The 144,179-nt window shown below is 35.4% G+C and overlaps 7 protein-coding genes and 1 non-coding gene across 15 annotated transcripts in view; 4 read left to right on the top strand and 4 right to left on the bottom strand.

Annotated features, from left to right (window-relative positions):
* The window catches only part of LOC138332981 (coiled-coil domain-containing protein 181-like), a 25,033-nt gene extending 8,120 nt beyond the window's left edge, over positions 1-16,913 (top strand). Inside the window, exons 3-7 of one of the 2 annotated variants that reach the window (XM_069281070.1) lie at positions 3,843-4,014; positions 5,030-5,853; positions 7,272-7,331; positions 13,758-13,909; positions 15,464-16,913. In XM_069281070.1, coding sequence (XP_069137171.1) covers positions 3,843-4,014; positions 5,030-5,853; positions 7,272-7,331; positions 13,758-13,909; positions 15,464-15,635 — 1,380 coding nt within the window. In that variant the 3' untranslated portion in view covers positions 15,636-16,913. The remainder of the gene's footprint in view (positions 1-3,842; positions 4,015-5,029; positions 5,854-7,271; positions 7,332-13,757; positions 13,910-15,463) is intronic. The other variant, XM_069281078.1, reaches the window with a different exon arrangement.
* An 8,538-nt stretch (positions 16,914-25,451) lies between these two features.
* On the bottom strand, positions 25,452-25,534 carry Trnal-uaa (transfer RNA leucine (anticodon UAA)). The gene has a single exon. It is a non-coding gene; the product is annotated as a tRNA-Leu (tRNA).
* A 223-nt stretch (positions 25,535-25,757) lies between these two features.
* Positions 25,758-40,150, top strand: LOC138332972 (uncharacterized). Its single transcript, XM_069281059.1, has 9 exons — positions 25,758-26,120; positions 26,406-26,476; positions 26,660-26,906; positions 27,765-27,870; positions 28,193-28,395; positions 28,984-29,107; positions 31,742-32,807; positions 33,226-33,399; positions 33,822-40,150. Exons 1-9 carry the CDS (start codon positions 26,074-26,076, stop codon positions 33,977-33,979), a joined length of 2,196 nt encoding a protein of 731 aa, XP_069137160.1. The 5' UTR covers positions 25,758-26,073; the 3' UTR covers positions 33,980-40,150.
* An 11,223-nt stretch (positions 40,151-51,373) lies between these two features.
* LOC138332957 (TGF-beta-activated kinase 1 and MAP3K7-binding protein 2-like) lies at positions 51,374-80,471 on the bottom strand. 4 transcript variants are annotated; one of them, XM_069281032.1, is made up of 10 exons: positions 80,336-80,471; positions 77,104-77,159; positions 67,808-67,923; positions 65,822-67,514; positions 65,431-65,585; positions 63,347-63,443; positions 62,703-62,816; positions 62,175-62,369; positions 61,015-61,114; positions 51,374-57,048 (listed from the first exon to the last, which is right to left on the bottom strand). In XM_069281032.1, the coding sequence occupies exons 3-9, from the start codon at positions 67,907-67,909 to the stop codon at positions 61,047-61,049; spliced, it is 2,424 nt and encodes an 807-aa protein (XP_069137133.1). In that variant the 5' UTR covers positions 67,910-67,923; positions 77,104-77,159; positions 80,336-80,471; the 3' UTR covers positions 51,374-57,048; positions 61,015-61,046. The 4 variants fall into 4 exon arrangements, with proteins under 4 accessions (XP_069137133.1, XP_069137125.1, XP_069137144.1 ...); XM_069281024.1 differs by lacking the exon at positions 77,104-77,159; XM_069281043.1 differs by lacking the exons at positions 61,015-61,114; positions 77,104-77,159.
* LOC138332372 (uncharacterized) lies at positions 69,716-73,920 on the bottom strand. Its single transcript, XM_069280489.1, has 2 exons — positions 73,822-73,920; positions 69,716-70,366 (listed from the first exon to the last, which is right to left on the bottom strand). Exons 1-2 carry the CDS (start codon positions 73,918-73,920, stop codon positions 69,716-69,718), a joined length of 750 nt encoding a protein of 249 aa, XP_069136590.1.
* Positions 80,472-80,646: 175 nt separating the features above from the next.
* LOC138332945 (kinetochore protein NDC80 homolog) lies at positions 80,647-103,315 on the top strand. Of its 2 annotated transcripts, none has more exons than XM_069281001.1 (16): positions 80,647-80,758; positions 83,720-84,002; positions 84,672-84,783; positions 84,978-85,064; positions 87,689-87,865; positions 88,213-88,290; positions 88,405-88,498; positions 89,507-89,601; positions 90,140-90,284; positions 91,265-91,470; positions 91,742-91,888; positions 92,824-92,913; positions 93,765-93,857; positions 96,248-96,387; positions 97,623-97,725; positions 100,807-103,315. In XM_069281001.1, the coding sequence occupies exons 1-16, from the start codon at positions 80,647-80,649 to the stop codon at positions 100,927-100,929; spliced, it is 2,085 nt and encodes a 694-aa protein (XP_069137102.1). In that variant the 3' UTR covers positions 100,930-103,315. The 2 variants fall into 2 exon arrangements, with proteins under 2 accessions (XP_069137102.1, XP_069137112.1); XM_069281011.1 differs by lacking the exon at positions 80,647-80,758 and adding an exon at positions 81,196-81,312.
* A 4,601-nt stretch (positions 103,316-107,916) lies between these two features.
* Positions 107,917-115,898, bottom strand: LOC138332935 (mitochondrial pyruvate carrier 2-like). Its single transcript, XM_069280991.1, has 5 exons — positions 115,751-115,898; positions 115,356-115,396; positions 111,113-111,197; positions 110,734-110,845; positions 107,917-110,280 (listed from the first exon to the last, which is right to left on the bottom strand). Exons 1-5 carry the CDS (start codon positions 115,854-115,856, stop codon positions 110,244-110,246), a joined length of 381 nt encoding a protein of 126 aa, XP_069137092.1. The 5' UTR covers positions 115,857-115,898; the 3' UTR covers positions 107,917-110,243.
* Positions 115,899-116,094: 196 nt separating this feature from the next.
* On the top strand, positions 116,095-143,390 carry LOC138332907 (protein zer-1 homolog). Of its 3 annotated transcripts, XR_011209904.1 has the most exons (18): positions 116,095-116,198; positions 116,976-117,122; positions 120,033-121,086; positions 121,975-122,148; positions 122,343-122,451; positions 122,940-123,083; positions 123,584-123,678; positions 125,296-125,428; positions 126,227-126,280; positions 127,004-127,183; positions 129,918-129,993; positions 132,638-132,711; positions 133,396-133,443; positions 133,752-133,822; positions 134,180-134,368; positions 136,344-136,441; positions 136,481-138,468; positions 141,173-141,308. XR_011209904.1 is itself a non-coding variant. In XM_069280935.1 (17 exons), the coding sequence occupies exons 3-17, from the start codon at positions 120,044-120,046 to the stop codon at positions 141,367-141,369; spliced, it is 2,685 nt and encodes an 894-aa protein (XP_069137036.1). In that variant the 5' UTR covers positions 116,095-116,198; positions 116,976-117,122; positions 120,033-120,043; the 3' UTR covers positions 141,370-143,390. The 3 variants fall into 3 exon arrangements, 1 of the variants encoding a protein (XP_069137036.1); XR_011209902.1 differs by having other exon boundaries at positions 136,344-138,468; XM_069280935.1 differs by lacking the exon at positions 136,481-138,468 and having other exon boundaries at positions 141,173-143,390.
* Positions 143,391-144,179: the final 789 nt, after the last annotated feature.

Genomic DNA, 144,179 nt, shown 5'->3' with positions numbered 1-144,179 from the left:
ATCTAGGGTATTCACTGACCAAATTTATTTATTGACCTTATATATGTCAGTTACCTGATGGCTGATTTGATGATTAAAATTCCTTCCCCACACATCTATAGACACATCTACCATCTACAACCCATCTTTTATCTACGTATCATCACCTGTGTTACCAACCATGTTGTAAATAAGTGCTGCTAATGTTTTACTAACTTGTTGACTTTTAGGAGTAAATAAATACAGGTTAAGTTATTGGCATGCTCATAGATGTTTGTATAAGTCGACATGAAGTTTGCATACCGATTTTGTTTGCTATAGATAATAGTATAGGCCTTTAACGCTTAACTTCACTGGGACAACCGTACCAAACATTAGGCAATGGGTGGACCACAGTTGTGGCCAACGTCAATAGATGAAATGTTAACGGTACTTGATCATGTGAACTTTGTTAGCATAAAAAAAGGGCTTTTTGGCATGCGAAATGCATATTTGTTTTGAGGTTATTTATGGTTTTTATAATAACATACTTGATAGTAATAAATCAAAGCAATAACATTTGAATACATGCTACATCGTGTTGAGGTAGAAAAGGCGGTACATATCAGCTATTAGGTGTGTGTTTGTCAACTACAGCATAGCTGTATGTAAACATACATCTGATTAAAGTTGAAATAAGCAGTAGACAGATTTCATATCAGGAAGAAAAACAGGCCATTTCTTTAATGATTTCATGATATTGATGCTAAAACTTGCCAAAAAGATGTATCATCTTGCATCTTTGTAATTCTTATCCATTTCTATATTTGTCATGATGAAACACTTGATCAGAAGAAATAAGAAGAAGAAATTCTAGATTTTCAAATAAGAAATGCAATTTAGAAAGTGAAACATGTTGGTATCCAGAAATGCTAAATTGGTATGTTTTGTTTACCACGCTAGGCTTAGTTGTAAGCTGTCCCTGTTGGTGTTGCAGTAATTGAAGATCAAGTTCAGTAGATTATTCAAAAGAGTCTGGGTGTCCCTGTAAAATACATGTAGATGCAAAACTTAGTACTATATAGCTTTAACCTGTTTCAATGTTCTTATATATAAGTCAATATAACCAGCTAACAGATTGTGATAATTTCTTTCTTTATTGATATCTCATAAAACATTTCCCTGATAAGGTATTCCACCCCTTTTGACCTTTAAACATGTAATGATAAAATTAAATGAAATGTCAGATATTGCCGTAGGACTAGACATTCCCTCAATCAGCCAATCAGGGGTGGCCTTACAAGGTTATATTTACACTGATAACAATTGGTTTGGTAGAAAATAAAACTTTATTGCTATTTCACTAAGCTAGCAGGGCAAAAGATGGATGAAATATGCCAATATGTTCCTCAAACATGAAGCACGCTTCTTATCAACACATTATGAAGTTGTCCTATTGATTTATTCATTACATGCACTAGTAGTCAAATGCTGAAATGGCTACAAAATCTGGGAAGGGGTTAACATGATACAACCATGATAGAAAGACCAGCTTCATGTCCTAATTGTCTATAACATATTTGATATTTTGTTGGCACAAATATTCTCAGTTAGATTCTGTAAATGTTTAGCAAAAATCAACAAAATAATATGATATTTACTTAATCTTATCTGAATGCAGAACAAATTGAATGAACTATATGATTCTTTGTGACATAAGGTGTTGTCTTATATAGTTCAGTAAATATTATCTTTGTTATTCAAATATTTGTGATTTCATTCCCTGCCATTGATAAAATAAAATTGATTACAGATAACTGTCAAATGGAACAGAAAATCAATTCATTTACAAAAAAATATATATAATTTATATTTTACAACATACACATGTCAATAAGAAAAAGAAAAAAATAAGTTAAAACCAACTCAATGGCTGATACACAGTGTTATTAAACATATGTGTCTTTATGAACAATATTCAATACAATGTATTCAGATTATGCTTGCAGCATATTGTAGCATACCACACAACACTGACTGATGTCTGTGTTACAATACAGCTGTAGTTCAGTCCCCAACACTAAAGGGTTTATAATATGTTGAATAACAGATGTCCTTTGTTAAACCAAACAGTGGAGAGAAAAAAACAAACCATGTACATTCAATGGCTCTATTTCTTTCCCATTCTCATACATACAAACAGATTGCCATGGGTAACTTTCTGTTCCTGAATTGGTACATACCATATTCCCTGTAATAAGTGTCCATATTATCTAAATAATCAGTTTTAAAAAAGGCAGGTCTGGTTAAGGATAATGTTCTGTGACAACATGAGCCAGAATCAATTAAGCAAACACCAGATTTAGGAGGTGGGTGATAGGCAGCTAGAGTACCCAGAAAATAACCTCAGACCTGCAGTCAGTACATGGCAATATGGATTTTGAATTTCCTACACAGAGGTGGAGGGCTGGTGGTGTTATGTTGGAACACCTTAACTTGGTCACATACCACAGCCCCTTGTTTCAAAGGGGCATTTATTAGGTGAAAAACATACAAGTTAATAGATATGGTAAAGTGTTACTAGATAGCATCCAATTCATATTTCTGAGATGGGGAGAACACCTGAAGGAGAAAGGATGCCAAGGGATACTGTTTTTAGCTTTTCCATCGCAAACCAGTTTCTATAGAAATAATCAGGACATTGTTTCTTTACATTTTTACGTTAAAGTTTCTTTCTATGTCAGTATTGAACAACTGACAATGGAAGAATTATAATTTGTTGCTTAATTGTATTCAATCCCTTTAAATACCAGTGAAGTTGAATGGAGGCCTTGTCTCTTATCCTTGGTATACACATACTGATATAGACCTTGTATAATTGGACTAATGATCCTATTGGCTCTTTGGTCTCGTTAAGACAGACAAATGGTGAGTCAATAAAGTAGTGTATGAACCACGCAACCAGTACTTATTAACAAACACTGACAAGTCAACAAGTACACATATAAAACAAATATCTAACCCTAGACACCAGGCCTTAATAGCTTCCCGGACCTTCTTATGTGTACTCACAGGTTTAGGTATAGTTATCTCCCCTTTTTGATTTTTCAAATAAAAATAATCTTGTAATCATCATATGTATATTGGGGACATTTTTCTCCTTTAAACCTAACTACTTAAATTATTTTTCTAACATCAAACTTATAAATTTTATATATATGTGCTTAAAAAAGGTTGGCACTGTTATTTATATTTCTTTTCTTTTAGTTTTTTTTTATTTCAACTTTTTCAAATCAAACTGTTTTGTTTTATCTTTTGTTACCAGGGGTATCAAAGTTAGGTTGTTGTAAATAAATATTTGTAATTACACATAATTTGTGGCAGTATACAAAAATACACTGAGAAAACAACATTAATAGTTCATGTGTGTATGAATCAGATTAGAGCTCCAAAAAACCTGTGGAGGTTGATGATAGATATGACTTAAGTCTTAAATACAAATAAATCCGTGAAATTTAATGAAAAATTCATACAAAGGACTGCAGACATCAGCCATTCTTAGGACCTATTTATGTTGTATGATGTCTTTATTATAGCTGTAAATCGGATTATATCTTCAGAGAAAGAATCATATGACCTCAAATATCCAATGAAATATCCACATACACACATGTAACTTTCCATACAGTGTATATGGTCATTTGATATACGGGTCTGAATATTTCATTAGCTCCTAGATTGATGCCATGAATGACTAGCTGTGAATATTCAATATAATACAGCATTAAAGAAAACTTTCTCTCACTGGGTCTATGTGGAACAAATAAATCATTCACTATACTGAATTAAAAAATCATTCACCTTGAGTGTTTCTTTTTCTGAAGGTCGATGAGCCACCAAAGAATAATATTGCTTCTGACAGTGAAGGGGAGACTGATGAGAAGGGACAGAGGGAAACGTCCGGTGAAAAGTCAACGGATGATGAATGGGAGGAACAGGAGCTTAGTGAAGACCAGATACGAGCTATGGAGGAGTTAGAAAATCTCCGTAACATGGGTAAGTGTAGATAATCTCCCTAACATTGGTAAATAATTAATTTTTCTTTGTTTCTGGCTTTCTGATTGGCCTATTCTTTTTTTGCATTCCACGATGGAAAAAAAAATCCGGGAATGGCGCGGAAACCCGACATTATCGTAACGTCACAAGAGAAACATTGACGTTGCGTATTGATTTGGAAAAAATCAATGGAATCGTACGTGTAAACGTATTTCATTTTATAAAGTAACCTGGAAAATGAATTATAAGCATTGAAGTCACTATTTTTTAATTTCATCAGGTTATGAAATAAATTTTGTTTGCAAACTTTTGTGAGAATCCGCTATGCGGATACACACAGTTTGCAAACAAAATTTCTTTCATACCACGATGAAATTAAAAAATAGTGACTTCAATGCTTAAGTGTAGAAAACCTCCGTAACATGAGTAAAAAACCATCGTAACATGGGTAAACATACAAGGTAATTAATAAAATAACAAACACTGTTCAAATTACAAATAGACTCGTGTCTTAAGTCTAATTTATGCACAAGGGAAAACTTATACATTTAAAATATGCTTCTTCAAAACATTCTACAGAATTAAGAAGAGAAGTGTCGTGTTTATAAATTATAAAAAGACAAAAATAGCATGTAAGTATTGTATAAAAAAAAAAGAAAATCTGTAAAGTTTATGACACTTTCCATTGGTGGTAATTACGTCTCAGTTATGAACAGTTCAAATCGATCTAAATAAATTTCAGCTATAAACACAATTAGCACTTGGTCCCCAAATTATTCAGTTATAGAAACATGGAATTGGTATTTCAATGCTGAACACCAGAAGGTGATGCTTAAGTACTTCATTATTTGACATTTCATGTGTGTTAATGTGTAACTGTTATAAACATGGTACATGTATACACCTGGTGATACCATTATAAACTTAACTACTTATTGGTTATACACTCCCATTTGGTCCTAGTTAGTATAAACATTAGTTATATTTGACATAAATGTTATTTTATTTTTGACAGACGACGGACTCCCCACTGAAGACCCCCCAGAGTATGATGTGACTGCTCGCGTAAAACAGCTGAATGAAGAGCTCGCCAATGATACCACGCCAACGGATAAAAAACGTGAATCTCGAGTTTTGTTCAAGGAAGACCTTGTAGACCTAGTAGCGCCCCCTCCTGACTACGACGAGGGGGAAGATAACCCACAACAGAACCAAGAAAGTAATAATGTTTCAGATAAATCAGAACCTACAAAAACTAACACAAATAATGCCCCTGGTGCAAAACGCTCGGATGACAAAGTGTTGATAGAGCGTGGTGGAAATTTCGAACTAGTAAATGCCGATGAAGTGACGGCAGATGATATGGGGCTTCCCCTGTTTGACAACGATAAAGAAAATGAAAACAATAATGCTAAAGGTGCTGGAAATACGAACAATAATTCATCATCATCATTTAACAGAAAGCCAGCGCCTCCATCTAATCCACGACCCTCTACAGCCTCGGGGGCATCACGTAGAACTGTGCGACCTGCTCAGAAACCTCGTGCACAATCGGCAGGATCCAGAAACAATACAATTAATCATTCATTCCCTTTGAACCAAAACTATAGGTCACCATATGCCTTGTCACAGAGGGAGAAGGAAATGTTGGAACAACAGAATAAGCAGAAGGAGGAACAAAGAAAAGAAGATGAACGAAAAAGGAAAAAGGAAGAACAAGAAAAGCAAACCTATAACGATGATTTATTTCAGTCTTGGTTATCAAAGGTTAGACAAAGGGAGAAGGAAAGAAGAGAAAAGGAGGAGGAAGATATGAGGAAAAATAGAAGACCGGATAAGGTGAGTTGGAATGATTGGGCTTGCCATTATCTGACCGGATAAGGTGAGTTGGAATGATTGGGCTTGCCATTATCTGTTGTCTCTCGGAGTTTACACACACAAACACATGAAATGTATCTCAAGTTGTGTGGTTTTCCTTGGTTTTGTATTTGTCTGTATCTTATTGCAGTAATAAGAAATAATAGATATAAATGCCTGTTCTGACACCTACATAGATATCGTAAAACCATAAACTCTGAATGTTGACCAGTTTATAAGAGTGTACCCTCATACTATCAATATAGAAATTTGAACTTAGTCATGAAAATCTGACTAACAAAATCTATAACAAATATTCTTGATTTTAATTAACAGATGACAGACTAATTGTAACAAATATGCTAACACAAGATCTTATACTGCATGCCTGATGATAACGTCTACCAAAGCATGGCGTGGTGACATGACAAGCATCAAAATTACACTGATCATCATGTTATCATGTGCTGATTGTATCGAATCACTTATAACTACCGGTATATATATGTGTGTGGATACTATATATTAGCTCAATATAAACTACATAAAGGCATGATGTCTAGAATCCTGTCCACTCACATCCTAGTTTGAGTTTGTAACATAGAAAAACTTCTGGCACTCACAAATTGTCCACTTAAGTTTTACCAAAATCTAAGAAAGGAAAATAGGCAATCTAGGCCAGGGGTTATGTATTTTTTGTTCATTGCACAACCCATCCAGTAATTAAAGAATCTAAGGTGAATCAATCAAATTGAACAAGACACAGTTTCTTTAAAGACTTTTTCAGTTTACAAACCAATCAATATCAGGCCTCTGGCTTTCAAAATCATCCCCCAAGATATCGTCAGAAACCCACACATTAGCGATGTTAGTGACAAATGATAGTGAGGTGGTTTGTGGGTTTCTGATGGTACCTTCAAGATCGGGTGGTGTTGTGGTTATGACATTCGCCTTTCACCTCGCCGGCCGATGTTTGATCCCTGTATGGACGTGAAAAGGTCAGGGATCAGCTACCCGATCACATGGGTTTTATCCGGGCACTCCGGGTTTCCTTCCACTGTAAGACCCCTCGTGTGCTTTCATCCAGGCCATCGAAAGTGATTTGTATAAGTTGTAAACTTGTTTCGCAATCAATGTAAAATAAATAAACTTTATAATTATACCTTCAAGATTGTTTGATGTAATTGATCTAGGTTTGTGCTTAGTCCCTATCCTGGTTAAAATTTGAATAACTTAAAGTGAAGGAATTTACTCTTTAAATGTATTTATTTGGTGTATATTTGATGCTTTTTGTTTGATTTATGAACTAACTTGTATAATTTAATGTGTGATGCTTGGGTTTGTGATATTGTATGGTTGCCATGGTGATCAGTTTTCCCCATTTCCTGTATTTATCACAGAGCAGATCTAAAGATAAGCAGAAAAACATGGGCCAGGATGACGATTCTCTTGATGATGAGGTAAAAAAAGACAAACCTTTTGCAAATCCTGAAAATTGATTTTTTTATTCTTCCAAATTTGTGAATTGGAAAAAATGAATTACTTGAATCATTAAATGAAAAAAATAAATCTTCATCTTCTATGGCTTTTAGGTTAATCACATTACTGTCATTTGAATAAGATTTGAATTTCAGACACTTTATCATAAATAGTTTTAACTGATCTATTCTAATAAGTGATACCCAATATTTGACCATTGTGAAGATAAATTAAAAATCTCCTTTTAGATACCTGTAATAGGTAAATAATGATCCATATCTTATCTTTATCTTTCTATGTCAAAATAAGCTTGAATATTTGAAATTTTAATATAAAAGGTAATAGCAGGTTTTATTTATACATTATCAGTGTGTGTTTCTTTGAGAGAATGCTAGTTTATCCTTCTGCTTTTGTAGAATTTCACCGATTACGATATTAATACTGCATTAAATCACAATTAAGTCTAGACATGAATGATTGCACCAATATTTTTGCCTACTTAACTAAAATCTAAATTGTATTGGTAAACAATGTAAACTTCCTTGTAATTAAACAAATGTATTGGTAATCAAAGAAAACTGTCTTAAAATAAAAACTGAGGTAAGGGAATGGAATCGCCAATGGTGACAACCATTCTGGGGCCTCAAAATAGTGAAAATAAACATCTAATGCCATATGACACTATTTATATATAATTGAAATATTTTTCAATAAGGCTTATTACTAGGTGTTTAAATTGCATTTGATTTCAACTGTGCTAAAGTTACATAATGGATGACAAGAGAACAAGTTTTGATTGATACACCGTTGGGTGGTAGTGGTGTGGGAGGGAAGGGGGGATGAAGGAACGGGAGTCTCTCATGACAGGTTCTTCTGTTATAAATAAAGGTCTCTCAAGACAGATTATACTGTAAGAAAGAGGTGGTATCTTAGGATAGATTCTACTTTTATGAAGGAAGGGGTGGTCTCTAAAGACAGGTTCTACTGTTATAATGGAAGGGTGGTCTCTCAAGACAGGTTCTACTGTTATAAAGGAAGGGTGGTCTCTCAAGACAGGTTCTACTGTTATAAAGGAAGGATGGTCTCTCAGTACATGTTCTAGTGTTATAAGCGAAGGATGGTCACTCAGTACAGGTTTTACTGATATAAAGGAAGAATGGTCTCTCAAGACATATTCTACTGTTATGAGGGAAGGATGGTCTCTCAAGACAGGTTCTACTGTTATAAAGGAAGGATGGTCTCTCAGTACAGGTTCTACTGATATAAAGGAAGGATGGTCACTCAGTACAGGTTCTACTGATATAAAGGAAGGATGGTCTCTCAAGACATATTCTACTGTTATGAGGGAAGGATAGTCTCTCAGGACAGGTTCTACTGTTATAAAGGAAGGATGGTCTCTCAAGACAGGTTCTACAGCCATAAAGGAAGGATGGTCTCTCAGTACATGTTCTAGTGTTATAAGAGAAGGATGGTCACTCAGTACAGGTTCTACTGATATAAAGGAAGGATGGTCTCTCAAGACATATTCTACTGTTATGAGGGAAGGATAGTCTCTCAGACAGGTTCTACGTTATAAGGAAGGAGGTTCTCACTGTTATAAAGGAAGGATGGTCACAACAGTTCAGTACAGGTTCTACTGATATAAAGGAAGGATGGTCACTCAGTACAGGTTCTACTACTGATATAAAGGAAGGATGGTCTCTCAAGACATGTTCTACTGTTATAAGGGAAGGATGGTCTCTCAGGACAGGTTCTACTGTTATAAAGAAAATGGTCTCTCAAGACAGGTTCTACTGTTATAAAGGAAGGATGGTCTCTCAAGACAGTTCTACTGCTATAAGGGAAGGATGGTCTCTCAAGACAGGTTCTACTGTTATAAAGAAAATGGTCTCTCAAGACAGGTTCTACTGTTATAAGGGAAGGATGGTCTCTCAGGACAGGTTCTACTGTTATAAAGGAAGGATGGTCACTCAGTACAGGTTCTACTGATATAAAGGAAGGATGGTCTCTCAAGACATATTCTACTGTTATGAGGGAAGGATAGTCTCTCAGGACAGGTTCTACTGTTATAAAGGAAGGACGATCTCTCAGACAGGTTCTACTACAATGGAAGGATGTTCTCTCAAGACAGGTTATACTGTTATAAAGGAAGGATGGTCCCTCAAGACATGTTCTACTGCTATAAGGGAAGGGTGGTCTCTCAGGACAGGTTCTACTGTTATAAGAGAAAAATGGTCTCTCAAGACAGGTCTCTACTGTTATAAAGGAGGAATGGTCTCTCAGGACAGGTTCTACTGCTATAAGGGGAAAATGGTCTTGCAAGACAGGTTCTACTGTTATAAAGGAAGGATGGTCTCTCAAGACAGGTCTACAGGTCTCTACTGTTGTAAAGGAGGAATGGTCTCTCAGGACAGGTTCTACTGCTATAAGAGAAGGGTGGTCTCTCAAGACAGGTTCTACTATTATAAGAGAAAATGGTCTTGCAAGACAGGTTCTACTGTTATAAAGGAAGGATGGTCTCTCAAGACAGGTTCTACTGTTATAAAGGAAGGATGGTCTCTCAAGACAGGTTCTACTGTTATAAAGGAAGGATGGTCTCTCAAGACAGGTTCTACTGTTATAAAGGAAGGATGGTCTCTCAGGACAGGTTCTACTGCTATAAGAGAAGGGTGGTCTCTCAAGACAGGTTCTACTATTATAAAGGAAGGATGGTCTTGCAAGACAGGTTCTACTGTTATAAGGGAAGGATGGTCTCTCAAGACAGGTTCTACTGTTATAAAGGAAGGATGGTCTCTCAAGATAGGTTCTACTGTTATAAAGGAAGGATGGTCTCTCAAGACAGGTTCTACTGTTATAAAGGAAGGATGGTCTCTCAAGACAGGTTCTACTGTTATAAAGGAAGGATGGTCTCTCAAGACAGGTTCTACTGTTATAAAGGAAGGATGGTCTCTCAAGACAGGTTCTACTGTTATAAAGGAAGGATGGTCTCTCAGGACAGGTTCTACTGCTATAAGGGAAGGGTGGTCTCTTAGGACAGGTTCTACTGTTATAAGAGAAAAATGGTCTCTCAAGACAGGTTCTACTGTTATAAAGGAAGGATGGTCTCTCAAGACAGGTTCTACTGCTATAAGGGAAGGGTGGTCTCTCAGGACAGGTTCTACTGTTATAAGAGAAAAATGGTCTCTCAAGACAGGTCTCTACTGTTATAAAGGAGGAATGGTCTCTCAAGACAGGTTCTACTGTTATAAAGGAAGGATGGTCTCTCAAGACAGATTCTACTGTTATAAAGGAAGGATGGTCTCTCAAGACAGGTTCTACTGCAATGAAGGAAGAGGTGTTCTCTGCAGACAGGTTCTACTAGTGGTGAATGATGTAGATTCTACTTTGGTGAATAAGGAGTGGTCTTTAGGTAGGAAGGGTGGTTTCTTAAAATAAGCTCTATTAGATCAAAGAAAGAGGTGGTTCTACTATAACAAGGGAAACAATTGTCTTGATGATGGGCTCTGAAGCAAAGTTTTACCTTCTTTGTTTTGGTTAAACACACAAAAACTGATCTAGATTATTTAAGAATGATGAAACAAAATAATAGATCTGTTAGACAAATTCAACTGCATATGCAGTCATCATGTGAATTTCAAATACATGTACTTTGAAAACCTATTTTAAAATACATTTCCGCTGTCATTTAAAAAGCTTGCCATAGAAGATGTAGATTCTCTTTGAAAAAAATTGTGTAACTTTGAAAATCAAAAGCCCATTTTCACATTTTGCAATATTGTGATACATGTTTTTCTGTGTGTGTTTTTACTTACATTTTGTATATCAAACCTTTCTGTAGTGTTGGTTTATTTTGTCTTTCTTTCAAAAGAAATTTTACTTCATGTAACGGAGCTGGGGTTTCTTGTCTTTCCTCAATTGTTCATTGATCATGAAGTGTGAAGCTGTTCTAGAAAATTACATTTATACGGTGTAACCTGTCAAAACCGGCCCTTGGCTGATCGGATCCCTGTCTATTCTGGCTTAATTGAATGATAGTTTCGTTATCAAGCATAGATGTAAAAAGCTTTTTAATCCTGAAACCTGCATAAACCGGTCAAATATTCTGGTTCTGATGACAATCGGTTTAGAGAAGTTATACTGTGATATATATTCTTACCTGGTATATTTCAATAATTTTATTCTTGATTCTTCAAATTTCATTCACTATTGGTTTACACCACAATGAATGTAAGTGAATGTTACCTTCATATGAAAGAAGAATAACTTAATCTAAACAAAAGGTTCATTTCCATTGTGTATTAGACAACTTGATATGGTGTAGTGAACACACTCCTTGATACAGGATATACATGCTAGTTACAATAAACAAACACAACACTGAACACTGCCTCATAAACAAACCAATAAATAATCAATGGCAACAGTGATGTTCTGTCTTCATATGGCGATCACTGTACCCAGGGATTTGATATTTAAGATCTGTCACTACATCAAATTTTAATTAGTTGAGTTTGATGTATGGTAATATAAAGGTACCTAGTACTTATAGATCGGGTATTTTGTCTCTTTGTTCGTGTGTATCTGTTTACACACTACAAACTGTACAATGTTTGTGTGTCAGTTTCTAGTATCTGTATATTTGTCGTAATAATATTCTACACTTAGGGCCTCGTCTGTTATTGGTTAGTATTGGTTACCAGTATATATACTAGCTGTAGATCAATCCATTGGGATATAAGCTGGATATTGACTTTAGTGTTTAAATTTGCAATCCTTGATTGTAATGTCATTTCAAAACACACATCATACTTTATAACATTGTGGGAGGTCATTGTTGTCAGGAAAAAAAAACCTATACAAAAAACATATTTATGTCTGGGATATACCTGGAACATGGAACAAAAAGCCCTATCCAATGTCAATCTGTAGCACTTTGTTAGTTGATTTATTTTAGGTATTTATAGGTGATATAGATTATTTTTTTCATTTGTACATTTGATAGTCAATTTTTTAGCTCGCCTATTCCAAGAATAGGGGGAGCTAATGTTGTCACCCCGGCGTTGGCGTCAGCGTTGGCGTCCCATTTCACGTTAAAGTTTTTGAGCAAGTTTCTGTTTCGTCAATTGTTTAAGCTTAAGTCATCATAAATGTTTATGATTTTATTTTCCTAATGTGTATGGATGCTGAACGTGATAATACAACCAATTTGGGGCCCTTTAGGGGTTTTTTGAGTCTGTTAATTTGTCATATTTCCATGTTAAAGTTTTTGAGCAAGTTTCTAATTTGTCGATTGTTTAAGCATAAGTCATCATAAATGTTTATGATTTTATTTTCCTAATGTGTATTGATGCTGAACGTGATAATACAACCAATTTGGGGCCTTTTAGGGGGTTTTTGAGTCTGTTAATTTGTCATATTTCCATGTTTAAATAGTAAATACTTGAACATCAACTTCTTCTGAATAGGCGAGCTTTGCTGTTCTCCAACAGCTCTTGTTTTATTTTCCTTTTGAATCCAAAAGTGACCAATGTTGTAGTCATTTAATATGTGGATTGAATGTCCAAAATTGCTCTTAATAATAGAATATATGATACCATACCAGTGCCTTTTAATTACCAGTAAGTTGTGCGTCGGGTCTTGTTTTGTGAATATAAACTTTTTGCTAATGGACAAATGGATAGTTCCCAGAGCATTAAATATAAAGCCTTTTGATTAGCTGATCAGTAGATCTTAATTAATCTAAGTTGATGCTAACACTAAATTAGTTGATGACTGCAGAAGTCCAAAAAGAAGCCCCAAGATTCATACAGATATTAGTGTGTACTGGTATTTTAAAAACTGAAAAGCTTCAGCATAAAATGTCAGCACTGAGATTAACATGGATTTATGTGTCAAAGTACATAAAAAATGTGTGTTTCAATCTGTTCAATATGTCACAATCGAAAGCCACATTTTTGAAGATGTGTGGTGAATATTTTTAGCTAGTGTGTTAAATGCTTACACTTGTTTCAAACTTAATTTCCATGGTGACAGAAGGTAGGTATTGGTAACGGTTTCTTGATCACATCCACTACAAATGGTCAGTGTCAGATCCTTACCCCATTTGGTTCTCAAAGTCAACACTGAGGTAACCTAGTGCCATATATAAGGGTGGTCAGTGGTAAAATATTGGACACCATAACCAATACTGGGGTTTTGAGATCCCAGAACGACGTGGGTGAAGTACAATTTACCGTCAATTAGTCCCACCATCTGATGATTATGACATCATCATTTGAGTTTCGTGACGTCATTATCACAGGAAGATGGGACTAATCAACGGTAAATTGTACTTATAGCAACCTGTGGTTTTCGGATCTCATTTTTATCAGATTATACAAGGATATATCACTATTTGTGTTTTCCAGACTGACGAGAATAACCGACTTTACAAAGAATGGGTACAAAGCAAGACGGAACAAAAGAAGCGGGAAAAATTATTGGCAAAGCGACAGGAACAGGAAGCCAATGAGGGACTTATCATACGGTCTCGGGACGATTGTGACAAAGCGTTCAGGGAGTAAGTATAAACAGGCCATTATAATGTCATTTACATCATCATACGGTCTCGGGACGATTGTGACAAGGCGTTCAGGGAGTAAGTATAAACAGGCCATTATAATGTCATTTACATCATCATACGGTCTCGGGACGATTGTGACAAGGCGTTCAGGGAGTAAGTATAAACAGGACATTATAATGTCATTTACATCATCATACGGTCTCGGGACGATTGTGACAAGGCGTTCAGGGAGTAAGTATAAACAGGCCATTATAATGTCATTTACATCATCATACGGTCTCGGGTCGATTGTGACAAGGCGTTCAGGGAGTAAGTATAAACAGGCCATTATAATGTCATTTACATCATCATACGGTCTCGGGACGATTGTGACAAGGCGTTCAGGGAGTAAGTATAAACAGGCCATTATAATGTCATTTACATCATCATACGGTCTCGGGTCGATTGTGACAAGGCGTTCAGGGAGTAAGTATAAACAGGCCATTATAATGTCATTTACATCATCATACGGTCTCGGGACGATTGTGACAAGGCGTTAAGGGAATAAGTATAAACAGGCCATTATAATGTCATTTACATCATCATACGGTCTCGGGACGATTGTAACAAGGCGTTTAGGGAGTAAGTATAAACAGGCCATTATAATGTCATTTACATCATCATACGGTCTCGGGACGATTGTGACAAGGCGTTCAGGGAGTAAGTATAAACAGGCCATTATAATGTCATTTACATCATCATACGGTCTCGGGACGATTGTGACAAGGCGTTCAGGGAGTAAGTATAAACAGGACATTATAATGTCATTTACATCATCATACGGTCTCGGGACGATTGTGACAAGGCGTTCAGGGAGTAAGTATAAACAGGACATTATAATGTCATTTACATCATCATACGGTCTCAGGACGATTGTGACAAGGCGTTCAGGGAGTAAGTATAAACAGGCCATTATAATGTCATTTACATCATCATACGGTCTCGGGACGATTGTGACAAGGCGTTCAGGGAGTAAGTATAAACTTGACATTATAATGACATTGACATCATCATACGTAACTCTAGGTAGTGCTTATATATGACATCAGATGCAAGATCAGCTGGACTAAGTGTTCATAAACAAGCACTAATGCATATTTATTGGGAAGCTGTTACACAATCTTCTGTTCTTAATGTTTGATTATAATAATGTAGCAGGTTGGGGTCGATCATTGGTAGCTAAATCAGTAGCATTCATACTGTACTTCTAGTAGCATTGTTCGGAGATCTGTGGTTTGAACATGTACATGTCATTTTGAAATTGGTGTGAAATGATTTTCAGAAATAAGCCAAGTTGGTGTTATCTTCACCCACTTTGTATTTACCACTCTCTAGGAAGACTACCGTATGATGGTTATCCTGACAAAATACATCAGACTTTTTATCAACTGCTTCATGTTTAGAAAATGTCCACAAATCTGTAGGTAATGATCACAAGACCGGCGTTTAGCTGGATCTGTACACATACATGTATACACAGTAACTTATAAGCTAAATTTCTTTCTTTTTTAGCTGGCTGCGGAGGAAAAACACGGATCTGAAGAGAGCGAGAGCAGCTGAAAAACAAAAGGCAAAAATGATGCGAATCATGGCAAGAAAGGCTCGGAAAACACAGGCATTGACGAAAGCTGTTCGCCAATCAAACGCATTTCGTTATGTTGATTACTATGGTTACCGATTTTAGTAAATTCATTATTTCATAATATGTAGGGCAGTTTGTTCTGTTTATCTATGTCATGACTTAAAAAACACTGTATAGATAACTCTGTATTCATATAGTTAATTAACTAAACAAAAATAGATAGCATAAGTCCTGATAATGCTAGTTATATATGTGTTATGTTTTCAGCTATTCTCATAAACTGTCAGTGGACTTTCTTTTATGTACTGAACATTGTTATTCCTTACATAAGAGATATGATAATATCTCAAACAATTATATTTTTATTTTCAATCTAGTTTTAGCATTTTTCACCCTTCTCCTTTTGAGCTAGATTTAGATAATTGCTTCAGAATGTGTATAAACAGATATGTAGCTATACTCATTTTTCAAATCTGATGATTGATAAACAAAATTTGTGCTAATGTGCTTGTTATAGGAACAAATAGCATCTTCACTGTGCCATTGGGGATTACATGTATTCAGTGCACATGTTGTAGGTACTGAACATTTTGACTAGAATTTCAATTTTTGAAACAGTTGCCATAACACACTACTTTACTACAATTAAAATAATTCTAGAAAATAATTTCAAACAAATTGCACATGGATATAATTGGAACATTTAGAAACATACTATACAGAAATATTCCTCTAGTTGGCATCCCTTTTTTTCGACCAAAACAGAACAAAATCATCAATTAAATGACAATATGAAATGTCAGTGAAATTCAGGTGTGCTTTAATTGTTGTATTTAGTCCTGCTAACAATGTATCTTAAATTTCTTTCTTTTTTTTTTCCCTTCTTTTAACTATGTAATTAAATTGCTAAATAACAAAAAAGATTTGAGTCAGATTAAATCAATGTAAGTTTAAATCATCCAATTCTGTAGTTTTTCTCCAGTTTTTAGGTCACCTGAGACGAAGTCTCAAGTGACCTATTCTAATCGCCTTTTGTCCGTCGTCGTCCGTCGTCCGTCGTGCGTCGTGCGTCGTCCGTCGTGCGTCGTCCGTCGTGCGTCGTATGTCCGTAAACAATTTACATTTTCGACTTCTTCTCAAAAACTGTTGAAGCAATTTCAATGAAATTTTGCACAAACCTTCTAAGGCATAAGGCCAATCAAAATTGTGAATTATACGGTCCCCACCCCCCAGGGAGCTATGGGAGGGGCCAAAAGAGGTTAAATTGACTATAATTTCAAAAATCTTCTTCTCCACTCACAGATGTGATGGAATTAAATACTCTTCATAGATAGAAAGGTCATAAGGTCATTTACAAAAATTGTGAATTATATGACCCTGGGGTCTGCGGGTTTCCCCCTGGGGAGGGGGTTAAGTTTACATAGCAATATAGAAGGCGGAAAACACATTTTTGAGTATTATTTGATCAAACGCAAATCGTTATGTTGATTACTATGGTTACCGATTTTAGTAAATTCATTATTTCATAATATGTAGGGCAGTTTTTCTGTTTATCTATGTCATGACTTAAAAAACACTGTATAGATAACTCTGTATTCATATAGGTTAATTAACTAAACAAAAATAGATAGCATAGGTCCTGATAATGCTAGTTATATATGTGTTATGTTTTCAGCTATTCTCATAAACTGTCAGTGGACTTTCTTTTATGTACTGAACATTGTTATTCCTTACATAAGAGATATAATGATAATATCTCAAACAATTATATTTTTATTTTCAATCTAGTTTTAGCATTTTTCACCCTTCTCCTTTTGAGCTAGATTTAGATAATTGCTTCAGAATGTGTATAAACAGATATGTAGCTATACTCATTTTTCAAATCTGATGATTGATAAACAAAATTTGTGCTAATGTGCTTGTTATAGGAACAAATAGCATCTTCACTGTGCCATTGGGGATTACATGTATTCAGTGCACATGTTGTAGGTACTGAACATTTTGACTAGAATTTCAATTTTTGAAACAGTTGCCATAACACACTACTTTACTACAATTAAAATAATTCTAGAAAATAATTTCAAACAAATTGCACATGGATATAATTGGAACATTTAGAAACATACTATACAGAAATATTCCTCTAGTTGGCATCCCTTTTTTTCGACCAAAACAGAACAAAATCATCAATTAAATGACAATATGAAATGTCAGTGAAATTCAGGTGTGCTTTAATTGTTGTATTTAGTCCTGCTAACAATGTATCTTAAATTTCTTTCTTTTTTTTTCCCTTCTTTTAACTATGTAATTAAATTGCTAAATAACAAAAAAGATTTGAGTCAGATTAAATCAATGTAAGTTTAAATCATCCAATTCTGTAGTTTTTCTCCAGTTTTTGTTTCATTATGTTACCATGTCCTACTGAATATTTACATTTGTAAACAAAAAAGTATAATAGGAAAACTTTTGTTACTGCCAAGCTTATTATTGTCCATGTCGTTGTCAAACAATATGTGTCACCAAATAAGACTTTTAATTTTGCTTTCTAGTACGGTAATTTGATAATTTAGTTGCGATTTTAACAGAAGTAAAATCAATTTATCTTTTGTGTATGTTTTTTTTCTACATAAACAGTTTCAATAGCTCTTTTATCCTGTTTCATTTCATGTTTTGAAAGACCACCTTTAAGATCAATAGGTAATCAATGTTGATTTGATTAGAGAAGTAATTGATAAGCTGATTGAAGTGATGAATTCGATGTTTTATTTTATAAAAAAACGGTCTCATTTTAGTTTACACTTTGTTTGTGAGTGCACATGTAGATGTTGTGTGATATTAAAAAAAGGCCAAACTGGATTGTGATAAAGGCTAAAAGCTTTGTAAGAAATACTAGTCATCATTCACTTTGTCTCCCTTATAAAGCTTAATGTGTTACTTTTTATCCATATACACTTAGATTTACTTCATTGGAACTGATAATGATTTAAGGAAGATAATCGTTGATATAGGTGATATTTTTTTCTTATTTATATTTCATTTTCTCTATGCCTTTCATGACAGTAAATGCTTGGAAATAAAGATATTTCTGTAGGTATTTACTTCAAAATCACATTCCAAATTGGTATGCTTTAAACACTCGTCCATCCCCATTACTTGATCTTAAATTCCTGTACCACTCCCTCCACCACCCCCATCCCATTATGAAAAAGTTATGAGGTTGAAAATTAGACATGAATTATTTTCCAAATAAATTTTCATGTGTTTGTAAATCACAGTCATTATTTTTGAATAAAAATGTGAGTTTGGCATCCATAAAATTGATGTACATTGTCTATTCTTCGTTGCATAGAAAAATTTGATAATATTGACAGCTACGCATCTGTGATATGTTAAATGTTCTCCTGGAAACGTTTGGGTTTGAAGTTGAGTTCTATACACTTTGTCCTTTTATGTTATTTTTCTTTGTGCCTATTTATATATTTATTCATATGATAAAGAGACTGCCAATATTCATATGAAAAATTATGACATTTCATATCATGCTTGAAGTTTTCTTTTTTGTATCAAATCAAAGAGTTATCATATCAAAGAAAAAGCATCCAGGTATATTTTATTGTTATATTATAATGACTTTTCACAAAAAAAACATTGTCCAGATTCTTTTTTTTTTTTTAAATCTGTTTGTTCTTTTTTATGTAAGGGAATGAAAGAATGTATGTAAGTACCGGTTGATATGTTTACTTTAAATCCTGTTAAAAAGTTTGAACTTCAGCTAGAACTGTAAATGTATATATCACATATATGCATGTCATTTTGTGTACATGTATAAATGTACTCTTGTATTTAGACAACTTTTGAACTGATTTGTCAACATATATTTTGAATAAGTTTAATATCAAGATAATCATGCAAAAACCAAAGCACTAGTATGTATAGAAAATCTAATTGCCATTGGACCTCTATGTCATTAAGAGTTGTCTACCCTTGGTAGCAGATAAAATATTGTTACCGTATACCAATACTTTATGTGATAAATAATGTCATTTTCTCTGATATATTGGACTCTACTCTGACAAAAAAATGATTGTAGCAATCAAAACCTTCTATCAGGAGGAGGCAACTCTGTATAACAAAAAGATTTGGTTATCTACTTGGTCCCTATGCAACTTGCCATATTCATTTTCACTACCTCACAAAGCATTGCTGTTGACATACAAAGCACTTTATTAAAATCATTGACAAAAAAATATGGCTCTATAGGTACATATGCAGCCATAATGTTTTTCTAGAATGCCATACAATCCTATATTAAAGTATAAAATATAGTATGTTCAGTAATCTCTAAGTATGGTTCTGGTAGTAAAGATTTCAACATAGGTATCTTGGCATTTGATCTTTGATTTGGTCATTAAGGACCTAGGAAGTTTAAGAATGATTACCGCTTGTGATAAGATATATACTAACATTCAGTGTATGCAATATTATTATTCAAGCTTGAATATGGTCATGGTTCATGAAGTAAATCTTAAAAATGTTCATGTTCTTTTCTTATTTAAATACTTTTAATGAAAGTACTGTTTTAGTGTTTATTTCTTCATTAAAACAGTTTATTTATTCCTTAATACTTTTGAATCTGAATTTAGTGCTTTGTGGGTATCCATTTAATTGTTTGGGAGAAAAGAAAATTTAAAAAAAAATAGATGTGCCAATTGTTTTTAATCTGATTGATTGATTGTAAATGTTTGATATGATGAAATTGAAATGTAATAGTTACTTGGAAATGATAAAAAAACCTGACCTTACCTACCTGTAAAGGTATCTGTAAAGGTCATATCATGTATGTGTTAGTTACCATAGTAACAGACAGCACTGTTGGACTGCACATGTAGTCCTGAAAATACTCGGAAGCACAAAATATATATCAAACTTGTCACCAAAAAAAGTCTAAACTTTGTCTTAGTTTCAAACATAACAAATAACCTGAATTTAAAATCGGGCTTTAGTCAAAGCATGAGATTAAATGAGAAACATGTTAATAAAATATCCACCCTTTTTTAATCAAGCTTATCTGTATATATATAGGTAGATGTTACTACAAATATCAGTACTCTTGCCTTGATGAAGCTGTGATATATGATGCATGTTTGAACATTATAGGTGTTGTCTGTCTGACTGTGAAATTAATTTCCTTCTCATTGTTTTGGATTTTCAAATTATAATATTCAATGATGATATTGCAGATACCTTATGCAACTTGCAAAATCCTACTTTGTATATCCTAAAGGCTAACACATCATACTTAATTCTTACTACAGGGTATTGGATGAATTACTGGGGTAGTTCATTATGCTTTATGCAGTGCAGCTATGTCCATTGAAGGATAGGTTGGGTTTAGTGAAGAAAGGTCAGAGTTATGGTAGACTGTAGGATAACTGTAACACATATGGTATGTCTTGAATTCTTACCCAATAGTTGAGGTGTATATGAAGGAGAACCTTAATTAGTACTTGACCACTGTGGTCACTTTGTCAATACAAACATTAACTACCTAATACTTGATCGCCATGGTCACTTAGTCACTAAGAACAAAGGTGGTACTCTTTTAAATCAAAAAAAAAATTAAAAAATGCTTAAGTTTTAAAAAAGGGAATCTTATAATCATTGGATGTGTTAAAATAAAAAATTTCTGAAGATGTAGTTTGTTGATTCTAATTACCAGAAAATGTGTATGATTCATGTGATCACATGTAGTATAAGAATGCTGATGAAATTTGATATAGAGAAACATTTCACTAAAAGTAGAAATATGTTGAGCTACTTAATAAATCAGGTCCTGTTGATATATGTATACATTGAACTAGAGATATGTTTTGTATAAAAATAGGTTTAATAGATATTTGAAGCTAACATACTTGGTACCAAATATATACTTGTATTGTATTAATATTAATTTTTCATGTACGATATATGATTGTGTCTGTTGCATATGATTTTTTTACATCTTGCATGTATGTCCATTCTCCGTCCAGTCAGTATATAGAGCTAGTTTAATTGTATAATATAAAAATGTTACAGATACTGTATTGTAACACTGATGTTTTGGTTGAATTATGTTTAAGTTTCACAATTTTTCGTAATTGTGTATTTCATGCTGTAAAACTCTTTTATAATGTAGGTTTTGATATTTGAATGCCTTAACTGAGGAAATCAGTTGTAACAGAAAGATACCTCAGAATTTTCATAAAATCTTCAGACATACTATATAATGGGAAATTAGCTTTCTCTAGCTAATTACTACAGTACAGTACAGTCCTCTGTACATGTATTTGTTTTTCATTTTTAAACCAAGAAGATATATAGCAGATTCCAATCTCATAAAAAAATATTTCAAGAGAGTGTAATGAATGCTGGAGTTATTTCATGGTTTTGTATGAGACATGAACATTTTTTGGTAGTTTTCCTGCAGCAAAAATCATGGAGGTGATTAAAATGAAGACTTTCTAAGATCATGGTGTCATTGCTAGCTAGGTTCTTGCAGGCAATTTTTCAGGGAGGGGGATTTCATTATTTTTGTCTTTTTCATTTTGCAGGAAGTTCTTTTTTTTGTGATATGATTAAAAATAAACTGTGGTATATGAACATCTTTGTTTTTTATTTCCTTTTTGAATATTTTCAAAATGAATTCAATCTGATGTAGAATTGACATCTATCTGAGCAAGATGGATCAACAGGTTTACAATAATTTGATGTTGAATGGTTGCCTGTTGGATATTTTATATTCTAGCAGGACGGACAACCTCAATAGATGCTAAAGGGGGATATCTACCCTGCAGAACTGTTTTTGGAGGTGGTTTGATCTAGTTTGGTGATGTACTGGTTACCAGACCTTGAGTTGTTGATAAGAATACCACTAGGTTATCTCCCCCTGTTAAAAACTTAGAATCAAATATGACTTGAAGACAAAAATTATCACACCAAATTTTAAGGTATTTTAAAAATATCTAGAGACTGCTTGCTCTTTAAGATTGACACACTCGATCAGGATATCCTTGATCCAACATCACACAAGTATTCCCTCTAATCCCATAGTTCTAGATCCAACTAGTGTATAAGTAATTGCTGGTGGGGCACCTTGATAAATGCTTTAGAAAAATCAAGCAGAATTACATCCACTTGATCCCCTGCTACTCAAACAATATTGTTTATCTGAGGATTCTGATCTTGTGATATTGGTTCATGAGAGAGACTAATTATCCAACTGCTGCTTGTACTCTTGAAAATAGGTACAACATGGCATCTAACATCCATTCATCTGCATTCATTGTGAATTGATCTTGTGTCATCCTAGTGGGGCCCAATTCATCCACAAAGTAGCTTTGTTAATTATCTTGACTGGTACTATTGTTTGTTTACGATACTCCACCGCTGACAAATGGTATTTGTTCTCTATCAAAAACAGGAGCAGACGAATTATTATTTTTCTTCAGTTACAAAAGTTACATACTTTACACCATAATTACCACCATTGAAAAAGTTTCAGCTTCTAATTTTACTTCAAACTGAAAATATTAGAAATAATTAATTGCATCCCGAAAAAATTCCTCGGCACTATGTCCTGTATGGAATGAAGTACTGATTGTGCATGCAATAAAAGCAAAATAAATTATAATCCCCCGCCCAACGAAGTTGGCAGGGGATATACAAATGGGTTCCGTCCGTCCGTCCGTACGAATGGTTTCCGGAGCATAACTCTAAAACCGGTAGAGATATTGCCATGAAACTTCATACTCACATTGGTCTTATGGTCTAGTAGTGCCTTTTGCTATTTTTAGGTTTTCATTTTTTGCATTTTTTCCGTAAGCATGGAAACATTGCTGAAATATCATATTTTTGTACCAGGTTCGTTTCCGGAGCATAACTCTAAAACCAGAAGAGATATTTCCACGAAACTTCATAGACACATTGGTCTTATGGTCTAGTAGTGCCTTTTGCTATTTTAAGGTTTTCACTTTTTGTACTTTTTTCTGTTACCATGGAAAAATTGCTGAAAATGGCAGATTTTGATGTAAGAATCGTTTCCGGAGCACAACTCTATAACCAGCAGAGATATTTTCATGAAACTTTATAGACACATTGTTCTTATGGTCTAGTAGTGCCTTTTGCTATTTTTAAGTTTTCAATTTTTGCACTTTTTCCGTAACCATGGAAACATTGCTGAAAATATCATATTTTTGTAGCAGGTTCGTTTCCGCAGCATAACTGGAAAACCGGTTGAGATATATGCACGGAACTCCATAGGCACATTAGTCTTATGGTCTAGTAGTGTCTTTTCTATTTTAAGGTTTTCACTTTTTGTACTTTTTTTCTGTAACCATGGAAACATTGCTGAAAATGGCAGATTTTGGTGTAAGAATCGTTTCCGGAGCACAACTCTAAAACCAGCAGAGATATTTCCATGAAACTTCATAGACACATTGTTCTTATGGTCTAGTAGTGCCTTTTGCTATTTTTAGGTTTTCACCTTTTGTGCATTTTTCTGTAACCATAGAAACATTGCTGAAAATATTATATTTTTGTAGCAGGTTCATTTCCGGAGCATAACTCTAAAACCAGCAGAGATATTTCCATGAAACTTCATAGACACATTCTTTTTATGGTCTAGCAGTACCTTTTGCTATTTTTAGGTTTTCATTTTTTGCACTTTTTCCGTTACCATGGAAACATTGCTGAAAATATCATGGTAAATGGTAACTGTTACTTTGCAAAACTCCACCCATCTTTGTGTATATAGTCTAATATAAATGTCAAGGCTGTATACATGATTCAACAATTGCAGCCCCGCTCTACTTGAATTATACTCCATCTTTCTTTAGCTTAACTTCCTTTTTCCTGTTTTTTTTTCATACACATAAGTCTCCACAATCAAACTTAATTCAGCTTTGATATCTCCATTGGCGGGGGATCTGAATGACTATGTCCTTGTTTTTTATTATTTTTGTGTTAATAAGACGCATATATGCACGATTAAATGCCAATTATTGTTCAAATAATGAGTATTGTTTATGCTCTGTCGGTGGAGCATCTTTAAGGATTGCTTGCATTGACATTAAAAGTCCTCTTCGTTATTTTCTTACTCCATCAACACCATATTGACATCTATTTTGCATGGTAGGGTAGGGGCTGGGTCCTTATGTCCAAATGTGGTGCAACTTGGTCAATACCTATTCTTTTGGTCCAATTTTGAGTGTTAGAGTGTACTTTTTGACGAGTTTATTTAAATCTGATCTTACTAAGACTAATTCATTTATGGATGGGATCAATGTTATGGATGGATATTGATCTTATTTGTCTATTGTCAATTGGACTTATTTTGGAAAGTGGGATGTAGGCAAAACAATACACTAAATGTTATAATTGTAGAGTAAAATAATTGTTGATTTTTGTTAGGTAACTTACATTGTATAAGTAATCAATTTTTGATAAGACTATTCAAATCGCCTTTTTGTCTGTGGGCCGTCGTCCATCCGTAAACATTATATACTTGTTACTTGTTACCGCTATTTTGCTATAACAGATTCATGTGTAGGTTATAATCCTCTAGGACCCAAGGAGTGTCATACTAATTTTCAGACTGATCAGAAAAATAATATGGCTGCCATGCAGCCATCTTGGATTTTGGTGTTTGATGTTTGTTACTGCTATTTCTCAGAAAGTACTGAAGGGATCTGTCTCAAACTTCAGATGTATAGTTTCCCCTGTTGTCTGAAGAAAATTTCTGTAAATTTTCAATAATTTTAGCTGTGAAGTCATTAAAATCAAAGATTATATATATGGTATTATGAATTCACAAATTTTCGAATAGAAAGAAGCAAGAGCAAGTACAAAAATACAATTTTTGATTTAAAAAATGAAAAATACTAGTACCGGTGGGGTTCGAACCCACGCGGAGAGAGCTCCATTGGAACTTAAGTCCAACGCCTTAACCACTCGGCCACGGTACTTCATGTCGGAATGTGTAGCCTAAACATATAAAGAACTGGGATACATCTTGAATGACTTTGTGATTTATTTCAACGCTTGCTACTTTTCTAAGTTATATTTTTTATTACTTACTTAACTTTAATAATTTAATTTGTAAATAAGTGATTAATTTGTCACAATCTATCATAAATACAACCTATATCTTGATCCGGAAGTAGTTTTCGTATTGTAGTGACGCAACTTGGGTAAACAACCCGGTTGCCAACATGGCTGACACAGGTGTTTCCCGTGATAGAAGATTCTGACAGAAAAGGAGATTGAAGCAAAGCCATGGCCTTAACTTAATTGTGAAACGAACTATATTCCTAAACATTGTCACATGGGATGATACATGTTCTTTATATGTTGATCATTTCTAAATATTTTCTGAAAGTACATAGCAACTGATCAGAAGCACCTGTTTATATCCATCTATTTATCAACAAAAATGTGTTGTCTGTTGCCCACGACACACGGATGATCGACCATTGTCATTTCATCCATTAATTTACGGTATATTATGGGGAACGCCTGTTCTTGTATAAGAGGCCGTGGAGAGCCCAAAAAGTAAGTATTTTAAACAAAAGTTATAAAAGGAAATGATCGAAAGAATGTATAAAGATTGCCTGCTGATAAGTTGAATCAAAATTTAAAAAAAAACAGACAGGAGAGATTCCGCCAATCGACTGAAACACTGTGTATGTGTCTAGGTTTTTTTATACCAATAAATATTTAAATATAGGATTATTTAATATCTTTTTATCTAAATAAGCATATTACAGAATTAGTAAAAAAAATCACTAAGAACATGTAATTGTCTATTCTTGATAAACACAAAAAAATTATTTGCAGGAAAATTACCTTGGCCATTTTAGGAATTGATGGAGCAGGTAAAACAACTATAACCAAAGCTCTGATTGGAGGTAAGTATGATTTAAACAAATTGCACAGGATAATTTCTTGTTTCAGATTTTTTACATTGTGAATGACAATGGCTTCCGTTTATGTAAGGTTATCAGTAAACTAATTACAATGTAATTTAAAAAAAAATATTAATGAACATATTCCATGCAGAAAAAATAATAAAGAATGTTCTGGTATTTCAGAAACATTAGATGTAGCCCCAACAGTTGGCTTCAACACAGAGTCCTTAACTTTTAATAAGTTTGAGTTGACACTATATGATATTGGTGGAGGTAAAAATGTACGAAGCATTTGGACACATTACTTCAGTGAAGTCTATGGTATCATATATGTGGTGGATTCAACAGCCTCCGACAGGATGCCAGAGATTCGAGACAATCTTAAAACTCTACTTGACCACCCAAATGTATCTGGAAAGCCGCTCCTCTTGTAAGTTGAATTTTAAAAATGATTGAGTTTGATATTTTCTTGCTGATGATTAAAAATGCCACATTTTATATGTGTAAAGATTTCACATCAATGTTTTTAACTCAAAGGTACTTGTTATAGCAATAGATAAAATGGTTTAATGGTCATATTTCACTTTAAAAAAATATCTCCCTTATGGACAGTGTGAAGGTATTGATGTAAGGGAGACAACCTCATACATAGGTTACCCTATATAAAATTATAAGACCATTGGGATTCTTTGTAAATATAAATAAACTATTTCTTACAATGGCTACTATGTAGATATAAATAAGAAATGTATTCAAATGCTATAAAATGTATAACTATCTTGCAGTCATACATTTTACACTGCCACTTGCCGTAAGGTTAATTGCGCTCCATTGTGCTGTTGAATATTTGTCTAATTTCATTGTCCCCTATTACTGTTCGCATCATATTATGTAACCATGTTTGTTTTGTGTGTCTTGATAAAGGGGCAGATCACCATGAAAATTTGACAATTTGTTTTATCGGTTGGAATTACTTCTTTGTCTCATATTTACCATTTGAAGTAATTCCTATCCTACAGAAATACGTTTGATGAGATCCCGCGTCATCTGGAAAATCCTGTTGATATTACTTCTTTGACCCTTATCTTGCAGTCATAGTGACTCCTATTTGATCTTTAATGTATTTGTAGAAGTTCAAATCTGTTTTATTTGTTTCAAGCAATGAAGCACTTAGTATATGTATCATTTAAAAGGACTTCTTCAACCAAAGCTTACTTGGTAACCACTGAAAATTAATGGTCATTAGATTAATTGAATAATTATGGTAAACCTTGTTTCATGTTAACAGATTGGCTAACAAAACTGACCTTGAGAATGCCATGGAGTCTATAGATGTATGTGATAAGATTCACCTGGAAGATCAAGTCAACAAACACAAGTGTCCCTCCAGGATTGTAAGTAAAATACAGATCTAGAAAAGAATGGACATGCTACAGTATATAAACAATCTGTATATCCAATTCATTAACAATAATTCTCAAACAAAAACATTGTTAGTTTTAACTTTGTCTTTATGTTGAGTTGCCCCCATTTCAGTCTAATATCTCAATACATTGATTGAATGATTAGTATATTAGCAATAAGTCAAACAAATACCCCACTCCACGATGCAGTATAATAATCATTTTACTTACTACGCAGTGATACTGCCCTTGAAAATGTATCAGTAATCTTATTGTCTATCTTGTAACATTAATCACTGATTGCTTTTCACAGGAATCCACATCTGCAGTAAAAGGCACAGGTAAAAAAAGTGACCCCAGTCTGAAGGAGGGGTTGAAGTGGTTGTGTGGTATTATTGAACACAACTGGGACCGATACTCGGAACGAGTGAACCATGACATGGAGGTGCAGCGTGCACGAGACGAAGAGGAGAAGGCTCTTCGTCGTGAACGTGTCCGCAAAATAAGGGAAGAGAGGTACTGATACCAAATTCATGCTATTTCTATTGCCTTTGACACCCTCTCTAGGTCTAAGACTGAAATAAGTTTATTGCGATTCTTTAGAAATTAATGAGTTAATTATTCAATAAGAAATACACCAAAATACAATACAGACTATTATTGATATAGGTTTTCCTTTGTCAGATCCTTAATCCTTTTTAAACAAAACTTTTTAATTATTATCAAAAAGCTTAAAATATTTTTGGTATGGAAAATGCCAATAAAACATTTTGGATAGGGATGTTTTGGGTTGGTAAATAGAAAAGGGGAAACAAACAATGTTTTATTTTATGCCTTGTATACAAAGCATGTGAATTAGAATATTTCAATCATACATTTTATCACTTTCTCTGTTTACAATTGTCTGTATGATGTGTTTCCAAAATCTTTTTTTCTGAAGATATATTAAACCGATCTGTATAGTACATAAAAGTTTAGCACCAAAGTTATAGGAGACCTCATTTATGAACAATTTTACCTTACAATATAAAATGACCGATTCATACAATTGTGGATTGAATGTTATTTAGTGATTAATGTGTTTATTTAATTGATTGTAATTAGAGAGAAAGCAGAGAAAGCAGAAAGAAAAAGGCTTGGAATAGAAGAACCCGTGGATGATGAAGACGATGATTTTGATACAGGCGATCCATTCAAACGAGTTGATCCTCACAAACTCAAAGCCAAGGTGAGTTTGGTGATGGAGGTTGTGATTACATGTCCTACAGTAAAACAGCATGTCTGGCGTGGATGTTACATAACTGTGTCCTGTAGATACTAAATAGTCTGATGGTAGTATCGATACTAAATCTTATTTAGTTATTGTATGAGAGATTGAATTGGTGGATGATATAGAGAGGTTCACTGAAAATCAAAATGGCTAGTAAATATGAAATTTTGACTTAAAACAAAAATTTATTACATGTATGTTGAATCAATATTACTACATGTATATATAGTATAGGTGTGTATAGAAGATTTTTCATGGGTCACACAAGGGAAAGACACCATTTTAAATAAGAAACATCTGTAGAAACAATAAAAGTGATTCAATGTAGTACATGTAATTTGTTTGAAATGTTTTAAAGTATGCCTATATTTACTTCCATTCTGGGATAAATTGTGTATTGTAAATAAATAGAGAAATTAATCACAGATTTGGATTGATGTCCTTCACATCTTGGAAAAACAACTCTTGCACAGTCATTTATAATAATTTGTTGTCATGGAATTCTGACTATTGGATTATTTTTAGTTCAAACTAGAAAATTGAAATTAAATGGAATTTATAATATTTGATTTTAATACAATGATTTACCAATTTTCAGCCAAGGATATAAATGGTAAAGCACTGTGTGGGAGTTGTGCCATTATATACAACATTGTTTACTATAGAAACAAGCTAGGCCTTGTATATTACAAAGTAGTTCAACGCTTGAACACGCTATTGGATTCTCCAATTCAAAAGCTGGAACAGTGCATTATGAAATCAGAGGGATGAATGGGTTAAGCTTAATTAACTGAGAAAAATGAATACATGTATATTATTATATGACAGTACTAAAAGTTATTGCAATTATTGAATTAATGAAAAAAAAATTTTAAATTCTATGGAATCCAAAGGATAAATTTCCATGCTGAATATTAGCAATTTCTATTTGGCAATTTTGAATATGACAATTGAAAACGCATTTTCTACTTTAACATTAATGAAATAATTCCCTTTTTGAAAGGCCTGGCTTGGGAAATTATATTTTGTTTTGAGTTGAATGATTTTACTAATGAAGAAAATCTACTGTGGTGGTGTCATTAACAATGCTATTAATGAAGCCTACGAAGCATAGACCAATCAACTGTAGATATTCTACCACATGTTTCAATCATTTGTTGATGACACTGTTAGTCTGTGTTGAAGTTTTTAACTGTGTTTCTTATAACTACTATTGAGTTGTGTGCTACACTTGATTCAGTACCATACTTTACTTTAGCCACAATCCCTTCCTGTTTTTTGAATTCATTAAGAATGAGCTCATCACTTTCTCAATTATGATTTTTTTTTCAAATTGAATAAAGTCTTAAGAAATGATTTGCTTGAAAACAAGCAAAAAAGTTAGGTTTCATGTTTAGTTTAAATACCTTAGTTTTCAAATGTTTTACATATTAATATAGTGCACATACACTTCAATTCTTTATGATGCTTTAAAAACTCCATGAATCAAATTGCATACATTTTTTTACAACTATTAGAGTCTTAAGATACAAGTTGTTTCCCCCCTGGTGGTAGACTATTAAAGGTGACAAATATAGAAACCTGAAACCATATATTCACTGGAAAAATATATATCATTAAAAAGTCAATAATTTTTTACTATAGTCAAAACTTGACCTTTTACAGCAAGATATATACCTGAACATGACTGGTTTCAGGCTAAACAGGACTTTGGATGGCAAGGTATCTACATAAACATGGCCAGATGTAGTTCAAATTTGGCCTTTAGTAGCTGAGGTTGGACTCCATAGTAGCATGTGGAGACAGGATATTGATTTCTCCCATACTTCACAGGGATATCCCGTGGTTGCTAGGGAAAAGATATCTCTATCTTACACAGTGGGGTTTAAGACAGCTCACACGCGCCAGACAATAACGTGACGTCATCAATACATGCGGCGTAACTGCGGCGCGCATTGTAGATGACGTCAACAATTTTTACGCATAACGAAGTTCTTGCGATCATGGCGTGATGAAAAAGCTGGAAACCAAGTGGAATTTCATCATTTTTTCTTCTAAGTATAGGAGAAAAAGAATCTTACATGGGTCTGTAAAGTGGACAGGGATATCTCAACCCGAGTGAAAGATTTTGGCCGTCAACCCTCGGCAAGCCTCGGGTTGACCGGCCAAAATCTTTCACTCGGGTTGAGATATCCCTGTCCACTTCACAGACCCATGTAAGATTCTATTAGTGTTGGTATTGCTAGCTTGTCTAGACACCAATGGATATGGCACAAAAATGTGTAAAAACGCATATTTTAAAGACTACTCATGAATTACATTGAAATTTGTCTTCTTTGTTATCAAAGACTTCATATTCGGTTTGCCAACATTAAACCAATGTACATTAATGGTTCTATTTTATGGAAAATAGTCTGATAATTAGTATGAAATTGTTTCTTAGACTAAATGGAAAAAAAAATGAAAATCAATGATATATTGCTCTTGTTGTAATCATAATGTAGAATACTATTACTGTATCAATATTATAGATATAAATCGTAAAACACTAATTTAAGCCTGTGAGTAATTTACATATTGTTTCTGTTGTAGAAACGATCTGCAGAGTTGAAGGGAAACTCTCTTGATTTAGCCCCAATAGATGGATTAGAGGAATTTCATAAAGATACTGGAAAAGGAAGACGATCAAGGAAAAAGGAGCCAAGTGAAAAGGACGACGATTCTGATGATGTTGATTCTGATGATTTAACTGTCAGACGATCCTACCGCTCGCCAAGACACTTTGGTTTGTCCAACGGCGCCGCTGTAGATAGTAGTTACGACAAGTATAGTGAAAAAAGAAATAGGTTGAAACAAACTCATTTAGGCTCGCAAATGGATGATGAAAATGGAGACAGTGATATAGATATACATCCTCGTGGTCACAAACTCACACCAAGGTTACCTCCCCTTCAACGACCTCTCGGAGCAAAGTTCATGGATGAAACAATAGGAAATTCCAAGAAAAAGAAATCTAAGAAGAAGAAACTTCGGGCTGTAGAGGAGATAGAGGATGAAACTGAGGATCATTACAAAAAATCAATTGGCTCATTGTCGAAAATTAGTTTCTCATCTAGAGGTAATAGTTTTAAGGACGAGGATGATGATGAAGAAGAGAATGATGCTGGTAGTTTGCGTGCTAAAAGGACTTATGGAAGCAGGCAAATTGTCGCTGGCTATGACAATTTAACATTTTCGCAACATGATAGACATGAAGATTCTTCAAACGGTAAAATTAAAAGTTCAAGAGATGAAAACCATGATGATTCACTTTATAATAATGGTGCAGACTCAAGATTTGGTAAGCGAGACAACCTCTACGGCAATTACAGGGGACTAGGATCTAGGTTTGGGGAGGACTCAACTGGTGCCCCACTCAGATCAAGGTTTGGTGCACATGATTCTCTCTACAATGGTAATTATAGAAATGGTGATTTGGCCACAGATTCAGATGCATCAGTTCCACAGAAGAAGAAAGGAAAAAAGAAGGGAAAGAACAAAAACTCCCAGGAATTTACGAGGACTGTTGTTGACCCAGACGAAACCAATGAAAGTGATGAGAGGGAGAAAGTGGTACCAAAACGTGGATTATATAATGTGTCTTCCTTGGATGGGGGAGGTATGTGTTACTATAAATAATAGCTGTAGAGATAAGTAGGCACTACAGAAATATAAGACAGGAGTTATCAGAATATTATGAGGTTAGCTATTATTACAATATAAGATACTTTACTCAAAAAGCATGCCGTAAGCATATTCAAGAAAACTAGTCATCAAACCCTTTTTACCTAACAATTCATACTTTAATTCCAAACGAGACATGCATCCTCTGCCTCTTCTTGACTTGATATCACATTATGTATAGTTTCTATAATACATTGATTGGCGGTTCGATATCTGTGACTTCTGTCATGTTTGAGGATGTTTAATCATATCACTTCCCTTACATTGTAGAACTTGATTCTTAGTCATTTGGTAAAACGAAAGATAAAACTGCTAATGAAAATATTTATTAATAAGGTGATTTTTTTTGACAGATGATGAAAATAGCACACCTGTTCGCCGTCTGAAAAAGAAGCAGCCCTATACAGTAAGGAAGAACAAAACATTCCCTTCAGACCAATCTGATGAAGACGTTCCAGATACCAAAAAGCGTGATTTCTCTTGGACAATGTCCCCGAAAAGGACAAAAGCTGATGAGGGATCGAGTTGTAAGTTTAACATAATGCTCTATATCTGGTTGCATGACAAAGGTCTTTGATCAAGGTTAAATGGCCAAAGGTCAGGTCAAGGCCATTTTATAAATGACTATGAATTCTTTTTTACAATAGTATTGCGAAGATGACCTAATTTAGGAATTGCTATCTACCCGGTATAATGAATTTGTTCCGGTTAAAAACTTAAGTTATCTCCCCTTACATTTCCATCATCATAACTATTGTGTATACATGAACAGAATATTAGGGTGTTAGCTATGCCTGATGTGAATCCTATGGAATTGATTAATATCTTCTCTATACAAAATATGCTGAATTTTATACTCAAAGTTTACCTGTCTTAATCACTTTAACATTGTAATTATACAATATGTAAAAGAAAACTCCTTTCACTTGCTTTTTGTACTGTTTGTTAGCTCCTGTGCACATCTCCAGGACAAACTGGGGTCTAGCCGAGGACTTGTCCGATGATGTTTCCGAGAGTCCTTCAGATGACGACAGGACCTACAATAAATTCAGGATGATGAGACGCTCCAAACCAAACATGGATGATGAAGATGACATCGTGTATTAAAGTTGTTGTAAACTATTCTTGAAACCAGAAATTTCAAAAAACTAGATACTAATATTATAAGTGATGCCATCATTTTGAAATCATGCTGGACATAGGTCTTTGTTTGCTAATCGATTTTTGAATCATAGGCTGGATTTCAATAATTAAAATCATAGCAGATTGTCATGTAAATGGATTTAAGTCAGTGAGTGAAGCTTAGATACATAAGACTTACCGGTAGGCATGTGGTGAATTAATTAAAGATCTAAGCTTGAGTCTCGTATTAGATTAATGGGTTTGTAAACACTGAATAGAGTTTGAGATTATTCTGCTTAATCTGTGAAAGAGATTTTGAGAGTAAGAATAGAATGATTTTAGTAATATGATGTATCAATGTTGAGGAAAAATAATGTATTATAGAATTGTACCACATGTTTGATAGAATGTCAGTTATCACAAAATACTACAGGTATAAAGAGTTGAAATCCCTCATTCCAGGCAGTAGCTGTATATATGAGAGATGTGCATATTGATGCTATACAAGTTTGTCCAAGTCAATACTCAGATCATTTCAGAGTAAGGTTTTAGCTTAGGAACAGTTTGTTAGTAAGATTGTAGAAGAGTGCTTGATTTTTTTTGTCTAGATCATCCAAACTATTTTTGTGATGATATTGAGAATTTTGTGTTGCCAATTGTAAGATTTGAATGAGATTGTTTTCTTGGTTTTTCCTGGTGTGTTTCTTTCAGTCTTAACATTCATCCTTGAATTAGAAAAACAAGACTGAAAAAATACTTCCTTGAAACTAATATTGTGCCAAGTTAAAGTTTTTGATTATTAGGTTCAGGCATAATTTATAAGTTATAGACCAAAAAGTAAAATTTACACAATCACACTGAGACCTGAGTTAATTAGATGGCTTAGCCTAATCTTTGTATCTGAGACACATCAACTTGACCAACGCCAGTGGGTTTAGGAGAAAACCAATCATAAATATATGTAAAAAGGTGAAGAACAGACAGAGAGATGGAAATTAAAAAGAGAGATACTAACAATAACAAGTTCCTTAGTGACCACCTCTGATGGCTGTGTGGTTCACGTGTTTGGCATAATACCGATAGCCCTTCTTATTGGAATCCCACGTGGGGCACTTGCCATATACTGACAAAAGGTGGTGATTTTACTCTAGGTACTCCAGCTTTCCATCACCTCCTAAACCTTGCACACCCTAAAATGATCCTTGCTGTTAATAGAACCACAAACAAACAAATTAATTCAAGATGCCCCAGATGGCCATACTTGGTTCGAACTTTGATCAATATCTCAACTAAATTGAAGCATAATGATTAAATGCAGTCAAGAATTGCTCCATAAACTAATTTACCAGTATTTTATATCATAGGTTGTGGAAATGAACTTTTTAATTATCTTTTTAAAATCTATAACTTTTCTAAATACCATAGATAAGAAAAATGAAGGTTGACAAGAGTGTTATTGTCCATTGTCTGAAAGGTAGTCATATACTTTAGTACATATTACATTTGTACTCCCTTAGTGGCAATTAAGTAATTTCATTTTGTACTGAGAAGTGCATTGTGCATCATTGTTTTTTGTTATGCTCATTTGTTTAGTTGGTTTTTTTAACATAAATAAACATGGTCCTATTATGTCTTTGGAACAGGTGCCAATTTTAATCCTCTTTATTTCTGCTGTATGTAAAGTCAGTGTATTTCTACAATACAGGTGCCAAATCTCACGCAATTACGTACCACGAGGACACAGTGTATGTATATTATATTGTAGATCTATGTGGCTATGTTTCCTATTTAAGATTTCTTTGTATATCATTTAAGCAAGAGAAATATACATGTATTTACAGTTATAGAATTTTTGTGTGCAAAATATATATCTGGTATCAATTTATATTTATATCATGAAAAGCTTGTTCCAGTATTTGCTGTGAATCCATCCATTACTTTGACACTTTTAATGAAAAACACATTTCCAAACGTAATTCTGCTGCTTTTTGTAGAGATCATTGTCACAAACAAATACAGTAGATTTTGACATGTACATGTGGTATGTACAATTATTTAGATCAATGGCTAATTTGCCTATACTGTTGTCTATAAATAGTAAGCTAGTGTCTTTGAGTGAACAATTATCTTACTGTAAACAGGGAAATTTATGCTAATTACGCGAAGTTCATTCGATCGTGAAAATTTACCCCATGCGTAAAATTTTGTAAACTTTACAATAAAATTTAATCATGAAGGCGGATTAGTAACACCTTCCGATTTATTCTACAGGTATTTTTAATCAAACCCTTATTTAATGACATATAGGAACAAATTTTAACTTTGAAAAAAGGATTTATCCATTTGGAGTGTAAGTGTTTATAAAACAATTGTTTTTGTTAGCTAGAGTTAATCTCGGCCGTTATACGATGACTTGCATTGGCAAATAAACAAGATATATACGGATATTATCTTGAAACTTTTTGAACAAAAGACTGATAATTACACCTTCCCCATCAATCATAAATCTTATACATGCAATTAGACCTGCAGTCAGTTCTTCACGGGTCGCTGCATGGTAGGTATGTGTATAAACATGGGATGAATTGGTCAGAAAATTTGCTTTAATTATTGGTAGCCTGAACTCTATGATATAATGATATGTATTCAGATTTTCATACATTCATACAGTCCACAGTCTGTAAGAATCTAAGGCCATACAGGAATCAAGAGAGGAAACTAACGTTTTCTTATAATTTACGCGAATATCATTAGATTGTGAAAATAACCCCGTTGCATATAGTTACTGACGGAAATCTCAAAAATAACCACCCACTTTTACAGTATAATTATTTTTATGCACACAGTATATAATAAAAAAAACAAATCTGGATGTTTAGTCACACAATTGACAACAAAATTGACTATGAAATAATGATCTTTGTTTATGTTTATGTTAATTCTGCCGTAACGTTAATCTAAAGTTACAGTTGGTCAGAAGACCTGGAAGGTCTTTTTATCAGTTAACAAATTATCATACATTTAACGAAGATTTACAGTATATATACTGTAGTTGATCTGAAACTAATGCTGCCAATTGTTGTTTGTGTGACGTTTTCATTCTTTCCTTATTGTAGTTTTAGTGCTGATATCAATATTAAGTATAATGGTAATTGTATTTTCTCTGTGTTTGTGAAATATTTGTTAGTCTGTTTGTTGAAATATCCCTATGGACTTTTAAGTCTCTTGAGATTCTACCGTTTTAACCCTTAACATTTCATGTTTTACGTTATTGCAGTTATAACCAAAATTTTTAGTTGAATTTGTGCAATGTTGCATTATTAATTACGTATTATTCATAAATATTATTAAGTAAAGTACATGTAGTCAAATATTGTTTTATGAAAAGAAGTTTCTAATTACGTTTATATGTGTTGTTTATTTAGCGTTTCACAGCATTGTGTCTGAAAATCAGAAACAGAATCAAAATGAGTGTTATGTAATGTTGAATTGTATGAGATACAAGAGTGACAAACTGTTTTAAACTTATCTCTGTACTTTGCTTTTAATGATGCAGGAGTACAGTACCTTTAACTGTGGAACGAAGGTGAATCGTTTATCCAACATTATTGCTTCCTTAGTCTTCTGATATACTCATGATCTGATAGTTTCACTGTTCCATCAGCTGTTATGGTATTGTGGTGTTGTCGACTGTTTGGTGTTACATTGTCTTGACTTCACAAAAAACAAGTTGATTATTGTGTTCTTATTACTCAGGAAATTGAGATGGTTTTTTTTAGGAATGGGAGTTTTTTCCAATCATTTTAATTTGATTGATTGTCACTAAGTCTCGCTATGCTGCATACTGTACATTTCTATGGGTTCTGGTGTACGTTAAGCCCAGACACTAAGCATGTCACATGATTTCCATTCATGTTAATGGTGGGGAGAGCATGTCACATGATTTCCATTCATGTTTATTGTGGGGAGAACGTGTCACATGATTTCCATTCATGTTTATGGTGGGGAGAACATGTCACATGACTTCCATTCATGTTTGTTGTGGGGAGAACGTGTCACATGATTTCCATTCATGTTTGTGGTGGGGGGAGCCTGTCACATGATTTCCATTCATGTTTATGGTGGGGAGAGCATGTCATGTGATTTCCATTCATGTTTGTTGTGGGGAGAGGACACACACATGTCCATCCTATCCTTCAGTCTGTTTGGAGCTCGTATGGAGATGACATTTTAAATGTCTTACAGGTATTTCTAGTATTACCCGGTAGATTATGTTCTTAATGCTTGTATAATCAGTCATACCTTACGATACAGTGACATTAATTCTAGACAAGAAGCCTTTCATTGTGGGATGGGTATACAAGATTGTACCAGATTACTATGAACTCCCTTTTATACACTTTGCAAAATATTTTTAAATGTTCATTCAATTTACATTTATACCTACTTGGCATGCATATTTATCTACAGAACATGATAAATTGTAATATATATTATTGCAATGTTTTTTAAATTCACTTCATAAAGTTGATCATTGTAGATCATTGCTTTGAACAGATCAATATCTATGACATTTTGTGATGTAAAAAAAATTTTGCTCGTGTAATAAGTTAGCATATTTGTCGTTCATTTGTAATGCTGAGTATAACAGACTTAAACTTCATAAATGATGAAAGACTCAGGCGCGTGTAATGTATGAAATTCACTGAAAAATTAAATCATTGTCCTATCATCAAAGGGAGTATATTTTTAAATCCCTTAGGATTTTGTGCTATAAAAAGATTTGCAATTAATTATCAGCAGAAATATTACATTTGTAATTGATATTGTGTAGGGAATGTGTGCCTATAAACTAAAGGTGATGTCATGTTATTATGATTGTGTATAATTATATTTCATGTTTATATTAATTTATTGTTTAAATCCGTCCAAATTATGTAGTGGCTACCTATTATACTTCAGGGTATATCAATTTATTCTGACATATATATTCCTAACTATATATTGCAGCTTATATAGAATGCAGATCTACCCTTGGTCAATACTTATCTATCAGAGTTACTTCCCTTCTTTTCACTCAGGAGTCTAACTTGACTTGCCCTCGTCTACTTCTGGAATATCTTCTGTCTATGAGGTGAAGACTTCTCATAGTAGAAGAGTGCAAATCCATTTGGCCTAAGTACTTAAAGAGGGCTATGAAGGAAAGTTACTGTGGTAGAATCACATTCATGATGTAGAGTTATCTACCCTTGTTAAGAACACAAAGTTATCTGCCCTTGTATATGAATGATTCTGTCATTTGGTTTTGGAGTGTAACATTATCAATGTAGGGGAAATCAACACAATCTAATGGTGAAACAGTTAATATTGTGTCTCACTAGCAGATAGCTTTGTATTTTGATACAAGTTATTAGAAGGCTATGTACTTGGCAACCTTCCACCTACATGAATATGCTATTTAGTAGTAAATAGTCAATTTCTGCATCTTTGTTTTTTTGTAAATTTCAGTAGAAACAGGTAGTTAAGTATATAAATCATCTTAATTATACATTGTATTCAACAAAATTATCAGTTTAATAATGCATGTAGTCTTCAATTAACTACCCTTTGCTCATACATATGGTAACGTCCATAGCTAGGGACCTGGACAATTCAGAAAGAATCCTCTGGTCGAAACACTTGGTCATGATACAGAGTTATCTACCCTGGAAGGAGATAAAATTATCTGCCTTTGTGAACAGATGCTGATAATGATTCTGTTGTTTTTGGAGATTTTTTATGGTCCCAGTGTTTTACACGAAAAAGCATAAAATTTAAGTGGTTAAACATTTTTTGTGAATTAATTTTGTTTAAATTGTATTGTCTTTTTTACGCCAAACAAAGTAAAGCAAGAAATATTACTCTTGAGTTTATAAAACAATCTTAAAAAAATATAATATAAAATGTATGGAGATAAAATATCAACTGATGAATTTTTTATTTTTAAATTGTGATAATGCCTTGAAATATGATACAGATTTTTTATTGTTTTGTACATAAATCAGGTGTTTCCGTCTAACCTAATTCCTACAGATCAGGAGCATTCCTATGACAATAAAATAATTATCTTGTACCATCATGTATTCTTGTTTATCAGAATAAACAACCACAACAATCGGCAGCTTCATATTTTTCGTTAAGCTTACCTTTTCATTGGGTTAATATGGTAAATCAAGTATCCGAAATTCCCAACTCCTCTGATTTACAGATGACTCAATGGTTGATGTGCCCTGGAAATAACAACAACTAGAATACCTACTGATGACTTAGCAGAAAACACAAGGCTGTAAAGTCAACTAGAATACCTACTGATGACTTAGCAGAAAATACAAGGCTGTAAAGTCAACTAGAATACCTACTGATGACTTAGCAGAAAATACAAGGCTGTAAAGTCAACTAGAATACCTACTGATGACTTAGCAGAAAATACATGACTGTAAAGTCAACTAGAATACATACTGATGACTTAGCAGAAAACATCAACTAGAATACCTACTGATGACTTAGCAGAAAATACAAGACTGTAAAGTCAACTAGAATACCTACTGATGACTTAGCAGAAAATACAAGACTGTAAAGTCAACTAGAATACCTACTGATGACTTAGCAGAAAATACAAGACTGTAAAGTCAACTAGAATACCTACTGATGACTTAGCAGAAAATACAAGACTGTAAAGTCAACTAGAATACCTACTGATGACTTAGCAGAAAATACAAGACTGTAAAGTTAACTAGAATACCTACTGATGACTTAGCAGAAAATATAAGACTGTAAAGTCAACTAGAATACCTACTGATGACTAAGCAGAAAATACAAGGCTGTAAAGTCAACTAGAATACCTACTGATGACTTAGCAGACATTACAAGACTGTAAAGTCAACTAGAATACCTACTGATGACTAAGCAGAAAATACAAGGCTGTAAAGTCAACTAGAATACCTACTGATGACTTAGCAGACATTACAAGACTAAGCAGAAAATACAAGATACAAGCTGTAAAGTCAACTAGAATACCTACTGATGACTTAGCAGAAAATACAAGACTGTAAAGTCAACTAGAATACCTACTGATGACTTAGCAGAAAATACAAGACTGTAAAGTCAACTAGAATACCTACTGATGACTTAGCAGAAAATACAAGGCTGTAAAGTCAACTAGAATACCTACTGATGACTTAGCAGAAAATACAAGACTGTAAAGTCAACTAGAATACCTACTGATGACTTAGCAGAAAATACAAGACTGTAAAGTCAACTAGAATACCTACTGATGACTTAGCAGAAAATACAAGACTGTAAAGTCAACTAGAATACCTACTGATGACTTAGCAGAAAATACAAGCTGTAAAGTCAACTAGAATCACCTACTGATACTAAGCAGAAAATACAACTAGTACAACGTGCAGCTAAGAATACCTACTGATGACTTAGCAGAAAATACAAGTCTGAATAAAGTCAACTAGAATATATCTACTGATGACTTAGCAGAAAATACAAGACTGTAAAGTCAACTAGAATACCTACTGATGACTTAGCAGAAAATACAAGGCTGTAAAGTCAACTAGAATACCTACTGATGACTTAGCAGAAAATACAAGGCTGTAAAGTCAACTAGAATACCTACTGATGACTTAGCAGAAAATACAAGACTGTAAAGTCAACTAGAATACCTACTGATGACTTAGCAGAAAATACAAGACTGTAAAGTCAACTAGAATACCTACTGATGACTTAGCAGAAAATACAAGACTGTAAAGTCAACTAGAATACCTACTGATGACTTAGCAGAAAATACAAGACTGTAAAGTCAACTAGAATACCTACTGATGACTTAGCAGAAAATACAAGACTGTAAAGTCAACTAGAATACCTACTGATGACTTAGCAGAAAATACAAGACTGTAAAGTCAACTAGAATACCTACTGATGACTTAGCAGAAAATACAAGGCTGTAAAGTCAACTAGAATACCTACTGATGACTTAGCAGAAAATACAAGACTGTAAAGTCAACTAGAATACCTACTGATGACTTAGCAGAAAATACAAGGCTGTAAAGTCAACTAGAATACCTACTGATGACTTAGCAGAAAATACAAGGCTGTAAAGTCAACTAGAATACCTACTGATGACTTAGCAGAAAATACAAGACTGTAAAGTCAACTAGAATACCTACTGATGACTTAGCAGAAAATACAAGGCTGCAAAGTCAACTAGAATACCTACTGATGACTTAGCAGACATTACAAGACTGTAAAGTCAACTAGAATACCTACTGATGACTTAGCAGAAAATACAAGACTGTAAAGTCAACTAGAATACCTACTGATGACTTAGCAGAAAATACAAGGCTGTAAAGTCAACTAGAATACCTACTGATGACTTAGCAGAAAATACAAGGCTGTAAAGTCAACTAGAATACCTACTGATGACTTAGCAGAAAATACAAGACTGTAAAGTCAACTAGAATACCTACTGATGACTTAGCAGAAAATACAAGGCTGTAAAGTCAACTAGAATACCTACTGATGACTTAGCAGAAAATACAAGACTGTAAAGTCAACTAGAATACCTACTGATGACTTAGCAGAAAATACAAGGCTGTAAAGTCAACTAGAATACCTACTGATGACTTAGCAGAAAATACAAGGCTGTAAAGTCAACTAGAATACCTACTGATGACTTAGCAGAAAATACAAGGCTGTAAAGTCAACTAGAATACCTACTGATGACTTAGCAGAAAATACAAGGCTGTAAAGTCAACTAGAATACCTACTGATGACTTAGCAGAAAATACAAGACTGTAAAGTCAACTAGAATACCTACTGATGACTTAGCAGAAAATACAAGGCTGTAAAGTCAACTAGAATACCTACTGATGACTTAGCAGAAAATACAAGGCTGTAAAGTCAACTAGAATACCTACTGATGACTTAGCAGAAAATACAAGACTGTAAAGTCAACTAGAATACCTACTGATGACTTAGCAGAAAATACAAGCTGTAAAGTCAACTAGAATACCTACTGATGACTTAGCAGAAAATACAAGGCTGTAAAGTCAACTAGAATACCTACTGATGACTTAGCAGAAAATACAAGGCTGTAAAGTCAACTAGAATACCTACTGATGACTTAGCAGAAAATACAAGACTGTAAAGTCAACTAGAATACCTACTGATGACTTAGCAGAAAATACAAGGCTGTAAAGTCAACTAGAATACCTACTGATGACTTAGCAGAAAATACAAGGCTGTAAAGTCAACTAGAATACCTACTGATGACTTAGCAGACATTACAAGACTGTAAAGTCAACTAGAATACCTACTGATGACTAAGCAGAAAATACAAGGCTGTAAAGTCAACTAGAATACCTACTGATGACTTAGCAGAAAATACAAGACTGTAAAGTCAACTAGAATACCTACTGATGACTTAGCAGAAAATACAAGGCTGTAAAGTCAACTAGAATACCTACTGATGATGACTTAGCAGAAAATACAAGACTGTAAAGTCAACTAGAATACCTACTGATGACTTAGCAGAAAATACAAGACTGTAAAGTCAACTAGAATACCTACTGATGACTTAGCAGAAAATACAAGACTGTAAAGTCAACTAGAATACCTACTGATGACTTAGCAGAAAATACAAGGCTGTAAAGTCAACTAGAATACCTACTGATGACTTAGCAGAAATTACAAGGCTGTAAAGTCAACTAGAATACCTACTGATGACTTAGCAGAAAATACAAGGCTGTAAAGTCAACTAGAATACCTACTGATGACTTAGCAGAAAATACAAGACTGTAAAGTCAACTAGAATACCTACTGATGACTTAGCAGAAAATACAAGACTGTAAAGTCAACTAGAATACCTACTGATGACTAGCAGAATACAAGACTGTAAAGTCAACTAGAATACCTACTGATGACTTAGCAGAAAATACAAGACTGTAAAGTCAACTAGAATACCTACTGATGACTTAGCAGAAAATACAAGGCTGTAAAGTCAACTAGAATACCTACTGATGACTTAGCAGAAAATACAAGGCTGTAAAGTCAACTAGAATACCTACTGATGACTTAGCAGAAAATACAAGGCTGTAAAGTCAACTAGAATACCTACTGATGACTTAGCAGAAAATACAAGGCTGTAAAGTCAACTAGAATACCTACTGATGACTTAGCAGAAAATACAAGGCTGTAAAGTCAACTAGAATACCTACTGATGACTTAGCAGAAAATACAAGGCTGTAAAGTCAACTAGAATACCTACTGATGACTTAGCAGAAAATACAAGACTGTAAAGTCAACTAGAATACCTACTGATGACTTAGCAGAAATTACAAGACTGTAAAGTCAACTAGAATACCTACTGATGACTTAGCAGAAAATACAAGGCTGTAAAGTCAACTAGAATACCTACTGATGACTTAGCAGAAAATACAAGGCTGTAAAGTCAACTAGAATACCTACTGATGACTTAGCAGAGAAAATACAAGGCTGTAAAGTCAACTAGAATACCTACTGATGACTTAGCAGAAAATACAAGGCTGTAAAGTCAACTAGAATACCTACTGATGACTTAGCAGAAAATACAAGGCTGTAAAGTCAACTAGAATACCTACTGATGACTTAGCAGAAAATACAAGGCTGTAAAGTCAACTAGAATACCTACTGATGACTTAGCAGAAAATACAAGGCTGTAAAGTCAACTAGAATACCTACTGATGACTTAGCAGAAAATACAAGGCTGTAAAGTCAACTAGAATACCTACTGATGACTTAGCAGAAAATACAAGGCTGTAAAGTCAACTAGAATACCTACTGATGACTATAGCAGAAAATACAAGGCTGTAAAGTCAACTAGAATACCTACTGATGACTTAGCAGAAAATACAAGGCTGTAAAGTCAACTAGAATACCTACTGATGACTTAGCAGAAAATACAAGACTGTAAAGTCAACTAGAATACCTACTGATGACTTAGCAGAAAATACAAGGCTGTAAAGTCAACTAGAATACCTACTGATGACTTAGCAGAAAATACAAGACTGTAAAGTCAACTAGAATACCTACTGATGACTTAGCAGAAAATACAAGGCTGTAAAGTCAACTAGAATACCTACTGATGACTTAGCAGAAAATACAAGGCTGTAAAGTCAACTAGAATACCTACTGATGACTTAGCAGAAAATACAAGGCTGTAAAGTCAACTAGAATACCTACTGATGACTTAGCAGAAAATACAAGGCTGTAAAGTCAACTAGAATACCTACTGATGACTTAGCAGAAAATACAAGGCTGTAAAGTCAACTAGAATACCTACTGATGACTTAGCAGAAAATACAAGGCTGTAAAGTCAACTAGAATACCTACTGATGACTTAGCAGAAAATACAAGACTGTAAAGTCAACTAGAATACCAACTGATGACTTAGCAGAAAATACAAGACTGTAAAGTCAACTAGAATACCAACTGATGACTTAGCAGAAAATACAAGACTGTAAAGTCAACTAGAATACCTACTGATGACTTAGCAGAAAATACAAGGCTGTAAAGTCAACTAGAATACCTACTGATGACTTAGCAGACATTACAAGACTGTAAAGTCAACTAGAATACCTACTGATGACTTAGCAGAAAATACAAGGCTGTAAAGTCAACTAGAATACCTACTGATGACTTAGAGAAAATACACGTTACAGATACCTACTGACTAGCAGAAAATACAAGCTGTAAAGTCAACTAGAATACCTACTGATGACTTAGCAGAAAATACAAGACTGTAAAGTCAACTAGAATACCTACTGATGACTTAGCAGAAAATACAAGACTGTAAAGTCAACTAGAATACCTACTGATGACTTAGCAGAAAATACAAGACTGTAAAGTCAACTAGAATACCTACTGATGACTAAGCAGAAAATACAAGACTGTAAAGTCAACTAGAATACCTACTGATGACTTAGCAGAAAATACAAGGCTGTAAAGTCAACTAGAATACCTACTGATGACTAAGCAGAAAATACAAGACTGTAAAGTCAACTAGAATACCTACTGATGACTTAGCAGAAAATACAAGGCTGTAAAGTCAACTAGAATACCTACTGATGACTTAGCAGAAAATACAAGACTGTAAAGTCAACTAGAATACCTACTGATGACTAAGCAGACATTACAAGACTGTAAAGTCAACTAGAATACCTACTGATGACTTAGCAGAAAATACAAGACTGTAAAGTCAACTAGAATACCTACTGATGACTTAGCAGAAAATACAAGACTGTAAAGTCAACTAGAATACCTACTGATGACTTAGCAGAAAATACAAGACTGTAAAGTCAACTAGAATACCTACTGATGACTTAGCAGAAAATACAAGGCTGTAAAGTCAACTAGAATACCTACTGATGACTTAGCAGACATTACAAGACTGTAAAGTCAACTAGAATACCTACTGATGACTAAGCAGAAAATACAAGACTGTAAAGTCAACTAGAATACCTACTGATGACTTAGCAGAAAATACAAGCTGTAAAGTCAACTAGAATACTACTACTGATGACTAGCAGACAATAGCAGAAAGACTGTAAAGTCAACTAGAATACCTACTGATGACTTAGCAGAAAATACAAGGCTGTAAAGTCAACTAGAATACCTACTGATGACTTAGCAGACATTACAAGACTGTAAAGTCAACTAGAATACCTACTGATGACTAAGCAGAAAATACAAGGCTGTAAAGTCAACTAGAATACCTACTGATGACTTAGCAGAAAATACAAGACTGTAAAGTCAACTAGAATACCTACTGATGACTTAGCAGAAAATACAAGGCTGTAAAGTCAACTAGAATACCTACTGATGACTTAGCAGAAAATACATGACTGTAAAGTCAACTAGAATACCTACTGATGACTTAGCAGAAAATACAAGGCTGTAAAGTCAACTAGAATACCTACTGATGACTTAGCAGAAAATACAAGACTGTAAAGTCAACTAGAATACCTACTGATGACTTAGCAGAAAATACAAGCTGTAAAGTCAACTAGAATACCTACTGATGACTTAGCAGAAATACAGCTGTAAAAATACATGATGTCTGTACAAGTAAAGTCAACTAGAATACCTACTGATGACTTAGCAGAAAATACAAGGCTGTAAAGTCAACTAGAATACCTACTGATGACTTAGCAGAAAATACAAGGCTGTAAAGTCAACTAGAATACCTACTGATGACTTAGCAGAAAATACAAGGCTGTAAAGTCAACTAGAATACCTACTGATGACTTAGCAGAAAATACAAGGCTGTAAAGTCAACTAGAATACCTACTGATGACTTAGCAGAAAATACAAGGCTGTAAAGTCAACTAGAATACCTACTGATGACTTAGCAGAAAATACAAGGCTGTAAAGTCAACTAGAATACCTACTGATGACTTAGCAGAAAATACAAGGCTGTAAAGTCAACTAGAATACCTACTGATGACTTAGCAGAAAATACAAGGCTGTAAAGTCAACTAGAATACCTACTGATGACTTAGCAGAAAATACAAGGCTGTAAAGTCAACTAGAATACCTACTGATGACTTAGCAGAAAATACAAGGCTGTAAAGTCAACTAGAATACCTACTGATGACTTAGCAGAAAATACAAGGCTGTAAAGTCAACTAGAATACCTACTGATGACTTAGCAGAAAATACAAGGCTGTAAAGTCAACTAGAATACCTACTGATGACTTAGCAGAAAATACAAGGCTGTAAAGTCAACTAGAATACCTACTGATGACTTAGCAGAAAATACAAGGCTGTAAAGTCAACTAGAATACCTACTGATGACTTAGCAGAAAATACAAGGCTGTAAAGTCAACTAGAATACCTACTGATGACTTAGCAGAAAATACAAGGCTGTAAAGTCAACTAGAATACCTACTGATGACTTAGCAGAAAATACAAGGCTGTAAAGTCAACTAGAATACCTACTGATGACTTAGCAGAAAATACAAGGCTGTAAAGTCAACTAGAATACCTACTGATGACTTAGCAGAAAATACAAGGCTGTAAAGTCAACTAGAATACCTACTGATGACTTAGCAGAAAATACAAGGCTGTAAAGTCAACTTAGAATACCTACTGATGACTTAGCAGAAAATACAAGGCTGTAAAGTCAACTAGAATACCTACTGATGACTTAGCAGAAAATACAAGGCTGTAAAGTCAACTAGAATACCTACTGATGACTTAGCAGAAAATACAAGGCTGTAAAGTCAACTAGAATACCTACTGATGACTTAGCAGAAAATACAAGACTGTAAAGTCAACTAGAATACCTACTGATGACTTAGCAGAAAATACAAGGCTGTAAAGTCAACTAGAATACCTACTGATGACTTAGCAGAAAATACAAGACTGTAAAGTCAACTAGAATACCTACTGATGACTTAGCAGAAAATACATGGCTGTAAAGTCAACTAGAATACCTACTGATGACTTAGCAGAAAATACAAGGCTGTAAAGTCAACTAGAATACCTACTGATGACTTAGCAGAAAATACAAGGCTGTAAAGTCAACTAGAATACCTACTGATGACTTAGCAGAAAATATAAGACTGTAAAGTCAACTAGAATACCTACTGATGACTTAGCAGAAAATACAAGGCTGTAAAGTCAACTAGAATACCTACTGATGACTTAGCAGAAAATACAAGGCTGTAAAGTCAACTAGAATACCTACTGATGACTTAGCAGAAAATACAAGGCTGTAAAGTCAACTAGAATACCTACTGATGACTTAGCAGAAAATACAAGGCTGTAAAGTCAACTAGAATACCTACTGATGACTTAGCAGAAAATACAAGGCTGTAAAGTCAACTAGAATACCTACTGATGACTTAGCAGAAAATACAAGGCTGTAAAGTCAACTAGAATACCTACTGATGACTTAGCAGAAAATACAAGGCTGTAAAGTCAACTAGAATACCTACTGATGACTTAGCAGAAAATACAAGGCTGTAAAGTCAACTAGAATACCTACTGATGACTTAGCAGAAAATACAAGACTGTAAAGTCAACTAGAATACCTACTGATGACTTAGCAGAAAATACAAGACTGTAAAGTCAACTAGAATACCTACTGATGACTTAGCAGAAAATACAAGGCTGTAAAGTCAACTAGAATACCTACTGATGACTTAGCAGAAAATACAAGGCTGTAAAGTCAACTAGAATACCTACTGATGACTTAGCAGAAATACAAGGCTGTAAAGTCAACTAGAATACCTACTGATGACTTAGCAGAAATACAAGGCTGTAAAGTCAACTAGAATACCTACTGATGACTTAGCAGAAAAACAAAGGCTGTAAAGTCAACTAGAATACCTACTGATGACTTAGCAGAAAATACATGGCTGTAAAGTCAACTAGAATACCTACTGATGACTTAGCAGAAAATACAAGGCTGTAAAGTCAACTAGAATACCTACTGATGACTTAGCAGAAATACAAGACTGTAAAGTCAACTAGAATACCTACTGATGACTTAGCAGAAAATACAAGACTGTAAAGTCAACTAGAATACCTACTGATGACTTAGCAGAAAATACAAGACTGTAAAGTCAACTAGAATACCTACTGATGACTTAGCAGAAAATACAAGACTGTAAAGTCAACTAGAATACCTACTGATGACTTAGCAGAAAATACAAGGCTGTAAAGTCAACTAGAATACCTACTGATGACTTAGCAGAAAATACAAGGCTGTAAAGTCAACTAGAATACCTACTGATGACTTAGCAGACATTACAAGACTGTAAAGTCAACTAGAATACCTACTGATGACTTAGCAGACATTACAAGGCTGTAAAGTCAACTAGAATACCTACTGATGACTTAGCAGAAAATATAAGACTGTAAAGTAAACTAGAATACCTACTGCTGACTTCCATTAAGTCATTATATTTTTTGACATGGGTTTGTAGGGACCATGGCCGAGAGGTTAAGATGTCCCGACATATTACCACAATCCCTCCACCTCTGGGTTGCGAGTTCGAATCCCACGTGGGGCAGTTGCCAGATTCTGACCGCTGGCCAGTGGTTTTTCTCCAGGTGCTCTGGCTTTCCTCCACCATCAAACCTGGCACGTCCTTAAATGACCTTGGCTGTTAATAGGACATTAAACCAATGAAACCAATACATGATTTTTGGCCAACATCTTTGACATTTGACTCACCGTTGGTTGCATCTTACCATTTATCTGAGACTACAGCTGACGCTTCTTCTTGAATAATTGGTTGTACCAGCTCCAATTTCTTGAAACAAACTTAAGTAAAAGACTGACTTTAGTCATAATTTTTCATATAGGTTACAGGAGAAAAACTTAAGTTTTAACTGAAGTTTGTAGTTTTGTTGCGAGAAATCAGCATCTGGTATGTTTACTGTGTCGTTTCCCGATTCGTAGCATGACTAGCTGAATTTGAAACATGCTTTTTCCAGTCAAGTCTTGAAACAGACAATACATGATTTCAGATTTCCCCATCAGGATCATGTTTTTACTGCTGTTAAAAATTTAACAAGGAAATATATTGAGCAAATTATACAGTGTAGAAGTAATGGGTCTGTGTGGCCTTCACAAATATTGTGTCACTTAGCTGATGTTGCATGCTTCATGCCTACAACTGACCTGTGTACCATGATGTGTACTACATCGGATTTGATTCCTAGATGCGTTACTTGACAGTTATGTGTATTTTACTTGTTCTACATGTATGACCAAATGAACAAAGCAAGCTTACTGAGTATTTCTGAAGCCATACATATCTCCTGAAGATCGTCTCAACTATTCACCGATAAAGAAACAAAACAGTAAAGGGCTGACATTTTACATACATGTAGTGAAAGATATGGTCTCTAATGCCCAGCTGATGGAACAAGCTTCTTTGGTTCAGTTTGCAGTCTTCGGTTTTCATGCTGGAGATCCCGGTACACTTTTTAATTGAACAGGTGTACATAGTATTTTATGGTTTTCTTCCTTTTTAACAATAGGAAGCTAGAGTCCAAGATGTTGTAACATTCTACCACAGCACTACATCAGTTGCCAGATTTTTTTGGGGTAATCTGGATTTTCTTCATCTCTAAGCCCTCACATGACCATGACTGTAAATTGGGTAGAAAAATGAAATAAAAAGAAAACAAAGGAAGTCTCTTTAAGGTGCACAAATGAGAACAACATTCTAAATAAAATCCGTATAGGTTTGGTTTAACATCCAGGCTCATTAACTGTAAGGGTCTACCAGCTATAGGAGGTGATTTTCCTCGGAAGAAAATAAAACAGACATGTAATTAAAATAATAACAAATTTTATTTCTTCTTTAATTATTATTCTTATTTTACACCGAGTGAATTAATATGCACATAAATGTACATGTTTGTTTTACAAGCAGGTTTTTTTTTAATTTTTCCTATATACAATATGCAATAAAAGCATACATGCTTGTACAGTTGTATCTTTACAGATAATACATATATGCGCAAATACATAAAAGCACCAAATTAAAACCATACAAACACACAAGAAACATCCTTGTCCATGTCAGAGCTACTGGGTTATCTCCCCAGAACAGGATTTGGTGCATTCCCTCTACACATATGGTTGTAGCTAATATATCAATATCTAAGTATAAAATTTGCGCCTTAATTAAATTAAATACTTTTTAATATTTATAACACAGATTCTGCATATGCTCTATGGTATCACACGAGACTTGTACTCACACTCTGGGATTTCATCATCAACATCCACCTACACTGTAGCAACACTGTAGTACACATACTCTCACTCACCTTCGTTATAAATCTTCATAATTAGTAATCAATGGTACAAACTTCAACAACACAACTCGTAATTGTAATCAAATGTCTAAAAGTCTAATACCAATGCAATACGCTATTTCTTGACTCAGATGGAAACTTTCAACTAAAAACAATTAACTCAAAAACAACATGATTTCCAAAGGAAAAGACTAACGATTTATGTTGATCAAAAACACCTTGATATATATGGTTAACTCTTTTGTTACTCATAACATCTGATAAATTTACACTGAAACATTTCAAGGTTAACAAAGATTTCCCATTTATCTATATTCTTTTTTTTTTAATATCTCAGGCAGCTTTTGATAAGTATTAAATATAAATTTAAAATGGGCTATAAGAGTCAGAACTAAAGACAGATCCCTGTGTATTTTCACCACTATAGTCTCCCTATGATGGAATGATGTGTGGTTAGGATTAAATCTGAATTTCCAGTATGTAAATGCAGAGCCAAAAAGCAAAATATACCTTCGGTAAATGAGCCTAATTTTATTAAGGAACCAAATAAAGAGGGAATATTGAGGGAAAATACACAGGAACCCATCTTTATGGGTCGTCAGAAAGGGTTCGAACACCTTATTCATTAAAGTATATTTATATCACATACACAGCAACTCATTTATGATATTTATATAGATTGATTTGCAATTTTTGTCTTCCATTCACACACTATACATTCTTACTTAATCCTCGACACTCCAGGATTTATGATAAAATACGTCTTATGATTGTAATTCCTGGAGCACTAAGGATGACTTTGTTTTCAGCAGTTAGTGGTAGGTTATAGGTCTTTTAAGATGGCTATGATATCACGTTTGTTTTCCAAAGTTTCATACAAATGATTTATGCATATTAACAATGACAAATAAGTGTGATTTATTTTTGTGAAAATACAAACAATCTGTATTCATTATCAGATCAAAAATACGAATAATTACATGTTATTTCACAATTCAAATACACCTGCTAATATGAAGTTCAAATTCTGACCACTTAGAGCCAAACTCCATTACATGTAAATGGCAGTCTTTGTTTCATATTTGTGTAATTGTTATTATAAGTATAGCAACAGAAACCATATTTAAACCAATAAGTGCCCTAGGAAATCTTATGTGGACCTACTCCAAGATATTTCTGGAAATGTTTCAATTGAACATTTGTTACAATATTGTAATGATAAGCTGTCAGTACTTTGTCAAGGAAGACAATCTAACATAAATCAGTCAATCTCATTATCATATAGTGGTTACAATTTATATTCATAAAACTTAAATATTCTTGCATATATAATTTGTTCAATAATCAGTAGTATTAGACATAGAGAAAAAGGGAAGGGCACTTATTGGAGGGAATATGGTACCTTTTACATGATCTGTTATGACTAGAAAGGTGCGTCATGCCATTTATTTATTTCCAGCAATTGAAACAAAGAAGAATCCAAAACTCAATTTTTTTCATTTTTTTCCGTAGTGTGTATTTGTTTAAACTCTATTTGCTCAATCACGCTTGATGCAACTGAAAATCTGCATAGGCACGACTCACTCTAATGTGCATCCTTAAATAAGCTTGCATTCCATCTCAACCATACTTCCAGAATGATCTCATTTTCAGTGGAATGAGTAGTCCATGAATACACTAGACTAAAAGTCAACCACTAGTCCTACCTAGCACTCTACATTGCACAAACATGGTAATCTAGCATTTCGTTTATATGAGTATTTGTAACACAATTCCTCAGCTTCTGTACAGAGATCACTCAGTAACGACACAAACTATTGTACCCCTCAGAAAATCTGGATGTTGGATACAGTACATGTCTACGACTTACACCACCAGGGCATATATAAATATACGATCTGCTCTCATCAATTGATGAGAAATAATAGACTTTCTTTAAATCTTTCTGATACATGATATCTAGCAGTTGTTCAAAGTTAAATTTCTAGGCACATTTTATAGTTTTTTTCACTCTCATGTGGCAAGACCAGGCCATTTTTATTCAATTGTTGCACCAAAACAGCAAAAAAGAAAATAAAAAAAATCTGAATTTTGCATTTGATTTCAGACCTGCTCCGTACCAAGTCATACAGAAATAAAACTAGAAATGTCTGTAAGACAAAATACCACCGCCTCTACATATCAAAGTGAGACCGTACGGGACGGACAGCAATACGACATAGGGAACATTATATGCCCCCTCCCATCTATTTCATGTCAGGTGCATTAAAAGACAAGACACTTGCTGTTATATTTCCATAAATGGTAAAACTGTATTATCTCCCTTTCATACAGCACAAGATCATCATATCACAAAATGTCAGATTCATTCCTTGATTTATACATTGTCTGAAAGCAGATTTTGTTTTCTGGTTAAATATATTTTATAGCAATATCTGATATTCAAAATATTGATGATACATTTTAAGAAACTGAATTCTTGACAATTTATGGGTGAACCAAAACTAATTCAAGTATGATAAAATGAAGAGGATAAAAGTGAATACTGATTCCGTAAAAATGGCAGACAAACTTAAACTAGTTAATGAAAGTTACAATAAAATAATCAAACTTGTTATCTGTCTATCAAGTTCTGGGAATAAAACTCAAAACAGTTTAAAACTATTTATTTGTGTAGCATCCAGACAACCAAAGTACAAAAATAAAATAAAAATAGAAGTATCTGGTAAAATCAAACTAAAGAAAAACAGAAGAGTGAAAACAATGGATAACAGACCAAGAGAGTTGTCACCCTCTGTCAATTGGTGACCACTTTCTATGTCCAGCAGGATCGAGTGGACGTGAACCTTAACTGGTGTAAACAGATGATGTAACCTGCCTATTGTAGTTTTCGTATGTTCTGTTATAAAGTATAAGTTTTGTTGTACAACTTGGCCAAGTTATGTTTGTAATGTTAAGTATAACTGAGTTGTCTACCCTTTGGAACAGATTAATCTGTACATTATGATTAACCCTAATCTGGTATAGGAGGAAACTTTTCACATTATACAATATCAAACTAATACAGTTTCAGTTTGTTAATATTTCTGCTAATGTTGTACAATTTTGTCCCATGATTTTAGTGACATAGGCTATTTTATAATTGAACATAGAACCATAGTTTTTAGTTTTATAGCACAGCTATGTGTTATATATATAAATTACAGAACTTTAGTACCGGTAATACATAAATTTTTACTAACTTTTAGTGCTATAAAATAAAAACACTGAGCTTAATTTTATCGTCAGTTATATAAATGAATATATACTATGTACCATAAAACATCTGAGTGTATAGTACTGGTGCTTTCAGTTGTCAAACCATTTTCCATATAGAAGATCCTTAAAAAGTATGAATGTCTTACAAATAGTATTTCAATCTTATACAGCAAACTTATCTATCAATTGTCATGTTGTAAGGGTTCCTCGGAGTCATTCTCCCACAAAGGAATATTTGGCACTGATCATGTGTAATTTTAAGTGAAATATAACACAGCATTGAATAACCCACTGACAGTAAGTTTCCGTCATTTGAGGTTGTGATAATGTAACAGATAAAAGTGCTTTAGTATGCTTTAGTAAAAAACATATCCGTTAGCTTTCAATCCTGAATTTAGATACGAGTCACTAAATAAATCACTAAATAGATCAGATAGAAAATATCTCAAGACACTGGTTTCCAGAAAGATGGCATCTTGTACTAGATAACAGACATGTTTTTTTTAAGTTTAACCAACTAACTAGCAAGTTTTGATACACATACAATATCTAAACTGTGTATACTGAATGATAACCTAATTAAAATTAGGAACAAAAATCATCACTTATGTCATAACAGTAAAGTTTTAATTGAAGTTAAAATCAACACATTATTTAGTATTCATTGATTATGCTAATATGAAAGTATTCTGATGAATGATTTCTTTTTATGTTTCAGGCCATTCCAATAGCGGTTCTGCCTAAGAGGAGAAGAGCTAGTATTGTACTTGACAATATGTTGAACTTCTCCAGCAACCTTCATTTTTTTTCTCCTCTTGTTGGCTTCAAAATCTCATTTTACTGTTACTTCCTCAATGATTTTAGTTTTAGAATGGAAGGGTGGCAAAATTTGTTTCTGTACCGAATATAAGTAAATGCTAAGTGAAAACTTTCTGTTATAAAGGTATTTGAAATCAATAGAAAATAAAAAGATTTCAAAAATGCACTTTTTAAGTTATCAAAAAGCATTGTATTATAAAAACATCAGCTAAATTTGCATCTGGTTCTTGAAAGACACTATGTAATATTTCATTTCCAATTTTCTATATACAATAAAATTTTTGAAAAAAGGTACAGCAAAAAAAAAAGACCAATTCAAATCATTACCAAGAATCAAAAGTAATATCTTGGTCAATATAAAACATATAGAAATCACAGTGAAAATATTGCAATTTATAATACAGACTACCGGTAAATTCAATCTAAAAATTCTTTTATGTGTACTTTATATATCTGCCAGAAAATCAACTACCAGTATTGATTTGGATACACCATTTTTAAGATAAACATAAAACAGATGATTGACACAACTTTCATGATGTAGTATAAAAACTTTTTACCTTTGTTTTTTCAAATAATTTGAAGAGATATACAGATTTGAAATATTTACTTTAAAAAATTCAACAACTTTTCAATTTGGGTACATGTTATGCCACTGAATTTTCTCTTCAGAACAACAAACTGAATTTTTGAAAAGTAACACTGATTGAAAATTATAGAGCTACACCTACATTTAGTCAACAATGACACAAATCAGTAAGAACTTTCTAATTAAAACTGTCATTTTAACTTCATGTACTCTTTTGTTGCCCAATTCAGGACATGAGATTTGCTGAATGTTAAATGATTCACGATTGATCTAATTGTAATTTCTGTCTTTGTTGAATCAAATGTAGAATGTAACCACATATGTGTATTTTCTTTTCTTCTGTAACATATTTAACATGCATCTTCGATTTAATACTATTTTCCCACCTATTTTTTGCACAGTTTTCCAAGACCTTATCTCTTTTTTTTTTAAACTTTGAAATAATATATGGCTTGTGGCTTGGAAACAGCACTGGTGGGGGTCAAAGGTCAAGTTCCATGCAAGTGAGGATGTGTGGGTCCTGCAAAACAGTGAGAAAAGAAACAAATCGTAAATAAACAACAAACACCATACAAGGCAGGACAATAGCAACAACATTACAGGGCCCTATGTAAGCAGAACTAAAGGAACCAAATTACAGGGCTCTGTGTCAGCAGAACTAAAGGAACAACATAAAGGGCCCTACGTCAGTAGAACTAAATAAAATACCACCAACCAACAGCTCTTTCTGTGTTTAATTATGCTTTGTCAGAAACATGGAGCAATAGGCTGTGGCTTTCTGACAATGAACTAAGTGATCAAAGGTTGAAACCAAAATTTATCGAAACAGCAATCATGTTTCAGATACAATGTATAACTTTTGTTTTTTATTCCTTTGATATTCTGCTCACCTCAGATGATATGTTGTCTTCCCCAGCCAAGGTTTCTGATTACGTTATACTCTCGTGGAGTGTAATGTAATCAGAAGCCTTGGATGGCGAAGATGGTAATATATATGATTATAACTACCGGTAAGTCGAGATCAAAGCAAAATTACAGGTGATTATGAAACATGTAAAAAGCCATAACCCACAACCAACTAATTACACTAGCTACATTTATATCATTTAATGATGACATCACGAAAAAGTACATCTCTAATCTCCAATATGAGAAGATTTTCTGAAGCTTTTATTCCTACTTTTGATAGTTATAATGTTTTCAGAAGCTTTTATTCTTACTTTTGGTATTTATTTGTTATTTCTCCATTCTGGTTTTAGCCACTCCCTCTATCAATACCTATATGATCATTATTGTAAGTCTAAATTAAGAAGATGCTAAATAATTGATTGTGATTTTTTAAAAATCCCTTCATACAAGAGCCCAAAATCAAAATTTGATAGCACATCTAATCTGTTTGTGTTGGCTATAGGTGCTCCGTAAATAAGGTCTTTCTCCAGTAAAACCGGCTCCCACTGTATATATACTTGGAACAGACTTTCAGAAAAAAAGGGGGATACTTTTATTTTCTGTGGATTATATTAAAGGGACTGTGTAAAACAAACCCTATCAACAGAGACTGATAATGGAGGATGTATTAGTTAACAAGAGGCCCAAGAGGCCTTGACGGTCACCTGAGTGCTGATACAGAAAGAGCATTGCAAAGTTGGCTCAAATCTGTAAAAAATGTTTACGAATTAGAATAAACTTGAAAGTTCAACCTTCGTATTAGAATTTTTATTTTTTTGTAATACATTTTGATAGTTAGTGTATTATGTTACCAAACCTTATGCTTAAAATTCCAATTTGCCTTGCCAACGTTAAACAACAAAACCAAACTAAAAGTCAGTGTCAGTAATTTTATAAATTTCACTTTTTAATCGATGAAGATTATTTGGTTTTATCAAACCTGAGAATTCAAAAGAAGATTTTTGAAATTTTAATCATTTTAACCCATTTTGGCCTCGCCCCTCTGGTCCCTGGGGGTCGGCCAGGACCAATATGGATATGATGTGAAAATGCTTTCTCAGGTTAATAATTCTAATCTAGTTTGATTAATTTCCTATGAAAAGAAGGCAAACAATGTTCATAAATTTGTTTTTTCCTATATAAACTACAGTAAATTTGATCCCCTCCTCAGGGGAAAATCTGAGATCCCAGGGCCATGAAATTCACAATTTTTGTAAAAGGCCTTAAGACCTTCTAAGCTATTAAGAGTATTTGGTTTCATGAAATCTGTGAATTCAGAAGAAATTTGTTGAAGTTTTAGCCTATTTGACCCCTTTTGACCCCGCCTTTAAGGCCCCTGGGGGTCGGCCAGGACCAATATGGATATGACAATAAAATGCTATCTCAGGCTAATAATTCTAACCAAGTTTGACTAATTTTCTATGAAAAATATGCAAATAACTTTCATTAATGTGTTTTTCCTATATAAACTATAAACTTGACCCCCTCCCCAGGGGGAAACATGAGACCCAAGGGTCATATAATTCACGATTTTTGTAAAGGAAGACCTTTCCATCTATGAAGAGTATTTGATTATACAAGTTCTAGAATTTCAGAAGAAGATTTTTGAAGTTTTAGCCTATTTGATCCCTTTTGGGCCCGCCCCTAAGGCCCCTGGGAGTCAGACATGGAAAATGTGTTTATAGGATTCAATGGCCATCTCATAGGGATAATTCTGACAACATTTCACTAATTTTCTATTATAAATGACCAAATAATGCTCCAAAATGTGTTTTCACTTCATAAACTATAGTAAACTTAACCCCCTCCCCATTGGCCCTGCCTTTAAGGCCCCTGGGGGTCGGCCAGGACCAATATGGATATGCCAATAAAATGCTATCTCAGGCTAATAATTCTAACCAAGTTTGACTAATTTTCTATGAAAAATATGCAAATAACTTTCATTAATGTGTTTTTCCTATATAAACTATAGTAAACTTGACCCCCTCCCCAGGGGGAAACATGAGACCCAAGGGTCTTATAATTCACAATTTTTGTAAAGGAAGACCTTTCCATCTATGAAGAGTATTTGATTATAAAAGTTCTAGAATTTCAGAAGAAGAATTTTGAAGTTTTAGCCTATTTGACCCATTTTGGACCCGCCCCTAAGGCCCCTGGGATTCAGACATGGAAAATGTGTTTATAGAATTCAATGGCAATCTCATAGGGATAATTCTGACAACATTTCACTAATTTTCTATGTAAATGACCAAATAATGCTCCAAAATGTTAACTTAACCCCCTCCCCAGGGGCAAACCTGAGACCCCAGGGTCATATAATTCACAATTTTTGTAGAGGACCTTAAGACCTTTTTATCTATGAAGAGTATTTGATTCTACCACATCTGTGAGTGGAGAAGAAAATTTTTGAAATTTTAGTCAATTTTACCCCTTTAGGCCCCTCCTATAGCCCCCTTGGGGTCGAGGATCATATAATTCACAATTTTGATTGGCCTTATGCCTTAGAAGGTTTGTGCAAAATTTCATTGAAATTGCTTCAGTTGTTTTTGAGAAGTCGAAAATGTAAATTGTTTACGAACACACGACGCCGGACAAAAGGCGATTAGAATAGGTCACTCGAAGTCTCAAGTGACCTAAAAACGTATCACATCTAGCTACCTCAGTAAAAAGTACAAATTGATGTAAGGCAGCATCATGTCTTTGTGCATTATAATGAAGCTCTAGAAATGGCATGCTTGACTTTCTAATTTATTTAACAGACTGCAGATAAATTCTATGTTGGCTCGTATAAAGCAAAATTACTAATGAGGATTTTGTAGCTTATTTTTGGTAGTAAGCAATAAATTTCTTCATATCACATCCAGGATTTTTCTTGCATCATTAAAACATCAATGAACTTCAGTTTCAAAATGTTAATACATTTATATTTACATCAGTGGACAGTAACTTTTCATGATTTGTATATTTTTGTCAATCTTGCCATCAAAAACAATCACTGCAGCAAAAGATCTATAACCAGAAATCTACATATGTTTAAGTCTAACAGCCATTGACAGAGGTAAAAAAGAGGGCCGTAATTAACTCTGGTGAGAATAATGGAGTAACTGTTGAGCCCAAATCCACAATATCAATACCATAACCTGGTAATATTTAAGATAAAAGTATAACAGGAGTTTCAAATTAAAGTGAGAGGAAAAAATCATGCTAAAGTGCAAAGTCAAAGAAACAATATCTAAAATGATAATGATAACTTAAAAGCAGAAAGATACAAACACTCATGCAAATAAGCCGGCTAGTGAGTCAGAATGCTGTATTAGAACGTATACAGTAAAACTAGTTTACGTCCCACCAACTGAGCACATCATATTCTGATTGGAATGGTGTTGAATTAATAGATTCTGAACACAAGATCCTTCCAATTTACAAAATTTTAATTCATTAAAAAGTAAAAATACCTGATAATATACATCATAAACTCATTTTACTGTATAAGCAGGCTGGCATACATATATGCACTATGATTTCGCATTTCACATACCTTTATTTATTTTCAAATCATAACCAATCAAATTAAACAAGTTCAAAGTCATTGCCTGCATCGTTTAACTCATTGTGTCGCATGTCATCATGAAATAGATCTGGAAATATTAAAACAACTATTTGCTATCAAGGTGTCCAATTTGTTTGGTTCAAACATTGTTAAGCTTCTACCCTAACTTGGGATAGATAAACCTGCTGACATGTCATATACATTTCTTTCATACACATGGCTTGCAATCATCCTAGTACTAGTAGTATCAAAGTATAGTATACCGATATATAGCTAAATAAACAAAATGAAGTTGGTCATCCACAAGTTACAAAAATAAAAAAAAATAAAAAAAAGAACCTATTCATGCATAATGCCATCCCCATAACCACCAGTGCTGGACAGAAGAATGCGTAGTTCCAAAATTAAATAAACTTCAGTAAAAAGAAGATGAGATAAGTTTACATTGATTTAAAGCCATCCAGTTTTAGATTGAAGTCATATACAAGTTCAACGTTTCCCTAGTGAAGAACAAAAACCAAACAGTTAAAGCCATATTTGGAAATCAAGACATGATCATGAAGATATTTCATGGAAGAACTATGAAAACATACCCAGGTTCTAGTATAGTTTTCTTTCTAATCTTTGTATTTGCAGTGCGTGAAAGTTGATTAAGATTCTGATTTATGTCATGTGGCTACTGAAGGACTAATAATAACCTTAGCAAGTACAAATTCTGTGTCTAATCCAACTCTGACATGTAAAAGTACATAACACGATCACACTTTACCATTTAATTTAGCATCTTTACATTTTGGGACAAACTGCCGTCTTTAATAGATAACTTCTCACCTTACAAACTGTCTAACTAGCTTTCTTATACCGTACCATCTTTATATACTTGAATAATATCAGACCTGATTGATATCTTTCTTAAACTAATGCATTCAGAACATCCATTTCTGATTGTTAGTCTTGGCACAGCGGATACGTTACTGAGCGTCACACACACACTCCCTATGAGCGTGGAATAAGTCGCACACATCCCTTCAGAGTGTGGAATGTATGACACACACAGATTTTACAGAGTGGCCTACATGAGAGCTGCCTCCATCACTTATCGTGACAGTAACATAGTCCTGCAGCTGAGTGGGCATGGCACACCGTACCTGTAGTTGGGGGCGTGGCATTCATCCGCGGCATCTCACAGCATTCACACTTGTTTAGGGCAGGATGATTGAGAAAGGTACAAGCGGAGCAGTTCCACTGTTCTCCATCACCATCTAAGTCCCCGGATCCTGTGAGGGGCTGAGGAGGGGGAGGAGGTGGCACATGGTGGATCCTTGGGGGGATTGGTGGGGGAGCTGTAAATGTCAAAGTATTTTATATCAAACATCACTATCACCATTTGTGGTGCATAAAATTTCTATTATCATTTTAAACAAAATAGGCATGCATTTGACAAAAGATGATGTTTGCACAAATTTTTAATACATATTCGACCCAATAAGCACCCAGGGCGCTTAAGAGTCGAAATTATTGCAAATCTATACTGTTTTATGTAATTTTGGTCCTTATTTATGCATGGGCAATTGAAATTGAGGCCTCGAAAAGGGGGAGGGGCGCTTATAGGGACATGGGCGCTTATTGGGTCGAATACGGTAAATCTCATCAGCTGTAAAGGAACAGCAACTTACTTTCACTTGATGGTGTAGGGGCTGGGGGTCGTGAATATATAGATCCTCTCTGACCGGGGTTCATGTTCTGGAAAAAGTTCTGTTGTTCCAGGGGGTCTAATACACCAAGGGGAGCTACAAATACAGAATACACAGGTGATCATTTCTTCATTTTCAAAATCATTTCAAATTCATATAATCTTTAGAAAATCAAATCATTTTCAATTTATTTTTTCATATTGTACAAATTTGTTTGAAATCATTGGACAAAATGATATTGTAGTGTACAGTATAGAGCTGATTTTCAATAATATTATCATAGTCCTGTGTCAATTTGAAATGCAACATCCTTTTTACATTTTTTTTATTTTGAGAAACTACTCCAATATCAATAATGTTCCTCTGAGATGAATTGAAATACAAAATAGTATTCTACAAACATAACACTTTTTCATTACCAAATAGCTTCATATAATCAGGTTTTACACTGGGTGTTCTATAAATAGGGTCCTTCTCAGATAAAATGGGGTCCTTATATATGAACTCTGAGGTCAAAAAGGTGAAATCTTCTGTTTTCTATACTTGGAAAATCATGAAGATGGCACAAAAGCAAATCTTGTTCATATCATGAAGTAAAAGAATATTACTGTTATTTGTCCACTTACTTTGTCCATTATTGTACATGTCCACTTCACGTGTCATCACTTGGATCTCGGCCTGTAGCTTCATATTGTGGCCTCGTAGTTTAGCCACATCTTCCAACTAGAAAGAGTAATCAGCAGATTACAAATCACATCCTCATCATTCTATCAGCAGCATAATAGAAATAAGTTTATGACACCAAACAGTGTTGCTAAAAGTTTACTCCCAAATCATCTAACAAGGAGACGTTAAAACCATAATATTTTAATATTTACTGTATATCAGATATAAATGCTCCTGCAAACCATCAATTCAGGATAAGAGTGAATGAGAGAAAAATGGTTGAATATGAGTAATATGCCTCTTTATGGCAGGGCATTACTGCCGTTCTATCATAAGATTGCACGATTGTGTTACAGTACTAGTGTATCGACTCACTGTAGTAGATTACATCGCTACATGTTACAGGTGAAGTGTTTATGTAACACGCATTGTGACTGGCTGAGTTGATCTAAAAATAGAAGAGAAAAACTTGTGCACGTTTTGCCTTTAATGGTGAACAGAACACTTTTTTTCCAGTGAAATACGAAATATAGTCCGATATTCAACGAATTTAACAACTTCTTCACTGACCTTTGTTGGTGTCTTGATAGGCCGAACACGTACGCGTGGAAGCAGAGAACCATGCCGGTCCTCGTACATTTACAAACGCCGACCGCTTTAGACATATATATCTCCATATGATACCCCATTATTGTATATTTTCACTACCCTTTCGCGTACTTTTAGATCGGTTCGTGGCTTTGACATGTCGACATATGATCGGTTTGAGGACTGCTTGTAATTTTGGCGCAATTTTAGCGAGAGATTAAAATAGTAACATTCACATGTGCAAACACACATGTACCGGTAACTTATAATATGCACGCGTTGACAGCTTGGCGATTGACAATTTTTGGTACTTCCACACTTTATTATTCAGTATAAAGTTCAAATTAAGAGTTTAATAAATTAACATTTTAGATATACCTTACCATAATTATGAAACTGAACAGTTATGTTTTAACAGATACTTTCTTCTTGACCTTCATATTTATTCATTACCAGTATATATTATTATATTTAAATCAATATCATGTATTCTTCTGTAACCTGATTGTGTGTTATCTCTTTCTATGTTTGATTTTTTTCCCCAATCATATTATTTATATATTTACAACAGCTATTTAAGGAAACTCGGTCCGTCAAGTTGGTCATATGTACTAGGTGTACCACGGAAAAAACACCCAGGATCAAAACAGTCATGCATATTTTTACGGCGCGAATTCTATATATCAGTGTTATTTATATGGACGGCGTAACACTTTAATTTTACCAATGTTAATTTTTCATATGTTTATCTATTTGAACATTTGTAATTGTTTCGACGTACTTACAACGTCCCGAATGCACAAATAGGGGCCATTTTAAACTGGGTTTTTTTCCCCGCGGATGTACAATTAGGTTGTGTAACTTTTATTTATATATGTACACTCAGCCAATCACAATGCATGTTACATAGACGCTTCACCTGTAACATGTAGCGATGTAATCTACTACAGTGAGTCGATACACTAGTACTGTAACACAATCGTGCAGTCTTATGATAGAACGGCAGTAAAACCTTATAATACTATATAGCTACCTTTTCTACAAAAAGATCACTTTATTATTTGAAACATAACTTTATCTGATCAATAATTAGATATCCTCATTTTTTGCTCTTTGTTTAAATTATTATATTACATGTAATTAGATGCTTCTTGGTTAGATAATATACAGGAAGTGGGTGTGTCCTGATTTAAAGTTTTTGCTGTACATGTGTTACAGCTAAGAAAAACAACAACACAGCTTTAACTCTATAGCCAAGGAAAAGTGTGACAATGACCAAAACTGTTATGACCATCTTTATTTGCAGATACCTTTTGAGATTTTTATATGTTAAACACACTTCTGATGTACATTTCATGAAAGAATAAAGTTCTAAATTGCCTTTAATTTTAAAGGCATATTTTAAGAGATTTCAACACCATGATCACCCAGAAAATTCATATATCCCAAGACTTACATGTGGAGAAAAGTTAAGATTTCTTGTTCTTGTCCGATCCAACATGTTTCTCTCCATTTGCGTTACCTCCTGGCGAACTTTGGCTAATTTTCTTAATTCTGACTCTAGGTCTACCTTAAGTTTACTCATTCTCTCCTTTTGGAATAGAAGAAGAGCTGAAAAAAAGTTTGTATGTATTAAAATATGTTCAAAACATATATATAGAGCAATCTATTAGAAAACCAGCACAAGCACAAGTTTTATTTTTGTTTTCATGCCCCCTCCCTTTTTTTTTATCCTTATTATAAAAAGGAAATTCTTGCGCATAAAAGAATCAGATGAGACAATGCAAGGTTCAGTCCTTTTACAGTTACCAGTCTGCATGACCTGATAGCAGGTTACACAGACATACCTGATATATAGTCAGCCTCCTCTTGCACACTTCCCGACCGCTGCCTCTGGATTTCCCTTTGTGATGAGGACTCAGAACTCAGACTACTTTGACTAGATGCTGGCGACACTAAAGGCTGGAACGTTGCAAGTGAAATGTGTTGCGCTTCCCCAGACTCAAAAAGTTTTCTATTTATCACATTTTCGGACATGGAACAAGAATTTCCTACGTGAGGCGAATGTGGAATATTTGTTCGGGCAGGAAGAACAGGGGGTGAAGTACTTCCTAATGAGGGTGGGTGTCCTGGCACCCGACATGTAGTAGGAACATGAGGATAGTTGATAAATAATGGCCCCGTATCTACCCCCTGACTAGAAGAACCGTTGCCGGTTGTACCTACCACTTCGTTCAAGTATAACTGTCCAACATAGGAGCCTGGGTGTACAGCCCCAGTGGGAGGTCCTACCCTACTGGGGATGTCCCCACTCACACCACTCTTGTACCGAGAGTTCATATGGGGAGGGTTTATTGTTCCCGCACTAGATGGTGATTCTGACAGGTATCGATACTGTGACGGTGCTCCACCCTCTGGGTTGGACATACTAGCAACCTTGATGAAGAGGGGCTTGGTGGCATTAGTGCCTGCCTGTGGTGTCTGTGACTGCTGGTGAGCCGAGGAGTTGTAGCCACCAAGTAGATACGGATCACTGTGTGAAGGATGCATACTGGCCGCCGATCCTTGATGATTGTACTGCGAGCCAGAACTGGTACCACTGTTATACATGGCCCCATGGCCTCCAACTTTGTTGGCCCCACCAAGGTATATCATAGCCTGTGACAGTTGCTGACCACTATGGGAACCACTAGTTGTACTTTGTGAACCAGCATTCCACTGGCTCTGTTGCGTTTGTGAATGTCCTCCATATTGTGAGGGAAAAGATATATGGCTTTGAGGAGGGTTAACAGTATCAAGGGATTGAGGACTGACTGGGGGTTTGCGATACGTTTGTCTATCCACTGTGTGTATCCCAGGACTTATGCCACCTCCAGTGTTCAGATAATTATGCCCCTGTGGGGTATATGTGTTATAGTTGTTCCCCGGCACGGACGACTGCGTCCGCCACTTATGTGGCGTGTTTGTATTTGTGCTTGGATATGATAACTGTTGTTTGTATTGATGTTGATACTGATTAGTTTGACCACTGTGATTATTAGAGCGCGGGTTCACTTGTATTAACACACGCGGAGGAGGACTGTTGTGGTCACTACCCGTGGTAGTGGAAGACGACTGCCCCTGTGATGTCTGAACATGAAGCACTTGAATTGGCTGAAGTCTAGAGTGGGGCTTATTCACCCTCCCTAAAGCCATAGGTGTGGAAACCTGTGGCGAACTTTGGGAAAACACATCACAATTAATGTTTGGTATATTGGTGCTCCTTGCACCAGGACTAATGTACTGACTAAAATCACTTCCATCTTGTGGTGGTCGAGAGTTACCCCCACCATACGGCACGGAAGATACACTTGACACACTGTTTGTACTAGTACTGCTTACTCCACTCGAACCAGAATCACTTCTTGTTCGTCCTTCAGTTTGTGAAATAGTTAGATTTTCCATTCTTCTTTGAATGGGATCATAAAAAGGTTTTTCAAAAAGGAACTGGGGTCCCTCGTGATCTAGTACCTGGATCACTTTAGCTCTGTCGTTTTTGTGCTGGAAAAGTAACATCAATTGTTACTATCAATCATTCAAATACATTATATATATCAGTTAAACCATTCATTGACATTTCATTGTTTTCTTTTGTCATATAAGCATTAACCATTGTGCATTTCTTACTTAATCACATAATACAATAAGCATTAAATGAATAATACTTCAAATCATTATAACTGTGATACAAAATTTGTACAGACATATATTGATATAGCTAATTAGTATTAGTACAAATGTAATAGATAAGAGGTGTATAAGAGATGAAATAAGCCGCCACACTAACCTCTCACCTTGATCATGTGAGTAGCGACGACTCGCTCCGGCACTTCAGGGTACATGGTTCTAAGTTCCTTGAGCAGCACACTGTTAACGTCCACATCAGTGGTAGCCATAGTGTTGTGGTCACCTGTACAATTACAAAGATTGTACATCAATATAGACATGACCAGAATCACGGACAATCTGGCCCAATAAAACAAACTAAAAACATCACTTGTGTGCTATATAACAAACATGAACGTATATCCAGGCTGTAATTTGTGTCAAAAATCGTAAACGTATCATGACTGTCACTGAAGTGCTGAAGCAAAGCGGCTGTATATTTCATATGGACTAGTGATTAAATAGTCTGACTATTAAAGTTTTGGGTTTTACTAGCCCAAATGACTAGCAGTGAAAAAAGTTGGTTTTGTGACGCAACTCGAAAAGTTGAACTGAACAACCGGTCGTTACACCACTCACTTTGACGGGGCTGAAATGGACGTTTATTAGCCACATTTATGATTATAGACATGTACAGGTGCCATGCGACTAGGCAGTGTACTTATATATATATTAAAATCACACTGAGAGTCTTAAAACCAGTCGTTATAGACAGGCTGTTGTAATTAGAGCAGGTTTGACTGTAATTATATATGGAACTAAATAATTTTGGAAAATACACTGGCGTATTTGAAAAAATAATTTCGAACAGTTTCCATGTCTCAACATTAATAATTTCTACATGAACATGTATTTACATTAAATCAGAACTTAAATCCAACTTGTATCCAGTTTTATCAAGGCAGTGAATTGGGTATGAAATCTTAAACAGTCGATGCAATTATGCAAATTAAATGAATTTGAAATAAACCGATATAGCTTTAATAATTTAAACATTGACTTACAAAACATTGATATATTCTTACAATTTAGTCCTAAATTTCAAGCTTTCTTTAATACCATTACAATAGAAATCGCCAGGTTTGTAAATACAATTTTTATTATTTTACAGACAGTGACATCAATTAGAATGTCTAAATGAAAAGTCCTTTAAAATCTGTATGTTAACGACATGCACCCTGATTGAATCAAATTGTTGTCTTGTTTTTCACCAACTATTATCACCTGGAGATGAACATCAGAGTATAATTAACACAGATAAATCACATTTGAACATCTAAAGCCACAATGCTTAGGTTAACAAATGAGATGTTTATCTTCAACATAACTTCCTAACCGAGAACTAAAGAATTCTAAACCTGACGGACACAGGCATATCTTAAAGAACAATAATACAATAGACCTGCTTGATTTACAATAGATAAGACAAAATCCAAGTGCTTGGTTTCCCCGACTGACAGACTCTAACAAGGCGGGCTGCAGCTGTACAGTAACAGAGAGCCCGTTGTGTACCGGTACCATTATCATTACCTATCGGACACAGGTAAACCAACAGGTAATCTAACCAAACTTCCCAGCTGGGCCAGAGATTGATCAGCAATCTATTAACACACTTCTACTGCAGTAGGTATCCTTCAATTGTGATTGACAAATTGTCACCATATATCAACAAAGAAATATAGAAATTTTGTTGATTTTTTTTTTTTTTTTTTTGATATTTGATATTGAGATTATTCACTTCCTTTACTAATTACAAAATTTGTCATACTGTTTAATTACAAAATAAATATATAGCGGTATGATATCAATGGTGCCTGCTTTATTAATTTTTTTTTTTTTTTGCTTTATGCCCCACTAAAGCCTATAAACAAAGGAAGTTATCTAAAAAATGAGGTACTGGCAATTTCTTTTAATGTCTTAACACCTAATTTAGAATTACTTATATAATTACTGACTTTGTCATTACAGCTCATCACAATAACACTTCCCTAGCTCACAGTAATTATATATATAACACTTCCCTAGCTCACAGTAATTTATATATAAAACTTTCCTAGCTCACAGTAACACTTCCCTAACTCACAGAAACACTTCCCTAGCTCACAGTAACACTTCCCTAGCTCACAGTAACACTTCCCTAACTCACAGTAACACTTCCCTAGCTCACAGTAACACTTCCCAGGCTCACAGTAACACTTCCCTAACTCACAGTTACACTTCCCTAGCTCACAGTAACACTTCCCTAGCTCACAGTGACACTTCCCTAGCTCACAGTTACACTTCCCTAGCTCACAGTAACACTTCCCTAGCTCACAGTCACACTTCCCTAACTCACAGTAACCCTTCCCTAACTCACAGTTGCACTTCCCTAGCTCACAGTAACACTTTCCTAGCTCACAATCACACTTCCCTAGCTCACAGTAACACTTCCCTAGCTCACAGTCACACTTCCCTAGCTCACAGTAGCACTTCCCTAACTCACAGTTGCACTTCCCTAGCTCACAGTCACACTTCCCTAGCTCACAATAACACCTCCCTAGCTCACAGTGACACTTCCCTAGCTCACAGTGACACTTCCCTAGCTCACAGTTACACTTCCCTAGCTCACAGTCACACTTCCCTAGCTCACAGTAACACTTCCCTAGCTCACAGTTACACTTCCCTAGCTCACAATAACACTTCCCTAACTATAAGAGAATTCTATAGAAGGTTATAACCTCTAGGACATTCAAAACAACATCTCTTAACACAATTCAGTTTTGAATTATAGTTAAGAAATTAACAGCTAAGGAAATCTAAGAACTTTCTTGCAGTTGTACTGTGTGGAGCTGAAATCCTACCCCAATGACGCACACAACCTATAATATCTATCAAACACCCTGCATCACACCCTACCTAACGACAGCAAAACCTGCCATTAAAAGTTCCCAAAATCCTGTAGTCAATGTATGAGGGAAGGTAAATGATTGTTCAAAGACTCCGGTATATATATAATATTTATGTATGGCTTGACCAAAATCAGAAAATGAAGGCAAATGCAACCCAAGACTGCAAAAAGGTAGGTTGGTTAAAGACATACATCAGAAAATGGTTTAGAATAACACTTAATATATATAGCTAGCCATACTGGCTGTTATCTGCCACAGGGTTTCCTATTTAACACAATGTATCAAATGGCCCGCCCACATATTCACCACACTCCTGTATTAGAGTAGGACGTTCTAACCGACTTACCCATCAGTTAACAAAACCTATCCATAATACCTTAGACAGTAATACCACATTTCCGCCAGTTTAAACCCCTTATTACTCCAATCACCACACCACAACTTTATTTAATTACATAAATATTGTCATGGATTTACCTCGATGGCCCAATCCAAGGAAATACATACATGTACTGTAAATGTCTTTTGTACATGTATCTTATCAGATTACAATCACAGTGACAAAAGATGTAAAATATCATATAGGCCATTATTATTTCTATTAAGGAAACTTCATATAGCGAAATCTATCTGATCAAAGACTTGAATAATAAGAGAGATTAAGGTTTTATCTTTTATACCTGTGTTGATAAAATCTGCTTTACATTTTTTCCATTTTCAAAAACAAGCTTTAAACTTTTGTTTGTTGTGGCATACGTGCAACACTTTATTTAATTACTGTATGATATATATAGAGATACTACTGAAACTACTTCGATCCCAAGGTCTGATTTATTTCTGAAAACAATCTATGAATACTCCAAATACATAATGTTGTCACTAGGACCGATTTAATACAGATCAACATTTCTATTTACCACACCATTTTAATTTGATAAACAGATTTTTGAAATTTACCAAATGGTTGTTTCCGTTTTCTCTTTTCAACAAAACCATTGCCAACACGTTATCATATATTATATTATATATTGTTTAAAAAGATTTCTGTTCCAGAAGAAATCTCTTATAATGAGCAACAAAAAAGGAAGATTTGCCTCACAATATAAAAACTTGTGTACATCACATTTTACAATTCCTATTCTATGTCATTCAAGCACCCAATATAGGTACATGTACATACCTATAATTGTATACATTTAAATCAGTAACTAAACATTGTCGTGTACCAAATACTGGTATGTGGTGTATAATGGTATCGGTGAAAGTTAAAGAAGCTATCCAAAAATTGTACCTGAACTCACGATGATTGTTACCCTAGGCCTATATCTTATCATATTGTCACAACTGGAGGTAATTTAACCTACTGGACTCTGTGAACAAAGACAGAATTAGATCGAAGATATGATAAAATCTAATTACCATAATCTGGTTTTTATACACTGTAATTATAGAACCCTGTTTTGTCTATGAAATGTGATAATTTGGTTTATAATTGTCTAGTAGCTGAAATCTGGATGACACATTTTTATTGTGTGGTTGTACTAACAAAAAAAATCGAACACCCCAGTTGGTAGTGTACTTCACCTGCTGTCTGGGCTTCACTTAATATAATCCAGCCATGGATATAAGAAGGAACCGTTCAGACAATAACCCCGCAATAACAAAATTCTATTATACTCTATACATACATGTATACAATTGCCAGAAAATAACAAGAAGCCCATGGGCCTTAACGGTCACTTGAGTTAGAATATATAATGAAACAAGAGGCCCAGAGGGCCTGTATTGCTCACCTGGTTTTTTTTTAGTAATTATCACAAGGCTCTAACAATTAGAAAAATAAACAAAACTGACTCCTTAAGTTTAATTTTGAATCACAACCATACATTGATGCTATTGATACCATACAAATATGCTATCCAATACATAGGCTCAGAGACAAAGTAATTTATATGAAAATAGTAGCCTAATTGACCTTTTTGATCCCGCATCTATTGCCGTATAAGGCCCCGGGGGTCAGCCCTATCATTTGTACAATTTCAAATCCCAACCCTATATGGATGCTACCATTGCATTATGAGTGCTCTTCCATGCTTAGTTGCAGAGAAGAAGTAGTTTATATGGAAATAGCTAAATTGATCCCTTTTGGCCTCATCCGTAAGGCCCCCGGGGGGTTAGCCCGATCATTTGCAAAATTTTGAAACCAAACCCTATAAGGATGTAACCATTGCATTATGAGCGTAATCCCATGTTAAGTGGCAGAGAAGAAGTCATTAATATGGAAATTTACCATTTTTGACCCCACCCTTCAGGCCCCGGGGGGTTAGCCCCATCATTTGCAAAATTTTGAATCCAAACCCTATAAGGATGTAACCATTGCATTATGAGCGTAATCTTGTGTTAAGTGGCAGAGAAGAAGTCATTAATATGGATATTGACCATTTTTGACCCCACCCTTCAGGCCCCCCGAGAGGTCAGCCCTATCATTTGCACAATTTGGATGGAATCCCCACCCTATAAGGATGCTACCATTGCATTATGGGTGCTATACCATGCTTAGTTGCAGAGAAGAAGTCATTTACAGTCAAACTCGGTTAATACGAACTCGAAGGGACCACGGAAAAACTTCGAGTTATCCGAGTGTTCGAATTAAGCGAGTTCTCAAGTCAAACTGTCAATCTCTTCACTAAGTATACACACATGTACTAGTCTCACGTCGTAAGCAAGGACGGTGTCAAAATCTTATATGTACAGTGGAAACCGCTAATATTGAAGTCCTTGGGGAATGGGGAATATTTTCAAAATTATTGAGATTTCAATATAAACCAAAGACGATGGAATATTGTGAATATGGAATAAACAGTATTTCAATATTGAATTCACCGGTAATCGATTTCAATATAAGTGGGTTCCACTGGGTCGCAAAGTTATAACTATAAAACAGAAATATATCTTAATATTTTTTAATGAAATCACAACAAATTAATCAAACATACAAAAAGAATGTAACAGAATCATATAAATAGCAGAAAACTTACGTTTACCGAGACACATGTGTTGACAGGAAGTTACAATGTACAGGAAGTAAATCTACGCATGTCAGCTTAACATATCAGTGTTTTATCACTATGGTGGATGGTGAACAGCGCAAAGTCTATTTTGCTGAGTAACACGTTCAAAGCACTAACATTGATACAATTGTAATCGCACTATTCGGTTTCACAAGAATAAAGTCTTTGAATAAAATTTTAAACATCTGTCTCGCGTTCACACACAAAGTCACTGAAATAGTCTGCTATCTTTGTCTGAGTTGTACCGGGTCCTTCGTTGGATTGCTCAGTTGACTTCGACATTTCCGAAACGGGTATGATATTGCTGTGAAACTGCAGTGAATTTATTATACACGTACATGACACCTCCTCAGTTACTGAGCTACTCTTAATGAGTACCTCGGGACTAATTACACCATTGCGTCTTTCATATTTTCCGACTCTGACACGATAATTAACTAACGTATACACCTGTAAAAACAGTAAGCGTGTACCGGCTCCAGGTTGTGATTTTAACACGGTGCCAGGTGGTAGAGCTTAGTTCTGCTTGAGTGATCACACTAGTGACAGGCGGCCGGGACCACATGTTTTGTATCATATCGCTGTACCAGTCGGGATAATGTTTACGTAAGTGCAGCGTACATGTGGCCCAATTTTAAATTTGATGATCACTGATTATTGTTGATACAAAGAATTAACGATATTGCTAAACATTTAACAGTTATCTCCGTGTTTACGTAGTAGAAAACGGCTTTTTTAATTGTCGTTTTTTTAAATCGGCATTTTCGGCAATCTTTTACTCACAAAAAAATCTCACTTCGTATTATACGAACATTTTATGTAGGATTTTTGTCATTCGGACCAAACATATACTTCGTATCAAGCGAGTTTTTCGAGTTTTCCGAATTCGAATTTTCCGAGTTTTTTTAACATAGATAAAGAGGGAATTTGGCCGGGACCGGCCAAGTACTTCGTATTAAGCCGGGTTGTCGTATTATCCGAGTTCGTATCAACCAAGTTCGACTGTATATGGAAATAGCCAAATTGACCCCTTTTGACCCCGCCCCTCAGGCCCCCGGGGGGTCAGCCCTATCATTTGCACAAATTTAAATCCCCACCCTATAAGAATGCTACCATTGCATTATGGGTGCTATCCCATGCTGAGTTTCGGAGAAGAAAATGTTTATATGGAAATAGCCAAATTGAACCCTTTTGACACCACCCTTCAGGCCCTCCGGGGGTCAGCCCCATCATTTGTACAATTTTGAAACCCCACCCTATAACGATAGTAATACCACCATTGCATTATGAGTGCTATCTCATGCTTAGTTTCAGAGAAGAAGTCGTTTATATGGAAATAGCCAAATTGACCCCATTTGACCTAGCCCCTCAGGCCCCGAGGGTCATATAATTCACAATTTTTGTATAGGACCTTAAGACCTTTCTATCTATGAAGAGTATTTGATTCTACCACATCTGTGAGTAGAGAAGAAGATTTTTGAAATTTTACTCAATTTTACCCCCTTTTTGTCCCTCCCACAGCCACCTGGGGGGTGGGGACCATATAATTCACAATTTTGATTGGCCTTATGCCTTAGAAGGTTTGTGCAAAATTTCATTGAAATTGCTTCTGCTGTTTTGGAGAAGTCGAAAATGTAAATTGTTTACGGACATACGAGGCACGACAGACGAAGTACGACGGACGACGACGGACAAAAGGCGATAAGAATAGGTCACTTGAGACTTTGTCTCAGGTGACCTAAAAATTTCAGGGAAGTTAAAGTCAGTATGAAAGAGGAATAGTTTTAATTTGATAATTCAAACATTGTAAGTCTACATAGCATTTGTATAGATCCATCCTATATATTAACAGATGTCTGTAACCTATAAATAGCCATGTGACATGATAGAGAACATGTAGGACACACCTATATACAATACAGGGTATTCATATCAAAACAAACAAAATATACAAGTCTACCCATAACTAACAATTGTGTATACAATGTATATTGTATTTTTATAGTCATATGTATATAAATATATCTTTAACACATCAATTTAAAATGCACTAGCTCACTCTTTAGAAAGATTTAAATTTCTTATTTTATCAAGTAAATAAAGAATCGTTTTTTAGAAGTATCACTTCTTTACAACAGTATCCTAGTAACATGCCCAAGTTTTCAGGCTAATAGAACCATACACTCCTGTAAATAAACAAACTTTTGACAAGTGTGTACTAGGTTGACTTGTGGTTTACCAGCCCCATCCACTGCCTCACATTAGCTGTAGCAGCACATGTCTATAACAGCCTCTTACACACGACAACAATGACATGGTTACAACATCTGCCATCCTCTCCTGTATTGACAGCCATGTTGGATACATCTGTACAAATACTGCACCTAATACACTTTGGAGGATAAATATAGTAACAATATACCACACATCTATATCATAGTGTGATATACTTCATTGAGAATTCATTTACTTTACATATATATACATATATTAGTTTTATTTTTTCTCTCTCTCTCTCTCTCTATATATATATATATATATGTAACATATATATAAATTGTTAAAAAAAATGAGACACAAAAAAAAAATCAATATCTCTTTTGACAGCATTGTACCCACTCCCATTATGAGAACTGAAATCAAATCACTATTTTTTTTATATAATTTATAAGATAATCAAAATATTTCTGAAATTCTTAGAATATATTTGAAATTGACAGGAGAATGAAAGAAAATCTTGACTTGTGAGGTACATTCCTGATATGTATGTAAACTATCACTATATAGCTATGGTACAACTACAGTACTAGTACTGCTACAATGAAATTACGCACTAACAGCATCTTGATCTGAGCTATCACATTGATTTACACACCAATGCACTATGTGTAAATAAAAATTTTGTACAGACTTTTGTAACATTGATCCATAGTTATTATTAAGTCTGATGTCATGTTTAGCTCTCACAGACACACATGGGTTTATGTAGGTTTTGTCCTATAATTAAACAGCCAGAGACATTATTATCAGTATACATGTAGTATTTAATCCCGCATAGTATCAAAACAAAAACAACTTTTATTTTTTATGTGAATAAATTTGATAATTTTGTAGAATCGTTAAGTTATTAGTACATACTTTCATCACTTCTTGTAAAAGAAAAAATGTTATTCTTTTTATATTGTAACTTCATCTTAGGCTATCAATAAATATTTTAAAAGTATTTGTTTTAGAAACTAGCGGGCCTGCTTTTAACCATTCCTACTTGTTACACAATATAAATCACTTTAGAAAATGCAAAGAGGAAGTAACATGAAACATTTCTATGACATAAGGAAAATAAAATCACTAGTCCCTTAAATTAAAGAAGCTAGGAATAAAGAAATTTGGAGAAATAAAAAAAAATGGATAAAAAATGCTGAATATTTAAATCTTATAAAATTTATTATTTGCCATTTTACTTACATCTTGCGAATATAAAACATCATGGCAAATTTCTGCTCCCTGTGTCCAGTAACCACCTGACCAATGACAACCATAAGTATAATATATAATTACCACATAACAGATTGTTTACAAGGTCACTTCACAACAGGGAATAGCCCAGGGAAATCCCCTATGGCAAATCCATAACAGATAGGGTGTATGTATAATTGTCACACATGTATGTGTATATGGATAAGTATTTTATCTGTTAGGTAGACCAATGTTATGCAATAGAAAAAAAAAATCACACATCAGCACAAAGATGTAATGCAGCTTTATGTCAGAAATCAATCAAAACCTATAACTTGATAAACTGGTAACGGTTGTCAAGGCCTGCAGTTAACCATTCCTACTTGTAACACAATATAACTTAGTTTAGAAAATGCAAAGAGGAAGTAACATGAAACATTTCTATGACATAAGGAAAATTCAATTTTGCAGCAATGCTGGTAGAGGTACTGTAATGTGTGGATGGACTGGTTGAGATAATTTGTTGAAAAGACAAAAAAAGTTCTATAAATTAGTTATGATGTGCACAGCAGTATTATCAGTATATCGTTCAGTTTGAAAAAGATATGTACGCATCACAATATAAATTTGAAGTATATCTGTTCTTTAAAAGTTGCATGGCAAGGTTTGTAAATTAAACTGAATTTCCAAGAAATATTGATTCTGTATATTCAATGATGAAATTTGTTTAAACATAAAACAAAAACTTCTCATTCAATTGAAATATATGATGTTTTGATCCATTAATTAACAATATCAAAAAAGATAATGTGCTTTGTAAAATTTCAAAATGACTATCTTCATAGAGACATAGAAGAGTACAAAAATTTCATGATATCAATCACTCTACAATGATCATGTATTGCAAATCTGATTAAAAAATGTTCATGATAATCATCTATCCTTACAAGGCTTTCCATTAAACAATAACTTTTAGAAGAAAAGCTGAGATGCAACATTAATTAATATTTCTCAAATATTCTTGAATTTCGAATATCCTGTATGGTCATTGTCACAGAAAGTGAGAAACATCCACACATTTGACTTTGTAAGCCTATAAGGACCTTTTGGGATTCTATTCTGGAAGTCTTGGAATTGATCAATTGTCTTATCAATATATTGATCCTATATTCTCAAATATTATCTAAGCTCTAACTTATATTCCAAATTTAATTTATGTTGCAATTTACTTTTATCATTCATTTCTTTATTTATCTATTTTTCATGTTCCTATCTAAATGCTAATTGTTTGATTTTTTAATGCATAGTCCTCCTGGACTCCATCACTTTTAGATCCGCAATGGGAATAACTATATACCCCAAGATAACAATAACACTTGTGCTGGATTTTCCCACTGAAATGATGTTAGTGTTGGATATCATCTTTTAACGTCATTCCATCACCAATAGAAACCATAATCCCACACAAGTTACACATTCATATGTTCCCACCAAAAGTGGGGTCATAACCCCACCTTTCCTGCAGCATTGCTAAGCCAGTGGCTATTCCCGTAACAACAGAATTGACGCATGTGTTGCATTTGTACTATCATTATACACTGATAATGATAATACTAGAAAGCATGGTCATTGAGTCCATGTCAATGCAAACTGGAAATATTGAGGTGTCAAATGGTACATGAATCAATCCAATTGTTTTGTGTCAATATTCCCGAGTACCCATACATATGCGCCAGAAAACTTGCTTCAGGGTCTAGAAATATCTGTTCAATCGTTATACACTTTTTTAAATGTGTTTTAGCCAACTACAGTCAATCAGATCAAGTGTTATTAATTGCCAATTATTCATCAAAAGTTTTGATATTCTTTATATCAAATTGCAATGATATCTTGACATATTATGTCAATTTATGTGTTTAAGTTTTATACAAATTAAATACAATGGATTAGGATTAAGGAATCGTCATTTTAGTCAAGGATTTATATGAGAAGGATAAGTCACACTGGGTTTTGGGGAAGTCCAAGGCAGGCGCTTTTGTGTTTGTGCACTGACCGTGACGTTGGGCGACGACTGATTTTCCTTTGATATCCGCCGGCGCAGCCTTTGATGTAGCTTGCGGGTGCGAGGGTTACCGTCTTACTTTCTGAAGTGGGGCCGTCATTTTATGAGCTATCAATTTTTTTAACGAAAATTTAAGACATATCCTCTAAATATTCCGTCTTTAAAGCAAGTAATAAACGTCGTGAAATTTAATAAACTTTACAATGGTGTTTCGTTTGACTCGATAAGACAAGTGTTTGTTGAGAAAAACGGTTTTTATTCCCGGTTCATAGGCGTCTCGCGTGGTGTTTAGTAATGTAAAGAGACAGACACGAATCCTTCTCACTTATAAATCCTTGTTTTAGTATATATATTTTATGACTCACAGATCATGAAGACAATGGGTTTTTTTTCAAATAGATTTAAAGTATTGGGTGATCATTATTGATAAAAGGCTTCCGATTTATGAATGAGCATACATGTAGGTCATGAGTCATCACTATGTTTGCCAACATAAGTCATGATCACTCACTCAAGCTACCTGTGACATAATTTCTCCTGTAGAGTAAGGCGTGTTTATAAGTTATCCACTAAAAGTCTTAACGTCAATGATAGTCTTAACGTCAATGATAATAATATTGTAGGTATGGCAAGAAACTTGCTTAGTGACTGAGAAGCATACACTGAAAATCCTACTGCGTTCAAAATACACGTATACCATTCTGATCAGCTGATTTGACATGGGGTGGCGGTGTAACAGCGATGTTTACGTTTCAGAGCGTGACTGACAGTCGTAGTGCTAACCTTGCTGTCATAATATATTGCATAAAATGGAAACAATAAAACAATCAATAAATAAAACAAACGCATGAAAATGATATGGGCACATGATTTCATGGAATGTTTTTAGATCAACCTTGACAAAGCGACAATGTTTTGATCTTGAAAGCTGTAGTAATAATGCAAGTAAAATCCAAGGGGTGTGTCACAGAACATAAATCTACATTTCCATTTCCAATCAGCGGATTAAGATCAACTTAAAAAGGCCGTCACAAATATCTGTCAATATCAAATATTGCGTAAACAAGACAATAATTTCTAGTTTGCTAACTTCAGGAACTAAAGAAAAAGTTAACACCTGTCTTGAAGAAACATGACATGTACACCTATGCGAAGCACGCGTATTCAATAAATACCTACCTATTTAAATGAATTGATGTTTTTAACATCCTCTGACGAGTGAAAAGTGAGCATCGGAGTGGCGAAATTGGCAGGCTTTGCAACTTCAACTATGGCAACTTCCCTTTCAGAAAAATATTTGCTATCATGGCGGATGGACATGCGCAATGAGCATTTTCCGGGATTCGTTGTTTTTACACCCTTCATTTGAAAATAAAATATAATATTGGAACTTTATGTCTATATAGAATTAAATGCTCAATATTCACAGCAAGAAACTTAAATAGTGTTTTAAAACAAAAAAATATTGCGATACTAGTCCCGCAGTCTCAATGTCTCGTAGGCATGCGCAACGAGAAGAAAGCGGGAAGTTCAGTGGAATTGAATATTTGTTTACACTTCACACTCTCTTCGAGCCGACTGTGCATACTTTATCAAGTCGTAGTAAGTCGTGGATTTGTAAGGCCGATCTGTATTTGGTTTCATCTTTGATCATCTTCTTGTTGCCCAACGAGGGGACAGTTTCCATTATACATATTTTAAAAACACCATTCCCAATTAAAAGTTTAAAAGCCATTTTGTGATGATTGACAGTCGACAAAACTCGAATCTCTGCTAGCCTACTGTTATATGCCTAGTTCTGTGGACAAGTTCAGAACACACATAGCATATATAAATTAGATCCTGTCATATATACAGTTTATCTACAAATCAAATAAATCCAAGAACTGCGCTTGGCATTTAATTTTCAATTTTGAAGGGTTGTCATACAAGTATAACAGAATGAGATAACAGGTACGAGTCCTGTATAGTAACACAGGAGTTAGTATATAGGGGTATTTTATATATATTTATACTATATCTTATTGACAGAACGTGAAACTCCTGTGATAGTAACGTAGATAGCTTATTAAACAAAAAGAGTGAGTTGGAAGTATTAATTACAACTGAAAATCTGGATATCACAGCCCTTACAGAAATATTACCAAAAAACAAAGGTAATTTTAAGGAAAGCGAGTTCAACCTTAAAAATTTTAATACCTTTCACAACTCTACCACAGTAGGAAAAGGAGTGATCATCTATGTCAAAAAACTATACAAGCAACTCTATTAGACAATTTCCAAAGAACAAGGGGCCGCGGTGGCCGAGTGGTTAAGATTTCCCGACATATTACCACAAGCCCTCCACCTCTGGGTTACCACAAGCCCTCCACCTCTGGGATGCGGGTTCGAATCCCATGTGGGGCAGTTGCCAGGTACTGACCGCTGGTCGATGGTTTTTCTCTGGGTACTCTGGCATTCCTCCACCAACAAACCTGGCACGTCCTTACATGACCCTGGCTGTTAATAGGACAAATAAACAAAATCCCAAGAACAGTTTTCCAGGAGAGTATTTGGTGCACTATTGGATTGAAAGGAGCAGACAAACTAGTTGTTGGTTGTATATACAGAAGCCCAAACAGCAGCAGAGAAAATAATAACTGGCTGAACAATACAATATCAGAAGCCTGTGAACTCTTGTCACACTAATTACTAATCCTTGGAGATTTCAATTATGGGAATATCGACTGGGATAATCAATCAACTAATATGGTGCTATAGGAAGTAGTATAGTAGTTATAAATTCCTAGAAACGTTAAATGACAACTTTCTCATTCAAAGCGTTTTTGATGAAACACACCATATATCGAACCAAAGAGCAGCAACCTTATATTAGACCTCATCTTAACTAAAGAAAACAATATGATAAAAGAAGTGGAGTACAAAGCCCCTATTAGTAAAAGCGACCATGTATCTATATTTTTCAATATTCAACTATACTGAAAACACCAAAACCAAAACAGATCACACTTAGATATTATCAAGAAAATTATGATGACATCATGAGGAAAGAACTGAGAGAAATGGACTGGGATAGCTAGCTGAATAATAAATCAGCACAAGAAGCCTGGGATTACTTTTAGGAAACAATTAAGTAAATCTGGAAAAGAAAGAAAAAAGCTATTGGGTTGCAAACGAATCAATGGATGCAATCAAAAAGAGGCTGTGGAATATAAGCCTGCAAGCACAGATGACATAAGCAACATTTTGTTTTAGATTGTTTTGATGTGACTTGGTGTTAAAAAACTGTATTAATGAAACAATAGTTTATCAGGAGTTAAGAACTATTTGGTTTCTAACTATACATCAAATTTGGATGTATTCATAATTGTGTGAATTAAAATTTCATTTCTTTTTTGTGTTTTAAATCTGAAGATTTAAGTTTTTAAAAGGGATGGCACAGTCAGTAACGGTGTATTTTTCTAAAACATATTTTAAAAAAGAAAAAAAAAAAGCCATTAAATTCTTCTCATACAAGTCTCTTCAAAATGTATTAAAAATCAAAGCAAAGATGAAAGTAATTTTATTGTATTTCAATTTGTTTTCTCACATTTATAACAAAAAGGTCACAAACTACAATTAAAAAGGTGATGTAGAAGAGTTATCTCCCTTCCGGAAAAAAAAAAATTAAATCCATTATTTTGACAGGAAAAAAAGGTTCTAAATCACTTTTAGCTACTTTGAAAAAGGTACCTTATTATTTCTTTACTAGTGTCTGATCACAATTGTATTGTACATTTAGGGGGAAAAAAATCATGTAATTTAATTTATTAGGATAACACCATGCTGTGTATGTACAGCAATATTCTGTCTGAGCCTGATGTTTCTGTGGATCATTGGAGAGAGGAGACCTGTTTTTTTCTGTCAATTCAGTCTAGACATTTACAAAAAATATGTTTATAATACTTCAACAAAACAGATTATCTGTATAATTGCTAACTACAGATTCTGATTTAGATATTCAATGTCAACCGTAACATTATATTTAGTGGTTTATTCTGCATACTATAATTTTATCATACATCTGCAACAAAAGATTGACCATTTGTTGGAATTGTGAAATTTTCAGTTTATCTGAAATTTCACCTTGGAAGCTATTTCTGGTAAATTGTCTGTCACCTTAAGTTCCTGTCAATATTTTCTTCACAAATCAGTATAATTCCCTATGATGATTTCTAGATCTGTTGACATAATTATCACTGTAGGTTTGCCAAATATGGTCTGTTCAAGCATGATTAGATGAAGTGGAAACAGTCTTGTATTATTGAAGGGAGTGAAAAAGTCATTCCTCTATATGACGCAAGGGGTAAAAATATGCTTACATTATAAATACTCCAGACACCAGGTACATTGATTCCATGAAGGTTGATCTTGAGTGAAGGAAATAAATATTGTTCAAACTGCAGACTAATGATCATGAGACATGACAAAGAAATATGTTCAAATTAAAGATTAATAAAATAATTTGCTTTATTATTTTTTTAGCTTTGTTTATTAATTGACTTTTGTTGTTTTTGTTTACAGTAAAAATGCGGAAATCTGTATCAAATGCATACAGTAGAAGACCATCCTCTGCGGAGCGATCGTCCACAGGATCTCGTGGGTCTTATGGTCGACGTGCATCATCACAGGAGCGTCCATCCCTGTCTGGTGGCCCACTACGTGTCAATAATGATGCAAACAGAAAAAGTGGTATTCCACAGCAAAAATGGTCCAGTCAATATTCACAGGGTTCATCAAACGGTGCTGCCAACCGGAGCACAGTCTCCAGATACAGTTTTTATGGGTCAAATCAGCAAAAGAAAAGGTTAATACTAAAAATTAAGTCTACTCCAACCAAATACACAACTCATTAAATTTTGGCATCAATGTCAAATTGCATCACTAAATGTATTATAGTATTTTAAAAGGTGCATTCATAAAAAAATACTGTCTGGTACATTTTTGCTCTCTATGGCATTTTTATAAAAAAAATCTTTTAATTGGTACATTCATGTCATGATAATTTGAAATGAGAAGAAAAAAGGTATGCAAATGTTTTGTAATGTAGATTGAATTATTTTATAATGAAGTGTGTATTGCAGCAGTTCAAATTGAGACATTGAAAAAATTTCTTATATTGTGAATGTCATACCATTTGTGTTGCTGTTCTTTTGAAAACAGACCTCAAACAGGACCAGACAAATTTGAGAACACAGATTAGCACATTAATTACACAAAGTAAACAGGTATTCAAAGTGTTGTATTCCGTCGTTGCATATAACAGAGTTAGCTCCTTTGCGGGTAGGTATCCATTGTGATTTCATTATTTTGTGAGCACAATTCATGCAATTTCCTTCAAAAGTATGATGTTTTGCTCGCAAACACATGATGTCACAATCAATAGTGTTCATTAGCCTTCCCCAACGAAATGAAAAGAACACACATTTTACTGTTTGTTAAATGTTGTTTTACACTGTCAACAACTAAATTTCAGAATGTCCCGGGGTAGTGGTATGGGGATGAGAGGACATACTGGCATCACCAAGGACCCTCGGCCTATCTCTAACAAGTCCTACCAACAGTCATGTATTAAAGACCTAGTTCTGGTAACACATTTACTGTTGAATGTCAAAGCAATCGATATGAAAATAATAGTCTCCATAACATATCAAAAATAATATAAAAGCAACAGACATATTTTTTATATTTCATATCATTACAAACATTGTTAACTATTGTAGAATGATTGAATTTCCACTTGTCTGGTTTCATGGATTAAGATCAATTTGTTCTGTTTCAGTTTTTAACAGAAAAGCAGTTTCCACAATCTATATCTCCTAAAGTTCTACAATCACCAACCAGTGGAGATTTCATGAAGATATTTGAGGTTTGTCCATCCCCAACTTTTGATGTGTCATGTTGTCAGTTAATAAATAGACGCCTGTTCTGCTATTTCTTTATCACCTTTATCAGACATTGTGAAATTTGCTGGTTCAACGGACATTTCCGGCAAAATTTGACTCGGACCACCTATTTTAAAATTCCGGTCCAGACCAACCGTCCGGCGAAAACGCGTCTCTGAAGTATTACGCAGGTGCTGAACCTGGCAAAAACGTAAACTGCATAAGATGAATCAGATAATCTTGAAAACAGCTGCCTGGATACTTATTGCAGGAAGTTATGTTTACTTCAACATTTTTACATTAATGTTCGGTCCAGCAAAATCTTGTTCGGTTCGGCTTATTCACAGTCCTTGCCAGTTCGAATGTCCGGCCATTTTTTTTAACTTTGGCAATGTCTGCTTCATGCGTTGCCTAAAAGTTACATACTAGATATAAATATCACTATGTCTTTGTTTACATCTCAACGTACGCTTTTTAGTAGACAATTTGAATTCTTGTTAGCTGATCAAACTTAAAAAAAAGCATAGAGACCTACCTTACCAAATATGCCAGAGCTTCAGATGGACGGTGCGCCCACGCCTATCTCGCATATTTATTGAAAATGACGTACAATATTCTTTCTGGATGTGCCGATCGGCACAATGCAAATACATATGGTAAAAGGAAAGTAACTGCGGTCCACAAGACTGTACCAATTCCTTAAAATCATAACTGGATTTGGCACATGGCGAGTCTTGTCAGATCCATCCTGACCTACCGAGAAGAAATGTTAGCATGGATAAATTTGTCACTGAATCTAGTGTGTTTATTATTCTGAGAGATAGAGACAGAAATTAGAATGGCTGTTAGCATTGTTTTAAATTTGTTTTGATGTGACAACAAGACCCGTCATTGCAATGATATATGGGTCAGTGGTAAGTGTTTGATGCTATTTCTAGTGAAGAATTTAAATGGTCAATTACATGAGTGTTTAATGAAAAGAGTTCATGCTCTGCTTCTTATTGTTATCATTATTTTTTTTTTTTTTCCTCTTCTAACTAATTTTGTGACTGTTTCAAATTTTTTAAACCAGTAGGTCCAAGTTCATATTTGTTGTATTTTTGGCCCACTATCATCAGATGGTGGGCTATTCAAATTGCCTTCGTCCCTGGTCTGTCCTCCCGTCCGTAAACAATTCCTGTCACCGCTATTTCTCAGAAAGTACAGAAAGGCTCCGTCTCAAATTTCATGTGCAGGTTCCCCTACGGGTCTTGTTCTGCATATTGCATTTTTTGACCAATCGGTCAACAAGATGGCCGACAGACTCCATCTTGGATTTTGATAATCGAAGATTGTTACTGCTCTTTCTCAGAAAGTACGGAAGCGATCTGTCCCAAATTTCATTTGCAGGTTCCCCAAGCACATTAGTTGTGCATATCACATTTTAGAGCCGATCGGTGAACATGATGGCCGATAGATAGCCATCTTGAATTTTGATAATTGCATTCCTGTCAACTTTCAGGAATTGCAAAGAGGGAGAAAGCGCTTGAGCAAATTGTCAACAGTTCAACTGAGGCGCTATGTGTCGCTTATCATTATTATATGTGATGTTCTAGCATAAACCCTGTTTATCTTTGGAAAATATTAAAATAACATAGGATGGAAACATTTCCATATTTAATGAATTTATATACTATAACTTAAAAAGTTGTATCTTCAATTTCAAAGGTTTTTAGCATGAAAAAAACAACATTTGTGTTATTAATCAAGAGTAGAAAGAGAAGGAGAAACGGCATCCGTCACACTTTTCTGTGCAACAGTTATATCAACAGAATATTGTAGCCATCTGGGCTGGGGGCCCCGAGAGGGGGTACCTGTCTAAAGATGTTAACATTCAGTATACAATAAAAGTTATTGAAAAATAGATACGCATTATGGGTTGATTGAATAGCTTGACACAAAAAATAAAACAACAAGCTGCAAATTTAAAGAGAAAATCTGTATACATTTCCAAACTTTATCAAACTTTATTAGCTGCTCATGCTAGTGCAGACACAGCAGTTTGAGAAAGATCTTATTCTTCAGTGTCAAAAATTAGTTACAACATCAAAAAGAGCAAGTATTTTGGCACAGACCTGCACTGTGACGGATTGATGCTTGTGTGTGAGCTAAGATAGTAACGGAGTTTGATTTTGATAGAGCTGTATATGTGGAGATGTAAGAAAAGAAGGATAATTTTCTCTATCAAAAAATAACAGAATAAAAATGAGATAAAATCTGTTTCAAATTTTCTTTTATTTATCCATTAACATACAAGGTAACATAAGTATACAATCACAAGAAAAGCTGGCCCATGGTTTCGGAAAATGCCCCCCTCTTTTTGGCTCCGATGAGTCATGCTCATGCAAAATCATCTGAAGCTCTGACATGCACATGGTTCAGAGGACAGATGGGCTTGTATTGATTTTCAATATTAAAGAATTTCAATAAGCGTTTTACAGGATCTGCCAAAATATTAGGGGCGAAATAATAAAACTTATTTTTCTGCTTTATTGATAACTACCTAGCTGTCAAAATCAACTTCAAACTCAAAATGTGTAATTTACTTGAATGTGTTTTAATCTTTCAGTTTATATATGGTTTCCTGAGTCCCAAGTGTTCAGTCAGCAGGGATGATGTACCCAGGATTATTAAACAGCTTGGCTATCCATTCACCATTACGAAGAGTTCCATGCACTCTGTAGGCAGTCCCCATACCTGGCCTACACTGTTGGCAGCTCTCCATTGGCTTGTCAACCTTATAAGGGTAACACTACACACTACACTCAAATACTGTAACACTATATTCAATTATTGATGTCAAGAGTACGACAGTACTTCCAAAACATCCATGTATTTTTTTATTGTCTATGTCCATTTGTTTGAATTGAATTTGAATCAAAATATTTATCAATAGATGCATTAAAATTATGTGTACAAAACTTTGTTCTTATTGCACATACTGAAAATAAAGTTGAAACTGGACAAATCTAATTATCAAGAAGTACAATATTTAATTACATAGGTACTCCATCCTAGCAAAGGAAGGTGTATGTATTTGATTGTATGAAACAATCTATGATATCTCATTCAAAATGTTTCATTCTATTTCAGTGGGGTCTTTCAGATCTTGAGAGTGTCTTTTTTCCCTCTGTTGATGATGACTTTGAAAATTCTGTCCCAGAGACCAAGGTAAAATAATTTTCCATATCACAAACTTCCAATGTGGAATACATTTGGGGTAGGTGGGGGCTTCCAATGTGATCGATAACAAATTAAAAAGGACTATTTTTATATGTATTTTAGGTCAAGTACGACTATTTTGAACAAACCTACAGTGCATACATGGCAGGACAAGACAGTTTTGAGGACTATGATGAACAACTTGAAGGGAAAATGCGTATGTATTCTTGTAAGACGATTTCAGTACATCATTTGAGACAATGATTGACTATTACAATTATATAAGGTTCAGTGAGCTTTGTAAACAATTGGAATTTTGAACTTCTTCTTGGTACTTAGCCCAGAGACCTGGTCAAAGTCCATACTAGGCAGAACTGCTACTGTTTGTTGAAATGAATAGCCTTGACCTTCATTCAAAGTCACAAAGTTCTGAAAGTATCAGGTTAAGACTAATAGAATCTTACATGGGCCTGTCAGGTGGACAGGGATATCTAAACCGGAGTAAAAGATTTTAGCTGGTCAACCCGAGGCTTGCTGAGGGTTGACAGCCAAAATCTTTCATGTGGGTTGAGGCATCCCTGTTCATCTGACAGACCCATGTAAGATTCTTTTTCTCCCATACTTTAAAAAAATATTATGCAGTTATATACATTTAGAAACATTTCCAAAGCGCCGCCATCATAGGAACATCGCAATGTGTCAAAATCTATGACGTCACCGACAATAGTCGCCGTATGTAATGATGACATCACATCATTGTCTAGCACATGTGAGCTATCTTTTCCCTACCTCGGAAAAAAACAGAGTTATCTTTGATCTTTTCCCTAGCAACCGTGGAATAACCGTGTCAAATATGGAATAAATTGATTTCTACATAAATATAGGGTTATAAGTATTGTTTTTGGCATGGACACATTTTAAAGAAAACAAAATAGATCCAGAGAAATCAAAGATGCCCAAGGGGCCAATTTGTACGTACCTTTTTAGAAGGGAAAAAATGAAAGAGAAAATTTTGTCAAAAGAATTTTTTGAGCACTCTGCCATAAATGAAAAAAGTAATGTTTGTGAAGGCAAAACAATTATTTCCATGTTGCTATTAATTTGATAAAAGGTCCTGTGTAAGAAATGACGGTTATTGTCCAGATGATAGTTATTGATAATGCTGCTGGCAATGTCGCACCATTAGTTGATTTTGATGTAAAACTGTTTGAGCACTCGTTTACAGATGAGAGGTACTGTGGTACAGGTGGTGGGAACACCTCCCTGGAGATGGAGCACAAGAGATTACAAGCAGAGCTTGAACTACTGGAGAATGAGATGGTTAGTTTACTAACTGTTGGCCATATTGTTTTGTTTTATTGTTGCATTACTTTGAGTTGAGCATTCATAGAAGCAGTCAAACCTGTTTATAAAGACCACACAAGGGTAAAAAACTTGTTATACGCAAGTGAAATTTGGTTTCAATTGGCTATTTGAGACCCCAAGAAAGTCGTCTTAAAAAGTAGGTGGTCTTTATATTAAGAATATGGTAGCAAAGATAGGTTTTACTGTACTTATCGTGCTCAAAATTGATATTAGGTAAGATATTGTGCCAAAGTAAGTGTATTCTTTTGATAAGAAGGTATCTTGCCTTTTCATTAGATAATAAGAGAATCATTTAAAAATAAAAAAAAACAGATGCTTATTCCAAGGCAAACTTTATGTTGCAGAACATTTTATTTGCTTGTATTTCTACAATATGTAAATCAAATTATTTTGGAATATTGCTTTTAAAAGCAAAAAAAAAAAAAAATGAGTAAGTCATCAAAATCAAGAGTCAAGAGTATGATAAAGGAAGATTTTGTGTTTATTGTAACAGGACGGTTTTAAAACATCACAAGAAGCAAGAGACATGCTTAAACTGGATGTTGTGCGTTACACAGAGCACTTGTCCAAGATAGATAACCACAGACAAGAACAAGAGAAACAAGTAGCAGAGGTGGAGGAGGAACTGAATGAAGCCAGTAAGTTGTATTAAAATCTAAACCAGAGCACCTAGTAGGTGGACACTCAGAAGGTTGTTATTAGTCCACTCTTAGTGAAACCTTGAAGACTAGCTTTTCCCTCCTCTCTGCCAAAATTGGCAGCACACTTGTTGCTTCATTTCTACATGATTTTTACCAAGCTGCACACGTTCAAACAAAGATATTTACATTTCCGTTTTCTCTTTGCTATATAATCTTACCAACTGGGAAATGATGCAAGAATACATACACCAAAACACTGACTTCCGCAAGTAATGTTAATGCACATTAGATTTGGCCTATTGTTTATTTATTTTTAATTCTTCAATATAAACAATTTGAACGTAATGCAAATCTGAAATCATATTTCACAAAGTTTAATTTTATCAGAACATTAAATTTGAAAGAAATATTCGGTTGAAATGTATTTACTTTTCTTTTTTGTTAACTAGTTTGTAAACTGCATTTGTTGGACAAATATTTCAACATGATAATGCGTGTCATTTAAAATATATCTGTCCAACAAATGCAGTTTACACAACAGTAAACATTGAAAATAAAAACATTCCTTAATTAAAGTATAAGAATCAAATATTTGGGAAGATATTGATTTTTGCTCAAAAAGAAATCTGTTATTAGATGCTTCCATTTCTCTCATTTTATTAAATTTATTGTTGAATCTTGTGGAGACTTGCAGAGGTCATGTATCTGAAATGCTCAGTATGTTTTATTTATTTTTTAATTGCCGAAACATTTCATTGTGTTTATAAATACACTTTTTTGATACATCTTTTAAAGAGAAAAGTTACCTCAAAACAAATTAATTACCTGTATTAGAATTTTTGTTGCTACCTCTAATGAAGATAGTTCTATTTTGCTACGTTCAATAGGGAATATTTTGGTTTTTGATTTGTTACCATAGTTTGCTAATGAAGTGAAGATGTTGCTGCCAAAGGTAAGATTTTCTGTTTCGGTTACAGTGGCTGATGCTAAGTGTGCTGAATCCAATAAAGAGAAGCTCATTGCATTATTTGAGGATCAGAAACTCTCACAAGCTGATGTAGAACGGATCAAGCTACATAGACAAGAGCTACAGAGACAGCGACATGAGGCAGAGCGACGAGAGTCAGAAGTAGACAAAGAAATCTGGCAGAAAGAGATGGAATTGTCAAAAGAACATGAAAAGGTAGCCATATGGCTTGAAAATAAGAAAACTTCCGTTGTAGAACCAATCTTATATTATAACACATAACTATATTGCAAACCTTCGTTTGCAAAAATCAAAACTAAAAAAGCAATTTTCATAAAACATTGGACAAGTTTCATGTTATCAGATTAAGGTCAAGATCACTTTACTGATGAATGTAGTGGTCATCTCACTGGACTGTTTATAGTAGTTGTGAAGTTATATATTTTAGAGATTAAGGATTATTGACTGACACCTATTTATTTCACAGCTAGAGGAACGTTGTAATGAATACAGCATGCTGGCACAAAAACTTAAACTCATTCCTTTGTCGGCGGAGAATGCGTATGGAGTGGACTATGAACTGAACCCTTCATATAAAGGCTACATGGAATCCAGGTTTACAGATACAATTAAGGTAAATACCGCAGACTATAAAGTACACCCAGGCCCTTTCCGCATAACGGTCCTGTTACGTGTTATTTTTATTATTTAAGGTTTAATAAATGTCTGTAGACAGCGATAAAACGTTATGAACGACTGCTAAAATTGCACACGTTTGACATATATGTTGGCAAACAGGTTATTTCCTGGAATTCTATAAAATAATTTCGCTGTGTTTTCAATGAAATAATTGGCAATCAAGTTTGCGTATATTTCATAAAATATAGGATAAAATAGCGATCATATAATCATCATTCTGTCATAAAACATTGCCTAATCGATCTCTGCAGAGACATACATTTTCTTAATGCAGTTAAAGTCTTGTTGACTACACTTGGCGCAATGCATTGTATCAAGCGTCTTATTGACTTAAACACTATTCACAACAAAATCACACGAAGTCGCATGAGATTTCATTCCTAACTTCCAGTTTCAGTTTCAAAATAGTAGCTTGAGACAGGTTATGAACACGTTATGGTGTGAATTTTTATGGTCCTTAGTCGCATTAGGCAGGAGCTCATTGAATACAGGTCATTTATAAAGTAAATATCATTGGGGGGAATCATTAAGGTCGCATAAGACAGGAAGTCGCTGATTGTTTTAATGGAAAATATGGGGACCCATTTCTTACAATAATGTTGTTGATATACATTATGTACTTATACACCTCACATCATCATGCAAAAATAAAGGATTTTATACATAACATAACTGTAATTTGAATACGGATATTAATTGTAAGTAAAAGTATATTTCAGCAAGTAAAAATTGAGGGCACTTGCTATTTTTAGCAAGTGACAAAGAATGTAAAATTTAAGTCCTGACAGGGGGTCGTTAAGACAGGTTTGACTGTATACAAAAGTACATAAAAAAATAAGTCTGTTTCGTCATGATTCTTTTACATTTTAGCCTGCGCTGCTGCAGCTGAAGAAGCAATGTAGTGCTTCTGTGCACACAAAATCTACAGAGTTGATGCAGATCCAAGAGTCTTTAGAACAAGTAAGGTCACTTTCAAAAGATGGACAAACAAAAAATCATTTATTTTAATTATAATAATTTCCAATGCATACTTTGTTAGCACAAATGCAAAGTAAAAGGTTGTAATGCCTGTAACAGTTTGCTGCCGTTCTATTATAAGATTGCACAATTGTGCTACAGTACTAGTGTATCGACTCACTGTAGTGTATAACATTTGGTACCAACAAAACTTGACAAAACAGAAAATTGCCCCTCCTGTTTAACCCCCCTATAACTCACACAGGGCTCTGTCTGACCTGGCCTTAATCATATGTCATATCATGATGTCCTTATACCACAGATATCTGTAAACAAAAAATAATATCGGTCATGGCCACTAGAGGGCCCAACTTGACACTCCTCCTTTCGTTTGTCACTGAAAAAAAATTATTCTGTTCACCACATTATGATAGAGGGAAAAAAAAGACAAAATGAATGGTAAATAAACAGCTTCATTGTGCACAAATGTGTTCTCTTCTATTTTTAGATCAACTGTCAGCCAATCACAATGCGTGTTACATAGACGCTTCATGTAGCATGTACCATGTAATGATATGTAATCCACTACAGTGAGTCGATAAACTAGTACTGTAGCACAATAGAACGGCAGTAAATTGATAGAATTAAAAGATGGATACTTGCTGTCACAAATTAATGCTCCATATCCCTTGCATTTAGTTTCTGGTAAACTGAGAAACATTAAAAAGAACTAGGCCTACTGCCAGAGAACTACATGTAAAGAAAAATGAGACTGTTAAGAAAACTGAACCGACAACTGTGACATTTTTGTTTTATTTAACGTGAGAGAGGGACCTAATGATTAATATTTATAGGTGAATGAGTATATCAACGAGATGAAAGATGATGCCAACATGCTGGAAAGTCGGAATAAACGTATGGGGGATGAACTGGAGTGTAAAAAACAGGTAACATTGTTCTTAAGGACTGTGGTCTTAAAAAATTGTATGTACATTAAATGTGGAATATTGGACAGAATGTTTGAGGGTGACTGTGTACGTATCTTTATGTGTGGGAGTATTTGAAAGTCCAAAAATATGCACACCATACCTATATTTCTGACAGAAAATCTTAGTTTTGGGGTAAGTTATTGTAAGGCATTTGACAGTGTTGTTTTTTTAGGTCACCTGAGACGAAGTCTCAAGTGACCTATTCTAATCGCCTTTTGTCCGTCGTCGTCCGTCGTATGGCGATAAACAATTTACTTTTTTGACTTCTTCTCCAAAACTACTGAACCAAATTTGTTGAAATTTTGCAGAAACCTTCCATAGCCAAAGGTCAACCAAAATTGTGAATTATATGGTCCCAGCCTCACAGGGGCCTAAAGGGGTCAAATAGGCTAAAACTTCAAAAATTTTCTTCTGAAATTCCAGAAATGGTAGAATCAAATACTCTTCATAGATTAAAAGGTCTTGAGGTCCTTTACAAAAATTGTGAATTATATGACCCTGGGGTCTCACGTACCCCCCTAGGGAGGGGGTCAAGTTTTCTATAGTTTATATAGGGAAAACACATTTTTGAGCATAATTTGGTCATTTGTAATAGGAAATGAGTCAAATGTTGTCAGAATTATCAGTATGAGAAGGCCATTGAATCCTATTAACAATTTTTCCACGACTGACCCCCAGGGGCCTGAGAGGTGGGGCCAAAAGGGATAAATAGGCTAAAACTTCCAAAATCTTCTTCTGAAATTCCAGAAATGGCAGAATCAAATGCTCTTCATAGATTGAAAGGTCTTGAGGTCCTTTACAAAAATTGTGAATTATATGACCCTGGGGTCTTATGTTCCCCCCTGGGGAGGGGGGTCAAGTTTACTTTAGTTTATATAGGGAAAATGAGGAAATAGGAAATAAGTTAAACTTTGTTAGAATTATTAGCCTGAGATAGTATTTTAACATCATATCCATATTGGTCCTGGCCAACCCCAAGGGGCCAGAGGATGGGGCCAAAATTGGTCAAAATGGCTAAAATTTCAAAAGTCTCCTTCTGAATTTGGAAATTTGATGGAACCAAATACATACTCCTAATAGATTGGAAGGTCTCTTTAAGGCCCTTTACAAAAATTGTGAATTTCATGGCCCTGGCATCTCAGACTTTCCCCTGATTAGGGGTCAAATCTATTTTATTGATATTAGAAAAACACATTTATGAACATTATTTTCTTAATTTTCAATAGGTCAAACTTGGTTAGAATTATTACCCTGTGATAGCATCATCATATCCATATTGGTCCTGGTCAACCTTCAGGGGTAGATGGGCGCGGCCAAAAGGGGTCAAAATAACTAAAATAAGGGGAAAAAAATCTTCTGAATGCACCGATTTGATGGAACCAGATACTCCTCATAGATTGAAAAGTCAGTTATAAAATCACTGACTGGTTTCAAGGGCCTGATGGGCCAATATATAGTGTTTTTGTGTCTTTGTTTCATTCTGTATCCGAACTCAGGTGACCGCTAAGGTCCATGGGCCTCTTGGGGTTTTTTTTTGGAAGGTTGTGAGTGAGTCTAGCAACAGTTGATTGCACTTGTTGGGGCCACACATCGAGATGCACAAATTTGGTAGGATGATTCCCCATGTCATCTAGATCTGCTCTGTGAGGTGTTGGGCTATATATTAAACCGGGTTCAAATGGCTGCTCAGCGCCCAAAAAAATGAAAATTTTCTATAGAAAGAAATGTAATATTGTTCTCAATTTTGGTTGGATAATTTCTTGTACCATCTAGTTCTGCTGTGTAACATTTTATCAGGTGAACCGGATTAAAAATTATTTGGATTTTAACTATGAGAAAAACTGAAAAACTTTTTGTGATAACATTATTAAGCAAAGTTACAACTAAACAACAGGATTGCCGAAAGGATAAGGTCATAAGTCCAAAGTGCAAGGTTAAATTTAGCATTTCTGATGAGCATTATCATATTTATACATAAAACAGTATAAAGTTCACCACAATGTAAACCATTGTGTCAAATCCTCTATGAATTGGTGTGATCATATTGATTTGTATTTAATCAGATTACAAATATTGCGGTAGGTTTTTATTTTCCTGTGAATCTTATGATTTAAGAAAAGGAAATAAACAATACCACAATAAATCTGTCTAAATAAGATTGCCTCTATATATATTTGGTCATTCAATCGGTGACATGGTTTTCCACACATAGAACGTCATGTTTTCAAAATTGTCAATGTGTGAATTATGCAAATAATTTTATAGTACATAGATGTGAAAGTCTTACTTTTTTATACTTTTCCAGTGCAAGCTTGTAGTTTGATATGAATTCATTACTTTATTACCAGGTTTTTCAGCGCGAGTTTCAGCAGACCCAGGAAGAGATGGAGAGTCTGCAGCGCAAGACCCGAGAGTTGTTGGAACAACAGACCTCATTACAGATGAATCTACAAGATTCCAACAGGGATCTCAAGAATGCATACAAAGAGTAGGCTTGTTGAGAAAACATTGCTGTACTGGTCTATTGTTCTTAATGCCTAAATAGGCAGTTTTTGGGATAGTAATGGCATTAGTTATTATTCCGTCACATGGTACCACCGACTTGTGAGTTAGCTATAGCCATACCTTAGGTAATTTGGGAGTTAGCTATAGCCATACCTTAGGTAATATATGTTCTCCAAAGGATGCTACATCAACAGGGAGCAAGGGTATCTGTCTGCTGAACATACCGTATTTTCCCTAATGAGGGCTCCGGGCGCGGGTAAATGGCCAAGGGGGGCGCTGTTATTTGAGACCATTTTTAGATGTTTTTTCTGAAACAGACTATAGTCATCTTGCCTTTAGTTTCGTATTTTTCTGAAACTTACTATAACCAACTTACGTTTTGAAGAAATTACATAATTATGAAGAAATGTATGCACCAGAAGTATTAAACACTGGTTAAATATGTCTGTTTCACAGAATTTTTGCATTACATGCTAGCCTGTTTGTTTACCATGCGTACACAAAATGGCGGACGGTGCTTTTGATCGCTACTTTCGTTTTGTGGCAGATGGGAATTACCGACAAGAGCACACAATAAAATGCTTAGAAATGATAACATTCCTGTTATTTAGGAACCTTTATCATAGATATACAGTAAGTATTCATAAAACCTGTATAGACATCGCTAAAATGTTGTTGACAGTTAGTCTTCATCCATACACGTGTGTGGGGCATTCAAGTGACACGTTTTATTTTGAACATGGCGTTCTCGCTGTTTCTATGTGTAAACACTTGGCAAAGATGTCCTAAGATGTCCCATGCAATAAATTTAGTGCTTATACAAGCTGATCGGATATCTGTTAAGCATCAGATGATGTGAAACGGTATTTTTCTAGTGTCTGCAAAGACAAATCATCACAATCTGGCATAAAAATTGTATAAAATGAGTTGATTTTTTTCAGCAAAAAACGTGGGGGCACCCTTATTAGAGGAGGTGCTCTTAATAGGGAAAATACGGTACCTCTTTTTTTTTTTTTTTAATATTTTTCTCACAGACCTTCACAAAGGTAATTGCACTCATCATGAACATGTTCATCATATCTATAGGTTTAATATACAGTATATTATTTAAGGATTTAGGTAAACTGAAAATTACAATTCATCAAAAAGCAAAGTAATACCAGAAACTTACTATAAGTCTATAACATAGTTCAAAGTTTTGTTTTTTATGCCTTCTAGGTTTGAACAAAGTCGGATGGAGATAGCAGAGACAGAGAAAGCCTACTGCAATTTTATGAATGATACTACTAATACAGTCACTATGCACTTGGAGAAAATTCAGGTACTTTTTAACTATGTAACATTTTGAAAAACTGAAGATGATGTGAATTTTTAAAAAAAAAGTGTGAAAGTATTAATTAAAATACTATTTTATCAGAAACATATTACTCCACAAACCAGTCAGCTGCGAATGCTTAGAGTTAAGAACTTCCTTACTGTGAATCGTTTGACTTGTAACGCAGTGAGAAATTCACTACCATGTATCCAAACACTCTACCGACTGCATGGCAATTTTTATCCCCCGCTTTCTCCAAAACGGGGGATATTAATTTGGGTTTGTCCGTCCGTCTGTAACACTTCGTTTCTGTGTAATAACTGTAACTTAGTAACAAGGTTTAATGCCTTAAGGACTCGGCCGAGTTCGATCGCGACTATCAACGGACCTTATTTAGCGGAGTTATGGCCCTTTGCTTAATTTTTTTAAAAAGTCGGTTTTGCCACTTCCATACAATAACTGTAATATTAACTGATTTTCTTCAAACTTGCTAGCAGGGTTGAATGCCTTAAGTGCCTGGCCAGGTTCGATCAACTCTATCAGTGGATGTTATTTATCAGAGTTATGGCCCTTTAGTTTACTACAAATGTTATTTTTCTGCAGTTTCTGTGTAATAACTAACAAATGTTAAAACTAATGTTGTTAAAACTTGGTTACAAAGTTAAATGCTTTAAGGCCAAACAAAATTAATTAGTTGGTTCTCAGGCCACTTTTTTTCAAATTAGATGAGGGAGGGAGGGCTTTTTTTTTTTCTTTTTTATTGTAGAAAAAAGAGACGAGGGATTTTTTTTTTTTTTAATTTCCCAACACAATAGGAGGTAAAATTCATGAAAGTTTCAATTCAAAAGGATTTTGTAACAGCAAATTATCAATACCTTGTTAAATACAACACGTTTGTTGTTGACAACGGTGGTATCCTCGGGGTAGGGCTCCAGTAATGACAGTTTTCGAGCGGCCGCGAAAAGCACATCAAAAGCATTTCGTTTACGGTTCCCACTATCACCCGTTTCGTCATGATCACGGTATTCAGGTTTTGTTAGGGTGCATGCACCATCAATTATGTCATATCGGATGTAACGGCGGAATGCTGTGACAGTCTCCCCCACTTCATCATTACTTGATCGGATCCAGACACTTTGCTCTGACCGATTGACGCCATCATTTTGTTCAGCATCAGTTTCTCGGGAAAAGTCCAATCTTAGGGTCCTTATGTGCCCTCCTTCAATGATTGGAAGAGTTCGGTCAAAGTACAAGCATCGGAGAATCCACCGATAATGTTCCATGGCAGTACGACCGTGGAACCGTGCTGAATGTGGACAGATACCAGCGACATTACGTTTTGCATATCACTTTGGCGCTTGGAACATTCATTCACTAGTATTGCAGACAAACGTTTAAGAGATGTGCCGTCTAAAACTGCCGGAGACGGACACTTTTTTACGAGAGCAACCTCGTACGTTTGCCAATCAAAATCACGTTGGCGCTTGGAATACTCGTAGTGTGAATGCAGACAAGCGTTTTTAAGATGTGATGTCTAAAATCGTATAAAAACACGGATGCGGACATTTTTTCCGGAATTTTGGTCCACGCATACAATCTTTTTTTTTTTTTACTTTTACAATAAAATCGGCAATGCGGGGCTTAAAAATGATATGCGCGCGGGCCTGAGAACCAACTAATTAATTTTTTTTGGCCTAAGGGCTTAGCCAAGTTTGATCGCCACTTTTGACAGATGTTAATTAGCAGAGTTATGACCCTTTGATTTGATTTTTTAAAAAAAAACATTTTCTGCCACTTTCGTACTATAACTGTAATAACTATTAACTGATATTCTTCAAACTTGGTAACAAAATTAAATGTCTTAAGGGCTCGGCCAAGTTCTTTCGCCATTTGCGACAGACCTTATTTAGCAGAGTTATGGCCCTTAGATTTGATTAAAAAAAAGTCATTCATGTTATATTAGCTCACCTGGTCCGAAGGACTGAGGTGAGCTAATGGGATACCGCAGTGTCCAGCGTCCGTCAACGCTCAACTTCTTCTCCATAACCGCCGATCAGATTTCAACAAAATTTGTCTGGTAGCATCCTTATGGGCTAACTGAAAATTGTACAAATGATGGGGCTGACCCCCCCAGGGGCCTGAGGGGCGGGGCCAAAAGGGGTCAATTTGGCTATTTCCATATAAACGACTTCTTCTCTGAAACTAAGCATGAGATAGCACCCATACTGCAATGGTAGTAATGTTATAGGGTGGGGATTCAAAATTGTACAAATGATAGGGCTGACCCCCCAGGGACCTGAGGGGCAGGACCAAAAGGGGTCAATTTGGTTATTTTTTTATAAACAATTTCTTCTCTGAAACCAAGCATGGGATAGCACCCATAATGCTGAAAACTGAAAACAAATTTTTTACAATATTTGTAACAATTACGATTTTGTTTATAGAAATGTTAAAGTGTAACTCGTAGAAGTGGTGGTACAGCTAATGTAGCCAGAGCTGGCACATTTACCTGTGAATTTAGCGACATTAACGGAGCACTGTAAATCTGAAAAAATAGCCACACTGTTTTGATACACGGTAGAGAACTTCTCACTGCGTCACAAGTCAAATGATTGACGGTAAGGAAGTTCATAACTCTAAGCATTTGCAGTTGACTGGTTCGCAGAGTAAGTCTTAAATTACGAGTTGATTAATTTATTACCTCATCACAAATTAATTTTGATGAAACATTCATTAGCTATCTAAAAGTGATGTTGTTAAGAGGAAATTGAAGAAAAATTTCTGGATCTTATCAAAATTGATCATGTTTTGGTCCTTTTATCCTTGAAAGTTAACTTTCTAGTTTATATGGCAAATTTAATTTGGTTTTATATTCTTGTACAAAACAAATCAATTCTGATAACACAGACTGATAAACTTGGATAACACTGAATACAGATTGCATTAGTTATAGATTGACTTGATAAGATTGATTCCTAATATCGGAGTAAACATTCAACTTTCAAGATATATTAATGAATTTCACATTGTTATGTTGCTTCTAAGAATGAAAATAAGTTGTCATAATATTACTTGAATTGTTTACAGGGTCGATTTGCTGACCTGTGTCTCGAGTCGGAGCAGATATTACAACAGGAGAAAAGAGAAGCACAGGATAACCAGACACTCTTCAAACACTTACAGCCCCCATCAAGGACCGAAGGCAAATGAAAAATTACACAATGTGCAATTTTGGGAAATCTGAAAGTGAATTGTTAAGAACAGGATAGTTTTAATTTATCCTAAAACATTGTGACCACTTTGCTGTGGATTTCCAGCATCATTACCTATTGAGCCGGGGAGGGGAAATTAATCCTTAAAATTGTTTTCCTGTGTAAGATAACTGATGTGTCATTTTTTGTAGAAGTCTTATAGAAAGAATTGCCCAAAAGCAATGTACATCATTTCTGGTGTAAAAAGCTGTTGTTTTGATCTACTACTGAAGAAAGTTAGGCTGCTAGCTTAACCCTTTTTTTTTCTTCTAGTTTTAGTATTTTAATTAGTAAGTAGTTGAATGGCACAATATCATGAAATTTAAAAGGAAACTTTGGATTGCAAATGGTAGGCCGAGGTCAGAAGACATTAGTTTCTTAAGCTATAAAGAAAGCTGAATTGCATTCGATAAGTACAGTGGACCCTCGATAATCCGGACACCTTTGTTTCCAGCCTAAACCATCCGGATCATGAGTTTACAGGATTGCCAAATTCGGTGTTTTTAGGCAATGAAATTTTCACGTACAAGTTATATTATAATAAATACTTCGTTCGTTAAGTTTTATAGGTGTTTTTTTTTTATATAGTATTACGTTAAGAATATGAAATAAACCTATTTCTTTTTGAAAATACCAAACCGAAAGCCATCGTTAATTGTGTACTATGTATGCATATAGCTAGGTATCCCACTCTTGATCTGTCGTACAGCAAATTATGTTTCAAAATGCCTAACCCAGGATCATATCATCTACGTTCTTGGCATAAAAAAACTATGCTAAAAATAGTTGTGAACATTTTATGAACTCATATAATTGTTATTTTGTATATTGTGTGTTTTTATTGACCATTTCCACAAGTCTTTGCTTTCTGACTTAGAGACGTGTGTAACAACCACCCGCCCGTTCACATCTAACATCATGCACAATGTCACACACGTGTAAATGGCATGTGCCGTAGCCTTTATATTTTATACCATAGATGATGGATTCGAATAGATTCACATACATTTAAAATACTTTTTAATTTTGTGAGTATAATCTCACTTTATTGTATCCGAAACTCAGAGCGATATATTCTGCATGCGAAATCAGTTAGGTATCTACAGCATATATACCGTACCCATGCTCAAACTGCATGTAAATTTATCTGCTTCATACTTTTTTAGAATATCAGGGTTTATTATCTGCTATCAGAAAATATCTGAATGAAGCTGACTCAGAAAAATGTCATCAGATAGAATATCCTTTTATTCCTACTAATATAGAATATTTCATGAGGAATGTACAGGGCTCAAAGGATCTGTACAATATAATGACAAAAAATAATATTACTCCTACAGGGAGGAGAAATTGGGAAGATTTAGTTCAGTTAAATCATTTGAAATGGGTTGATATGTATAAAAATTACGTAACACTCTTCGACGCACTTATTCCATTTTCCTTCAATAAAAAAAAAATCCTTTTTGGTTTAATTTCGCAAAATCACAATCAGATTTCATAAAAAATAGATAAAGTAATTTTCATTTTGATTAAGAACTAAATACATATATATATATTGCTACATATGAATTTAATCTTTTATTGAGACATCTACACTTATAAATATATATATATAAACAAAGAAAAAAGTATGTGTCCATGTAGAGTTGAATATGTAAACAATAAAACTCAACGACCTTCCTTTAGTACTTTCGCCATTTCATGATGGCTCTTCAGGAATGTTTATTTTTCAAAGAACAAATTAATGACGTCACAAGGTACACACGTTTACATAACAATAATATGAAGTTGCGCCATTTTCTTCATATTATTGTTATGTAAACAACATAACTGCAACCTCCAGCTATAAAATCCATAATATCCATATCGATATTTATACTCAATACTCTCTCTCTCTCTCTCTCTCTCTCTCTCTCTCTCTCCCCCCCCCTCCCCCCCCCCTCCCCCCTCTCTCTCTCTCTCTCTCTCTCTCTCTTGTAAATGTATCATTAAATGTTGGATGGGTGTGTGTATGTGCGAGTATAGAGTTGTGTATATCAAATGAAAAAATGAGACATGACAATAATGTGGCTGATGGTGATGAAGATGATGATGATGTTACTGTTGTTTATGTAGATGAAGATGATGGTAGTGAGACTGCTTATTATATGTTTGATGATTATGACAAGGATGAGGATGAGGATGAACATAATGATGTTGATTAATGGTGATGATGATGAGGATGATTATGATAATGAATGAAGATGACAATGATGTAATATCACACTATTATATGAACGTTGTCTTTGGGGGGGGGGGGAGTTACACAAAAAAAAAAAAAAAAAAAAAAAAATGGAAAAATAAAATAGATTAAAAAAAAAAGAGAGAATAAAATCTGTTTTATGTTGGAAGACCTTTCTAAACTGACAACAGTCCTCGTACCAAAACCAGTTATGTAGTCTATGCACATTCTTTAATTTGTATGAATTTATTAATTACAATTTAGATCACAATTCAAATGTTTATGTGGCATTTTTAGCCCACCATCTGATTCAAACCACCTTTCGTCTGTGGTCCATCGTCCGTCCGTCCGTTTCTCAGAGAGTGCAAAAGGGATATTTTTCAAATTCGATATGCAGGTTTCCCTAGGGCCCTAGTTGTGCAAATTGCATTTTGGGACCGATCGGTCAACAAGATGGCCGCCAGGCAGCCATCTTGAATTTTGACAATTGAAGTTTGTTACCGCTATTTCCCAGAAATATTTGAAGGAATCTGTCTCATATTTCATGTGCAGGTTCCCCTAGGGCCCTAGTTGTGCATATTTCATTTTGGTACAGATCAGTCAACAAGATGGCCGCCAGGCAGCCATCTTGGATTTTGATTGTTAAAGATTGTTACCGCTATTTTTCGGTAAGTACTGAAAGGATCAGCCATCTTGGATTTTGATTGTTAAAATTTGTTACCGCCATTTTTCGGTAAGTACTGAAGGGATCTTTCTCAAATTTCACATGTAGGTTGCCCTAGAGCCCTAGTTGTGCATATTGCATTTTTGGACTGATCGGTCAACAAGATGGCCACCAGGCAGCCATCTTGGATTTTGACAATTGAAGTTTGTTACCGCTATTTCTCAGAAAGTACCGAAGGGATCTGTCTCAAATATCATGTGTAGATTCCCCTAGGGGTCTTGTTTTGCATATTGCATTTTTGGACCGATCAGTGAACAAGATGTCTGACAGGCTGCCATCTTAGATTTTGATAGTTGAAGTTTGTTACCGCTATTTCTCAGAAAGTACTGAAGGGATCTGTCTCAAATTTCATGAGCAGGTTCCCCTAGGTCCCTAGTTGTGCATAATGCATTTTGGGACCAATCGGTGAACAAGATGGCCGACAGGACGCCATCTTGGATTTTGACAATTGAAGTTTGTTACCGCTATATTTCATAAAGTAATGAAGGGATATGTCTCAAATTTCATGTTCAGGTTCCCCTAGGGGTCTTATTGTGTATATTGCATTTTTGGACTAAATGGTAATTAAGATGACCGATATATACTTATTTCTCAAAAAGTACTGAAGGGATCTGTCTCAAATTGTATATGTTCCTTGCTGTGCATATTACATTTTGGGACCGATCTGTGTACAAAATGACCGACAGACGCCATCTTGGATTTTGACAATTGAAGTTTTGTTACCGCTATTTCTCAGAAAGTACTGAAAGGATCTGTCTCAAATTTCATGTGCAGGTTCCCTTAGGTCCCTAGTTGTGCATATTGCATTTTCAGACCGATCGGTGAAAAAGATAGCCGACAGGTAGCCATCTTGGATTTTGATAATTGAAGTTTATTACTGCGATATACCTCAGTACTGTAAGTAATGAAAGGATCTTTCTCAAATTTTATATGTAGTTTGTAGTAAAAGTTTGAAAAGCAGAGAAAAGATCCATCTTTCCATTGTCAGACATACGAGGGATGTTCCGAAATTAATGTAACTTGCGCAATATCTCGTGGAAATCGTGCTAAATGGGCTTAAAACTACCTCGTGGCGATAGCGTGAAATATGAAGCGTGATATAGGTAAATATCTCGCTTACAATTACACTGACCTTGGTGCTGTGTACATTGTTTTGTAGCGCACTCGTTACACTCTATACAAATATGGTTGGCAAGAGAGTTGAAAACGTAATTGAAATTAGGGACTATATCAAAAGCTCTTCTTGGCTTAAAGCCGGTGGATATTCATTGTGAGGTGTGTGATATATATGGGAAGGGTCAAATGTCATATATGACTATTTGTAGGTGGGTTGCTCGATTTAAGTCGGGACACCAGCAGCTTAAAGATGCTGCCCACGCAGGTCGCCCTGCAACAAAGCATAACATTGAACTAATTCGGCAAATCCTTGAAAAAGATGCAAGGTACACTGTCTGGCAGTTAGCTAAAATGGCAAGCTTGTCTTTAGCACGTATTCATTGCATTTTAAAGAAACATCTTAAGCTGGGCAAGACCAATGCCAGGTGGATACCCCATTTACTTACTGACAACCAAAAGAGGTCCCGGGTTGACAAGGCCAAATCCTTTCTGAAGAAATACCCAAAATACAGCAAAAAGGCTTTTGATAATTTGGTCACAGGTGATGAAACACGGGTGTATTTTTTTCGAACCCAAAAGAAAATGCTCTAATCGAATCTGGGCAAGAAAAACGCCAGGCACCCTAGCATTGCTAAAAGAATTCGCACTGTGAGGAAGGTTTTGTAAGTCATATTCTTTGATGACAAGGGTCCAATCATTCAAATCCCTGTTCCAAAAGGCAAAACTGTCACAGCGAAGTATTATAGAGACATTGTACTTCGAAAAGTTAAGAAAGTCTACAAACGCCGCTGTCACAGACAGGTTTGAAGTACCTCAGGCTCTTACATGATAATGCGCCAGCACACAAGGCGCGCATTGAAACGGAGTTTTTGAAGGCAGAAAAGGTCACTGTCCTCCCCCACCTTGCATATTCACCAGACTTGGCCCCCTGTGACTTTTTCTTGTTCCCCAAACTAAAATTTCACCTGTCTGGAACAAAATATAAACCAAGAAATGCCCTTGGCTCTGCCATTTACCTGCCATCTTATGAGTATACCAATTCAAGAGTACAAAAACTGCTTCCAAAAGTGGATCGCTCGGTTGAAACGATGCATAAATGCAGAGGGGGGGGGGGGGAGTACTTCGAGGGACAAGGTTGAAACGATATAAATGCAGAGGGGGGGGGGAGTACTTCGAGGGACAAGGCAAAGTAAAATCATCAGAATTACTTCTATCAAAGAGAAATCACCAAAGTAACAATAATTTTGGAACACCCCTCGTAGATCATTCTTTGGTGGGCGCCAAGATCGCTCTGGTATCTCTTGTTAGCCCACCTGGCCCAAAGGGCCAGTGAGCTTATGTCATTGCCCGGCGTCCAGCTGTCAACATTCCTTTAAATCGCTACTAGTCACAGAGTTCTGCATTGAAGGTAACCAAATTTGGCCAAAAAAATTCTTGGGGGAAGGGGAACAGAGTTTGTATAAATTTTGGCTCTGACCTCCCGAGGGGATCAGGGGCGGGGCCCAATAGAGGAAATAAAGGTAAATCCTTTAAATTGCTACTTGTCATAGAGTTAAGCATGGAATGTAACCAAATTTGGCCAGAAACATCCTTGGGGGAAGGGAAATATAGTTTGTATAAATTTTGGCTCTGACCCCCCCAGGGGCGGGGCCCAATAGGGGGAAGAGAGGTAAAGCCTTTAAATCACTACTTGTCAGAGTTGCTACATTGAATGTTACCATATTTGGCCAGAAACATCCTTGGGAGAAGGGGAACAACATTGTCAGAAACATCCTTGGGAGAAGGGGAACAACATAGTCAGAAACATCCTTGGGAGAAGGGGAACAACATAGTTTGTATAAATTTTGGCTCTGACCCCCTGATCTTGGATGAGTTTGAAATTCAGTATGATTCAACGCTAATTTACAGAGTTATTGCCCTTTGCACTAATAATTACTATTGGACCTTGTGAACACAATAACTTTAGTAAATGAGGACTAAGCTTTATGAAACTTTGTATGTAGGTGAAAATTGAAAAGATCTTGGTCAAGTTTGAATATAGCTTGTTTTTACGATAACTTATGGAGTTATTGCCCTCTACACTAAAAATATTATTGGACCTTGTGAACACAATAACTTGAGTAAATATGCACCAAGCTTAATGAAACTTTGGATGTAGACTAAAATTAGAATGATCTTGGACAAGTTTGAAAATCGACCAGATCAGATTGTAACTTACAGAGTTATTGCCCTTTGCAATTATAATTATTGAATCTTGTAAACATGATAACTTGGGGTAAATATGCACCAAGCTTAATGAATCTTTGTATGTAGACTAACATTGGAAAGATCTTGTACGAATATGACAATCAGCTTAATTCAATTGTAACTTACCGAGTTATTGCCCTTTGCAATTATAATTATTGAATCTTGTGAACATAACTTGAGTAAATATGATCCGAGCTTAATGAAACTTTGCCTATAAACTAACATTGGAAAGATCTTGTATGGTTAAGAAATTCAGCGTGATTCAATTGTAACTTACAGAGTTATTGAACTTTGCAATTATAATTATTGAATCTTGTGAACATAATAACTTGAGTAAATATGATCTGAGCCTAATGAAACTTTGCATGTAGACCTATGAGATGTATATAGAAAATTATATAACTAATTTGTATCAAATATCAGGTGACCGTTAAGGCCCATGGGCCTCTTGCTTGTTTGTTTTCATGTTAAATGTCATTCTTTACGTAATCTTAAATTTTGGAGGAAATGAAGATAATAATGACACTACTTCGTGAATGTTCTCAATTTTACGTGATCTGGTAATGACAACAATTTAGTTACAAAACATTTCAGATATTTTATCTTTGTAGATTTCAATCGAACAACAAACACTGGCATTATGGTTTCCACACAATTTATTTTCTAAATGAACCCAAATGTAGGATTGCCACATTCACAATGAAAATTTTCACATTCATACTGATTCACTTAAAAGTAAATTATAATAGGAAGTTTTTGAAAATGTCTATTATCCCTTAAAATGACTTCACAACATTGATAAAGCTTCTTGCAAGTGTTAACTTTTTTTATTTGAGGGAAAAAAGACTTAATATACAGACCGACTTTAAAATTGTAAAGTGAGATTAGAGTTCTGAATTTTCTGGAATAAAATGAGTATTTAACATAATTGTACAGGTTCAGTATTTGTAAATTACAATGCAACATGTATTGCAATATATATATATATATGGCACTGAACTTTTGTTCTGTACATTTTTCCTGTACAATAAGAAAATAGAAGAAATAAAACTAAAATCTAGAAAAGGAAAATATTCTATATTCCATGTTCAAAATGAGTATACATTGAGATTTTACCAAATCATAGGAACAAGTTATTCATTTTTAAAATCATCACGACATAAAATGTTACTAAAGTATTAGAAGGAAAGCAAAACATTCAAATTACTTCATTTCCTTGTCAAAATGTTCATGATGTTGAAAATTTGACAGAACACAAATACAATGCACCTGTTTTAGTCCTACCAAAATGTTGAAAATCTCTTTTGATACTCCACTTCAGAGCAAATGTATGGAGAATGAGACATGACACCAAGGAATCCCCTATCATAAAACTTTATTTTTAGCAAAATATGAATCTGAAATACATTCACCAAAACAAAACCCTTTATTAGTACTTTCAACAGGCAAGACATCCCTTAAGAGACATTATTCATAATGAGTTATTTTCCAAAAAAAAAAAAAAAAAAAAAAAAAACAACTATATAACAACACATGAATGATATTTAACCATTTGATATTGCTGTAAACATACTTATCTTTGGTCATTTCCTTACCAGATTGACATAGATGGTGGCCATTATCACCATTATAAATTGACGATATTATACATTAGTAGTGTACTACCGTTAGTAACATTGTCCTTGTATATTACAGAGTTATCTACCTTGGCAGGTTTGGTTTAATTGTGATGTCATTCCTGTAAGGGTAGATTACTCAGTAATATACAGCACTTTTTTGTAAGTCAGTTACCTAAAAGTATGTATTGATTATACATGTTCATACATACAAACATGTTGATTTTTCAAAAATTCACCTTCTACAATTTCAAACCAATAACATAACAATCAATGCCCTACTGACAAGATAAGGCAACTGCATAGTTAAAACACCAAATCTTGACACAGCAGAAATCTGTAACCAAGTGACCAAAAATATGTACATTTACATTAAACCTAACAGCTTCATATTGGACAAATGTAGCTAAAAACAAATTCTCTAACAACATATGATTGTAATGATGTAGAGACGTTATATGAGCATTCATCGCCACAGAGATTCTATAGGTACCTCTTGAAATTCACAAAAGATACTTAACATTATACATTCAAAATTATACACCTTCAAATACACTCTGGAAACCTTCAGGATTGGTAGATCATTTAATTACCAACCTAATTAAAATACATATGTATATAGCTTGTTCTATTACCATATACTAGTATTCCTTACAAAATTTGAAATTAATCTGGTTATTTATTCAGTGACAGCATCTTGGTTCTATTCCATTTAAAATATCTACCCTACCTCAAAGCTTCCAAATGTACCACCTCTACCGACAGGAACTTGGTACAATTCCCAACTAGCAGTCGTAGTATATGTGTAGTATAGTCTATAATACATATGCATGTATGTAAATGTAAATATTGACTGTTGGTTGGGAATACATGTCAAGTCCCTGTGCCTCTATCCTTGATTTGGCTTTAAACCTATTCTATTCATGTAATTTACTTGATAAATTCTATGGAGGTGTTGGGTGGTGTACATAATTTACTGAAAAAAGGCCACACCGAGTAACAGGTTTAAAGAAATACAAATAAAGGTCACCTTGTAAAAATTCACCTATTCTTAATTTAAGTCTGATGTCTTATTCAAATTGCATTTGACTTTTGTGAAAAGATGTTGAGAAGCCTTTAATTATTCATGTTAAGTTTATCATATAGGAAGGATCTATATTGAATTCATAAAAAGGTGATATTTCCATCTTTTCCTGTCTCCCTTTAAGAACATACAACCACTTAATATTTCTAAAATATAAAGGTGTTAGTATGAATGTTTATAAACATCTAAACATAACTGTCAATTAATGGTGAATAGTTTGTCCGTTATATTCTTTTCTAGAGATTCTTTAAGCCTTTCTTTTTTGTTAAGAACTTTCATTTTTCTTCAGAGACTGTTGATATCTGAAACGATGTAAATTACACACACTATTACCAGTTATACAATTATCTTACTAAGATTTGTCTTCTATCTTTACTGTGAACATGATAAGGCATACTAATTAAGTTTGCTTAGCTAATTATACATAGTGTTACCATGTTGATATTCATCCAGCTTCGAGAACAAAATATATAAACATTTGTATGAAATATTAATAATTTATTTACCAAATTTGAATTTAAATACACTTTATCAACTAGAATACTAACAAGTCAGGAAGAGCCCTGCAAAATGACAGACCCTGCAGAGTATCTAACTCTACCACAAGTATATCCTCATCAATATGGAATGTGATGGCAAGAGATGGGGCAGACACGAATTTGATGAAATGTTAAATTTGATAGTGGTATTAAGATTATCATAAAATTGAAAATTGAACTACAGGGAATAAATGAGTGATGGTATTTGATACATACAGGTAGATCCTGCTGAGCTGAAGGATGCCAGTAGCACCAACAAAGATGTTCACAAAGAACAGGTTGTAATTCTTAGGGAGGATAACCAGGGAATATCGGGCCCATATGATACCTGCGTATATTGAAAATAATAAAATGAAAGTCAATATTGGGTATCAAATCAATATAAAACCCCAGTAAATATTAAAAAACAATCAGAAAATATTGACATATAACTATTAACCTTGATATATATTAGCTTTTGATATTAAATCTTCTGTAAATAAGGTAGTTTGATGACCATTTAGAATCTTGAAGTACATTGGTACAACTCATAGCTATTTGAATAACCATAGTAAAGTTTATGAAGGTCCATTTCAAAAAGTTGAAAAGGACTCACCTGTAGCAGCTAAGGCACCAGACTGAAATAGACTGAGTTTCTCTGGAGGACGGGCAATGTCACCAATGCCAGCTATAACAAGGGCCTGAAAAACAACAATGGTATGTCTCTGACGTTTTAGTTACAACTGCAAGACCATCAATAACATTTTACAAATCCTAATGAGAGCTAAACCAATCATCAATCTTCACGACGACGACTGGATCATCGGGATAATCCCAAGGTTACATAGCTAAGGGATCACTAAGGGATAATCCCCTGGATACAGATAAAGGGTCACTAACGGATAATCCCCTGGTGACACAAGTAAAGGATTATTGGTTACAGGTAAGTGATCACTTTGGGATAATCCCCTGATTACAGGTAAAGGATGACTATCCTTACAGGTAAAGGATGACTAAAGGATAACCCCCTGGTTACAGATTAAGGGTCATTAAGGGATAATCCCTTAAATGATCACTATGGGCTAATCCCCGGGTGACCAATAAAGGATTACTGGTTGCAGGTAAATGATCACTAAGGGATAATCCCCTAGTGACACAAGTAAAGGATTACTGGTTACAGGTAAATGATCACTAAGGGATAATCTCATGGTGACAGGTAAAGGATCACAAAGTGATAATCCACTGGTGACACAGGTAAAGGATCACTAAGTGATAATCCCATTGTGACACAGGTAAAGAATCTCTAAATGATAATCCCATGGTGACACAGGTAAAGGATCACTAAGGGATAACCCCATGGTGACACAGGTAAAGGATCACTAAGGGATAACTCCATGGTGACACAGGTAAAGGATCACTAAGTGATAACCCCATGGTGACACGGGTAAAGGATCACTAAGTGATAACTCCATGGTGACACAGGTAAATGATCACAAAGTGATAATCCCATGGTGACACAGGTAAAGGATCACTAAGGGATAACCTCCTGGTGACACAGGTAAAGGATCACCAAGTGATAACCCCATGGTGACACAGGTAAAGGATCACTAAGTGATAACTCCATGGTGACACAGGTAAATGATCACAAAGTGATAATCCCATGGTGACACAGGTAAAGGATCACTAAGGGATAACCTCCTGGTGACACAGGTAAAGGATCACCAAGTGATAACCCCATGGTGACACAGGTAAAGGATCACTAAGTGATAACCCCATGGTGACACAGGTAAAGGATCACTAAGTGATAATCCCATGGTGGCACAGGTAAAGGTTCACTAAGGGATAACCCCTTGGTGACACAGGTAAAGGATCACTAAGGGATAACTCTATGGTGACGCAGGTAAATGATCACTAAGTGATAATCCCGTGTTGACACAGATGTTAAAAATATCACTAAGTGATAACTCCATGGTGACACAGGTAAAGGAGCACTTAGTGATAACCCCATGGTGACACAGGTAAAGAATCACTAAGTGATAACCCCATGGTGACACAGGTAAAGGATCACTAAGTGATAATCCCATGGTGACACAGGTAAAGGATCACTAAGGGATAACTCCATGGTGACACAGGTAAAGGATCACTAAGTGGTAACCCCATGGTGACACAGATATTAAAAATATCACTAAGTGATAACTCCATGGTGACACAGGTAAAGGATCAATAAGGGATAACTCCATGGTGACACAGGTAAAGGATCACTAAGTGATAACTCCATGGTGACACAGGTAAAGGATCACTAAGTGATAACTCCAATGGTGACACAGGTAAAGGATCACTAAGTGATAACTCCATGGTGACACAGGTAAAGGATCACTAAGTGATAACTCCATGGTGACACAGGTAAAGGATCACTAAGGGATAACCCCATGGTGACACAGGTAAAGGATCACTAAGTAATAAATCCATGGTGACACAGGTAAAGTATCACTAAGTGATAACTCCATGGTGACACAGGTAAAGGATCAATAAGGGATAACTCCATGGTGAAACAGGTAAAGGATCACTAAGGGATAACTCCATGGTGACACAGGTAAAGGATCAATAAGGGATAACTCCATGGTGACACAGGTAAAGGATCACTAAGGGATAACTCCATGGTGACACAGGTAAAGGATCAATAAGTAATAACTCCATGGTGACACAGGTAAAGGATCACTAAGGGATAACTCCATGGTGACACAGGTAAAGGATCACTAAGTGATAACTCCATGGTGACACAGGTAAAGGATCACTAAGTGATAACTCCATGGTGACACAGGTAAAGGATCACTAAGGGATAACTCCATGGTGACACAGGTAAAGGATCACTAAGTAATAAATCCATGGTGACACAGGTAAAGGATCAATAAGGGATAACTCCATGGTGACACAGGTAAAGGTTCACTAAGTGATAACTCCATGGTGACACTGGTAAAGGATCACTAAGTGATAACCCCATGGTGACACAGGTAAAGTAAAGGATCAATAAAGTGATAACTCCATGGTGACACAGGTAAAGGATCACTAAGTGATAACCCCATGGTGACACAGGTAAAGGATCACTAAGGGATAACTCCATGGTGACACAGGTAAAGGATTCACTAAGTGATAACTCCATGGTGACACAGGTAAAGGATCACTAAGTGATAACTCCATGGTGACACAGGTAAAGGATCACTAAGTGATAACCCCATGGTGACACAGGTAAAGGATCACTAAGTGATAACTCCATGGTGACACAGGTAAAGGATCACTAAGTAATAAATCCATGGTGACACAGGTAAAGGATCACTAAGTGGTAACCCCATGGTGACACAGGTAAAGGATCACTAAGGGATAACTCCATGGTGACACAGGTAAAGGATCACTAAGTGATAATCCCATGGTGACACAGGTAAAGGATCACTAAGTGGTAACCCCATGTTGACACAGATATTAAAAATATCACTAAGTGATAACTCCATGGTGACACAGGTAAAGGATCACTAAGTGATAACTCCATGGTGACACAGGTAAAGGATCACTAAGTGGTAACCCCATGTTGACACAGATATTAAAAATATCACTAAGTGATAACTCCATGGTGACACAGGTAAAGGATCAATAAGGGATAACTCCATGGTGACACAGGTAAAGTATCACTAAGTAATGACCCCATGGTGACACGGGTAAAGGATCACTAAGTGATAATCCCATGTTGACACAGATATTAAAAATATCACTAAGTGATAACTCCATGGTGACACAGGTAAAGGATCACTAAGTGATAACTCCATGGTGACACAGGTAAAGGATCACTAAGTGATAACTCCATGGTGACACGGGTAAAGGATCACTAAGTAATAAATCCATGGTGACACAGGTAAAGGATCACTAAGTGGTAACCCCATGGTGACACAGGTAAAGGATCACTAAGGGATAACTCCATGGTGACACAGGTAAAGGATCACTAAGTGATAATCCCATGGTGACACAGGTAAAGGATCACTAAGTGGTAACCCCATGGTGACACAGGTAAAGGATCACTAAGTGGTAACCCCATGGTGACACAGGTAAAGGATCACTAAGTGGTAACCCCATGGTGACACAGGTAAAGGATCAATAAGGGATAATCCCATGGTGACACAGATATTAAAAATATCACTAAGTGATAACTCCATGGGGACACAGGTAAAGGATCACTAAGGGACATCTCCATGGTGACACAGGTAAAGTATCACTATTAAAGGGATAACTCCATGGTGACACAGGTAAAGGATCACTAAGGGATAACTCCATGGTGACACAGGTAAAGGATCACTAAGTGATAACTCCATGGTGACACAGGTAAAGGATCACTAAGGGATTATCTCATGGTGACACAGGTAGAGGATCACTAAGGGATAACCCCATGGTGACACAGGTAAAGGATCACTAAGGGATAACCCCATGGTGACACAGGTAAAGGATCACTAAGTGATAACCCCATGGTGAAACAGGTAAAGGATCACTAAGGGAGACCTGCTAGAAAAAAAAAGACATGGGTTTGCCTAGCTGTGATGATGTAGCTCTGAACGACGGATGGAAGATTTCTGACGGATGCCCGGAATAGAGTGGAGGCAGGGTATGATTATTTGTTCTAGGGTTTCCCCAAAAGTGTGGAGCTACCTCGATAGTGAGCTTTAATAGTGAAGGCCCACGTATTACCTTTCCGAAACAGCATTTTATTTTAAAATGAGAAATGTAAAACAAGATTGACAATTTTGAAATTGCAAAAGCTATCATCTTATTAATGAATTTTCATAACTTGCCTTTAATTAATGACACTTAGTGCTTACCCATTTGAATGATGGTGCCCAAAAAAATATTGTCTTTGGACCTGCAATTCAAAAGCAAATAGAACATTTTGAACCACTACAGTATATCTCGACATTTGTGAAACTTCAACAGTTCAAGTAGAGAGTCTAGATTTTTCGACAAGGGCAGTATTCCAAAAACAGTGATTTAAATTATACAAAGAAACTGAACACATGTAGTTTATAATAGTTCTTATTTCGTAAACGTTAATAGATCTTCGTTTTGCACTCGTACATTAATTAAAATACACGTGATCACTGGATGTCTTCCTAGTGAACAGTGTGGTGAAAACTGACGGCGAATCGAAGGTCATCGGTGACTTCAAAATAAACTTAATTTGAGATTAAACAAATATCACATTGCAATAGGATTTTACCTGCTGGGTGATTCCATGTGTCGGCGAAGCGTGCAGGAACAACCCTGTCACCTAGAGAAACTGCTGTACGATAAAGAGCTGTCAGTCCCTTCATGATCGGTAACATCGACGATTAGTTCCAAGACTTCCGAATGTGTGGCTTTTCCTGCTAAACTGGAACGATTATCTTTTTCATGATTTTTACACTAAATCCCTAACAATAATCAGAATTCACAATCGATTATAACATGCAATCACAGAACTTTATATGCAATTATCATATATTTTGTTTAATCTGCTATCGTATAAAGTTCTGCAGACATACACAGTATTGTCCTCAGAAAGGAAAGCGCGCCGTCAAACTCGGAATCTTTCGGGTGTTATCATGCGAGTAATGCATCTGAGAGGAGCGAGTGTTGATGTTAAAAATCAAGGAAGCTATCACTTGAAGATCTCTTTTGTTATGCTGGTAATTAACAAATATCTGTCATGTACTTCAATCAAATGAATCAATTAACGATAGTTTAATTACAAAAAGCTTTAATCGCAATCTACAAAATCTTAATGTAAATGCCTAATGACATAGTCTCGTTAGTCAAGGGTGCTACTTTCACTTTCAACTTGAAATCCAAGTAGATACTACTGCAGTATATGCTTTACACGACGTTAGTTTTTTATTGAATCTTTTAATTCGTGAAGATTTATTGATGTGGTAACAAATGCATGGCATGACACTGTAAGACATGAGATATGCTGTATGACTGGTCACCGCCTGAATATATAGAGGATTATTTCATGACATAGAATCTAATCTAGTTCAACTATATAAGATGTTTTAATTAAAGGTGGTTATTATTTCTAAGATAGATGTATTTGTATAAAGAGTAGCCGACTGGGCCGATCATCAGTGATCAGTCTCCTATTACAAACTTGTTGCCAAAGTTCTAAATACCCATCTCATGGGAGAATTAGTTTAAGGGAAGCGTCTAACTTAGGCGGAATTTAGAACTTATCACCAATGATGACCAGTGTCTAGGTTAATTTAGCTCAATATGGTAGAGCATCTGCCTATTGTTGCGTATTTGCCTGTTTTTGGAGGTCACATGTTCAAAACTGGTCTGGCTGCTACATTTTTTCTCTGTTACAGAAGTATATCATCTAACCTTGTAGACTTAATATATATACAGTATAAATGCTATTAAAAAATCTGTACTTTTGTTATTCTGTTATTTTGATCATATTTCAGGCCTTATAGACAAATGGGCATAAAATGTGTATATCTGACTGGATGTGTTGGTAGAAGTCACAAGTGAATTTTAAGAATGTCTATTGTTCATCCTCAATGACGTCACTTGACCTTTCTGGGAAATCACTGGCTTGACTCTAAATATAGGTACGTATATATAGAAGCGAATCAGAACGAGGATTGAACGTAAGATATTTCTGTTTCTTGTTTAACTCCTTTACCTCTTTTAGATCTTCTAAATCAAAGACTAAAGACACCCTGATGAAATTTTAGAGGTGAATTTCAGTTAATCCTGTAATCTTCTTAAAGATGCTCCACCGCTGACAAATGGTATTTTTTCACTATTAAAAACCGCAGCAGACGATTTAGTATTTTTCTTCAGTTACAAAAGTTACTTACTTTACACTGTGACCACCATTGAAAAGTTTGAGCTTCTAATTTTACTTCAAGTTAAAAATAGGATTAATAATTAATTGCATCCCGAAAAAATTCTGTGGCACTATATCCTTTATGGAATGAAGTACTGATTGCGCGTACACCAAAGGCAAAATAAATCATATTATATTATTTAATGTGTTAATTAGACATATATATACACGATTAAAAACCAATTATTGTTCAAATGATGAATATCATTTATGCTCTGTCGGCGGTGGAGCATCTTTAAACAGTAATGTCAATGTCAATGAAGATATAAATGAAAGAATTAGGACTGTGCAAATGTATCTACATTTATTGAAGTGTTATCTAAGCAATTATAACTGTGGCCTCCACAGATATATATATGTACTTCGTTTACACACTGTTTCATAAAGAAAGAAACTCATGATGTTGTCAAATATAATATCAACAGGTAATTTGTGTTTTTGAAAAATTAAATTGATGGACTTGAGAGACATTATTTGTCATCCATCATTTTTAGCCCACCATCATCAGATGGTGGGCTATTCAAATCGCCTTTCGTCCGTGGTCCGTCGTCCGTCCGTCCTTCCGTCCGTCCGTCCGTCCGTCCGTCCTTCCGTCCGTCCTTCCGTCCGTCCGTCCGTCCGTTAACAATTTTTGTTACCGCTATTTCTCTAAAAGTACTGAAGGGATCTTTCTCAAATTTCATATGTAGGTTCCCCTAGGACCCTAGTTGTGCATATTGTATTTTGGGACTGATCGGTCAACAAGATGGCCGCCAGGCAGCCATCTTGGATTTTGATAGTTAAAGTTTGTTACCGCTATTTCTCATAAAGTACTGAAGGGATCTTTCTCAAATTTCATATGTAGGTTCCCCTAGGACCCTAGTTGTGCATATTGCATTTTGGGACTGATCGGTCAACAAGATGGCCGACCAGCCGCCATCTTGGATTTTGATAGTTAAAGTTTGTTACGGCTAATTCTCAGAAAGTACTGAAGGGATCTTTCTCAAATTTCATATGTAGGTTCCCCTAGGACCCTAGTAGTGCATATTGCATTTTGGGACTGATCGGTCAACAAGATGGCCGCCAGGTAGCCATCTTGGATTTTGATAGTTAAAGTTTGTTACCGCTATTTCACAGAAAGCACTGAAGGGATCTTTCTCAAATTTCATATGTAGGTTCCCCTAGGACCCTAGTTGTGCATATTGTATTTTGGGACTGATCGGTCAACAAGATGGCCGCCAGGCAGCCATCTTGGATTTTGATAGTTAAAGTTTGTTACCGCTATTTCTCATAAAGTACTGAAGGGATCTTTCTCAAATTTCATATGTAGGTTCCCGTAGGACCCTAGTTGTGCATATTGCATTTTGTGACTGATCGGTCAACAAGATGGCCGCCAGCCGCCATCTTGGATTTTGAGAAAGTTTGTTACCGCTAATTCTCAGAAAGTACTGAAGGGATCTTTCTCAAATATCATATGTAGGTTCCCCTAGGACCCCAGTTGTGCATATTGCATTTTGGGACTGATCGGTCAACAAGATGGCCGACCGGTGGCCATCTTGGATTTTGATAGTTAAAGGTTGTTACCGCTATTTCTCAGAAAGTATTGAAGGGATTGTTCTCAAATTTCATATGTAGGTTCCTCTAGGACCCTAGTTCTGCATATTACATTTTGGGACTGATCGGTCAACAAGATGGCCGACCAGCAGCCATCTTGGATTTTGATAGTTAAAGTTTGTTACCGCTATTTCTCAGAAAGTATTGAAGGGATTGTTCTCAAATTTCATATGTAGGTTCCCCTAGGACCCTAGTAGTGCATATTGCATTTTGGGACTGATCGGTCAACAAGATGGCCGCCAGGTAGCCATCTTGGATTTTGATAGTTAAAGTTTGTTACCGCTATTTCTGAGAAAGCACTGAAGGGATCTTTCTCAAATTTCATATGTAGGTTCCCCTAGGACCCCAGTTGAGCATATTGCATTTTGGGACTGATCGGTCAACAAGATGGCCGCCAGGTAGCCATCTTGGATTTTGATAGTTAAAGTTTGTTACCGCTATTTCTCAGAAAGCACTGAAGGGATCTTTCTCAAATTTCATATGTAGGTTCCCTTAGGACCCCAGTTGTGCATATTGCATTTTGGGACTGATCGGTCAACAAGATGGCCGACCGGTGGCCATCTTGGATTTTGATAGTTAAAGTTTGTTACCGCTATTTCTCAGAAAGTATTGAAGGGATTGTTCTCAAATATCATATGTAGGTTCCTCTAGGACCCTAGTTCTGCCTATTGCATTTTGCGACCACCATCTTGGATTTTGATGGTTTAAAGTTTGAAAAGCAGAAAAAAGAAGTGTAAGTTTGAAAAGCTGAGAAAAGATCCCTCTTTCATTTGTCAGACATAGATCAATCTTTGGTGGGCGCCAAGATCCCTCTGGGATCTCTTGTTCACTAAAAGGGATGGTGGTGGTGGTGGGGGAGAGGGGCTTATTGGGTTGAATACAATACTCTGTTTCCAACCATTTCATTTCCTCTATTATATTCATTATGAATATAGGACGATAAAAATAAAACACTTATGGATTGCTTCTAATATAAAAAAGAAAAAAACAAGCAAACATGTTTAAAGTAGACTGTTGTTCTTTTTCTCATTTTCAGAAAACTTGAAAATGGCTGATCCTTCAGCCTTTACAATAGACCCATTGCTCCACCTGTGTGTTAGGTACTGTGCTAGCAACATTGAAACTCTCAAGCGATCACTACAGACAGGTTCCAGTGAAAAAACAACATCAGAAAATTCCTTTACAGAAAATGCTCTTACGATGACATCCTCTTTCCCCACTAACTTGTCTAACATGTTGTTTGCATACATTGGGAGATACTTGTGGAGTATCAATAAGACAAATTGTATAGAACTGCTTTCCCTGTTCAGTGATCCGACCAAGACGCCTTTGAGACGCCTGTCATTACAACAGGAATGTTATATATTTGCATCCCTCCCTCCATCAATTTTTCACCAATCTGTTCACCACCTGGATCTTTGCTGTTGTCAATTCTGTAATGACCTCATCAACACAAAATCTGAATCGTATCCAGATTTTGAGAAAATGTGCAACTCTTTAAAGGTTTTACGATTATCTGCGGGTCCTCTGTGTAGAAAGTTGGAATTTCACAAACACCCAGAAAATTCTTCAAGAGACCAAAGGGAAGATTGTGATCAAATACAAAATGATAAAGTCAGTGCTGCTTCAACCATGACAAGTGAACAGAAAGTCAGTGCTGCTCCTAAAACCATGATAAGTGAACAGAAAGTCAGTGCTGCTTCAACTATGACAAGTGAACAGAAAGTCAGTGCTGCTTCAACTATGACAAGTGAACAGAAAGTCAGTGCTGCTTCAACCATGATAAGAGAACAGACTGATACTGTTGGTAAATTACACAAATTCTCTTCTCTAAAACGATTTATTCTGAATATTGAACCCAATTTTTCGGAGGATGTTAGAGCCAAGGCATTGTTAGCAAAGTTTTTTCCAAAATTAATCTTGTCATTTACACAACTGACACATCTACAGCTTCTTGGTCTTAGTTTCAATGAGAATGACCTTGGATTTCTGGAAAATCTCCCGAGACTGACATCCCTTGGGCTATCTGGACACAAAATCAGAAATCTAGATGTTGGCTTAAAGCAGATTGCTAAAGTAGAAAATCTCAGGTAATGTGCTCATAGCTTCTGTAAGAATAATATAAATATAATATATATATATATATATATATACAGAGGACTCCACATAATCAAATACTCCGGTTATTTGCATATTTTCTTCTGGAAAATGACTAATTCAAATAAGCGGAATCCTCTGTATATATATATATACACATATATTGATGATGTGTAAATAAAGACTCTCATATTTTATATTTATTTACTTTTTTTCCTCTTTGTTTTTTGAGGGTTTTTTCAGTTTTTAACCCACCATTATCAAATTTGTCTGTGGCCTGTTTCCTTAACTTCAACTATCAAAATCCTATATATGCCTTCCTTTCAGCCATATTTATATGCCTTCCTTTCAGCCATATTTATATGCCTTCCTTTTAGCCATATTTATATGCCTTCCTTTCAGCCATATTTATATGCCTTCCTTTCAGCCATATTTATATGCCTTCTTTTCAGCCATATTTATATGCCTTCCTTTCAGCTATATTTATATGCCTTCCTTTCAGCCATATTTATATGCCTTCCTTTCAGCCATATTTATATGCCTTCTTTTCAGCCATATTTATATGCCTTCTTTTCAGCCATATTTATATGCCTTCCTTTCAGCCATATTTATATGCCTTCCTTTCAGCCATATTTTTCTGTCGTCTTGTTGACTGATCCGTTTCAAAATGCAAAATGCAATTTTTTACAAAATGCTGAAGGAATCAAATCATATCTAGGTTCCCCTTGGACCCTTGTTATGAATTTTGTATTTTGTGACCAACCCATCAACAACATGGCAGATTGGCAGCCATCTTGGATTTTATCTTTGCAAAAACATTCTACCATGTCAGCAGAAAAGAAACTGAATTATTTGATAATGGTTTTTTTTCTGCCTTGCAGACACCTCGACATATCTATGCTGGATGAGGAGCCATGGCTGTATGATTCCCCAGAGGAGAGTATGGGTGAATTGTTACAAAGTCTGCCTTCATTGACCTCACTTGACATTTCTGGGACAAACCTGGCTGGTCAAAAGGTCACATATGGACAAGGGGATAAGGTCAAAGATCAAATGTAAGAAATTACTGCTTTAAAGTCTTTACATTATAAAGCAAAAAAAAAAAAAAAAAAAAAAAAAAGATTGACTTGCATTGTACAATTATGTATAATATTCCAAGTAATTTGTTTCAATAAAGGGTTGTCACTATATTTTTTACTAGTTTTGTCTTTAGCATTGATGAACTTTTCTATGTATGCTCCCTTTTCAGTGATAACAAGATGATCAGCCAAAGTTTTGGTTACAGAAGATTTTCTTTCCTAGGTCTGTGTAACTGTCACAACCTCCCATTTACCTGGGATAATGTTCCGGCTGAGGAGGTAAGGTGCACCTTATATACATAATATTGTATATATTCACTATTGCTGAACAGTTCTGACATCAAGCTTGTTTATACTGATGCTTGTATTAAAGATAATTCTGTCTTTAAATCTTAATAATAATTCAATGTAAGAGGTTTACGTTATAAACGTCTGTTACAAAACCAGTGATTTTCTACTTTTAATGTCTGCCAATTTTTACAGTGGACAGGTTAAGCCAATTATATTTTTATTCTTTGTTCTTGATTTCCAGAGAAAACTCAAACGAAACATTGATTTCATTATGCCCAGGTCTCAGGTTTTAATAAATATTGTATAGCTTGATCAAGGTCATTATAAAGACAATGAAATTTCAGAAAAGTCTTATTTTCCACAATTTACCTGTTGTGTTATAATTTGTCTGTTGTTAATTGTCCACAGTTCGTCTGTTGTTTTATCATCCGTAGTTCACTGGTAGTGTAATATTTTGTATTCTGTTTTATCTACAGTTTACCTGTTGTGATATATTTGAGAATGTGGTGCTGGCCGTTGATGTGTACAAAGAAAACAGTGAGATGCTTTATACAGTCATACGTGCACTAAAATGGATTGTCAACAGTGCCATGGCTAGTCGTCAACAAACCAAATTACAAGTATGTTTGTGTATCAGTTTCCAACCTGTATGAAAAATAGGTCACTGTGACCTATATTTTGATCTTCAAACTATATGCTCTCCTGTACTATGCTACTAGAACTTCATGTGTAATGTACCAAAGGAAAATGTGACCTATATTTTTAGTTTTGACCTACATCATTAAAGATTGATAGAATTTTTCACCTCCTTTGGGTTTAGACAGCATATTTGGAACCCAAGTGTTAATAGTCTTAAGAAGCTTAAGAATCTTATCCTGAGTGATGAATTCTCCTGTCTCACTCCAAAGAGAGTGAATGACTCTCTTACCCTGTGCACCACCTATTGTGGCTCTAATATTGACATGTCAGCAATGCAAGCAAGGATGACTTGACCTGAATTTTCGTCCTTGTGACGTCGTGCTACTGTTACAGCAACATTATGATACTATTGCCGGAACAAGTATGATAACCATTGCCTTAGTTCAGCCAAGATTTTACTCATGAATTCTTTATTTGACAGCTTGCTGTGGATACACATACATCTGTGCTGATAGAACGTTTACTGGTGGTGATACATTTACATTCGAACATCAAAACTGTCCAGATAGATAGTTGGTAAGTCAGACAGATGTAACCCTGTAGAGGTAGGCAGTCTGGTAGCCCTGCTTAAGTCCCCATGAATATCATTAATAGATATGATATTTGAATATTCCTGCTAGGTAAACAGGAAGTGGGGTACCTGTTGAACCTTGACAGAAGTTGTTATGTTAGCTGTGTATAATTGTGGATCGCGGGGCTGAGTTAAATTGTAGTGTATTTTACAAGAGTACAAGTATTAGTTATTTAATAACAAACATGTATATATTTATAAGGCTGTGTTTAATTTCATAGTGCATTATTGTGGTGTATATAGTGTTGCTTAGACCTAGTACCGATGTGTAGTATATTTAAAGGTCAGTAACGCGGGATTGTTTACTCATGTTTGCAGCCAGAGTTAGGTTGTTGTTTTAGGGCATGGCCAAACTAGGTGACCGAAATATCAGTAAATTGTTATGGCACCTACTTAGTAGCGACTACGTGGGATGTTCTGGAAAGCATGACAGAACATCGCACGGTCTATGCACGTGTTAAACTAGGTGACCAACTTATTAGTTAATTATTACCGAATAGGTATGGGTATGGTAGGGACTACGTGGAATGTTCTGGAAAGCATGACAGAACACCGCACGGACTATGCACGTGTTAAACTAGGTGACCAACTTATTAGTTAATTGTTACCGAATAGGTATGGGTATGGTAGGGACTACGTGGAATGTTCTGGAAGGAATGACAGGACATCACGTAGTCCACACACCTGTTTAACTGCGCAGTATAGTTTGTGCAAAATGTGCATATTACAGGCGGTTCTGTCCAGCCTCAACCAAGTCCAGTCAGAAAATCAAAACATTTATATTTTGTTAAGCCTGCATCAGGCGCCGGTAAGGCTGTATTCTGAATTAAAATTAGTAAATTTTGACAGTTCATGATGAGCTAGGTAACCTTTGGGGCAAGCATTGTCCCAACGGCACGTGTACCAGTCACGTACCCAATCATTATAAATAGAGGGCCGCAATAGGCCCCAGTCAGACTGAAATTAGACGGACATTAGACAGGAATAAGACTGAGACTGGGTACTTCCGCCTCACATACACCTACTTCACCGCCTCCTCTAGGGCCACACACACATGAGAGAGAGAAAGTGAGAACTCTTGTCTACACTTTGAATAAAAGCCGTCAACAAGCTTCTACCCTACTCCTTGTCGTCAGTTCGACCAACACAGCCATCCATAGGACGACACAGACACACAAAGAAAGAATAAATTTAAAGGAAGCAATTTAACACAACCAATAGAATAATTTTTTTTTGAAGTTTCAATAACATATTTTATATAAAAGTGAATGACCTTTACTTGGGTCAATATGGTGTTATGCCACCCTGGTAAAACCTCATATCATTGCCTCAGGTTATGCCCTCACTAATCATTAAATTTTACCAGGGCATTCCCACCTTATTTACCTCAACAAAAGTCCAAAATTCTTAAATATTGAGCACAATATTATTTCCAATATCTATCAAAGTTCATACCTCGTGAGAATCTGAATGTAAACGTTTTCAGCCAGACATATAACAAAAAATGTTTAAAGCAAAATAATTATAGTAAGGGTGTGATTCCATATTGTCTTGCATTTTAGCTCATGTATTGCACTGCTACTGCTAAGGAACTCTGATACAATCAAAGATATATCAGCAAGTCTTGGCCAGTCCCTTCGTGCAAAGATCCTGGAGACAACTATCTATTGTTTGAACAACTCTTCAAATAACACAGTAGGTTTCTTTTTCTCTCTTTGTTTTAATGATATAAAATACTAAGTGTTGCAAATACAAACAACATGGGATTAATAGGTCATTCTAATCAAAATATATATAGGATATTCCACCTCACAAGATAAACTGTTATCAAGAAACAAGAAATATTCTTGTACATTCTAGTACATGTATTTCATTCAGTCACGATTTCCCTGCTTTCTAATTTTGTTCCATACATAAGGCACAAATTTTGAGAAAAAATATTAATCATTTAAGATAATGCAATGTAACATATTTATGCTCCAACAATTAAAAGTAACAAATTATAATAGGAAAAATGCACTTAATATTATATTTTTGGTTTGATATTTCAAAAAATGGTATTCTCGCCAAAACCATATTTTCTCTGTAAATGCTATGTATTGATTCGTCAATATTGAGTGAAAATAGTGATATTTTCACTGGGATGAAAAATACCCCTTATATTTTCACCATAACACCTAGCCCTATATTTCGCTCAGAAAAATGTAATAAAGGTCGGTGTTCAAAGAGGATCTGACAGCATTCCATTAGGGGTCACATTCTTTTGACCTTTTGGATAATTGTCCAATCAAATCAATGCCTTTGGGATATTAAAATGGAGGACATGCTGGAAAAGTCATTTTTGTGTCTCAGGTCATTTTACCCCAAATTGCAAAACAACATACTTTGATGTAGATACATGTACATACTGTTTTATTGTTACATTTGTATGTATTAGTAACAAGAAGTCTAACTTAGCTGTGATGTTATAAAACTTGAACCTTGTTGTTTCAGATGATGAGTAGCTGTTTGAACATACTGTTGAAGTTAAAGCTTCCACATGATGCTGTAGGTCCAGTTTTGTCATTCATTGTCCTGAAAGACGAGAAATGAGATGTTGATATTTTTTGTTTCGTATATGTTTTTCGATATAGTACTTCACGATGGGGATTCATGTAAGAAAAAATACTTAAGTCATATTTGTTTACACTGGTGTTGTTCAAAGTCTCACAAAATGTAGCGGATATAATTTTACTCTTATTTGATTACATTTATCAAAATCAATATGACCTTATATATATATAAAGCTGAACAAAACAGGTATTCAAAAAGTTATCGTGTACAAATCTGACCTTGTGATAGATGAAATCAGTTAAATTTGTGAACTCTGAATCATTGGAGTTACTTCCCTTTGTATCACTGAGCAAGTCACAATCTTGACATTTAAGCCAGCTTATGTTTACGCTTAAAAAAAAAATCATAAAATGCCAGCTCAAACTAGTAAATACAGACAATGAGCAAGATTTGCATCAGTACACACCGCCTATATCCTCAAGATGTGACAACCTTTCCAAAGCGACCTTGATGTTTTGATGACCTGATGAACTAATTTTGGTGTATAATTGTATACTATTCAGTTGTTCTAACCTTTCTTGTCGTATTTTGATTTGTCACCATATGCTCAGTAGCACTTCAGGATGTGATGGCCATTTGGGCAGAGAAAGGTGAAAAGTCGTCACAATTTGCCGACTGACTTCATGTTTCATTGATGGTAGACACATTATTCTTCAGAAATACTGCTACAGTATGAAGCGATACATGAAGTGTGTGATGAACAAGTTCTGTTTATCAGACAGACCTACAAATTACAACCATACATTTGAGACATATGCCATCCATCTTATGAGAATCTCCATTTACTATGGTGACTACGAGTCAAGGGACTTTCTTGGACAGGAGGGATTTATAGAGGTAAAATTTATCTCTCGATTCTTTTTTATCAAACTTTTTAAGGAATCTATGACCTATATAGATGCCAGAGCTTGCAGACAATCTTTATAATACACACTAGCGCATTATGGAAAGATCAAACCTCTGGTAGCCATAAAGATCATAGCTTCCATAAAAGATGGTTTAATGCTTATACTTATGTTATTAAGTCGATTTTAGGGTTTTTGCTTTAAAGTTGACTTTTCATATCAACATTAGTGACATCATAATGGTTAGTTTTGGGTGTCATTCATATCCACATAGACTTTATTTTGGGTTGGTTAGTAGCTATGTAACTTCTGGTGATATTCTGGGTTAGTTAGTAGCTATGTAACTTCTGGTGATATTCTGGGTTGGTTAGTAGCTATGTAACTTCTGGTGATATTCTGGGTTGGTTAGTAGCTATGTAACTTCTGGTGATATTCTGGGTTAGTTAGTAGCTATGTAACTTCTGGTGATATTCTGGGTTAGTTAGTAGCTATGTAACTTCTGGTGATATTCTGGGTTGGTTAGTAGCTATGTAACTTCTGGTGATATTCTGGGTTAGTTAGTAGCTATGTAACTTCTGGTGATATTCTGGGTTGGTTAGTAGCTATGTAACTTCTGGTGATATTCTGGGTTAGTTAGTAGCTATGTAACTTCTGGTGATATTCTGGGTTAGTTAGTAGCTATGTAACTTCTGGTGATATTCTGGGTTGGTTAGTAGCTATGTAACTTCTGGTGATATTCTGGGTTGGTTAGTAGCTATGTTACTTCTGGTGATATTTTGGGTTGGTTAGTAGCTATGTAACTTCTGGTGATATTTTGGGTTGGTTAGTAGCTATGTTACTTCTGGTGATATTCTGGGTTGGTTAGTAGCTATGTAACTTCTGGTGATATTCTGGGTTGGTTAGTAGCTATGTTACTTCTGGTGATATTCTGGGTTGGTTAGTAGCTATGTAACTTCTGGTGATATTCTGGGTTAGTTAGTAGCTATGTTACTTCTGGTGATGTTCTGGGTTGGTTAGTAGCTATGTTACTTCTGGTGATATTCTGGGTTAGTTAGTAGCTATGTAACTTCTGGTGATATTCTGGGTTGGGTAGTAGCTATGTAACTTCTGGTGATATTCTGGGTTAGTTAGTAGCTATGTAACTTCTGGTGATATTCTGTGTTGGTTAGTAGCTATGTTACTTCTGGTGATATTCTTCGTTGGTTAGTAGGTATGTTACTTCTGGTGATATTCTGGGTTGGTTAGTAGCTATGTTACTTCTGGTGATATTCTGGGTTGGGTAGTAGCTATGTAACTTCTGGTGATATTCTGGGTTGGTTAGTAGCTATGTAACTTCTGGTGATATTCTGGGTTGGTTAGTAGCTATGTTACTTCTGGTGATATTCTGGGTTGGGTAGTAGCTATGTAACTTTTGGTGATATTTCTGTGTTGGGTAGTAGCTATGTTACTTCTGGTGATATTCTGGGTTAGTTAGTAGCTATGTTACTTCTGGTGATATTCTGGGTTGGTTAGTAGCTATGTAACTTCTGGTGATATTCTGGGTTAGTTAGTAGCTATGTAACTTCTGGTGATATTTCTGTGTTGGGTAGTAGCTATGTTACTTCTGGTGATATTCTGGGTTAGTTAGTAGCTATGTAACTTCTGGTGATATTTCTGTGTTGGGTAGTAGCTATGTTACTTCTGGTGATATTCTGGGTTAGTTAGTAGCTATGTTACTTCTGGTGATATTCTGGGTTAGTTAGTAGCTATGTAACTTCTGGTGATATTTCTGTGTTGGGTAGTAGCTATGTAACTTCTGGTGATATTTTGGGTTGGTTAGTAGCTATGTAACTTCTGGTGATATTTCTGTGTTGGGTAGTAGCTATGTTACTTCTGGTGATATTCTGGGTTAGTTAGTAGCTATGTTACTTCTGGTGATATTCTGGGTTGGTTAGTAGCTATGTAACTTCTGGTGATATTCTGGGTTAGTTAGTAGCTATGTAACTTCTGGTGATATTTCTGTGTTGGGTAGTGGCTATGTTACTTCTGGTGATTTTCTGGGTTAGTTAGTAGCTATGTAACTTCTGGTGATATTCTGGGTTGGTTAGTAGCTATGTTACTTCTGGTGATATTCTGGGTTAGTTAGTAGCTATGTAACTTCTGGTGATATTTCTGTGTTGGGTAGTAGCTATGTTACTTCTGGTGATATTCTGGGTTAGTTAGTAGCTATGTAACTTCTGGTGATATTCTGGGTTGGTTAGTAGCTATGTTACTTCTGGTGATATTCTGGGTTAGTTAGTAGCTATGTAACTTCTGGTGATATTCTGGGTTGGTTAGTAGCTATGTTACTTCTGGTGAAGGTATATAAAAGATGCATGATTTGATTTCTCAATATGTATCTCTACACAATGTTATATTTCTTGGTAAGGCCAGAAATTGTTCAGTCTTTATGACAATGGCATGACATTTTATTTTAATATTTTCTCTGACTGGTGTACCATCTCTCCCTTATACATGTATACTGTTTGATAAGATGGTTACCAGCTCTACCTCAAAATAACAGGGGCAGTTCAAATGAAACCAAATAAACATCTTTTTATGTAGGGCATTTAGTATTACCCATGTCCATTCTATTCCATTATGTTCTTTCCATTCTATCATGACCTGTCTGGTCAGTCCCACTTGATATATGCAGTGGAGGCTGGAGCATGTATTACAGACCTTTCTTGTTTTGTATTTATTTCCAGTTCCTTCTATCAGTAGCGAGGAGGAAGTCTAGCAACTGTACACACCTCGCCTGGCAGTGCCTCTGGGGACTAACAGGTAAGGTCAAGGTTATATTGGCTTGGTACCAGCATGTAAGGTCAAGGTTATATTGGCTTCTTACCAACAGGTAAGATCAAGCTTATATTAACTTGATACCAACATGTAAGGTCAAGGTTACATTGACTTGTTACTAACAGGTAAGGTCAAGGTTATATTGACTTATTAGCAACAGGTCAAGGTTATATTGGCTTGGTACCAACATGTAAGGTCAAGGTTATATTGGCTTCTTACCAACAGGTAAGGTCAATGTTATATTGGTTGTTACTTACAGGTAAGGTCAAGTTTATATTGGCTTGCTAATGTAAAATGACCTTATGGCACATTGAATCATAAAAAACAGCAAATTCACAGATCTCTGCTCATTACAGAAATTTGGTCTTGGACAAACTTGTCAATGTCAATGTCATGCTTTTTGTCAATAACAATGATCTGTTCCATTTTTGCTAGTCATGTTAATGTATTCATGAAATCTTTGTCCATCCTGTCCCACACCATCCCAATATGGTTTACAGGTTTTGAAGACATTTCAAGTCCTTGTTTGTTTTACTGTAGATTCAAGGCTTCAAGTGTTTTCAAGGACAAATATGATGTGCCTCAGACTATCTAATATTTTATATAGAAAATACAATACCTGGTACACGATTGTCATAGATAAAGCTGTTACCATATGTTCTACAGTGATTTAGTTTAAAATATTACTCAGTGCTCATTTCTGGCCTTTCAACAAAGACACATGGTTCCACAGGAATGATTGGAGATATTTCCCTTGTTAGCTCACCTGGTCCGAAGGACCAAGGTGAGCTTATGCCATACCGTGGCGTCCGGCGTCCGGCCGTCCGGCCGTCAACAATCGACTTCTTCTCCATAACTGCTGGTTGGATTTCAAAAAAATTTGACTGGTAGCATCCTTATGGGCTACTAACTAAAAATTGTACAAATGATGGGGCTGACCCCCCCAGGGGCCTGAGGGGCGGGGCCAAAAGGGGTCAATTTGGCTATTTCCATTTAAAAGACTTCTTCTCTTAAACTAAGCATGGGATAGCACCCAAAATGCAATGGTAGCATCCTTATAGGGTGAGGATTCAAAATTGTACAAATGATGGGGCTGACCCCCTGGGGGCCTGAGGGGTGGGGCCAAAAGTGGTCAATTTGGCTATTTCCATTTAAACGACTTCTTCTCTGAAACTAAGCATGGAATAGCATCCATAATGCAATTGAAGCATCCTTATAGGGTGGGGGATTCAAAATTGTACAAATGATGGGGCTGACCCCCTGGGGGCCTGAGGGGCGGGGTCAAAAGGGGTCGATATGGCTATTTCCATATAAACGACTTCTTCTCTGAAACTGAGCATGGAATAGCATCCATAATGCAATTGTAGCAACTTTATAGGGTTGGGATTCAAAATTGTACAAATGATGGGGCTGACCCCCCGGGGGCCTGAGGGGCGGGGTCAAAAGTGGTCAATTTGGCTTTTCTATATAAACGACTTCTTCTCTAAAACTAAGCATGGGATAGCACTCATAATGCAATGGTAGCATCGTGATAGGATGGGGATTCAAAATTGTACTAGGATGGGGCTGACCCCCAAGGGGCCTGAAGGACGAGGTCAAAAGGGGTCAATTTGGCTATTTCCATATAAATGACTTCTTCTCTGCAACTAAGCATGTAAAATATAAATATAGCACCCACAATGCAATGGTAGCATCCTTATAGGGTGAGGATTCAAAATTGTGCAAATGATAGGGCTGACACCCCCGGGGGCCTGAGGGGTGGGGTCTAAAGTGGTCAATATGACTATTTCCATATAAACGACTTCATCTCTGTAACTAAACATGGGATTACGCTCATAATGCAATGGTAGCATCCTTATAAGGTGGGGATTCAAAATTGTGCAAATGATGGGGCTGATCCCCCGGGGGCCTGAGGGGTGGGGTCAAAAGGGGTCAATTTGGCTATTTCCATATAAACAACTTTTTCTCTGCAACTAAACATGGCATTACGCTCATAATGCAATGGTAACATCCTTATAGGGGGTAAGGATTCAAAATTGTACAAATGATAGGACTTACCCCCCCCCCCCCCTTACCCCCCCCCCCCCCCCAAAGGGGCTGAGGGGCGGGGTCAAAAGGGATTAATTTGGCTATTTCCATTTAAACGACTTCTTTGCAACTAAGCATGGGAGAGCACTCATAATGCAATGGTAGCATCCTTATAGGGTGGGGATTCAAAATTGTACAAATGATGGGACTGATCCCCCAGTGGCTGAGGGGCGGGGTCGAAAGGGAGCAATTTTTGCTGTTATCATATGAACGACTTCTTCTCTGCAACTCAGCATAGAAGAGCACTCATAATGCAATAGTAACATCCTTATAGGATGGGGATTTAAAATTAAACGGTATGGCAAAGTATAGGGCTGACTCCCTTGGGCCTTAGACACAGGGCCAAAAAGGTCAATTAGGCTACTATTTTTAAACAAATTTTGGAGTCAATTTTACTAATTTTTCCAATTGTAAGAGTCTTTGTGATAATTACAAAAAAAAACAAAAAAAAACAGGTGAGCGATACAGGCCCTCTGGGCCTCTTGTGTTGTATATTGTTTAGATGTCGTTTGTCATGACAGTGATGTTTCTTGCTCTACAGATGAAGTACCCCCTAACTGTATTCGATTCCTGGCTGTACCAGATGCCCTAGAGTTGTACCTGGAGTGTATGAAGGTCAGACCTGTATATTGTGTCTGTGGTGTTATTCAATCTTCTATGTATCATACTGTTAGTCCATCACACTGTAACTCACTTCCATCTCAAACAATTTGATTATTTTCGTGCTAATTGTCAAAACGATCTAAAATATACGTGTACATGTTTTTTTTTACTTGGATGTGTCAGTATGGCATGTAATAATATAGGTCAGTAGAGTGATTACATTCTGTGTGTTTCACAACCGATTAGATACCGAGGAAATTAATTGATGCAAATTTGTTCTGATCTACAGCATAACCAAATGACCAAAAATGGCAAAATGTCCCTTAACTTTACAATGTGAAATGAAGTCGCTGTAGAAATATCAAGTTAATTGGTTTACAGTAATCTACATTATGACTTTTGACCTATAATGCTCCAAAATACTTGAGCATGGTTTTTATTTACACAAAATAGGTCACTGTGATTGCATTTTGACATTTGATTCACATGGAAAGAAAAGTTGTTTTTTTTTTTGTGTGTCAAATTTCACATCTGGTTGTGAATCTGCAATTTATCATTTTGTTTGTTGTAGGTACAACAGTTATGTTAGTGTTCAAACTCATTATTTTAATTAATGATTTTTAATTGGAAACTTGCCTACCGAAAGTATTGAATAGATGATAATGAACAGTTTTAAAAAATTTGTTTTCTTTCCAGACTAAACAACATGGAGATTCATTTGTAAGAGGTCTGCTTGGTGTCATGGTAAGAAACTGTTAAAGTAGAGAAAATAATTAAAAAAGGAATGTGGTAGGCTGGTTGCTTAACAGTTAATGTGTCCCAACATATATGTACCACTACCCGTAATCTGCCATCATATGCCTATTGCCAGGTACTGACCATGGGTCAGTGACTATTTCCAAGAACTCTGACTTCACCTCCAAGACCTGGCACATCCTTAAGTGACCCTGGATGTGAAAAAAAATGAAATTGTCTGTATATATTGTTGAAAATAATTTTGATAATGAGTGGCTTGGTTAGAACCTGCAATGTTATCTGTAGTTTATTTACAGGCGAATGTATCGGAGGTAGTTGAGCTAAGGAAGAAGTTATTAGGGAATGAAGAGCTCCTTCTGATTATAAGGTAATGTCTGGCTATATGTTTCCTATTGTGACTCACCTGTCACATCCTAGAGGGCTCAGTCCTAACCATCATGGAAAAGTCAGATTTTACTGCTCTGTATGAACATGAAACATGAATCAAAAGGTGTTCACAACAATACAGCCTAATAAAAAAAAGTTTAATGATAGCACCTGTAATCTATCATTTCCGATTTCTGATCACTTATACGCATATTTCACTGAGAATTTGATTTTTGTAAAAATTAATTGCTGCAAAATTAGGTATTGTAGACCTGTAAATAAAATTGTCCCATAAGACTTATTAGATGTTGAAACACAAAACTAAGTTGCATTACCGTAATCTGTTTTCCTCACACAGTGATCTGATAGATTCCCAGGTGATGGAGGAAGCCCTGAGTTACCAGGCGACCTGTGTCATGGCTAACCTCGTCAGTGACGGCCCAGACGCCTGGATACTGGAAAATCTGAACCGTTGTTCAGTTCTATCTAAGATTGCTGCTGCTGTTCGGCGCTGGAACTTGTCCAAGAGTATGAGAACTCTGTATAGGTATTGTTCCTTCCTGTCTCAAGTACAACTGTGCTTAGATCTATGAAGATATACTGGTAAAGAATGTAAAAATTCTAAATAAACAAAAATCTGAAAATATGCATGCAGAAATAATTTATCTGTGTTTGACAAGTATTTGTTCAGGTCAGACAAATGTGTAATTCTGTTACAACAGTTAGGCCATAGTTGTGTTTTTTTCTGTTTTGCGTCCGCGTGCGGGTAGGTTTTGTGCTGTTGTGAGGCAAAAACAAACACAAGTTATTATTTTTTAGATTTTGTAAAAAGACGTCCAAAAATAAAAATTCCGTTTTCAATTTTAGTCAATTGTGGCAAGCATCACCTCAACGCTTGACTCACATCGAATACACTGATCTCGCAATCGCTCAAGCGCCGCAAGGACCACGAGAAGGCATCTAGCAATCGAGATATGATGTAGGATGTTTTCGATCTTTTTCTCTGAAATATGACGGGGTGAGGACGGCTGAAAAGTTGTCATATTCGGTCGTATACATTTTGGTCATTTAGAATGATGAAACGATAACATATCCATATGCATTCCAAGTATGAGAACCAAACTTATTCGCAGATTCTTGTTTGGTCAGTGCCCGAGCTCGAGATACAATTTGTTGACAAGATTTTAAAGAACAATAGCTGTTTTGGATAAAACTCTGACTCGCCTCTTGAGGTAAACTTAGGAATAAATTGTTAGAGGGGTTTGGTATGTTTGGTGCGTTCTTTGAGTTAAAACTTCAAGATTATAAAAAAATGAAAAGTTTCAAAAGTTAATGCCTTTGGCATCATGATTTCGACGAGTAAAACTGTAATACTAGAATATCCCAATCCAAGTAAGTGTGCCGGAGGCTAAGTTCATTTCAGGTTATATTATTAAAAATCTGCTGATGTACTTTTGATATTAAATATATTAAATCATTTTTATAGATATACTATTAAAATCCATAGCAATTCTTTTGACTGAACAAAGAGACATCGCTGATTGGACACACGTACATGTATTTATGCACACTTTTTCTTAGTCAAATATGTAACAGACTTTTTTTCTTTGGTTTAATTAAACTTCCAAATATTAAAAATCATATTGTAGTTTTATTCTAACAGACTGTATGTCGATTATGTAGTTGTCGTAGAACAGTTATGACAGCTTGGGTTAATGAAAGTATGAATCGCCATGGTCAGTGCTGACTTGCAGAGAATGACAAAGCAGAATTATGATGGATGTACTGTTGTCAGGGTGTTGCATATGTATGTATAAAATACAGAAAACAAGTTCCAATACAATGCATATATAGGCTATTATTAAATGTTCTTTTTTTATAAAGGCTATATTATATGGAGCAACAGCATTTAATAGATTAATTTACAACAGACACCGTGAAAAACACTATTTTCTCATGCTTCAATCTGACAATTCTTTTAATAATTTTTAATGTTGAAATATGTTTGTTGCATTCAATTTTGTGCTCCATACCAATGAATCATTAACAAGGAGATTATTTATGAAATATTGTCTATTCTACCACTTGCAAGAACAAAACTGGTTAAAGTGGAAGCATCCCAAACAAAGCGTGGGCTCAGTGTTTTTTTTATTCGTGTTTGTTTTTTTTCCCTTGCTGGCTGGTAGGTTTTTGAGAATCCAAAGGACGCAAAACAGAAAAAAACACAACTATGGACTTACCATATTATTTAGCACTTGTTATATTAATGACATGGCTGAGTGATATGGTAAGCCAGACCAGTTTTGTGATAATCAGTCCTTTCCCATTTATATGTAACAGGTCCCTATGATAGCTTAAAAGACACACAACCCAGAGACTTAAATTATGTGATAAACCAGTTATTTGTCTTTTAAATGTAACAAGTCCCTTTGATTGCTTTATATCATTAATTGGATATGCTGTTTATATGTAACTGGTCCCTGATAAACCAGTTATAATTATTTGCCATTTTATTGTGACAGGTCCCTATTGCCGTTCCTGGAGATGGCCCAGAAGTCTCATACCCCAGAGGCCCAGCTGTTAGCTCTTTGGTGCATTTGTAATCTCATCAAGTCTAAAGGTAGTTATTGCCCTTACCCTGATCTTTGTCTTTCTCCAGGAAACGTCTACTGTACAATGTTAAAGATGGAAGGTGGAATTCCTATATTGGAGGCTATCAAAAATGACCCAAACACCAACCAAGAAGTACTGGAACTAGTTGTCATGGCTATAGATCATGTCAGCTCAAAGAACATTCCTGAAAGTGATGATTCTTTAAAATAGCAGCTTCTTCCTGATCTTGAATTATTCACATGAGTATGTTTGTCAACTGAATGATACTGTGATTTAGGAATGACACAAAAATGATTGATATAGATACACTATTCACTGAACCTTTTGTGTTAGTATATCTTTAAGCCATTGACATATCATTGTTACACTTATATAACTCATTTCCCCCTGTTGTTGTATGATGAACCATTCCAGTCTTAGAATAAGAAGAGTTTAAATTGTTGTTCAGGGGTGTATGAGTAATATCATTCTGTCATTCAAAGTAGTCTCCTGTAATAATGTTTTGGAGATTTTTTTCCAAACATATGATTGGAAATGTTTCATTAGAAACACATCGACAGTTAGTAGAATCACACTTTTAGCTCATCAGTTATAAGTAACTGTGAGGTAATGCTTTCACCCAACGTCACCATTCATGTCCCATACTAAACCAAAGTTTTTGGAGTAAGTTCAAACATTCATTCAAGGTTTGTTTTCACCAAAGAATATAGACATATTTTTAGATATTTTTTAAATATAGATATCGGGGTATATTTTTAGAGGTCAGAGAATAAAATTAAAGCATAACATATTTAGAATAAATCCCTGTTTGTATTGCCACTTGCTTGTGAATTAGAAACCACCGAGGAGGTCGTGTGATGTAGTGGTCTTTGGCCTTTCACCCAGCTGGCCAGGGTGCAGTTCCAGGATGTGAAAAGGTCATGGGTAACCTGCACAATCACATGGTTTTCTTTGGGAACACTGCTTTCCTCTAGACAACTTGCTTGATTACAATAGACCCTTCAAAAGGGATTTATGTAAGTTATATAACTTGTTGTGTATTTATGTAAACAAATAGTTTATATATCATTTCGTTTTATAGCACTTGTATCTAGTTTTCATTTTGACCAGGTGTAGTGAAGATATTGAAAATATTCTATCTGCCTCATCACCACATAAACAACATTGAAACCTGATTGGTGTTTGACCTTCAACCTAATTTCTTGCAAACAATAATTAAACATGACAACATGGCCATGAACTTCCTCAAATAAAATTATATTGTAGCAGTGAGTTTATCCAAGGTTAGCAGTTTAAGTATCCTAGCTTTTAAAAGCATAATTCAAATATGTGGAAAACTTGTTAATTACCTATATACAGCTGTGGTATTATACTGCAACATCACTGACGTCCTCAGCTGAGGCCATCCCTAATCGTTTGTTTGGACCCCTTACTCGGTACACTCTCAGAATGGTGGGTCCACAGTGGTGATCAGTCACTGCGCGTCGGTGGTGGGTGTCCAGCTACTGGTGTCTTTCCTCATCCACACCCAGCATGAAGCTCGTTCTGCTGCCTTGGCCATCCCCTGCACCGCTGCTCTTTTAGTCCTGCCCGCCAACCCTAGTGCAGACAGCATTCTCCACACAGACTGTGTGGGGAAGCCTCAGCAACCAACCTCAACAGGGTAGCTCCATGTCTGCCAGCCCTGTTCCCTACATTCCAGCAGCAGTGCCTCATACTTTGTCCTCTTTTTTTCATGGGCTTCACTACACCTTTCCTCCCATGGGGCCGTAAGCTCAATGATGATGATTTTCTTTGATCCTGTTGACTGAAGAACAATATCTGGAAACGTTAATTTGTGGTTGAGATCTACAGCCAGCCTCCAGTCCCCTGCCTGGCTGATGATTCTGCTTGATTTCTCAGATCTTGACGTTCTTGTTTCCCCTTCCCTCACAAACCTAAGTTGTGTATGAATGGGCCTTGGTTGACTGGACCCTTAGAACTTCGTTGTGGCGCCATGTATATCTCCCTTGTGCTAAGGCCACATGACAGGAGGTGAGTATATGTTGGAGAGTTCCTCTCTGTCCACACAGAGGGCAGTCTGGTGTTTCTGCAAGGTCCTCTCTATGGAGATTTTTCTGGTGTTGGTAGTACATACACAGAACGGAGTAGAAATTGCAATTGGAATTGCGGATACTTCCAGATTTCTGTCCATGATAGTACATGTGGTTCTGTGTACCACCTTGTCCAGGCCCCCTGGACGCCCAGTTCCACTCTTTTGAATCTTTTATTCACTTTTATTAGCTCAGCTGGCCCGAAGGGCCGGTGAGCTTATGTCATGGCGCGGCGTCCGGCGCCCGGCGTCCGTCGTCCGTCGTCCGTCGTCCGTCGTCCGTCCGTCCGTCCGTCCATCCGTCAACATTTCCTTTAAATCGCTACTAGTCATAGAGTTCTGCATGGATTGTAACCAAATTTGGCCACAAACATCCTTGGGGGAAGGAGAACAGAACTTGTATAAATTTTGGCTCTGGCCCCCCCAGGGGCAGGAGGGGCGGGACCCATTAGGGGAAATATAGGCAAATCCTATAAATCGCTACTTGTCCTAGAGTTCTTCATGGATTGTGACCAAATTTGGCCACAAACATCCTTGGAGGAAGGGGAACAGAACTTGTATAAATTTTGGCTCTGACCCCCTGGGGGCAGGAGGGGCGGGGCCCAATAAGGGAAATAGAGGTAAATCTTATAAATTGCTACTTGTCCTAGAGTTCTACATGGATTGTAACCAAATTTGGCCACAAACATCCTTGGGGGAAGGGGAACAGAACTTGTATAAATTTTGGCTCTGGTCCCCCGGGGGCAGGAGGGGTGGGGCCCAATAGGGGAAATAGAGGTAAATCCTTTAAATCGCTACTAGTCATAGAGTTCTACATGGATTGTAACCAAATTTGGCCACAAACATCCTTGGGGGAAGGGGAACAGAACTTGTATAAATTTTGGCTCTGGACCTCCGGGGGCAGGAGGGGTGGGGCCCAATAGGGGAAATAGAGGTAAATCCTTTAAATCGCTACTAGTCATAGATTTCTACATGGATTGTAACCAAATTTGGCCACAAACATCCTTGGGGGAAGGGGAACAGAACTTGTATAAATTTTGGCTCTGGTCCCCCGGGGGCAGGAGGGGCGGGGCCCAATAGGGGAAATAGAGGTAAATCCTATAAATCACTACTTGTCCTAGAGTTCTGCATGGATTGTAACCAAATTTGGCCACAAACATCCTTGGGGGAAGGGGGACAGAACTTGTATACATTTTGGCTCTGACCCCCTGGGGGCAGGAGGGGCGGGGCCCAATAAGGGAAATAGAGGTAAATCCTATAAATCACTACTAGTCATAGAGTTTTACATGGATTGTAACCAAATTTGGCCACAAACATCCTTGGGGGAAGGGGAACAGAACTTGTATAAATTTTGGCTCTGGCCCTCCAGGGGCAGGAGGGGTGGGGCCCAATGGGGGAAATAGAGGTAAATCCTTTAAATCGCTACTAGTCATAGAGTTCTACATGGATTGTAACCAAATTTGGCCACAAACATCCTTGGGAGAAGGGGAACAGAACTTGTATATTTTTTGGCTCTGGCCCTCTGGGGACAGGAGGGGTGGGGCCCAATAGGGAAATAGAGGTAAATCCTTTAAATCGCTACTAGTCATAGAGTTCTGAATGGATTGTAACCAAATTTGGCCATAAACATCCTTGGGGGAAGGGGAACAGAACTTGTATAAATTTTGGCTCTGACCCCCGGGGGCAGGAGGGGCGGGGCCCAATAGGGGAAATAGAGGTAAATCCTTTAAATCGCTACTAGTCATAGAGTTCTACATGGATTGTAACCAAATTTGGCCACAAACATCCTTGGGGGAAGGGGAACAGAACTTGTATAAATTTTGGCTCTGGCCCTCTGGGGACAGGAGGGGTGGGGCCCAATAGGGAAATAGAGGTAAATCCTTTAAATCGCTACTAGTCATAGAGTTCTACATGGATTGTAACCAAATTTGGCCACAAACATCCTTGGGGGAAGGGGAACAGAACTTGTATAAATTTTGGCTCTGGCCCCCCGGGGGCAGGAGGGGCGGGGCCCAATAGGGGTAATAGAGGTAAATCCTTTAAATCGCTACTTGTCATAGAGCTCTGAATGGAATGTAACCAAATTTGGCCACAAACATCCTTTGGGGAAGGGGAACAGAACTTGTATAAATTTTGGCTCTGGTCCCCCGGGGGCAGGAGGGGCGGGGCCCAATAGGGGAAATAGAGGTAAATCCTTTAAATCGCTACTAGTCATAGAGTTCTGAATGGAATATAACTAAATTTGGCCACAAACATCCTTGGGGGAAGGGGAACAGAACTTGTATAAATTTTGGCTCTGACCCTCTGGGGGGTAGGAGGGGCGGGGCCCAATAGGGGAAATAGAGGTAAATCCTTTAAATCGCTACTTGTCGTAGAGTTCTACATGGATTGTAACCAAATTTGGCCACAAACATCCTTGGGGGAAGGGGAACAGAACTTGTATAAATTTTGGCTCTGGCCCCCCGGGGGCAGGAGGGGTGGGGCCCAATAGGGAAATTTGATGTTAATATTCAAATTCCTTCAGAAAAGAAACAATGAACCTGTATTCAGAACATTACTTTGCATTACAAACCAGGTGAGCGATACAGGCCCTCTGGGCCACTTGTCTTGTATATAAGCTATACTGTCTTCATTGTCTGCTTCCAGGAAACGTCTACTGTAAAATGTTAAAGATGGAAGGTGGAATTCCTATATTGGAAGCCATCAAAAATGACCCAAACACCAACCAAGAAGTGCTGGAACTAGTTGTCATGGCGATAGACCTTGTCAGTTCAAAGGACATTCTTGAAAGTGATGATTCTGTAAAGAGTGCCTTTGAAATAGCAGCTTCTTCCTCTTCTTGAATTATTCATATGAGTATTTTTGTCAATGAATGATAATATGATTTAGGAATGACACAAAAATGATTGGTATAGGTACAACTATTCACTGAAACTTTTGTGTCTATCTGTAAGCCTTTGAAATATCATTGTTTTGTGTTAGTGTATCTGTGTTATACTTGTTGCACTTATGTAACTCATTTCCCCCTGTTGTTGTATGATGAACCATTCCAGCCTCAGAGTAAGAAGAGTTTTAATTGTTGTTCAGGGATGTACAAGTCATTTCCAATTTTATTCCTGTCATTCAAAGTAATCTTGTGTAATGAAGTTTTGTTTTATCAAATATTATTTTTTCTAAGATAGCAAAGGCAATTTTTCATTCAAGCATTGATGTTAGTATGTTTCAATTTCATTGAGGTATGAAATAAATTTTGTTTGCAAACTGTGTGAATCAATTTTCATAGGTTGCCACTATGACCCTAGTTGTGCATATGGCATTTTGAGAGCGATCCTTCAACAAGTTGGCCAACAGGCAGCCATTGGATTTTGATATTTAAAGTTTAAAAAACAGTGAAAGCTCCCTCTTTCCATTATCAGACATACATCAGTCTTTGGTAGGTCACAAGATCCCTTTTCTCTTGTACTATACTCTCATCAGTCATTTTCTAATTGTGAGGCTCATTGAGCGGGGCCCTTTCTGAAGTGTCAGTGTTTTAATTTTGTAACAGTGATTTTATCCAAGGTTAGCAGTTAAACTATCTTGGCTTTTAAAAGCATAATTCTTATAATAGGAAAACATGTTGACTAAAGTGTTTAATAAGAATTGTGATGATAACCAATATTAGACAATGAGAACTTTTTGTGTCCTGTAACACATGGTGTTATGAATTTCATTTATCTTAAATATTGCTGCAAACTTTCTACAAATGTTTCAAATGATATTTCTTATTTTTCAAATGTTAATTGAGATACACCTAAACCTATGCTATATTTGAACAGCTTTTATATCAATATTTAGCAATGTATGTATATAAATGTTACCAGAAATCTAATTGTATTACCAAAGAAACTATTGATATTCCACAGATGCTCCATATTTTCATTGTGTAAATGTCAAATTTCAATCACAATTTTCTAGTCTCTGTTTTCTGTTTGTTTTTTTTTTATGTTTTTTTTTTTTTGTCATATGATGTATGGTGAAAGTTATAGACTAATGTAACAGCAGAAAAAAGGTCATATAAACTTTTGTCATCTTAGATAGAAGTACAGTTTAATTTGGGTAAACTGGATGTTACTGGAACCAGCATATTTGGCTGGTATAGTCAGGTTACTGGATTATACAGGTTTTAATTATAATAAATTAAGAAGGAAAATAAACTAGATATGGGTCCAGATGAGACTCGTTTTGACAAGTTATACATGTACTGTACATTGATAGTTTTTATTTTCACAAAGTGATGTTCAGATGATAAAAAAGTGTGAAAATCATGTTCATATAAAATGATTCAATGTAAAGGATAGATATAAGATTGTTCTAGTGCCAGAATGATACGTCACACAATATAGCTAAATGCAAATATACATTATTGCTTCGGTCTATGGAATTATACTTGAAAACAATTTATTTGTGGTAACTTCACTTACTGCTTTTTCATGCCCATCAACTTTTTGACAACATTTTAATTCTGCCATTCATAGTTGAAACATTCCTTTGTACTCGTATGTGAAACATTTATGTGTCAATTTAGTTTTACAAGTTTTGATCACCTGCGAAATATGTTAAATTGGATGGTTATACCCAAAAATAAGTTGGTTTCAATTTTACATGTATATGTCCTCCCTCTTCTTAATGAAAATGTAAGTATCTGAGCAAAGCTGTGATGTTCTGTACAAATGAAAATGTAAGTATCTGAGCAAAGCTGTGATGTTCTGTACAAATGAAGATTTTAAATAGCATGTGACTGGTATTTTATCTATGTATCTCATTCAGTATTAGACAACTAATACAAATGTAATATACTCAAAATAAAGAAGATGACTCTCAATCCTATTTGATGTTATGTATATCTGATGAATTGTCTGCTGTGAAACAATACTAGACTTGTTATACCAGAAACATATATACATAGAGATTGGAAACTCCTTCTTTGTCTTTGTTGACAGGCAGAGGGACCTCCGGTTTATAGGCATTTTGCCATGGCTAAACACTTTTAAGTGTGTTCTTTTAAACATGTTATTTTTGCATCAACACAAAGTTTAAACATTATATCATGGTTTGATGTGATCAGTTTTCCCGATTGATGATATCTAATATGATTTTTAAAAGCATGAAAATAAGCAATTTTACCTGGTTGATTAAAAAATCAAGCATTCAAAACCGGAAGTGTGTTTTGTTTTATTAATAAATAAGTTAAAATATTATTTTTTCTATCCAAAATTGTACTCAAACCATCGTAAAAATGGAGGAGTTGCCAATCTTTATGTATGTATGTTTCTGTTCATACCAGTCTGTTAATCTCCACTTTTGTAACATTAGAAAACTTTTCAGATTAAAATCTAAACTGTAGAATCCCTATTCTTGGCACTTTTAACAATTAAAAGTAAGTTGTTGTTCAAATTTTTAAAGCATTTTCCCCAAAAATATTTGATAAAGTTTTGGGATTGAGTTCAGGAAACCCTCCCCCATATTGCCAAAAATGACCGAAGGGACAGTGAGCTTATGTCATAGCGCGGCATCCGTCGTCCGTCATCCGTCCTTCAACATTTCTTTTAATTACTACTAGTCATAGAGTTCTGCATGTATTGTAACCAAATTTGGCCAAAAACATCCTTGG

Source organism: Argopecten irradians, chromosome 1 (genome assembly GCF_041381155.1).
Source record: "Argopecten irradians isolate NY chromosome 1, Ai_NY, whole genome shotgun sequence".
NCBI lineage: Eukaryota > Metazoa > Mollusca > Bivalvia > Pectinida > Pectinidae > Argopecten > Argopecten irradians.
This window is presented reverse-complemented; position numbering and strand designations above follow the sequence as displayed.

What these genes read in the sequence shown, in the direction of transcription:
- LOC138332372 (XM_069280489.1), bottom strand. Translation starts at nt 73,920, where the DNA reads ATGTCGAAGTCAACTGAGCAATCCAACGAAGGACCCGGTACAACTCAG. An exon ending in TGTGTGAACGCGAGACAGAT is followed by an intron (nt 70,367 to 73,821) that starts GTTTAAAATTTT and finishes ATTCTCTTATAG; the next exon opens with TTAGGGAAGTGTTATTGTGA.
- LOC138332907 (XM_069280935.1), top strand. Translation starts at nt 120,044, where the DNA reads ATGGCTGATCCTTCAGCCTTTACAATAGACCCATTGCTCCACCTGTGT. An exon ending in GCTAAAGTAGAAAATCTCAG is followed by an intron (nt 121,087 to 121,974) that starts GTAATGTGCTCA and finishes TCTGCCTTGCAG; the next exon opens with ACACCTCGACATATCTATGC. An exon ending in GAGCTCCTTCTGATTATAAG is followed by an intron (nt 133,823 to 134,179) that starts GTAATGTCTGGC and finishes TTCCTCACACAG; the next exon opens with TGATCTGATAGATTCCCAGG.
- LOC138332935 (XM_069280991.1), bottom strand. Translation starts at nt 115,856, where the DNA reads ATGTTACCGATCATGAAGGGACTGACAGCTCTTTATCGTACAGCAGTT. An exon ending in CACATGGAATCACCCAGCAG is followed by an intron (nt 115,397 to 115,750) that starts GTAAAATCCTAT and finishes TTTGAATTGCAG; the next exon opens with GTCCAAAGACAATATTTTTT. An exon ending in TGGTGCCTTAGCTGCTACAG is followed by an intron (nt 110,846 to 111,112) that starts GTGAGTCCTTTT and finishes CAATATACGCAG; the next exon opens with GTATCATATGGGCCCGATAT.
- LOC138332945 (XM_069281001.1), top strand. Translation starts at nt 80,647, where the DNA reads ATGTCTCGTAGGCATGCGCAACGAGAAGAAAGCGGGAAGTTCAGTGGA. An exon ending in TCAAATCAGCAAAAGAAAAG is followed by an intron (nt 84,003 to 84,671) that starts GTTAATACTAAA and finishes ACTAAATTTCAG; the next exon opens with AATGTCCCGGGGTAGTGGTA. An exon ending in GGAGGAACTGAATGAAGCCA is followed by an intron (nt 90,285 to 91,264) that starts GTAAGTTGTATT and finishes TTTCGGTTACAG; the next exon opens with TGGCTGATGCTAAGTGTGCT.
- LOC138332957 (XM_069281032.1), bottom strand. Translation starts at nt 67,909, where the DNA reads ATGGCTACCACTGATGTGGACGTTAACAGTGTGCTGCTCAAGGAACTT. An exon ending in TCGCTACTCACATGATCAAG is followed by an intron (nt 67,515 to 67,807) that starts GTGAGAGGTTAG and finishes TTACTTTTCCAG; the next exon opens with CACAAAAACGACAGAGCTAA. An exon ending in ATCTTAACTTTTCTCCACAT is followed by an intron (nt 63,444 to 65,430) that starts GTAAGTCTTGGG and finishes TACTCTTTCTAG; the next exon opens with TTGGAAGATGTGGCTAAACT.
- LOC138332972 (XM_069281059.1), top strand. Translation starts at nt 26,074, where the DNA reads ATGGGGAACGCCTGTTCTTGTATAAGAGGCCGTGGAGAGCCCAAAAA. An exon ending in GGCCGTGGAGAGCCCAAAAA is followed by an intron (nt 26,121 to 26,405) that starts GTAAGTATTTTA and finishes AATTATTTGCAG; the next exon opens with GAAAATTACCTTGGCCATTT. An exon ending in CTCACAAACTCAAAGCCAAG is followed by an intron (nt 29,108 to 31,741) that starts GTGAGTTTGGTG and finishes TTTCTGTTGTAG; the next exon opens with AAACGATCTGCAGAGTTGAA.